Source organism: Callionymus lyra, chromosome 16 (assembly GCF_982586985.1).
Source record: "Callionymus lyra chromosome 16, fCalLyr1.hap1.1, whole genome shotgun sequence".
In the NCBI taxonomy this organism is placed as follows: Eukaryota; Metazoa; Chordata; class Actinopteri; order Syngnathiformes; family Callionymidae; genus Callionymus; species Callionymus lyra.
This window is the reverse complement of record NC_141833.1, coordinates 2097140-2223768: the sequence shown is the minus strand read 5'-3', so window position 1 is coordinate 2223768 and position 126629 is coordinate 2097140. Positions and strand designations below refer to the sequence as shown.

General features: G+C 38.4%; 7 protein-coding genes across 9 annotated transcripts; 4 read left to right on the top strand and 3 right to left on the bottom strand.

The window, feature by feature from the left end:
* Positions 1–347: 347 nt before the first annotated feature.
* On the bottom strand, positions 348–30008 carry zswim5 (zinc finger, SWIM-type containing 5). The gene is made up of 15 exons (XM_087810999.1): positions 29330–30008; positions 11152–11339; positions 10802–10970; positions 10022–10170; positions 9416–9566; positions 8696–8872; positions 7952–8128; positions 7509–7655; positions 7289–7426; positions 5878–6029; positions 5107–5209; positions 4736–5029; positions 4229–4392; positions 4064–4145; positions 348–3473 (listed from the first exon to the last, which is right to left on the bottom strand). Exons 1-15 carry the CDS (start codon positions 29850–29852, stop codon positions 2611–2613), a joined length of 3477 nt encoding a protein of 1158 aa, XP_087667125.1. The 5' UTR covers positions 29853–30008; the 3' UTR covers positions 348–2610.
* A 15231-nt stretch (positions 30009–45239) lies between these two features.
* Positions 45240–46146, bottom strand: fabp6 (fatty acid binding protein 6, ileal (gastrotropin)). The gene is made up of 4 exons (XM_087811732.1): positions 46035–46146; positions 45805–45980; positions 45648–45737; positions 45240–45290 (listed from the first exon to the last, which is right to left on the bottom strand). The coding sequence occupies exons 1-4, from the start codon at positions 46099–46101 to the stop codon at positions 45240–45242; spliced, it is 384 nt and encodes a 127-aa protein (XP_087667858.1). The 5' UTR covers positions 46102–46146.
* An 18344-nt stretch (positions 46147–64490) lies between these two features.
* LOC148063199 (uncharacterized) lies at positions 64491–68016 on the top strand. Its single transcript, XM_087810969.1, has 7 exons — positions 64491–64678; positions 65581–65725; positions 65807–65902; positions 66808–66952; positions 67024–67169; positions 67279–67418; positions 67636–68016. The coding sequence occupies exons 1-7, from the start codon at positions 64579–64581 to the stop codon at positions 67782–67784; spliced, it is 921 nt and encodes a 306-aa protein (XP_087667095.1). The 5' UTR covers positions 64491–64578; the 3' UTR covers positions 67785–68016.
* Positions 68017–68595: 579 nt separating this feature from the next.
* Positions 68596–69815, top strand: LOC148063198 (actin-related protein 2/3 complex subunit 5-like). Its single transcript, XM_087811023.1, has 4 exons — positions 68596–68808; positions 69087–69159; positions 69230–69406; positions 69526–69815. The coding sequence occupies exons 1-4, from the start codon at positions 68669–68671 to the stop codon at positions 69586–69588; spliced, it is 453 nt and encodes a 150-aa protein (XP_087667149.1). The 5' UTR covers positions 68596–68668; the 3' UTR covers positions 69589–69815.
* A 2150-nt stretch (positions 69816–71965) lies between these two features.
* On the bottom strand, positions 71966–77175 carry rnf2 (ring finger protein 2). The gene is made up of 9 exons (XM_087811601.1): positions 77124–77175; positions 75621–75717; positions 75229–75389; positions 74544–74626; positions 74331–74463; positions 74166–74265; positions 73935–74107; positions 73072–73261; positions 71966–73000 (listed from the first exon to the last, which is right to left on the bottom strand). The coding sequence occupies exons 2-9, from the start codon at positions 75705–75707 to the stop codon at positions 72899–72901; spliced, it is 1029 nt and encodes a 342-aa protein (XP_087667727.1). The 5' UTR covers positions 75708–75717; positions 77124–77175; the 3' UTR covers positions 71966–72898.
* A 2875-nt stretch (positions 77176–80050) lies between these two features.
* On the top strand, positions 80051–94568 carry LOC148063196 (ADAMTS-like protein 2). Of its 2 annotated transcripts, XM_087810717.1 has the most exons (20): positions 80051–80174; positions 81817–81906; positions 84210–84313; positions 85997–86072; positions 86141–86243; positions 86328–86473; positions 87033–87156; positions 87297–87377; positions 87503–87678; positions 87749–88082; positions 88623–88700; positions 89575–89863; positions 89927–90027; positions 90366–90492; positions 91039–91252; positions 91909–92064; positions 92154–92324; positions 92396–92572; positions 93445–93598; positions 94206–94568. In XM_087810717.1, the coding sequence occupies exons 1-20, from the start codon at positions 80082–80084 to the stop codon at positions 94352–94354; spliced, it is 2943 nt and encodes a 980-aa protein (XP_087666843.1). In that variant the 5' UTR covers positions 80051–80081; the 3' UTR covers positions 94355–94568. The 2 variants fall into 2 exon arrangements, with proteins under 2 accessions (XP_087666843.1, XP_087666841.1); XM_087810715.1 differs by lacking the exon at positions 80051–80174 and having other exon boundaries at positions 81794–81906; positions 88623–88704; positions 89579–89863.
* Positions 94569–100973: 6405 nt separating this feature from the next.
* Positions 100974–124020, top strand: LOC148063195 (phospholipid phosphatase-related protein type 4-like). 2 transcript variants are annotated; one of them, XM_087811140.1, is made up of 11 exons: positions 100974–101351; positions 110860–111045; positions 112564–112693; positions 113766–113961; positions 116309–116366; positions 117390–117563; positions 118577–118715; positions 118813–119044; positions 119846–120452; positions 120554–120689; positions 121164–124020. In XM_087811140.1, the coding sequence occupies exons 1-11, from the start codon at positions 101274–101276 to the stop codon at positions 122033–122035; spliced, it is 2808 nt and encodes a 935-aa protein (XP_087667266.1). In that variant the 5' UTR covers positions 100974–101273; the 3' UTR covers positions 122036–124020. The 2 variants fall into 2 exon arrangements, with proteins under 2 accessions (XP_087667266.1, XP_087667265.1); XM_087811139.1 differs by having other exon boundaries at positions 120530–120689.
* The last annotated feature ends 2609 nt before the right edge of the window (positions 124021–126629 follow it).

Sequence of the window (126629 nt, the reverse complement as noted above, 5' to 3'; positions counted from 1 at the left end):
GCAGAGATTGATGGAACCATTTTGCCTTGAATGAGCTTCATTTAGCATTTTTAATTCAATAGTGCCATCTACTGAGCTCAAAAAATGACGACACCGTTTCATGATCCAAGTACAAGTGTTACTATTCAGACGTGAACACAAAGCTTTATGAAGCTTCTACAGCCCATCACTAAGGAAAGATAAATAATTCAAGACATCCAGGACAAGACTGTTTTAGCGTACTAGAAACCAGAACAACCAGTTCTCACTTTTCTCTCCACCATTTGGGTGCAGACACATTTCCCAGCCACGAGTTGAGCCGCGCTAAATAAAACTGTAACATCTGTTATCCATACAAAGAGTCTCTGATGTGTTTCACACTTTATTCATAGAAAAGCACCAAGATTCCAACACAAATCAATATAAAATGGTAGTAGCGTTACATAAATAGTAATAAAATTCTCGCTTTATAGACAGTAGCTCAGGAAGTTGCACAAAAAATACAAATAATTATAAAAACACAAACATAAGCTATCATACTTCTGTGGCAACAAACACTGAAAATACCTTTTTTTTAATAATTAATCAGTAGCACAAAGAGGAAACAAACACTTTTCATCCTCCGTTGAAGTTAGTGAAGTGACAAATGAAGCCGCTGATGAACGAGTGAACCAACAGCAAAAAAAACCCAACAAAGACTGTGGAGGAAACCACGAAGACGTTTGTGAAGTGGGAAAATAAGTTGTGACCCAAAGAAATGCATTAAAGGCAGCAAACGTTTAGCAACGACCACGACATATCCCTCTTTAAAGAACACAACAGTCCCTTTTGACGAGGAAGCAGAGGCAGATAAAACCAAGTTCATGACGACCTCACAGCAGCTGTTGTGTGATTGACATGCACCAAGAGTTGCTGAGGTAACCAGTGCTTCAAGGTTGGTCACAAACCCGAAAATAAAATAAAAACTCTGTGTGGATGAGAAGGCCACTGTCTGTTCAGAACCCCACACTTGGTTGCGTCAACACTTAAAAAGAAGACACTGAAGGCTTCAGTCCAGATTAAATTAAAAAAATTTAAAAGCACAAAAATAATAAAACCTTTGTACATCGATCAGTCATAAAATGTGTTTTACCCCCATCTGTTAGCCTTCTCTCCCAAGCGTTGCAGTGGATGGCGGTTGCTACTGTGCACGGTCCAGATACGAGAAAAAATAAGCTGTGCTCCAGTCCAGACGAAAATACAAGGAGGCCTCTTCAAAAAAAAAAAACGACCTTCAAAGTGGTTCTGCATAGTCAGGTTAGTTCAGTGGATGCCTTTCGAGTTCCCACACACAACATGCTTCCTTTTTTCCTTTTTTTAATAAATCTAAAACTAAAGAAAATAATCAACAGAAATGTACACAGGAGCCCCTGAGAAAAGTCTTTGCTTCTTACAAAAAAAAAAAAAAAGCTGAATTCATTGTTGCAAAACTCTTCAAGTACACACCCCGCCCAAAGAAAATATATGCCAAGTCCAACTGAACAAATCAAACACTTATAAATAATTATAACTTTACAATTTTCAGAATTGAAACTTTCATATTTACATTTTAAATGCTTAATGCTACTTTTTTTTCTGGTTTTGTTTCTTTCAGTGACATCCCTGAGAACTGAGTGTAGCCTCTTCGCGTTGGCCCGGTAATAATGCTTCTTCTTCAGAACCACGAGGGTCGTGACGGAGGGAAGGAATGTTCAAATGGTTTTATTCACAACTTTCTATTTGAGTTCTTAGCCGTCTTGTCCCGAGTGTCTGTGATTTGGTGAAAACAATTCATAAATAAAAATTTAAAAAACATACAGGTGGAAGTATTGGCGTCAAGTGCTTCATCCGATTAGTGAAAGTAGGATTTCTGGTTGAGTTTTTGAAAAATGTGTGAAGGCAGAGACCTTTTCAACGTTTGATTTAGACTAGCATGAAGGGCACAGGTTGTACTGCTTCAAATGTTATTTCTTAGATGTTGAGGGTATCATTTGAGTCATTGTTTTCAATAGTAATGTTGACTTGAATTTACAGTACTTATCAGAAAGTCTTTAGAATTAGCTAGCAGAAGTACGAGAGTGCAACAGAACTAGAAAGTGAGTCTTGTTTTGCTCCTGGGCCAAGTTTTGGTAATCAAACTTCAGGCAACGCGACTAGTTGTTCCTAAAGAAATGCCATGCAAGCATTAGTAGCGCTCGTCATCAGCCGATTTCTGATTCACATTTAAAGCTGACAAACAATGCAGTCGAGGTAGGATGGGAGGGAATCTTTTGGAATGACATTTCTTCTTTTTTTTCTCCCCTGGCTGATATAATGTGGCTCATTGATCCACCTGACAAGTCATTTGGTTTTTTTTTTACATCATGTGCCACAGACCCACACTTTTGCTCGGTCACATCCTCGGGACCCACTCTCACCACGAGCCGTCGCTTAAAGTAGTAACACTTCCTGGTTCACATTCAGAAACAAAACATCCTGACAACTGAAGACTTCGTTAACAAATGGCTCAATAGAAGGTGTTGAAAATAATCACAAAGAATAAAAAAAGATATATTAAATAAGATTAACAACCTTCACAGAGGAGGGTCTCTGATTCAATAAGGGTCAGAGATGTCAGCCAAAGCGCTCCCTGACCAGCATCATAAGTTTCTTCTTGCCCTTGTAGATCTGTTTTAGGTTGTCTATGAACTGGGCGAACTGGATGTGACCGTCCTGCGCCAGCAGGAAGGTTTCTCTGGCTTTGCTCAGGAACTCGATGAACTCCCCGTAGTGTCGCGGGCTGATGTGGGTGAGGCGGGAGTGTGTGGTGTTGATGTACGCCGAGATTGTAGCGTCAAGCAGCTGCCTCAGAGGCGCCTTGTCTGTGGACATCAGCTTTCCAGAGTTCCTTCTGCCAGGAATGCCGGCGAGCCCCGGCGCCGTCATAGTGCACCGCCGCAGGATATCAGATAGCACGGTGGCGCAGTGAACACTTTTGACCACCAGGGGTATGATAGCGGCTAGTTCATTCTTGCCCAGAGAGTGACTCAGCGCACAGGCCCAGAGCACGTCGTTGATGGCGGGGTGAGTGTCTTGGTTGTACGCCAGGTTGAGGTGGGTCATGGCCAGGGAGGCCAGTTTAAACGAGCGCAGTGGGTACCCTCGGTGCTCCATGTACCTCGCGATGGTAAACAGCTGCGAGTACGTCATCCCTGTGGAAGCCGCGTCGATCACAATCTGGTAGGCCGTCTCGAAGGCGATGTGGTCCTTCTCGCACAGCGTCAGAGCCGACAGCGTGCAGTTCTGGGGATCCTTCATAGCGCACTGCAGCGCGAGCGTCCGGGCGCAGCTGGCCAGCTCTTCCCGCTGTGGGTAGTCCAGGCTGAGGCGCAGGATGGTGTTGTGAGACATGACGGTCGCCGCCACGATGCTGGTGGCCTCTGTGGGCGTGAAGAGAGTGTACCAACTCTGCAAGATGCTGACCAACGCCCGCAGACCTGAGAACAGACAGAACACTTTTTGAGGAACATGTAAGGTGATGTGGTCGTCTTCAGGTTCCTTTTGAGTGAAAAGTGGTCGGTGTCGTCCAAGAAAGCAAGGAGTTTTTCACTTTTCAAAGGAAAAGTCAAATTTCTAAAGATTTTTAAAAGATGTAATAACATTTGAAAAATGCTTAGGTTTGAAGTATATGTTCTCAATAAGGTTTAAATAGGCCACTAAGATTAAAAAAACAAAAAATACTGCTTTTTTGTGTGACATATAATTTTTAACAAAAAATATTTCCATTGATTTTGTGAACACTTTAAAAGGATAAAAGAGATGAGGTAATGCATTTGACATGAATCCATCTGGCGTTTTTACTGTAAGAAATGTAGTACAAGCTTTGTTTTTTTTAAATTCTAATAAAAAAGGTTTATGAGGAATAAATATACTGTATATAGATCAATTGAGATTAAAGAAAATTCACTTACAATAAACGTTTTACTATGAGAAAAGAAATGAACAAGTTTTGATAATTAAGTGGATAAACAATCTAAAAATATAAATATATCTACAGCTCATTCAGAAGAATGGAGGCTGAACTCACCGACTTCTGTGGCACAGGTGACCAGCCAGCGAACCATCTCTCTCCTCCTCCAGTTGAGAGTAGAAAGAGTCATTCTCATCACCTGTGGAACACACAAACACACATCTAGTCACAATGCTCACAACAAGGAACACACACAGGTGGTTAGTCAGGATTCACACACACCTGCAGTCCGAGCTCGAGGGCCACATTGAGCAGGGTGATGTCGGGGGGGTTTTCGGCAGGCGTGGCAATCTTGAAGGCATCTTGAGCGAGTTTGAAGATCAATGAGGAGGAGTGGATGTTCTTCTGGATTGCTTCCAGAACAGTCCGTAATCTCAGCATATCACCTACGAGAGAGCACGCAGTGTGTTGTTTACATTACGTACGTTTGATGATGCTGTGTGTGATTGTGTAATCGTGTTGTCCCTTCAAACATCGATGGACGTGTTGTGTTCATAATGTGCAAGATATGAACATACATGTATCTTTTCTGTATTTGTGTGATTGTACAAGTTAGTTTACTTCTAATATAGCTATCTATATCTGAGTACATTTTCAGAGCTTATTGGCAAGATCACTTTATTTCTCACATATAACTGACGATGTCTCAGACCGGATGTCGATCTCATTTATGAGGAGTTACGTGCAGAGATCAAAGACACGTCAAAGGTTTAGTGTACACATTATTACCTTTAGCAGCAGTTAGCATGGTGGAGGCTAGCTCGCACTGTTGAGACTCCAGGTGACCCAATGTGAACCAGCGAGGGTATCTGCTGGGAACGATGGAGATGCCATGATGTGGGTGACCCACGTCGCTGGATCCAGCGGACGACTCCAACACGGGGAGTCTCATGGCACGGAGAGCCACCTTGTAGGCCAGGTCTGCATCGTGCGGTAGCAGAGCTGAGAAGAGGTACTTGGCGAAGGTGTGCATGGGAACACTCTCTCTGTGGATGACCTCGCCCAGTCCACTGAAGGGTCCAGCTACAGCAGAACCGAGAAGTTAGTTTACTGCTGGAACAATTCCAATGAATATCTCTGCCTGTGTTTTCCCCACATACCATCCAATAGCTGCATGGCCTGTTTTCTAAGTGATTGCACCAGCATACTGTCGAGTTCCAGCTCCTGCAGTTTTGCCACAATCTGCTCCTCATTTCGACACACCTGCAGAAGAAACAAGGCTTTTTAAATTCCCCTTTTTTTTTACTTTATGTTACCGTCAGCCTTATTCAACCAGTATTTAACACAACAATTTTTCGGATTGAGGAAGATACCAAGGAAATCAACATTAACACGACTAACAAGAACGTTTGTTATCGTAACTTTCAGAGGGTCGACTGAAAGTTTCCCTCATCTCTACAGAACAGCGATGTGAGCTGCATCATTTTGTTTCTTGTTTCTTCGATCTCCACATATTCTTTGTCATGATGGCTTCTTTAGATGCTTAATAAAGATAGTGGTGTTGAATCTTCTAACGTGATTTCTCCTCCAAACATTCGCTCACATGTTCACTGCAGCAGAGCTTCTGCTTCACATGCGCTGGCGTGTGATGTTGGCGCAAATATAGTTATTTTGTTTTTCTTATATCGATACAGTGCTATTGAATATCGTGATATATCCCTCTAGTATAGAGTATGTGAGAAATGTTAATGACAGTTTGTAAAATGTTTATAAAGAGTGCAAGGAGGGATTATGTTGCCTCAACAGGTATTTCAATAGTAATATATTAAACATTTTAGATTTAATTTAATACGGTGGGGTTTCAGAACTTAACCCCTGAAATAAACAAGGGACCACCGGAATATGACAATATGAATTTTGACTCCATGTACCTTATCCTGAGCGTAGAGGCCCTCAGGCATGATTCTCTGCTGACCCATTCCCATGAGGGTGACCTCCAGAGCCAACGTCAGGTAGGACTCCCCGGCATCAGGACTGCCCCACACAGGAACGTGGTGAAAGAGTGGAGGCCGTGAGTCACCGTCTGAAACACACAAACATCACCAATGTTATTATGATTCAATTTAGCAGATGCTCAAATGCTTCCAAAAATACTATATCAAGATATGCAACAGCTGTTGGATAATTCACATTTCAAATTCAAAATAATTATTGCCTTTTTCCTCCTATTCATAAAAAAAACTATGTATCTACTATATATATGAATATTTTAATCACTGTCAATATGTATTAGATGTTCAGTATATATATATATATTTCAAGTTGTATATGTATGTCCAGTCATCATTGAATGTACACAGCACAAAAATGTTATTGCATGCATCAAATGCATCAAAGAATCAGGTGGCCAGTCAAAATTATAGATATAAACAATATGGTTCATAGCTAATGATGGGGGGTTGATTATATGTGAAGATAACAGCTAGTGGAGACCTTACAAAGAGTCAGCTTCTGAACAGATGCTGTTCTCCTCACAACGGAGGTCTGTTTTCACATGGCTATACGCGTAAATATTAGATGATTTAATTGTTAACCATGTATCTTTTGAGAGGTTGTGGAGTTGCTACGTGAGCATATGTTACCATTGGGTTCAGAAGGGAATATCACGCATGTACGAACACAGTGTGCTTGCCAGTATCAGCTTTGTTTGCACTGACAATAGTTCCCAGTAGCCTGGTAACAAAGAGAAAACCAGCACTAGTTCTGTTGTTCACTGGTCAGCAGAGTCACAAAGAGCCTAGTGGGCCAGCTAAAGAATACAAATGATGGAGCATCTTAAACATGGGACACACAGATGCATACGTCTCTGTGCATGCATGCCCAGCATCAGTGCCACAGTTTGCTGCAATACAACAGTTGCTCGGTTACATAGACAATAGATGTGAAAGTGGGATTCATTATTTTCAATAAATTTCAACATCTCTATGCAGGTTCATTAACGCTAGTTGAAATTACATAGAATGTTTAGGACTCAAAAGGGAAACAATTACGTGCCCAGTATCATCTGCACTGGATGATTAAGGGTGAAATGTAACAATGTTGGAGTCATGCACTGGAGTGTGTTTAAACTTATGCAAAGATTGAATAAGAAAATATACAGACCAATAGCCTCTTTATGTCCGTTATGTTTAAAATAAACTTGGATGCATGCGATGATGAAGATAATGATTATTCCTCATTTCTTCTGTAATATCACTTTGTCATTATTCAAATATAAAATAAAAAATATGGCAATATATGGTTATATCGACATTTTCTTACACCTCAGACTCCTTATCATACCTCCGGTGTCCATGTTGCTGTCATCATCCACTCGGCAGGTTTCCGCAAGTGTCGTAAACAAGCAGCCTATGGGGTCTAGCGGGTGCCCCACCCAGCCTTCCAGATTGGTGGTGGACGTGGATCCTCTCTGGAGAAGTTCTAAATGAAAAAGTGTGGGATTAGCAAGACATGGAAGCATAATCATGACAAGCTACACAGTACACTTAGAAAACAGGCTTACCTTTCTTTTGGTGCTTGTAGATGTCCATTTGTCTCTGCTGCTGGAGGCGCAAAGTGTTGATGATAGCCACAGCCAATCGCAGTGCTTCCCTTGAGTAACCATGGGAACGAAGAGCATCAACGCGTGCACACGCAGTCGGGACATGGTCTGTGTGGTGGATGAACAAAATAAATCAGACACAGAAAATATAACAACATATAAACGGATGGAAACCATTATAGGGACCTACACATTGCTAAGTAAAATATATGTTTGTGTGCATGTGCGTGTGCATGTGCGTGCGGGTGTGTGTGGGTGATGGCTGGCTTAAATTGCATCATCTGACTGATCTTGGCTGGAAGTAGCTCACTGCAGACAACAGCCTCAACATCAGCAGAAATGTTGAGTGTATGTGTGGAAGTGTGTTTGCTAGAGAGGCGTGTGTACACTATATAAATATATACCCAGCCATAGAGGTAGGCCTTGGGGATTGAAGAGCAGGCTCTCTCCCTCTCTCTGGTAGGATGGAGACATGTAGTAGTCACTGCTGATGATCCTCTGAAGGTGACTGTCCTGCCAGTGTAGGTCACACGCCTCCACAGCCCGAGTGAACACTGTCCTTCTTGGTCGGGATAGAGAGTCTGGCGGAAGCACAGGAAAAAAGATGTTATAACCTCAGCTTAAGAGCAAAATTCCTTCTGAAAAATGATCAAAGTGCTAACAAGCTACGATAGAAAAGACGTCTATAGCTCAGTGACTGATGACACTGCAGCTTCCTAAGAACCAGATAATGGAAATTAAAATAAACTTTCTGTCTGTTCATGCAAGGTGCTGACATTTTTCAAACCAAGTCTATTGCTTGTCAAAAGAAATTGGATTCAAAATTGAAATGCATCAATAAGGGCACAGGGCTCATTTTACAGTAAAATATAAGATATACAGCCAAAAAGAGGACAGTATAAGAGAGGCTTAACAGTTTGAAAGTGCTTTGCTTGCAAATATAGTTTGATGTGAGATACCAAGCAGTGAAGAAAGGCTTCTCTCTTACATCTGCCTATAAATGTGACGATGGATGAAAGCCATCCACCACCCCCTGATGACTGAGAATTTGAACCAATAAAAATACTTGTTTGCACTCGCACTATATAACCGGTCACTGGTAGATATGATATAACTAGAGTTCTTTATAGACTTGGGTGCGAGCTGACCTTGTGCCAAGTTGCTCTGTGGCAATGCATTGGTGATGTTGGGAAGTTCACTACCATAGTTTCCATCCTCCAGAGGGCAGACATCCATGTCACTCCATTTCTTCAGCTGCTTCAGCCAGCTGTTCTTCTCTTCGCTCTTGCAGTGTGGGTTCAACACCACACACACCCACAGAGCACCTGTGAGGACACCGACATTTAGAGATGGCTTTACAAAAAGCACATGTGCATCACAAAATTCAGGTTGTCAAGGTGGCTGAGGTTCCCAGTCCTACCAAAATATTTGACTTACTTATTTAACTGGGTGTCACAAATGTGAAAACAACTTGCACCTCTGCCTGTCTTTTGAATTTTTAAAATTATCTTGTGACTTCATGTCATTCACAGGATCCATTTGAGTTTTTTATCATTCATTTAAGGGCTGAACAAAAGGGCAAAAGAAGCGCTGAAAACATAGACTTCAAATCCACGTGAAAGCTAATTTACCAGATGCTTTTGACAGATTGTGTTTCATTATTCTGTTTTTATTCTGCTTGTTAGTTATGATAACAAGCAGACACAAGTAATTGATCTGACTGATCTAAATGCTGTCATTGACTGCAGAGAAGCTTTGCAGCTGCGTTGATCTAGAGTTTAAACCGTTTACTCAAAGGTTCAAAAGGTGGTGACAATCTTTTCCCAAACATGACTAGTCCAGCACAATGTTAGATGCCAATGACTTACCAAGCTCGTCCCAGAGCTGACGGCACTTGTCGGTCATGCCCGTGCCTTGCTGTCTCCATAGCGACAGCCGAGGGTCTGCCATGAACTGCTCTGTGATGAGTGTCAGCATCCGGGCACCGTTGGAGTCTCGCATTCTGAGCATCTCCCGCACCTGAAGAAGTCAAGGTTACATATGAGGATTTATCAATTGTCTATTCCCTGCTGAAGAGCCTCTGCGGACTCAAGTGAACCAGAGTGCAGAACAGCTCCTTCACTGAGGTCAGAAATAGTATCAAGTAGGCAGTAAGAAGGAACAAACAGTAACACTGCGAGATAAAAGATAAGATATTCACTTGATTTTACCGGACAAAAACATGATAAAGTCTTAAAAGATTTGCTGTGTGTAAAGAATGGGTTATTATTAACAGCATGAGGAAATCCAACAAATCAGGCACCCAGTTAATTTTACTTGGGTTCAAAGGTTATATTTAGAGTAAAAAAGTTTCCCAAAACAGAGCCTTGAGTAGGAACCTTGGATGTGTTAATAAGCAACAGATACAACTATCCTAAGACTGTAATGTTAGTCCATAATAGAGAAAAATTGGTAGATATTGAGAATAGAAATACCTTAGCAAACATGGAGATGAGCTGCTTCCCAGAGCCATAGTAACCTCCCTGCGACAGGAATTGTTTGACCTGCTCTCGTACTTGATCCTCATCCAGATGCCAGCAGTTGTCGTCATCAATGCTTGCACCAGCAGTTGGGTCGGGGGCACCTGGAAACAAAAAAGCAAGAAGTCAGATGTGTAAATGAATTGTCCTTAACAATATTGTATACACATGTAGGTTATGGAGTCGCTTCAAGCTTGAGGCAACCTGCCGTCTTTTTTCTGTGGAGTTTGTATGTTCTCCCCATTTTGTGTGGGTTTCCTACAGGCACTACGGTTCAGCTCCAAAAAGATATGGAGGTTGATTGAGAACTCTAATGTGAGCTATGTGGGAATGGTTTTGCTAGGATAGGCTCAAGCCCCCCTGCTAAGGGAATTATTGGTAGAAAAATAATAAATTCTTTCCTTTTACTTAAAAAAAATGCCTTGTGAAAAACTAAAGAGTTCACGCAGTTTGTGCAATTTTGCCACGATTTATACCTGAAATAAGCTTATTGATCTGACGACACTTGAAATCACCTGGCATAGAAGAAGCACTTAGTCCTTCCCAGTCATGCTCAAGCATGAGAAGGACCCATTCCCTGATTAAGAAAAAAAAATCCACTCAGCTGTAATAAAATGTCTTTTTAAGAGCCCCTTATTCAACATGGGACATTTTAAGAATCCTCAACATTTGTTCTGATGCTCCAAAAAATGTAAATCCTCGAAATGGCGCTTTGAAAAAGTAGAAGTGGCTCACCATGAACCTGGTTGATTTCAGAGTTGGATGACAGGATCTCATCAGCCAGTTTCTGAGCAGTGGGGAGCACTTCTGTGTGGTGAGCCGTGATTAGATATTGGACCAGTTTCTGCAGCTGGTCTCTGTTCATCTGGAACAAGGTTTCAGAGATGGGTAGACGCAGCTTCACCTGCAACACAGACATGAAAACATTCTTGTCAGAAGATTTAAGGCTTACATTTTGAAAGTACAGTACTATGTTTTCTCAGCATCCAAAACGCCTAATACACAGCACCCATTTATTCCCTTCTTATATTTGACTTTTTATAATACCGTCACACATTGGAGACTTGTGAGGATCATATGAATACCTGCTCTGGCTTCCGGATGCGGTACAGGGACAGCGCTACAACATGCGCACAATAAAAAATGTCTCGGTTCCCACAGCCACAGGTAACGGATGTGATCTTGCAGCGGTCGAAGCTGATGGCAACCTTATAGGTGACCTCTGACTCAGATGATGAGGCAGGTTCTGTAACAGTGCCACTGAGGTGGAAACCTAGAAAACAAAGAAAAAGAAAAATCAGTTAAACCTTTCAAGTCCTTGAAAAACATCATTATACACATTCATAAAGTGGTGGGATTAGCCGCTTTTCCAATTAAAACTCATGGGGTTTTTAAAAGTAATTAATATTTTATTCAGAAAGGACAAGTACACATGCATGTACTTATATTCACATGTTTGTCGTTGACACATTCAGGAGACACACGATCGCAGCATTATCGGTTAGCAAGTATCTTGTATTTCTGGATTCTATAAATTTACAAGATACAAAACCCATCGCAGACATCTTATACTTTACAACCATATGCATATCTTTGCTTTTAGATATAACATTAATGATAAACGATAAGCCTAAGAGACGTCCTTCTGTGTTGTTTTTCTCCATGTTGTCCTAAATGGCAATAAAAAGATAAGTTTGTGATTGATGTGCAAAATTGTGTCAACCAAAAATGTCACTGTATCTTGCATTTCTCTGTAACATTTATATTTAGAAGCATTAAATAGCAATCTTAATTAATGCCATTTTACATCTAATAAATTATTATTGACATTGATATCAGATAAAAGAGTCCACAGCAACACCAAATCAATTAGAAAGCAAAGTCATATTGGATTATGTTTATTACCCTAGAACCAGTTACCATGGCGATATAACCTTTTGGTAATTTAGCCATCTTTGTGCTACAGAGCCCTTAAATATTCTAAATTGTACAACCTGACATTTATCATATTAATGACGTGGTCTACTTATTTAACGCAAGACTTTAATCATGGCTAAATTAAGCTCTTATTTGATTAACTGGTGTAAACATAATGTTTTAAGGTTACTGTAAGGTTTTCATTATATGAAAGACGACAGTAACGGTTGGAAAGAACAATGTCACAAGGCAAGCTGCCTAGGTAGTTCTACCTTAAATAGAAACATTGACTTAAGAAATTAAACAATCTCCTTGAGAAACAACACAAATTAATGTCATGGATCAATAAATAACTGGGAGCTATTCGTCCAACTTTTCCAGTGGCTCACATCAAGGGTGTGTGTGTGCATGCATGTTGGCATTGGTTGACCGAGAGGGTGACATTTGGATGAAAAAAGATTCACACAGTCTGAATGTACAGACACACACAAAGGCACCAAACAACCTTCTGAAAACATGTCTGCTTTTGTTCTTAATACCACAGAACAAATGGATGAAACAGCAAAAAGGAGTCAGTGATATTCTCAGCAGAAATGGCTAATCTTGCTTGGTTCCCAACACATATGCAGCCGTTTGATAGCAGGCTGCAGAGCTGCTGCGGCAAACAACAGAATCTCTAACAAAAGCGACGTAGGAGTGCGTTTCTTCCCAACTGGGAGAGCTGCCAAGTGTATACAATGATCTGTACTAATCCTTTGAATACAACGCTGTGTGTTTGGGGTGATATTTATGTTTCGATTATTTCCTCTACTCTCCATGTAATATCAGAAGTGATGAGGCAGTAATGTGTGATGGAGAAGTGGATCTTTTCGCATTTTCACTTGTAATAAAGCAGAAAAAAGATGACTCCCATCGCACATCTCAGCATTGTAATTGACAAACGCACACCCACACACACAACTGCCATCTGTCACTGGCTAGACACGCCCAGACATCAGCTCATCAACCAATGAGGAGACATCAAATTACTCATGCCCATAGGCCATTAACCCCTAATCAGCTGCAGAGATGGATTTGGGCAGTGAGCCGAGCAAAGGCAAGCTTCAACTCATTTATCCACTGCTCACACACACACAGACACATGCTGTCACACAGCTACAATTTTCACCATTATTTTACAAAAATACTCGAATGCTTTACGATTTTATACATTTATTTTTAAATTAAACGGCAAGTTGTCGAATGTACCACCAACATTACATTTCAATTTCCAAAAATATTTAGTAATGGCATCCATTTATTTAGAATTTATTTATTTACAGAATTATACTGAACAGAAAATAATATTTCTGATTCTTTAATATTGGCCAAAGATGCAACACCCTGCACCAGCTAACGTTCCCTGCTGCCCTTCCATCTCCCATCTGCTCTGACAGCTCTGAGGTTAACACACATCCTTTATTCACGCACACTTGCTGGTATTCAATCAGGCATCCATTGATGACAGACTTCTCTAGTTTCTTCTCAGCCCATCCATCCATCCATCCATCAAGCCATGCTACAGTGCTTGCTGATGTGCTGACAATCTATTGATCCTCACGTGATTTACCATTCTCTCTGGATTCAAACACACACACACACACGCACACACACACACACACACACACACACACATAATCCACATTAACAACTGAGAATCATTTGTCATGATTACACTGAATTGATTTCATGATTTTAGCCATTTGGTTGTGACTACAGAAGAGGGGGCTTGGGAGACAGGGAATGATGGGGATGGGAGTAAAAGATAGTAGTTTTAATCAAGTCCCTTTCACCGCATGCGTCTTGACGGGCAGCTGCACATCCGACATAATTCTGCGAGTGGTATATACAATAAGTCCTATGGTTGCACCGACATTGGATGAAAACACACTATCTCAAGATTACCTTATAATGCAATAGATTTATAGTAATGAAAATATGTTGGGTATTGTGCAATGATAGTTTGTTTTATTGTTTAGAAATGTTCCTTAAACATTAACCATAACCTTTGTTTGCCATATTGATTTATACACTTTTTGTAATTTATATTGGCAGACCAAATTCCCTTTTCTTTTTTTTTTTTAAGTACAAACAAGGAACTCAATACTCTACATAAACACTGCTGCCTAAAACAACAGCTCATTTAAATGAGGGGAAATATCCGTCTAATTTGATAGCCAGATATACAACCTGAAAGGCAAAGTAGTCCAATTTAAAGTGTGTATGATTCATGTTGTTAATGGAAAGTGGGTTGAGGCACGCTACTGAGAGCACATATGTCAACAGAATGAAGGTCATCTAGAGAACACAGGGTGAAAGCTGCCAGGCACAGAGACAATATATATATATGGCAGACAAATCAGTCGTGGGAGAGAGCCGACTCTTCTTATATGGCCTTCCCTTATATGCTTCTCTGAAGGAAGGTCTGAGACATACAACACAATTAAAGTTTAGGTATGTATTCGCACATTGTGCAGTTGCCAGACAGTATTTGTGCAATTACACAGCAATGGCTGATGAAGGTTTCAACAATACGGACTATAATTTACATGACTTCAAATAAAAGACATTTCTTTTAAAGAGATAATCAACTAACGGCACAATAATCTAAACCGATCCTCATCATCAAAAGTAAAATTGTTTTAAAGAAATCTTAAAGTCACAAATACTTTTTTGTAAATGAAAGAATACACAGAAAAACTATGAAGAGAAATAAATTATATTGAACGATGGCTATATACTATTTATTTATTTAATAAGGTTTCTAGTTTTTGATTAGTTATTTGGGGCAACGGGGGCTGATAAGGGGACAAGACACACTTGTGCAACAGTAAAATCAACGGATTAAGTTTGTTGCATGAACATAAAATAAATTCCTGTTCCAAGTTCCAAATATTCAGATCTTAAGCTACATTATTCTTGTCATATAATTGCTCTATTTGGTCGTTTAGTGTGACAATGCACCTTTAACAGTCGCCTGGACAGATGGCCATTAATAAAACGCTGAATATATATTGTATTTAAATCAGTGACATGACACATGTTTTAATGAAAGTTAATATTCCATCACCATCATTGGAATAACATTCTTTTGATAAGACATTTATGTCTATAGGCACATCTTTCTAAGCAATGGCCAGTAAAGGTATTGTGGTGAGGCACTTTGAATATGCCATGCTCTGTTGACTATGTCTTGTGCTCTGTTGTTCTTTTGTCTTGTCCTTCTCACCATTTCACACATTGCCCTTTTCAGTTGTGGCTGCAGTCAAGGTTTTTGTTTAACATGGCGACATGCAAAGTAAAAGAATAGCCATCTGCCATACACAAGCAGCCATGGTCTAGCATCACAATACCCCTTTAGTAACTAAATGTGTGTGTATGTGCATGCAGGCAAGCATGTGTTTGTTCCTCGAGCACAGTCTGCAGAGCAAGATAAGTATGCATTTAAGAAGCTTATATGTCATTTCAGGAGCTACAGGAGACAAAATGGCGCCATTCTTAGTTGGCATATAGACAGAGAGGGTGATGTGCTCACAACAAACAACTAAGAAAATAAAGCCTTTTTAGCAGAGGAATCAGGCACAAAGCAGAGCAATTGTGGCTTGTGTGCGTACACAATTGGAAGCAAAGTCGAACATTTGATGCAGAAATCAAGCTTTTATTAATCAGTGTATTATATTGTGCACTCAAAGGCAGCATCCTGTGAAAGAAAAGCAAAGAGGTTGGAACAAGGACATATTTTAATATCTACCAGGGTTTGCCAGAGGAGGGGTACACTCATTTTTACTGCATTTTACAATTTAACCCTGGAAAATGTTATATGCTTGGAAGGATAACAACAACAAATACATACTTTCAAAAAAATCATTAAAATTCATGCGAAGGTTAAATGTACTCACACATATTATACTATAAAGTATAATGTTATGAAGATTAGTCAAGTTCTACCTGGGATGAGTTTAGGTGGATGGCATGCTTGTCCGAGCTCAACGATATTTTCAGCATTCATCTCTACAGGGTTGATTGCTGCTTGCCATGCACAATCATGCATGAGAAATATGAATAATGAAACAATAAAACCAGCACACACACACACAAACACACCAAGAGTGCAACTCTCATCTATCTATTAGCTTAAAACCAATCAAAGATTCACACACACATGCTAACACAGGGGAGGGGGACTTCTGCTTGACTTCATCAAGCACTCATCAAGCCTAGCCGCCATATGGGGATGGGGCCCAAAACAGAGGGGGGTTTGACTGTGTGTGTTAAAGAGACACACAAAGGAAGCATGCATCACCAAATAAGCTTTGTCTTGCATGCATTATGATGCTACACTAGCCCATTAAGAAGACTCCTCCCTTTCCAAAACACACACACCCCGAAGGTGTTTTGAGTATGACAGGCTTCAATCTCGATTTTATTCACATCCACTCATTATTCATCAATAAATGTCTTTCGCAGACAGTAATGAGCCAGCAACCCCCTACCCCTGACCCCAACCCAAGTATTACTAATTACACACACACACTCAGCAGTCCGGCCAGCCTGCTGACATAGGCAGAGTCAAACATGTCCAATACATCGAGTTTTAATCTGGGCGTGACCTGCTTTTTCTTGGCTTCCCCCCTTGTCCCCCACTCTTACAGACTACCCCCACAATCAACTTCTCACAGCAAGGCCCTCTCCACAAGCATTGCCTACCCCGACGCCCCTCTTGGAGCCAAGCTGCAGGCCTAAAGGCTGGATCCTTGCTTACCATTGTTAGCCCATAATGGGCGAGAGGTGGCTGGCAGTAACCAGGAGGCCTTGTGGAGGAGGGCTTGGAGAGCCACATGAGCACAGCACAAAACCATTTACTGAGACAATGCCTTAACTTCACCATGTCATCCAAATGAATTCTGTTCATTTAAAAAATATCCTCTTAGAAATATACTTTTGTGAAATGTCAGTTTTTAAACGTGAAATCCCAATAGTAGATGACAAAAACAGATATACTAAAAACGAAAGTAAGACTAGTATATTGAAAACTTTTGTTTAAATGCTTTTGTTGGTCTACTAGCAAATAATAAGTGAAAAACATTGGGAATTTAATAAAAATATAACAATGATAAAAATGCTATAACTGTGGCTGAAGGTCTATTATGTCACAATGCGAGTAATAATGTAATAATGAAAACCGTTGCACAGATGAATGGATGAAAATCACACCACACATGAACCCTGATAGTAGTGAACAACGTCAGCTGCCATGTGTAGAAAGAGGGTGCACAAGTACACAAACACACACATATGTATCAAAGGGCCAATCATCAGATAATGTCAACAGCCACACAAGGACTCGAATAATACATGTGCATGCGCACAAACACATACATGCACAACAAAGGGAGAGAAGCTGCTGAACAATACAACACAATGCTCTTTGGCAGCTCACAGTTGACAAAAGGTTTCCAATTGCTACATTCATTCAGCCTTGCAGACAAAAAGCAATGAAAAAGAGGCTGAGAGATATTCACAACATGTATTAAGGAGTGATTGAGTTGCTTTTTTTCTCATTCCATTCATCATTACTGACAATCTTATTTAACGTACAAATGATTTAAATTTTCCATACAGGTAAGAATAGATATGTCGGTGTGGTTGGAAATTATGTTTTGATAACAATAACTGATACTGAAAGTGATACTGGAAGTTGAGATGGAAGAAAGCATGTAATGATTCTGAAAGTGAAAAAATGCTTTCAATGAGGTTTGAATGAATGAAATGTTTGTATATAAAAAATATTTTAAGGTACCACATCATGATTATGTAATGCCCACTTGACTACATGGGCTTTTCAAAATCATTGTCACTATAGGCACCGTTACATGACAATTGTTTTTGGTGATCTGATTAAACATGTTTGGACCCAATATAAAGTCTTCCACGTTTAAATGAGAAAAGGAATTATCCTATTCAAACAGGCGTGCTCATGTATCAAACATTTCACCAGATCCAAACTGACTGACATTTCTGCCACACAACTCCCTCTTGCCATTTGTAAACAAACCGCCACCAGCACCACTTATGAGGAGTATAACTTCAATGTTGTCACTACTAACGTTTAACTTTATACACTCCATGTCTGTAACTGCTGCAGAAACCAGAAACAGCTTGTGTGACAGGGGTTGGGGGGACACGGACAAGTTGATGAAAAAATATTAACTAAAAAGCAAATGCCACTTGCATTCCCATGTGCTTTCTGTGCCGTCAACATGGTATACAACACGAAGGATACACTTAACTGTTGCCATTTTAAAACACAAATTCTAAAATTATTTATAACATTGTGTATCATTTTTTAATCCGTTTGTCAAACATTCAACAGGTGATGGTAGTAGAGGGGTTCAAACGTCTCACAGGCATGACCTTTAGAAAATTGGACCCTCAGGAAATTTCAGTTGAATAGCCCTTTTGTATGGGATGACAGTGATCTGCATCTGTGTCTATATGGCTTTAACTGCCATTACAAAGCCCAGTTTTTCAAGTTGTTAGTTCTCTCAAGCAAGAAAATATGTGATTTTTGTTTTAGAAATTGAAATTATGATTAAAGACATGTTGGGGTCAGCATTAGCAGGGTTGCCTGGTGGTTGGCACACATTAAAAAATGTCCTTCTTGTAAGAACTGAGAGTCAACATCCCACAATCTTCACAGTAACTTTTACAGACGCATTTTAAACTACGATCTTAAAACAAAAGCGTAATTGTCAGCTTGGGTTTTCAACCTACATCAAGGTCATTGCTATAGTTCACAAACACACAATAGAGACACAGGAGGCAGCTCCAGTGAAAGCTACTTCACAATTATGCGTTTGTGCAAAATACACGAAACAAAAGCATTAGTGACAGCCAGCTGGCTTGGCACCACTTGGCTTAGCACAAGGCTTCTTGTCCTTGACGTCACAATGTGAGACAGACGCATCGCAAGATCTTGAATCTCAGGTGTCAAGAAACTACATTTCATTAAAGGCCCTCAGAATAACTTGCAGAGGATTAGCCTCTGAAACAGGCTACATGTATTCGGCAAATTAAAGCCATTTAGTGGGGAGCGTTAACATTGGAATCTCTAGAAAGAATAGATACATGTCAAGATCTTTCAGTAAGCTCTTAAAGGCCAACTTCAGGAAGGTGGTTGTATTGTTGGCACGTTAATATACTTAAATTCGTTTTGGCCTCTCTTTATATTTCACAGTGCGAGTATAAGTGTGATGCAGTCTGAAGCTAGACCTTTTAAAAATTTTAAACTATGAAGTTTTTTTTAGTTTTTTTTACAGATTTTCCATCTCAGAAGTTAAAAAAAAAAGGATTTAATTGAATGTAGCTGTGTCAATTTGAATGTATCACATAGCATAAATTACCTCGTGTCTTTTAGTTTTTCTTAATGTTTATTGCATTACATTCACCATTTTCTACTGGTTTTAGGCAAGAGTAAACTATACTAAGGCATCTATGTGACTCATAAACATGTGTGCTGACTGGGATGAACGTGATAAATCAAGTCAAACTAAAGTTTGCTCAGGCAGGAGTCAGCATGTCAACCATCATTATTCATTTAAGGATATATTGTTGTTGTTTTTTTTAATCAGCTTAGATTCATGATTTTTGTATGAGTCATGATGGGAAACAGGAAAGCCTGGCCATTGTATGAAACATCGTCTGTAGCTAGAGGGCTAGTAGGTGCCCGACTTTCAGACGCACCTTTCTTTGTTGTTGAGACACTAAGGCCAGCATGAGAATACAGACGTGATTAATGGCCAAATTAACTTTTACAACATGCTACATATCATCGAGGAGGCCTTCCTTTGGATGCTCAGTTTCCAACAGTTCGTTGGACAGAACCTTTTTCGAAAATACGATTTTGTGTGGTTTGTATTGAAATATTGGCTCCCGCAGATCTGATTGTGTGACATCATCACCTTACCATTTTAATACTCCATTGACATGATTAACATGTAAAGGACTATTATATAAATATATGCTGATAACAAACATTAAATTAAAATAACAGAGTCAGATATCAATCTCATCAGGGTAAATTAGCATACAGCTATCATCTGTCGCATTAAGCAAATACAAAAAAATCTAAGAGCAAATAAAATAATAAACATCTTAACTAAAAGAACCACCCAAGATACCTAGATGTGTATTAAAGCTTTAGTAAAACTTTCAATAAAGTATTATATTAAAGCAGAATTTAAAGCGAAGATTTTAGCAAACAACAACATGAAACAGCTGATGAAATATTAACATTTGTGTCAAAGATGGAAGTGAAGGAAAAGGAGTCTCAAACTTCTAATATCATAACTATCATCATCTTTTGCGGGTTTAAAGAGCTCAAATTAAGCAATCACACATTGTTGCGACATTTTTTTGTATAAGTGAATATTTCATTCAGCAATTATGTTAAACAGATGTCAGATCCAGCAAGTCATGAGTGTCACCCAGATCCAGGTCTGTGCTTAAAAGTTTTCTGCTGAAATGTCTTGCCTGCTCGACTATAGGTGACTGTGAAATGTGACATCTATTTCAAGAACTTTGAAGCAAGTAAGCGCACCTCTGTTCAGGAAATCCAGAACACATTTTACAGTCATTGTGCAGACCAGCCTTTGGCAGCACTGGAGGCTAAACAAACTTTTCTGATGTCCGCTTGGTGGAAATACTTCCCTTAAATAGCAAACGTGGATCTCATGTGGGATGAGAATAATATCAGTACTGAACGGTATTGGGATCAAATCATAAATAAAAAACGTGCTCCCATCTAGAATTTTATTTTAACGCTCTGGTAACAAGTCTGTGGACAGTTCAAAAGTCTGAGCCCGACATGAGCTGGCTTTCCGGTCTGTTCTGTGATGGCTATTTCTGTATTTGATAAAGTTTCAGCCAGAATATTCTGTTTCCTTTTCACAAAGCAACTGAAAGTCTTAGTAACAATCCGCCAAATACAAACAGACTTGGGGATGGAAATTGCAGTAAAACACAAATGGGAATTCTGATGGATAATTTGGGACAATGAAAAGGCAAAAAATGGATCTCAGACACTTGAGGAGAGTCTGAACACAGAATGCCCTAGGCATCAGTAACCACTGGTTACCTACTGAAATGGTCTTTGTAAGTTAAAAGGTGTGCCAGGCCAGACTATAGACCCCTGCAACAAAAGCAGTGCTTAAATCCATGGGAAAGCCCCAAAGGCCATCAGCCTGGCCCTATAAGTTTGAGAAGACACTGCAAACTCAATACTGTTAGTCAATGAAAATAAAACACATTGAAGAGAATTCCATTTCGATATTGTAGATTAAGGTTCAAGTTTGATAACTTGTATGAAAAGGAAGGAACCATCTTACGTGCTTATCTTTATAGGTAAGAGGAATTCAAGTGGTTGTATAAAACCTTTATAGGTGTGCTGCAAAGGCCTGTTGCATTGTGTGTATGTGTGCGCATACGTGTGTGCATTTGGAAGCAGATGAGATAAGAAACTGTTTAATTGCTTCTTTTATGCGGGTAGCTTTAATCCCATTGTCACAGGCGGTGTTTCATCCAACCGATATCTCAAAACGCTTTGAACACACCAATTTTATTTTTGCTGTGGTGGCAAAAAAAACTGCTTAGGACACCACATGCTCCTTTTGTTTAAAGAAAAATAGTTAAAAAACAAGGACAAATATATTTTTAAAGTAAATGTTCCAAAGAAAGTTTTATTGGAAAAATGCATATTATCAAAAACAAAAAGGATTCATTAACATTATGTATAAAACTAACTGTTACATTTTGATTAACAAAAAACATTGAGAAAAATCTATACAAGTAAATGTTTGTCTACCACCACAGAATTTATATTCCATTGTAACTTTTGGCACATAAATGTATTATATTGTATGTATAAAAAAGGATCATCATCATCATTATCAATATTATTGCTAATGTTTTATCCGTCCTTGATGCCGGTACACAACTTCCTCAGTGATTCGGTAAACTGTTAAGTGTATGTAACGGACATTCTTACAAACTTTATGGTCATTTACGGTCTGGCCTCTCCATCCTTGTTTGGGTGCGAGGAGGGTGAGTGGTGTGTGTGAAAAGAGGAACCAGAAAATAGACAAACACTTAAGAGAGACAGACAGGGGGGTTGGATGGGGGTGCACATTTGGTTGTGTGGGTTCATGTGTAAAAAGGTGGGAGGTCTTGACCAGACTGATCCTCGCAGCTGTTGGCCACATTAATCATGTTGCATACAGACAATTGAGTGTGGGTGTGTGTGCGTGTACTTGACTGCTCCACTTAATTCAATTCAACTCATTCTTTCATTTTTCTCAGGGTCCCCTTCCTATCCCAACCATGGCCTTGCAGTATTCTCCTTCCACCTGCCCTGAGTGTGGATAGGTGAGGAAGGTGAGGAGGTGACGGGTTGCTCTCATACATTTCAGCTCATTTCGCCATCCTCTGCTAGTTTAACACCTCTCATGTTCCTGCCCTTTGTGGCCTCCTTTGGCAAAGAAAGTCTGATCTAATTTGTTAACCCTTTTTATACTAAATTTGAGTTCAACAGAAAGTTGAAAAGCAATTGAGTTTGTTAAATCCAACAGAAAATCTTGAAAGAAATGGATCACAGCATTACAAAATTAAAGATAAATACAGTTTTTTTCACAGAGCATTCAGAGGTGGTCCGTACACATAATATATATTAATTCACACTTTATGATCACTGAGACCTTCACGGTATGTCCCCACTTCCATTTTTAAGTATATGCTTTAATGTTGTTAGTGACTGCCATGGCCTGTAGCCAGAGAAAGAGAAATGTTTGAGCGACTGGTATCTGTCCAGCCTCTTAGTCAGATCAGGTATCGGCAAAAAAGATCCACAGAGCCGATCTAGGCACTTTGACTACAATGTTTTCACTGACGTCACATGCCGGGCCTTGTCAAGCAGTGGCTCACAGCATCCTCTGCTGCAGTTTGGATGTTTTGAGGGGAGAAGTCATCCCAGAAGGTTCAACACTACCAACTTAATTAGGCATATAAGAAAGAATCACGTCAGAGATTGACGGTAGAAACAAAGCAGTTGACTTTGCCGGCTGTTCTACATGGAAGAAGCGGGTATGAAAGCATAAAAAGTAACCAAAAAAGTTCTTGAAAGCGGAGTTTGTGTTCAAAATCAAAATCTGACTTGATTCAATAAATATTGAATAGTGAATAATTGTGTTAAAGTCTAGATATATAGAGTCTAAGAGCAGTCAGTTCCGTGTGTGTATTTTAATTTAAATTGTTTCACGAAAGAAAAACTCATCCACATTCAATAAATCTAGCACAAATGTGTCCATCACTACTATTGTAAATACTTTTACTTTATGTATTGGACATGTTTTAAGCTTTGCCTTTATTTAACTTGTTGACAGAATTTGTGTTGATTTAATAACCTTAATATTGTTTTGATTTATATAAAACAATGTTATTTATGCAATTATCTCAAAAAAATACTGCAATAATAGTGATAATTATGGTTACAATAACCAAAGTTGACAATTCAACAGTATTTTCTTATATGTAAAAGTGTCACGCCCTCCTTCGATCTTGCATACTGATACAAATGGATCTGAATTTAGGCACCCGAAATGCAAATTAATATTAAAAACATTGATTTCTGCACTCCATATTTGCATTGCTGTGATGACATTTTTACAAATGCTTTATCATTAATATCCATGTATAGCATTATTTTTACACAAAGATTGTGACAATTTTGTGATGAAACAATTCAAGTGATTTTGTTATTGAGGTATTCTTGTACAGGTTTTTGCCAAGTGTAGATGATCATTTGAAAATAATAAAACACAATTCCTTGTAGTGCCTTTTCAAAAATCTGATATGGAGTAAATAAATTGAAATAAAGTCCAGTCCAAATTACCCTTGTTTATGCAAACAAATTCACAGGCTAAATTGTCATATTGCTATTAAACAGTCGTTCTCAAAATGCAGGTTATTATTTGAACACTTTATTTAAAATAAATACCAACTTTGTTATTCCATCCAGTATGTCCAATCCAGCACTTGGGTAATAATTTTGACTATCCTTTTATTTGCCTTTATTTAAAAGTCTACCACAGCCTCTATCAAAATCCTCCTGCGCTGACCAAAAGGCGGTTAAGCAACAAATGGCCAATTAAACTAGATGAGTTAACTTGAAAGTGCCCTTTGCTACTAAACAAGTGATGTTGCTCATTCTGCAGGCAGTAGATCAAGCGGCAGCATTTGTTTGCCCTGACCTTCATGACGAGTTCCGACAGGTTAGTGAAGGTACCGTCCATTATTTAACTTGCTATATTAAATCGATTACTGATGATTGCCTGCTAGTGACCTGCATCGATGATAGTTGCGGTGATGTTACCTGTGGCTAGCATGCTACAGTAGTCAGCACTAGCTGCTTTTAGCTTGCAATTTCAATTAATGTTGACTAGCCATTTGCCAGGTATAGCAGCCTTCACTGAAATAATGTGACTCAAATGTGTTTTTCTATCGGTATCCAGACTGAAGCAGAAAGTTGACCTGCAAGTAATGGTAAGAAATCCCAAGTATATATCAATGCTGTCTGAAAGACAACGAATACGTTACCCTTGCTTAAACAGAACTGTGGCACCTTCATTGTAATTTTACAATAAACATTAAACATCCTTTAAATAGTGTCAAATTATGTTATTTCCCTTAATGAAAACATGCTTTCTTCTATATGATTTTATTTTGTTTATCGTTGCGTAACATCTTTCATGTTAACCATATTAATAATGTTTTTTTTATGTTTCGCCATTATGAAAAGTAACCAGTTGTATTTTTAAAATGTATCATGGTTATGAATGGTCGATAGTAAATGTTAAAAGTGCACAGGAAGGTTCGAATGAGCTTATTAGAACTTCTCTCTGAGGGAAATGCATGTATACCGAAAGGCAATACAGAAATCAATCGAGGGAAAACCATTAGTGTCTAGTTTGCATCAGAAACCTGTACCGTTTCTCCCTCCCCCACCTTCACCAGGCATTTACAACCAAACAAAAACACAAGTTCCATATGTGCATGCTTCAACTGTCCTTCTCAAATCCAGTCTCTCAGGTAGTGTTGGATTTGAGACAAATGTGTGCAAAAGACACTAAAGACCAAGATGCAAGACCAATAAACGACAGGTGTATGACAGTGTAACAACTATATAAGAACAAGGCCACCATTGATCTCTGCTGATAATTATAGACAACTCAAGGTGCAAGGACTAAAGTATGGCAAGAAACACATTGCAAGGGGAAATGGAAAAAGAGAGGAGAGGGAGAAGAAATAAGTTTACACTGCTTTATCTCTCCATAGTCCATAACGATGCACACACACCCTTTATACACAGAAGATACAACTGTTAAACAAAGGGTGTTTTAGGGTTGAAGCTGAACCAACAGCCGAGACAACACAGAATATTGTCACTGTCAACAGTGTTTTTAAACGTTTTGAGTAACTTAAGTCTTATCACAGAAAAATACAATAGGTAATCAAAATGTTGCCATGTTTGTTAGGAATAAGATTTTTTTTGCTAGTTAACAAAAAAAATCATCGTAATTTGGGGCCAAAGGTTAACCATTTTGAACTACAGACATCTTTACAGAAAATGCCAAATAAATAAATATATGGTCTTCTTAATATACACAAGTATAAATGGATATCTGGTAGAAGATATGAATTTAAAATAAATGTTGGGCTGAACGATATATCTTTATCCCAGAACAATTTTTCAAGATAAGAAAATTTTCATTTGCATTACAAAACCTAAGATTGGTACTGACTGTAACTTATAATCAAAGTGGTGCTTTGTACATTCTCTTGTATTACGTTTGTATTTTTCTTTCTCAATATTGATTTTCTCATTGCAAGTCGGCATGAGTATAGAAGGTTGGGGTTATCCAAGGATAACGACTGAGTAGCATGACTATAGATGAATTTAAAAAAAATTGGGAAACTGAGATCCTCTCAAGCCTTGTGGAGTAGTCTGTGTAGGGTTTAAAGATAAATTGCAACAATCAACCACCAAAAACATTGCCAACTAAGAGTTCTCTATACCAAACAGACGTGTTTGTATATTTTGGATTACAAAAACATGACTGAGCTGCAGTGTTACGTGAAAGAAAGGGTGGTAGTGGTCTTGTAGGGAGGATGTCAAATACCATAATATTGAATTAATTCGCTATTGTGGCCAAGTTCAGGGGCTCAACGGCTGACCAGTTGGAACACATAAGCGCTCTGATGAGGTGGACGCCTAACATTAAGAGGATTTAGGGGGAAAAACCTGGAGATTGGGTCATTTGTACCGTAAATAATTTGAAGGCTCAGTCTCTCATTAAGAGACTTGCAAAAATGTAATACAAAATGAAATAAACAGGTTGGGGACCCTCCCACTGATGTTTGTCAAATGGTTCCTTACTGTAAACTCATTAGTTTTTCACAAAATTGACTTACAGTGCCTTAAGGTTTAATCCTGTTAAGGTTTTATAGCACACGGTCAGTCTTTGGTCCCTTCAAAAGGAGGGAATGGGGAACCTTTAGCCTTTACATAACATTCAAGAGATAGACAAGTTTGGGATGCAAGCTTGTGAGCACACACACACACACACACTATCACAGATCCCTGTTAACTCCCCCTTTGTGTGAACAAGGGGTTTTTCTACAGCTGGGTAACAAAGCATGACCCAATAATCCTAAAGCTTGACTCAAAGCTAAAGAAACCCCCTTCAACCCACCCCACATATCCTTCCTCCCGCACTCTGAGGACTTCATAAGGCTCAGGCATGGGAAGGGGGGTTATGAACATGCATGTGTGCGGGTTATTTTTACATGGGGTGGGGGGGAATATTTAAGCATGCTTAGCTATGATTATTGTAATTATGACTTGACGCAATGAGTAGATTACTATGGACACATGGACTGATGAGTTCCTGATGAGCTCATGCTACTCCGATCCATCGGTGTTACTGGTAAATGATACTGACAAAGTACATTAGTAGCAATGTTTTAGGAAGGAGTGGGTTATTCTTGCAAAGTATTCATAAAATGTGACAAAAGTTATTCGTTCTATACATTTTTTTAGTTCTAGGCAGCCTTTATGGCTTTTTTGTTCAGTCAATCAATATGCATGTCCTATAATGAAATGGGATCTTAGATTACCTTGTCAAAATGTTTAGTAAAGTTGAATAAATGATCAATTGACAGACAGACATGTTGTGTTGACATATAAAACATTATACATAAGTACAATTGAGCAAAATATACAGTTGCTCTTGTTCTACTGGATCTTATACAAGTGTTTATTATGTACGTTTAAACATCACCACAGCATGATGAAACAAACTTATGTATACTAATGTGAAAAATTGGTTACTTCCAAAAAAAATGTTTCATTCTGAACAACAAAAAGAAGTATCTCTGTGTTGACCGTGTCTCAAATCTAATCCCTAGAAATGACTGTGCCGTTTTGACAGATCACAGCGAGCTCAAATTAGATCCCGTCAGGTGAAAGCATCAAAACATCGGCAGGTCTAGATGCAAAATGAGGGAACACAGGGAAGAGTAGACGAACCAAATGCTGGTGACGTAAAACAGTTAATGGTCCGCCATGGGAACATTAACTGGTTCCCATGGCTGACAAACTGAAGAGAGAGACCAGTCTTATCTTGATGTCACAAACCCAGTATGTCTGTCTACTGTTGACAGAAAGATAAAACCTCGCTTCTGTGTGTCATTAGTTGACCTTGAGGGAGATTGGACATGACTCACTGCTAGGTGTGGCAGCGATTCGTTGTGTTTTGAGTGGAACGCATGACTCGATCTATCTTCTGTCCAAGATATCAACAAAACAATTTTTATCAACATGGAAATGTTATACATTGTAATAATGTGATGAACCAAAGCTCTCATGAATCTATAAGGTTTTATATAACCATAAGACTCATTCTAAATAGAACCAGATGGAAAAAATGGTTTTAAAAGATTATATTGACCTCCATGTTTACTTTATATGGTACCACGGGGAATATAAAGTAAAGAAACCTAATTTAAAGGCTATCCCCTTTACATTTCAAACATCATTTAGCTGGACTGCCCTTATAAGATGCAATTAGATACAGCATTAAAACAGCAGCCTCTGTTATTTGGTGTCTAGCTGATACCTTGAAGCTACTTGAAACCAACCCCCTCTCATAGCATATGGCCCCTGAAGGGAGAAAAAACAATGAGTTTTAACAGTCATGAGAATTAGTTTAACCCAAACGTTGTGTCTTGTGTTTCCCAGGTTGGCAAAGGAGCTCCACAGAGGCTGGTAGAGTTAAGAGTGGGGAAGGAAAGGTTTGAGGAATGGCCCTTTGTTTAGAACCATCCTCTGCAGAACTGGAAACACGAAACCCTCATCGATCCTTTCAAACCAGGTGTCTTTGTGCTGCCAACAACTGCAGGCAAATGCGGACACAAAACCCAATTCTCGCAGTAAAAATTTAACTACACAAAGCTCAACTCGTGGAATACACACGGATGTGTGAGCGTTTTTCCACGCTGGTGGCAAATGCGCTCTTTGTCCGGTCCGGCCAACAGCGGAAGATAAACACCAAACATGTGGGGGATTTCTGTGGATTAGCGTCGGATTAATCACAATAAGAGAACCCATAGCCGCATTTGTTCTTTGTTTTCCACCCCAGCGACCGATGGCGAGTGAAGAAAAATGACTTTTTTTCGAAAGCGCGTTACGTACGAGTCCATCTGAAGCCGCGAGGCTGACCCCCTTTTGTATCCGCGTCTGTCTGCCCTCCTTCCCGCCACCCCTCGCCTGTGAGCCCCGACCAATAAGTACTTTTGTTTCTCTTAAAAACGTTTTTAATGTCGAAAAGTCAAAAGCGAGGGGACGTTTCTGCTCAGTAGTTACCAAAGCGCTGCGACACCCGGAGTCATTGTCAGCAGCCCTTTAATTTTTAAACGACAGCTGGTCGGCTAAAGCTAACAACCGGAACCCAGCCGTTTTCCTCCAACAAAAAAACGTCCTAAACTACATTTTATCGCGGAAAAAACTCGCTCAACATACATCATTCCCACATAAACCGTCAAACCACGTTTAACAAAGAGTAGAAAACTTCCACGTTGTGTACTTTTTTTTTTCTTGGCAAAACGACAAACTTCCATCAGTCCTGTGAAGAAAAAAAAAGGGGAAACACGGGACCAGGATCTGGACCTCGGTGTTCCTGTTCTAGTCTCACTTACCGACTTGCAACACGCTCTCCACACATCCCGTCTCGAGAAGTTTTATTCCGCGGCGAAAAGGAAGTCCTTCTCCGGTCCCGAGCACTCCAGCGGCTCCCACGGAAGCCGTCGAACCGGCGGTAGATCCTCCGCCGGCAGCGGTGGGGACTCCGGGTCCCGCACCCGCAGCAGCTCCGGCGAGCGGCGGAGCTTCCTCTCCGGCCACCCGGCACTGGAACGACGAGTACATGCATATCTCCTTCTCGTTGCGGGGGAAAGACCAGTAGACGATGCGGCGCTGGACGGGCTCCGGGATCCTCTCGAAACGCTCCTCCACTCGCTCGAAGGCCCACTTTTCCGCGACTGCCTTCGCGGCGCAGTCCAGGAGCGACTCCGGGGAGCGGTACCGGGAGTTGGTCAGCCCGCTGCCGTGACCAGGCCCGGGACCGGGACCCCGCGGAGCAGGGCGAAGGCAGGGTCGCTTGCTAGGCGGCGGCAGGGACAGGAGAGGATGTGGCGGCGGTTCTCGACGTCCTTCCGCCATTGCGAGCCGAACTACACTGACAAGACGGTCGGTGCTGCTGACACAGAGCTGCTCAGCAGGAAGCTGAGCACTCTCGCACACACACGCACATGCCAGCCGCTGCGAAGAGGCCGCATTGGATTACACTTCCAGCGCTGCTTTTCAAAATAAGATACTTATATAAACTTTTTTTCTTTCTTTCTCTAAAACAAGGGTAAATTGAACTACCCCAGGGGCCACATTATGAGAGCCCATCAAATACAAAGAAACCCAAATAATTATAAACAATTCCCCAAAAAATAAATTTACGAAAAAAGTGGGGGACAACTTTACACAAATATATTTAGCGTCAATGCAATGGTAAATACAAAATAAAAGTGTTAGCGGTCAGAAATAAGTTGTACATTTTTGCCCATATCTGGTTTATAATGAATATTTTCTCTCGATGCTTGCACATTTTTGTGTGTACTCTGGTGTCCTCACACAGTCCAGAAACCAAACCAAAACTGATGACTCTCAACAGTGTAAACACGTGGCTGTAACCTGCAGAACATGCCAGACTAGACAAAATATAATCAAATACTAGGTAGGATGTCGTGTTTGTTAAATTGGTCTAGTGTACAAAATGGTGACTGTTTGGTACATAACGTTTCATTTTTAAACAGCTTTACAAATTAATGCTAAAATGTTGTAATTTGAATATATTTGTTGTTGTTTTAAAATGAATGTGTGGCATTTGCCATAATACTTCTCGATCTTAAAAAAAAAAACATATTTTGTGGACTTGAGTGGGATGAAACATCAGAAAAGATTTCTGATATAGAACTAGAAGTGATTTATTTTGTCATGCAGTTCTACTTCCTGTCTGTGAACGCGACGCTTTATAAAAGCGAGCCAGCTGTAGAGAGCAAGGTTTGGGGGAAAAACAATGTCAATTCGATATCGCTGTAAATCATGCAAACGCATTTTTTCCCTTCATCACTCTTCCTCTTTGCTCACTGTTGTGTAAATGAAGAGAACGACGCTGACTCCACATGAATAAGAAAGCTTCTGTTTCGCTAATTGAATTCACAGAATTACGTGTCCCGTCCAGGACAATGACTGGACGACCGAATACACATGTCCTCGGAGGAAAGGAGCTTTTTTTTACAGCTGCATCCCATGTATCTGATTTCTTTCGAAACTTTATGTAGAAAAATATATCAATTTGCACTGAGAGGTCCTGTGTTTACACATAGTTATAGTACTATACTTTTTTTTAAAGTGAAAAATAGACATGTGTCTTCATTGAATTGAATTTATTATCTTATTTTATACTAATATTTGTAATGAGAAGGAAAGTGTATATTGGTTTATTCTATTAAAAAAAACTATCTTGAGATTTTTGAACTGTATTAGTTCCATTTGATATTGTGGTGGTAGCAGATATAACACCTTGTGGACCCTCTGTTGATCTTTTGAGGTGGAAAAGATCCCGCCAGTCTTCAGCGTGCTGCTGGTCTCAAACACATCCTGGCAGCCATATCAAAGGCGTATATTCCGGCCTCCCAGGTGCAGAATTGTGTGGCAGTGAAACTGGAATATAAGCTGGTGGCAAAATCATTTGTCCGGGGGAGAAGAGGTCCAAATCCCTCCAACACATTTTCATCAGAAAGTCGACAGTCCAACGGGAGGAGGCCATCTATGAGGAGTTTAACAGATAAAAGCTGAGATATGCAGGATTAGCGGCTGAAGCTGAGGATTGGGGCAGGAATGCATTTGTGCGTTCAACAGTGGTGAGCTGCAGGGGTTTTGTAGCCATGTCCATTACTATCACCAGAGCACTGGAGAAAAGTGGAATCAGATGTCAGGTACAGCAACCATTGGCTGTGGAAAAGTGACTAAAGGGGAAGTCTGTGGTCCGCCAGCATCTTTTAAAGTATATTATGATTAAAGGCAACCACACCCGAAGACCTTGGGGTACACAAGTGATTTCCTACTGAGCAGCCAGACTACCTTGCAGAGACAACCCCAACCATGCCTTAGCAAGAGATCAAAGGATGATCAACACCTAGTCACTATGCATACTAAGTTCCTTTGGATGTATTTTTACTAGTATTGAATGTAACTTCTTGAATGCAGTTGAAAATACATTTTAAATAAACCATTTTTGACTGAAGGGTAAAATGCACTTTATATTCTTATTCATGCTTTTATTGATCAGTATACTCTTCTTTTTTTCTGTCCGCTGAAACTATATATAAAATAAAATGACTTGGAGGATTTAGTCAACAGAATAGACAGCTGAAATATTGAGTGAGTTAAGAATGTTTGGTATATCATCTTTTATTATTTAATAAGATTGATGCTCAATATGTTGTTTTCTCAAGGTTGATGCAAAGAAACTTCTCAACTATTTCCTTTTGTATATAGAACTTTGAATTGGTCCAAAACCAAAATTTATTTAAAAAAAAATAAATAAATGAAAAGTCAATTTTTTTCAAGATAGAAGTCAAGATATTTAAAAGTTGTTTCCATGAATATTTTTTTGATTTTACCTCATGTTGTTTCTACATTCTGTTTCCCCTCTTCTCTTCTAAAATCTGCCTTTTAGTGCGTGATCTTGAACAATAGGCCAAAGCTGATGAAGAATGCAAAGGTTACAATGGAAATGATGATGATGGATCTGTGGATAGACAGAGCAGGTAATTGGAAAAAAGATTTAGGGCTAACAGGCATAGAGAGAGCGATAGTAAGATGGATGAAGGACAAATTACTAAGGCATCACAGAGCCCACATTAAACCCTATCTTTTTTGGATTTACAATTAAATAACGTTGTATCCTTTTCCCATCCAGGCAATAGGCAATCACTGTTTCTTCCTTTCTTCCCTCCTCAGCTCACTGGCTCGTGTGCTCCACAGTTCTCTCCATGGCTCCTCTTTTCTCCCTGCCTGTCCAGAGTGAAGTGGATTCATTGTGTTCAATTGCTGTTATTATCAGGCGATGCTTATAAAAGGCAGAGAGCTGTCTGTGAGGGTCTGCTGGTGTCTGCACAGGAAGTATCAAACAGACGTAAACATCTACAGATTTTAGCTTGTGAGGCCAGAGTGCTGTGTTTTAGGTCAAGATCCGCACGCACATATTTGGAGAAGGCCTTAAAGTGATAGTTCCCTCGAAATTCAAACCTCACTCATTTTCTACTCACCCTCATGTCGACTAAGGGTTGGGATTCATTTTAGAGTAATCTGTTCCTTTTTAGAGTTAAATGGCCAAAATATGTGTTCATTTTAATGAAGCGACTGGTGCACAGTTGTCTAACTTTGTCTTCACCCAAATACTTTCCATGGTGCTCGTCTGTAACGTCCATCTTGTAGTGAAGCCTCAACAAGAAAAAGTCTGTATATTCTAAATTTATTTGAAACGGACGTATCCATCTCTCAGAATCCTGCCTGACATCGTTCCTCATTGAAACACATTGCAAGTGCAGCATTAAGGCTGGCCTGGCAGCTAGCCTAACAACGTCCGCTAAAAACAAGTTTAAAATATAGACTTGTGATTTTTTGAAGTTTTTCCGGAGCAATTGCACTTGATGACGAGCTTCATGGAGGTATTTTAATGTTTTTCAAGTGTGTCATTTTGCACAAAGATGAAGACGATGACCACAGAACACTAGTTGCTTCATTAAGATGGATTTAGATTGTTGCTTTAACCTCTGAAAAGGAACAGATTATTTTAAATTTGGGTGAACTAACCCATTAATTGTCACTTTAATACATATACACTCCAACACCACTCAGAGATTTGTAATAATACCTTAGCAACAGTATAAGACAAGATCAAAGAAAAACAATGTATTTCCTCATGGGACTATTTGAGGACAAAAATACTTAGAGTTGCATAGTTTCAATAAAAATAGCTAATATGTAGTACAATTGTAATGCCACCAGTCAATATTTGTATTAAAGTGATACAGTGGAAGTGTGTCTTGAATGAAATACCTTCTTACTGTATACTCGGGGAGAGTCATTGCATTATCATAGTCATCATCAACTTACTATCATGTTTATCTGCTGCCTCAAACTATCTTCCAATACTCTCCTAGTGTTTTCTACAGTATTCCCACTTGTCCTATTGCGATCATACAACAACTATGCATGAACTGAGGAGTGAGCGTCTCAGCAACATCTATTGTTCTCACGAGAATGTGGGAGATGAGCTGGTGTGACATCAATCGAATGCATCAATGGTCACGGCCTTCATCCCAATCACGATAAAGTCGTCAATAGCTTCGTTTTCATGCACCATCCTAATCCAAATAAATGTCTAACCTGACTCAAAATACTTCATGAACACACTTCTTTGGACTGGACTGATTTCATGTCACTGCACATGCTTAGCCGCTGTTACATGAAGCATTTTACCGGTTGCTCCAGCGCTAACACTCATGGCGTGGATAAAGGTAAGCATTCATTTTGATAATATTAAAGTTGATATTTTTCTTCTGCAAAAGTTGTGACAGGAAATAAAGTTAAATACACGAGCAAAATGAAAAAATCTAAGATAATAAATAAACAAAATATATCAAAAAAGGCCAAAGTATCCCAACCAAACAAATCAGAGGTAAAAGAAGAAGAATACACACACACACACACACAGAAGAAGGGTCAGTCAATAATGCCACATTTGATGGATTTTATAAACTCTCCCAAGTCAGGCCCCCAAAGAGGACGTGTCCAGGAAAAGGAGAAAATGGTCACTGTAGAACTGTCAGAACAAATGTTATGAGTTATCAATTTGAAGGACCTGCTTTTGGATTCAGGTTAGGAGGCGTTCTGCTTATTAATTAGATCCACAAATTAATTAAATTAAAATAGGTCTCTGAATATGTGTTTAGTTCTTAAAGTTACAAGTCAGAGCCTCAAGATCAAAACATGGCTGTATTCCATTAAGGAATAATGTCCAAGAGAGTTGTCAATTGAAACATATTAATCATTAAAGTTATTAAATATTTATTAATTTATGAATATTGAATTCCATTATCCATTAGTCACCATCGGATGTATTTCCTTTGCTGGTGAAAATAAGGCACAGCAGGGGCTCAGTATGATTGATCATTACATAAAAAGTATATGATGTTTACTTGTGTATGAGTGGATAAAAGCTTCACCAAGATCCTTGTGAGCTCACCATTTCTAATGTGTGTCTCATAACAACAAGCTTATAATAGTTTCATTATTTTCCTCCTACGCTGTTGGTCTACTTTTCTCCCTGTGCACATCGAGTTCGTTCTTTCAACATTTCAGACAGACATAACCTTTTATCAGACATTGCATTATTCCTTTTTCGAGCAATTCTAATTCCAGTGCCCAACTCAAACAATATATTACAGATGCAATAATTAACTTATTAAGATCTTCTCACTATTGATACGAACAAATCTACAAGAGTAATTTAGTATGTATTGGTGGTACTTAGGAGGAATAAAAAGGGTAAATGTACGTAGATAAGATTAATGTCGACGAGCAGGTATTTAAGTCTTAAAATGGTCTAGCTTAATTCCACCTCAAAATCCGCCAATAGGGTAAGAAAAAACACGCTTCTATAGTTTCTTGTATTAAGACATTATTTTTGAAAACTTTCAAAATTAAGTTCGATATTTTAAGCTTGTTATTAGCCATCACTGCCAGGCTAACATGTTTGTCTCTAAAAAGAACAGACTATTCTGAAAATACAGTAATCCCAACCTTTAGTCAACGTGAGAGTGAGTAGAAAATAAATGATGTTTGAATATTGGGTGTAGTATCACTTTAAGTCTAATTTGTTTTTTAAAATAGGACACTTTTTTTGGACTTGTCTGTTGAATCTATCTCATAACTAAGTTAAATAAGACCATTTTTCCTTAATGCGAGGCCTACACACTTGCTTGGATTTCAGTGTTTGCAGTGCAGAAGAACAAGGTCTATGAACGTGTAATCACAAACTTGTGAACCTCCTCAGGACTCAAGCTCGCATTTCCTTTTCAAATTGCACACACTTGGAGCTGAAGATGTTTTCTGAGGGGCCAGTCATCACCAGGGGTGGCAGTAGCCATTTAGCTGCTGCTCACAACCCTCTTTCATCCACAGTAAACTCACTCATCAAGTCCAGGTGATTCTGTCGTGCAGGCTTGATTGCTTTCATCAGAGCATTTTCCTTCTTCTTCCTCTTTTTCTTCCCTTCTCCCCTGCTGGACACTGTTGTCTGTCTCAAATCCCCTGCTCTGGGCTTCTCGCTCTCTCAAATCTTTGTCTACATCCTATTATCTCCTGCCTTTTCTTCTTCGTCTATCTCTGTCATTGGTGATTACCCTTCTCACTCCCTCCTTTTCTTTGCTCTTTTTCTCAATATCCGCGGTCTGCTTAAGTCTAGCCCTGCTTCTTTCTCTGTTGCCTATTCTCTGTCGCCTTTACTGCTCGCTCCTTCTGCTCCTCTTCTCTTCTATGACCTCTCACCCTCCATTTTCTCTTTGCCTTTCTATGTCCCCTTTAGTTTGAGCAGTTCCTTTCTCCCCTCACTGTGGGTTTTTTAGGGCTTTGTGGACATTCTCAGCCCCCGGTGGGACATCCAGAAAAAGAAGAAAATAGAAAACAAACTGGTATGAGGGAGGAAGAGAAAGAAAAGATGCCAAAAAGTGACTACATTTATCTTTTCCATGTCCTTGTTAAGATGTTGGCCCACAAATCAGATTTAGTTCACACTTTTCTTTGACTGCAGCACGAACTTGATAGTTTCAATGTCTCATCAACACCAACCACACTTAGTTTATATAAATATATATATATTATATCCCATAATGGAGGGTGATGAAAACAAAAGGCCGACTTTGACATGCTCAAGTGTTCGATAGGAGTGATAAGGATAGACTTTGTTAGCCGACATAGAAAAGGTTTGAGACAAAGTTGGGAAGGATGTGTGGACAAGATATGGAGAGGACAGGAGTATGTACGCACAAGATAGGTTGAGTTGTCTAAGGCTGACTTGTTGTTGCCACAAGACAAAGAAGAGTCTATGATATGCAGAAACAAAAACAACACTTTGTGGGAAAAAGCAAAGAAAACACAAACGACTCTACAGTATGTGTACAATCTTCTGATGGGAACAGGTCTGGTTTTTCTTGATCCAGTTTTTCCAGATGTAATTTGAAGGAGGTATATGATTGTGAGTGTCTTATTACAACATGGACCTCTGTAGCTTGAAGACATTTAGTTAGTGCAGCTTATAATCAGGTTCACTCTATAGTCTGGAAATGATGGTATATTATATTGTTTAACTTATACGGTTTTGTTGGGCAAAAAGCCTTTGCGATCTTGTGAAGAAACTAGAAGTAGAGTCGTAGCAGACAAAGACCTGGAAGAAACCGCCAGAGAAGTACTCGATTTAGACTGTTTTCTAACGTTGTCTTTCACATGTGGGTTTTAGTTTCATCAATGTGAGTCCCCTCTCCAGCCGTGCCCCTGCATCCTGACTGGATTTCCTTTGTTTTCGTTTTTGACATTCTTGATCACGTTCTGTGACATTGTGGATTTGTTTTCATTAAAGAATTTGGACTATTTGAACTGGACTTCTGGGTCATCAATTGAGACTGTGACAGAAAACATTTACTCTGAAATAGAATTGAGTCTCATAATTCATTTGAAAAAAATAGTACATCGTTCTTTTAAAATAGAAATATGACTCATGGATATTATTATAGAGTCTTGCTGTATATGTTTGCCAACGCACTGTTCAAGAACTCAGTCCAGATGATTGATGAGTTTCAGATTGACGAAGCACTCCATTATTATCATCGGAGAGAGTGAGCGGGATCCTTCATGATGCTTGTAAACACCAAGAAACTTGGTTGGAATTTTAAAGAGCCACACTTGATAATCACAAAGGCTTTTTTTCATAAACATGACATTCAGATCCACTCTGAATGGGTAGTGTGGACAACTTGAACATGTTTAGTTCACATGAGGGCAGCACCGTCAACTCACCAACAGACCCATGGGGTTTGACGCACCATGGCAACACGGGTAATTTCAATATTATAGTGGCTTACAAACAAATGGCATGCAATCACGCTCAGATCTCATCTTTAGATATATGAATACAATTTACTAAATACATAAATACAATAAATATATATAAAAATAGTTTGAAGCTTTGTCAACCCCCCTCAAATACCTTATTACTGGGCCTTTGGCTTGTTCCCTCAGATGTTAACATATTTACACCAAAACAGAATTTTAAGCTAATTTAATAAAAGTTTAAGTAAAGCTCACAGGATTTATAGTTCAGTGGGTCTAATAATTCACAGAGAATGTTATAGCGTCAGTAACTGGTGCAAACTATTCATCACAAAAACATGTTTTGCCAGTCAATCATCACTCAAGTAAAACAGAAGAAAGTGGGCAGAAGTAGACAAGAGCCAGCTATGAGACCCAATGGAGGAATCTAGACCAACAATATTCTATGTTGGTTGCTGGTGCAGGTTGAGCATTTACAGAAAGTTGTTGGTTTATGAACTTGAGCATGTTGCTGGAGGCCTCTTAAGCCCCACTGTTTTGTGACCCAATCGAATGTTTAACTCCAGTGAGCATAAAGTTTTAGCACTTACAGTTCTTTCAGATTAACTAAGACTCTGAGCATACACTTTATAATATTCTCAATACAATACATATGAGCTGTGAGGGAAGGACTTGCCCCACATCCGCCCTGCCATCGTAGTTTTCCTCGAAAATGAATAAATATATTTACTTCTCAAACAATAAAACAAGAATGCTAATGGTGTCCATGCAATAATCATGCAATGGACCTCCATATTGGACAATTATATTTGATTTAGTCTGATTCCAAATTCAGAAACAGAAAACCTTTCTTGGACAACCAACAGATTAGCAATGCAGATGCAATAAATGGTACAAACAAAGGCTCTCAACCTCTTCACATATGCGTGGGTAAGTGTTTGCTAATCTCTTCCTGCGCACGGCCAAAATAAATGCAGTACTGGTAATTCATCACCTAATGTTGGATAATGAAGTATTTATAAGAGCCTTTTAGTAAGAAAAAAGGACAGGTGGCTTGCATTGATGTATTTCCGGGCATTTTAAGCAATTAAAAAAACATTGATAATAAAACAAGAGGCAGGGGACACCCTGGAAAGGACGTCAGTCTGTCGCAGGACATACAAAGACAGACAATGATTGTAGAAAAACAACAACGTCAAAGTTCACAGGTGCAATAGGTACATGCATCCGTGCAGGTCCATCATACTTGTATAACGTGTTCATAATATAATAAGTGGTATAAGTCAGGTGTCAAGAGATGTACATCATGCAAGTTTACTTCACAGGAGAACTTTTATCCATATTTCTCAACTGTAATGGCTGTCACCTCCTCCCTCCACAGACATAATATAATGTTCTCTCCATAATTCATTGACTTCTATAAGGTCCAAATCAGAGCAATTGTAGGATTCTATCATGTTTTTTTTCTTTGATAAAGTACTCCACTCTGAACCCAAGGGCCAAAAATCCAACATCCAGTTCTGTATGATATTAACAAGAAAATGCTAACATAGTACACCATCTCTCCTCTTGGAACCCTCCAGCAGCCTTCTTTTTACTCTCTCCTTGATTATATTTGCCTAAATTAAAGGGGAGCTACTGTAAAAACCCAACTCTCCAGACTCACTCACATGTTTCAAATGTTGAAGTCTTCCTCTCCAAGATGCAATAATTCACTAATCATGAAGATGTTTTGAAGTTATTGTCTATAAAGTTCTCCCTCGTCTGAAATATCAGCGAACGAGAGGTTGCGAGAATGGAGCCTGTAATGATGTAATAATGGTCTTCACTCCCTCTCCAGCCAGCTGTAATCACGCCCACTTTGAAGGTGGAAACTTCCTGGATTGATGACACGCGGTGACAAACCATGATGCTTGACCAATCATAGTAGAGTGGGCGTGGGTATGACAAACAAGATTTCATCTCCACAAAAGCTAAACAATTTCAGTGGGCGGGGCTTAAGCAAATGTATACTATTTTAAAAACAGACACATACTGATGAGAACAGTAGAGGTCCAAGATCCATTTAAGACACACTTAAATCAACACATTAGTTTCTTTTTCAGAACAACTGCAGCTAAGACTAAATAATTTACTGCAATATCTCGTGTCAGAGGACATTTTTTCTATGTAATTGGTAATATGGTCAAGAGTGAACGTTCTCTCTGAATCCATAGACACTTTGTTGTTGTTACAATTTCTTATTAATGAAAACCGCAAGAACAACATTAGTCCGTCGCCACACAAAGAAAACAGTTCGCAGGCTCCAATTTGCACCCAAGATTACAATTTCAAGCTGGTATGCGTCGCAGTGGATTACATTTTTAATCCTCCACGATGCCCCTGAGGGCCAGTCCTGCAACCCAACAGTGGATTTCCATTAGTTGAAACCACCAGAGGAACGGTGCAGCCTCACCTTGCCCTAAGGCCTTGCTCCACTTTTCATTTATTGTCAGAAGCCAGACAAAGACACTTGTCAGCATCCACATTCAAACAAGCACACACACATACACGGACACCGCAAAACATACTCAGCGGCAGGAGTGAGTAGGAGGTAGCGAAAGATTTTTTTTTTTCCAATCCTGAAAGGAGACTCTGTCTCTCCTCTTGATGTAAGTGTATTTTTAATAATAATCACTTTATCCTTGAGGCTGCAGGGGAAAGACTTCCTGCCAAGAGCCCACGTTTGGCACCCTCACTAAGAATAGCAAATATGGATGCTACAACCTATTGCAAATGAGAGGTGACAAGGCTGTAAACTATTACTTACACTCTGGTGTTCACACGCAAAGACAAACTGAAGGACTTGTCAATGTTAGGCAAACAAATTATACATCTGTACGACGCTTTCGTCCTTTGTTTTCAGTCCCTCTGCCTTGTCGTGGTGCTCTCCAGCTGCTAAACCTATCAAATGCACCAAGAGGGTACACTGCCTGCTCCCTGTTGAGCGAAAATACATGCAATAAAGCCCACTGTGTGCTTAGCTATTGTCTGGTGATGATGCCGCCATCTTTAATTATGGCCTACACCCCCGCCCTTTCCCTCATTGAAAGAATGTGGAGCAGACAGCCGCTGAGGCTGTACTGGCTTATTGTGCTGTGTAAGAAAAATAAAGGTACTCAGCAAGTGGGTGGGCATTTCTACATGTATATATATATATATATATATATATACTCACAACTGCGTGTGAGTTGGAGGGGATGGTAATGTGGCAAAACAGAACATAAGCTATGGGTCATCAATAAATGCAAAATTTTAAGGATGAAAGAACTGCATGTCTGTCTTCAAGAGCCATATCAACAGAAGGAAAAATGTGGCATAAAAAGTTCTTTCCTCCCTTGCATTGCCTTGAGGGGGAACTCGGGGGCCGATATGGAAAGGCATTACAAGGACACAAAGTGGACTACTGTCCGCCAGAGAGAGGCCTTGTTCAGGGGAGACGCTGGTACAAGAAGTCAGTGACTCGATGAATGGATTAATAAATGTCTGGCTGGCTGTATGCAGGGTCAGAAAACTCACTGCTTTGCCCACTCAGGGTTCAAGGCAGTTATGGGGAATGTGAGGCATGATATGGAAACAAAGCCAGTGACTGTCTCCTGGAGAGAGGTCTTGTCCTGTGGAGTTGGCCTCTCTGGGTGGATTAATGGAATGCAGAAGTTGGACCTCATGAATAAACTAAAAAGTGCAGCTTGATGATTTATTGCGACTCAATTCTCAATTACAATAATTATTATTATTATTTTTTATTTTTTTAAATAGCACCTTTTTAAACTCTAAAGGAAAAAAGTCTGGATTGTTTTCATAGGAATTAGATGAGAGCTAATAGTCAAGAAGGGCACAAAGATTTTAGTAGTTATTTATTATCTAGTAAATAAAATGAGCATTGGGAGTGAAGGAGTAAAACTTATATTTGTGATTGGTTCAGCTGAAGGAATTGTGGCAACAATCAACTGGTGACGACCAAAACGCTTTAAAAATCCTAGTTAAAAGTGGGAAGTTAAATCTGCTGGAAGATTACACACTTGAAGATCTAGCAGTGGTGAGTGGTCACGTAGGGTTGTTAAAGAATATTGATATGGTAATGTGTTGTGATATTCTTTTCCACAATACTGTATCGATATTCAACAGAATTGTATTGCTTTTCTTTATAACTTTTGGTTTGCAAATTATATATAATTTATTTCTATAGATCTCGTGGTTAAAAGTTCAATAAAGTGTTACATAAAATAATGAGTTTGCAACTACATTTCCTGCCGCTAGATGGCAGCAGTCAGTACGTCATCCACTGCTAAAGGAACATTGAAATACCTGCATTGACTGAGGATGAGAGGATACAGTTGAACCCACCAGCTGATTTGTAGACACATTTTATTTTCAAAATATTTTGTTTTCAAGTAGAACTTGTTCTACTAACATCCTTTAAGACACTTCCTGGCTTTCGAAGACTGGGCCATAAATGTAATTACATATTAATTACATTTACTTTTTGAATTATGGGAAGTTTGTTGTGATAGAATGCCTGTATATTGATAGTTCCTTGTATTGAAAATAAATCTAAAAATAAGAGGCTTCAATTACCCCCAAAAATGTTGTGCATATTTAAATATATGAAAATATAACATATAATATATGCTTGGAAAGAATTACCAACAGTTAAAACTATTTAAAACTCTAGCATTTAAAGGTCCTTCTGAAAGAATATAGATTTTCTTCCGGTCTACTGGTGCAGAGTTTCCTAGAAATATCTGAGGTTGTGTTAAAAATTAGAGTAAAAACATCCAAATCATTCAATTTTCAGAACTGAACAAAACAAAATCAGAAGCCTTATACTGTTGTGTACATTGCTATGGAAATCGGCTTCCACTTCTGGTCAATCTAAATTGAGACCAGTCAAAAGGTGGCCAATCATGAATACTGTGAATTTGACAATTAGGCCCATTTGTTAGTGAAGAGAAAGGAAGCAGTTTTGCTGTGTGATTGCAGCGGCAGTCAGAGCTACTCCAACACGCTTCGACAACACTGTGTGCTGCCATTCAATGGCTGTAATTTTAAGTGTAAGATCTTGATTGCGGTGAGTCAGTGACTACTCATTATTGGACCAAAACAATCATCGCCTTAGATAAAAAAAAATAAAAAAAATTCAATAGAAAGCGATTGAGTCACTGGCTATGGAGTCAAGGCCAGCACTTGTACATACACACACACACACATACACACACACACACACACACACACATACATGTGGGCATGCCTTAGATGTAATTCCAGATTTCGACCATTTTCCAGTCCACTTAATGCAACTGTAAATTTGGAGACACCAGAGTGTTTACGACCGTCCCCGGAGAGCTGCTACAGAGATCCAGAGACTGAGCTGGTTAATTAACTGATTGTTTGCTTGGCTGTGAGCCAGGATTAAACCGCACATGCTCAGTGAGACCCAGCGTCGTAAAAAAGGGAGTGGGCCGGAAGAAGAAGCACAACACTGGAACTATTCAAGTGGAGTAGATGCAGGAGGTATTAGAGGACAAAATGTAAGTGAGATAGATAACATACGAGGAAAAAACCTGTTTGCCTTTCACCTCCAAGTTACTTTTCTTCTACTATTTTTCTAGTGACATGAAATTATCACACGTATTATCACAAAAAAAACTGAAGTGGGAATGTCAACAATACTTTTATAGAAGCTACAAAAGTAGTAACATTGTCTAAAAGCTCAGAAAGAAAAGATAATATGTAGATGTACACAGTTACATCATTTTAAAATGATATTGAAGTCTGACATACTTTGTGATACTTAATAGAGATAATAACTGCTGTGATCCTGGTCCCATGACGATTGCTGACATCCGATCTCGACTGGTCAGTGGGGCAGTTCGGGCAAAGCCCCACCCAGTGTCATAAAAAAAACTAGATTAATTTAAAAAGCCATTTTCACCGAAAATATATATATAGTACAGATTATAAGTAGGTCAATTGCATGATAAGTCACCGTGAGACACAATTGGCCGATAAATATAATCATTTAAGTCATTAAACTGCTAAAAAGTAAACAAAGAGTTACAAGGGTTTTTTTAACAGCTGGTAAACTTTACATATGGACAAGCAAGGGTTTTTACTTGAGGGTTAGGGTTAGGGTTAAGTTTGAAACCCAGATAAACCATGAATAAAGCCCAACGGACCAACAGCCACACAACATTATCATCACACACACTACAGGAACAGTGGAAAAGGCAAGTTAGAGCACTTTTATTCTACTCTTATATATGGCCTGTTGGTTTCACAACAATTTTGCAGACATTAATAAACCTGTATGAAGAATTATAAGCACATTCATAAAACATTGTCATGGTTTAATTAGACGTCACGATGGTTTGTAATCATAACCGATTGGAAACTAATGACAGGGTTTATTTAAGTAATATCAGTCAATACAATATAATCTCCTCCACCCTTACCTCAGCCCTGGTTCACAGCCTCAGAAACCATGTCCCCTATTACTGGGACATACAAGTACTCTTCCATAGAGCTAGAAAAAAGGATGTCTCAACCTCTTTGCTCCATTTGCTGAATCCTCACTCCATTGTTTTTTGTGGAAAAGTTTCTGTCTGCCCAAGTTGAAAAAACAAAAACACCTCTCCTTGTATGGTTTCTCAAGACTCACTAGCACAACTGCCGTCCATTATCAGAGGCTACAAGAACTTCATTTATTGGGTCACAGGGGGGGAAATTTTCAGGGTTGAGTCTAAAACTGTGGACTATCCCAGGAAACCCACTGTTTTTTGTTTTGTATTTTGTGATTTAATCTGGAAAATGTATTGGTTTTTTTTCTATGTGTACTAATATACTGGACCATTATAAAATGAATTTATTTTTTAGCCGCTTATGCTTAAATTCAGAGTGAAAGATTTTTCATAAGGAGGAAGTGACAAAGAGGAAAGTGCATGCAAATGGCAATATCCAAGACTGAATTTCATGTATGATCCATGAAACAATTGTCTTTGTGTTTGCAGAAAACTCCCTGCATCAAGGTTGGTGATTTGTAATCGTCAAGTGGGTCCAAATGATTTTATTAACTGAACACCAAAAAGCTATTTTTTTGTTACATCAGTCACTTTATCTACTGATCCTATTTTGGCGTCTTTTGATTCCCTACAAATAAAACACTGTGAAACCAAATATTCTACACATACTGATCTTTGAAATGGTTATATTAACTGATGTGTGGCCTTAGCATCCAACAGATACAGACAAAACAGAATGTTTCATTTATTTTTATTGGTGACGGTTTCTTCCCTTTCTGAGGTTTCTTTAGTAACTGCTGGAGAGGTTGATGATGCTCCATCAGCACTTCTTGCTGGTTCTCTTCAACACAACAGCACCAGCCTTGGATGTCTGAAGAGGGAGAAGAAACATGTTCTCATTTTGCCTTTATTAACCACTACAATAAAAAAAAGTGTATTGAGGTAATATTGATCTTTTTTTCAATGTAAAAGGAGTTCTATAGAATTTAGTTATGCTTTGTTTGTATCTATCTATCTACAGGACATCATAATCAAATACCTGTGAGGGAAAGTTTAGCTTTCACCTTAACTCAAATCCTGAAGGTGTTTATTCTATATATTCTCAATAGCAGCACTTAAACTATCATCAAATAACTAACAGCATGTGGGTGGGATTTTGATCAAACATTACATTAAAATGCAGTTACATTTGCAGCGCTGAAAACTGTAATAAGTGAACAAAATTGACCTCAACGAGCTTTCCTCCGCAGATCTCAGAGGTGTGGTGGTAGTTGGGGAAAGTCACGCTCAGCTTGCCTCCCTCCATGGACACTGTGGCCTGAAAGATCAGAACCAGATGTTGAGATGTAGAACCAGTGACCACATGGCGGAGGTTTTCGACCCACCTTGAACTTCTTCCCTCCGATGGTCTCCATGTCGCACTCCTTGCCGACGGTGAACTTGTTGGTCACCTTGGCACTTGCAGGGTACAGCTGCGTCCAGGAGAAGTTGTCGCCGTCCTGGGTAACCTCCGTGACCAGCTTGTAGTCACGACCCTTTTCGATGATGTCAGCTGGGATTCCTGAAGAGACAACATTTCATCCAAAACCCCCTTTTTTAGTCAATCTTGTCTTACCCAGCAGCGTGCAGAACTCATCATATCCCTCCTGGGATTCAGTCTCCCATCTTCCAGCGAAGGCCATTGTAGTTGAGGTTGTGTTGGTGTGTGAGGAGATGCTGAGGCAAGCTGAGTGAAGGAAGAGGTACTGAAGCCAGGATGAGTCCGGTTTATATACTCTCTGCCTCCTTCATTTGCATGGCATGACTCATGTTTGGTCCAAGATGATGACTGTAGGACAGTTGGAGGAGCAATAACCTGTTTATGGACTTTCTCAGCATTTACCACCAGGTCACTGAACTCTCCTTGATGACTTTTATTGATGTTGAGTTGAATACGTTGAAGGTGTTTGAGTGCATCCCTGAGATCATTTGCTCATGCATGGATTTTATATTAATACACACCATTTACACACTTTATGCATTCATGTGGTGTCAGAGCATTTTCCTGAGTTGGCAAATTTCTTTGTCACGTTTTCTCGTAGTTGTTCTATTGACTTGATAGGGATTTTTTTCATATAAAGTCTAGTTGTCTTATTTTCTGTAAATGATCCTGATGGTAATCTTTGAACAGAGAGTGACAAAGCCTTGAAGATAAAAATCTGTCCCTCCTCGTATTATTTACTACCATTTTCTTCTTATCTGTTCACAAGTTTTTGAATGATTCTTGCTAACTGACAGACGGATGTGTGACATTTCCTCTGCAGGGATTATTTTTAAAAACTCAAAACATTTGATTTACCACAAATCTATGTAAACTGATCAAACTCTCATGATTTGATACCGATAAAGAATCAAATAATGATTGGGAATAAAAAATTATTAGCTTTAACTAATACGTTTATTTATTATTGCATCAAAACAATGACTTGCATCTGGAGAATATTTCTTTATTTCTCTAACAATCTGGGATATAAAAGAGAACTTTTGAACATAATTACTTTTGTAGAAAAACAGTTTAGTTTCAGCTTGAAAAAACAGACATACTCTACATAGACAATTTTTTATTATAAAGACACTGTAGAAGACTTTTGCTGAGATTCCTGCTTTTTTTTTTTTTACCGTAAAAGGAGTGATGTTGTGAAATCAAAGAGATGTAGGTTCTGGCTAATGAATACAAGTGAATAAATATAACAATCTGGCTGTCTATGTTAATGAACTAAAAACAATTAACAATTAAAAAAATAGTTTTTCCATTACATAAAATATTAGAGAAATAAATTAAATAATATCTCTAATTAATTCAAATATATTTTAATCTTTATCTTAAAATAGTATACTTTATCTCTTTTTTTATTCATTTCAATTTAAAGTTTAGATTCAGTCAGATTTTTGAATGGATATAAAAGAAAAAAAAATAAACATCTAATAAAGTAATTATTGTTTTTTACAGATTTGAACAGATGCTGCTGCTGTGTTATAGACCAGTCCTATGTGTTGCTTGCAACCTAGTTTCCACCATCAGGACTGAATATTGATGTGCTCCTTTCTCTCCATCATTTGAAAATAAAATCTATAACCAGGTCCATATAAACTGCAAGTAACATCTATTATACCATTCACCAGACCAGTCAATGTCCACTTCAGGTGACTGACTTTTTTTTCACACCGACAACAAGAAGAAAACAAGAGATTTTAAAGAATGGCCTATTTTAGCATTATATATTTGAAAAGTACTTCGAAAAGCGCTATATAAATAAATATTACTTACTTACTTAGTTACTTACTTTATTACTGTAATTAATTCATATACCTGTATATGTGTGTGTGTCTGAGATTATAAAGCTGAAACTTTCCATTGCAACACTTAAAATGTCTTCTGTTCCCCAGAATGAGCTGATAGTGTTTGGCAGCAGTAAAGAGTAAATATGGCCTTGAAGTTTTTATAGAAACATAAAACCTCACATTGGTCCATAAAGCACAAACTATCCTTTGTCTGCCTGACCATTTCAAAGTGTGCCTGTCTCAGAGGTTAAGGGGACAAGGAGCAAACCATTTTTTCATTGCTCTGGGATTCTATAGGAGTATCTAACGCTGCTCAACCTGACCTCCTCACAATCCATCACTCACATTTCTTCAATGGATGATGAACTTGCAGTTGAGAAAATATGCACCTACAAGCTTTCGTTTTATTATTTGTACAGTAAAGAAATAACAGATTTACAATTTGATTCATTTTTCATTGTTTATGTTATGTATCAAACTGTTTTGCAAACATAATTAGCACACCAAGAGCTATGCTCAAAATGTTGAGTCTCTTTTAAAAACAGCATGTTGCTTTCCAATAGCTAAGAAATATTTAAAAAATAACCATAACGAATTTGATGCAAAAAGGGTAAGAAAAACAGTGTTACAAAGTTGGCTAACTAGTGGACGCTTCTGTGTGATATACACGGCTCTCTGTTTAGCCGACGTGTAATTCTATCTTTGCACTGTTAATACACCTTAAACTATCTTTAGAATTTCCCTCAACACTAGGTAACAACTACCCTATTCATCCGGGAATTTAACCAGTTTGTCCAGAGTTAACTTCTCCATGAACTCAACATTCTTCCTGTCTCAGTTTTCGTCTTTTCGTCTCAGGCTCTACCTCTCCTGGCACCATCTTGCACTCAAATGTGTAGTTCAGATCTGTACATCTGCTCATGTATTCAATTAAAGAATGCAACTGAAATATGCAGCAAGCACACAAACATTCACATTCTGTAGGTATTGCACAATCCCATGCAACAGCAGGAGGAATATTGTGTTTAGTTTGGTCATAGTTCAGTCTGTCTTTCAGTACTTGATTTTTCTGATTCTTCAGCCGTCACGATCCATTAGTTAGACTTCTCATCTATGCACATCTGCCACTCAACGGCATACTTCTCCAGTACTTTCTACTCTAAACAGATAGATTTATTCACTTTTTTTTCATTTTATTTATTTCACTCAGGGTAAATTAAATATTGATATACATAAAAATCGTGTCTATTATCATTCATGGTTACAGATTTAAACAGTTTTAGTAATTTACATTCTGCTGTATTTGAAAAAAGTAATGTGAGTTCAACGACAAAAAAAATTTATGTTATTATTAGAACATATAATTAAAGAATTGTGACAGGAAAAAAAACATTGACCGATTTATTTTTTAGAATATATTTTTAACTTGTTATACCGACTACAAATAAAATGAGAACATAATTTTTCCCTATAAATCAGCAAAGTTAACTGTAAGGTCATATCCCCTTATCTATGTGAAGCTATCAGATCTGAGATCTTTCAGAACGGCTTCAAGGACGAGGCTGGAGGAAGGCCATGAAGCATGAAGCTAGTTCAGCAAAAATCAATGTGATGTCAGTACTAGCTAACTGGAGCAGTGTTTCAATGTCCTCTCAATGATTTCATGTAATGCTATTGGTTAATTTTTAAAGTTTTAGGTTGAAAAAAAATGCAGCGAGCACAGAGCGAAGTCCAACTGTTAGATTTTATAGACAAAGTCGTTCCCCAGTGGCTACATTTTATAGGTCGATACTGACTGAAACGTTTTTTATGTTCTCCCCTCATCAGTCTTCTATTCAGTCCTCAATAAGCTGCTAGACTGGTCAGTACTGAAGGTCACAAGGAGAGAAGATTACACTTTACAGTGTCCTTTGACTTCCTTGAGGTGTAAAGGAAGGGAACGCTGAATGAATCCAACAAAGACACAAACAAGAAAGTGAACAACTGAACAGCAAGTCGATGAAGAACAAGAAGAGAGATTTGAAAGAGAGATACATATAGATAGATTCCTTTTATCTACAGCTATAAAGAGGGGATTTGTGACGGAGGAATTAATCGAGGGTAGGCCTTGATATGCAAATGAATCTGCTGCTAATCAAAGCAATAAGATTAGCCTTCCAAATTGAGATGAAGAAAGGATCCATTATCTAGGCTGAGTGTCATGTTTAATAACGCAGAACGGCATGCTAATTCGACTGGAGCGCTCGGTGTGCATTCGTCACACTGAGTGGATATGTATGGGCATGGAAGAGAGTCGGAGCAAAGAGAGAGGATATGTTTGGCCATGCACTCTCCCGCTAGTTGTTTGTCTCTATAGATCACTGCGTTTGGTGGAGGTTTTACTCATCTATGTCTTATGTTCTCATGCGTCTGAGTCAATCTTTATTTAAGAAGGCAGATTAGACTAGGGGTCTCCAGGAGCACGTGGACGACATCATTCAACGTATATAAACGCAAATGTATTAGATGTATAAGATCTAAATCGATTTGATATATTATAAAATATGTTTTGGGGTTTAGGGAGCGATGAGGACTGTCTTCTTTGTTGTAGAAAAACAAAAGAAGAATTCTGCTTATAGCACCCCCAGCTGGCCAGAGTGAGTACTAAAAAAGGGATCTTATAAAAGAGAACAGCAAGGGCAGAGGTGTAAATCGACACATTGAGATCAAAAGCCGTCATTCATACTTTCTTCTAAACGCCGCTGTGCGCTTTCACACCCCTCCTTTCACGCGCACTATGAGGCCCTGTCCTGTCCTGTATCTTCACCTAAGCGTTTCAAAAGGACGGGTCCACACGACTATAACATGATGAAGTACTCGATCCAGTGTGTGGCACTGTAACACATTTGCAATTGATCAGGAAGACAAGATAGCGCAACAGTAGCTCAACAACTCAGACAAGTTATTCAGTTTTAGGATAATACTCACTAGTCAATTTCCATATGAATCATCCAAGAATGTTAAATGGTAATTCATGAAAATTTCAGACGGTAAGTGTTTATATATAGTCCAATTTTAACCAGCAGCAGCAGCAAAATTGGGCTTGTAGCTATATGCTAATTTTTACGTCATCATACAAAATACATTGACACAAATATCAGTTTTCAAACATAAACTCCATTGGAGGGTTTCAATGTTTACCACGTATGACACACGTATGTCTTGATAAAAGGCTGTAAAAATCTGTAACTTAACTTAACTGGCTGGTCCACAGTATCACACTTTCGAAATACCTTTTGAATTCTCCAAATGAATTCTCATCCAGACTCCCTATCCCGAATTATGTATGGCATTTTTTGTGTTTTTAGTTGCATTTTGAGTGTACATTACTGACAGTGTTAGTTAAGACATCATTTTTGACTCAAGCAAATAATAAAGTTGTTTGAGCAAAAAACGTCACAGCACTTCATTTAAACCCAAAAGTTAAACAATCACAGGGATAATGAGATGATTTTTATTGGCTATTACCAAAAGAATGTTTTGCATTCAAGTCTTTTAGAACGTTCAACCACTCACTCAAATGAGCAGCAGCAACTGAACGTCGCCCATGAGCCGCAAATCTTTGGGCAAAGGCCACGAACAAGGGCTCTGCAGTTGTCCTGGTCTGAGGAAAACTTCTCTTGCTTTTGTATGTCCCATCAATGACCAGTCCTCTTATCATCTGCATCCAGGTTGCGACATCAGTTGTTCCTTGGCTTTCCTCTCTTCCTTTTCTTCTGTCTGATAGGGTCAGTGTTATGGTAGACTTTGAGGATCTTTCTTTTGTGTGTAATGAGATGTGATGATATCGGGCTTCGCCTGCATTTGTGGCCTTGTATGGGAAAGAAGTGCCAGGTCAACAGCAGAGTCGAGCTCATCCAACTGTGTCCAAGGTGTCCATTGGATGTCATTCCTCTCTGGGTGGTTCATGTCTTCATTACCCAATATATTTCCAACAGGAAACGGAAGTGTGACAATACTTGGAAGGCAACTGTACGTAGCCTACCATCGCTCTGCAGGTCCTTCCCTCATATGTTCCTGAGGATTTTGGTCATCTTTCCTGGAACCCCATAGTGTCTGAGTAGACTTCAGGTGGTCTATCTAGAAGGAATGTTCTAGGACAACCCTAAGGGTTATTATCTGGTCAGTGCAGGGTCTAATCTTCCTGAAACTAACTTGTCGGTCTTGATCAACCGCATCTTTTATCCTCTTCAAAATGACTCTTGAATGAATATTTTCCCAGGGGTTGAAGGCATTGTTCTCTCCCTATAGCTGGTGCAGGAAGTAAGGTCTCCCGTCTTTGGGAGCTTGATGAGATATCTTCAAATGTCTTTATCCTCCCAGACGTTTGGAATAGAGGATTGAGCAATTCCACAGTGGTGGCTAAAACTTCCGCAGGAATGCTGACTTCCTGTTTCTCAATTGCTTTGTGGCCTCATACATTTCTTCCCTCAATGTAATCCCTGGAATAGCTTTCCTTCTCTGTCCTCTCTGGCCTCTCTGGATGTCTGGATTTACCTGAGAACGTTTGTGTTTGATGTTGGAATACAGCTTTGTCATGTTGACATTTTGAGCTCATCTTCTGCCATATTCAGCTGCTGTTTATTTCCACCGTTTTCCTTTTCCTCTCCTGGATGTTATCTAGGGTCTCCACAGACATCCTTTCTTTCAGCCCTGTTTCTTGTTACTGAGCACTTCCTGACACGTTGATGTTATTGCCACAAGGTCTGCTGTAGTAGTATTTGTGCTTCGAGCGCGGCTGTTGTACCTCTGGCGTCGTGGAGTTCAGCCTCAGGTGACGCTTCAGGCGGGCGCCCAGGTGATGGTGGTCGATTGTTACATCTGGGCCCGCTCTTCATTTTTGGAGGCTCAATCTATCCTCTTTTTTCTTACACCCAACACATCAAATAATCTTACTTCGACACCAGTTTAATTTATTGCAAGACTGAATACAAGTATCTCTGTTTTAGTAATAATGGCCTGATTATTGTGTTTTGTTTTGTTTTTGCTTTGCAATTGAATAAAACATGTGCTATAGTAGTAGAAGAGACAAGTAAATATCAGTTTAAAAAAGGAACAGGCAATATAAAGCTGAAGATAGAGACATTGTCTTCATTAACCTCACAGACAGAAGTAGGCCACAGTAAACATTCCGTTGTTGTTATTCGTTATTCAATCTAACCTGACAACCTCATCACCCTTTGGGAGAGGAAGCAGCAGTGACTGGTGAGGCTGAAGCACTAGCTGCCCCACCTCCAGCCCCCATCCAGGGAGCCAAATTATGCCTGCATTAATATTTCATCTCACCCAGGAGGTGTAGGGAAACCACATGTGTACTCAGCCTTTCGTCTTCATGTCAAATGAAATGTGCTTGGCAATCATCGGAGGGTGAACCGATGTGGTGGGATGGATGGGGGCGACAGGAGAGTGGAAGAGTAGCCTTTTAACAGCAGTGCAAAGAAAACAAGTCATTCAGGAAGTGAGACATTATTTTAATATATAAAGGTAGGACTGAGATGAATACAACATCCATAAATATTATGAGACATGTTAGCAGATGGGAAATCATTGATGGAATACAATTTTTTTTACAAGTTTTGTATTTCCAAGATGGCTGCCGCCGCAAAACAGTGGTTTGAGTCTGGTGACGTCACATGTATGACGTTCATATTTTATTCAGTCTATGTGCAAAATACTATGATCGATACGCTTTTATCCTTTTCTACCATTTTAAACACATTTTTTACACAGTAAACACAACGTCACGCACAATAAAATGGATTCTATTCTGGAAAATTGGTTTTAAAAATAATTATTCAATTCAAATGTAGAATTATTTTACAGCATTTATTTAAACTTTTCAAGCTCACAACAGTCACTGATTCTCTGCCAGTCAGCATTATCACGTGGTCATCGTCAGATATTCATCATCACCACAACATTATCATTTTGTGGAAAAGAATCTACAACAACTATAAAAAACAACAACATTGAAATTGGATATTAACTCAGCCTTTAAATATATACTTCTTTACGAAATAAAATATTTGTATTCAAAATAAATTGTAGTTATTACCCCTCTAACACACTCATTTGTACATTTATTCAGAATGTAAAAAACATGTGCTTTTTTTTACCAGTGCCATCATGTTGGAATTTTTTCAAAAGAGTTCACCTCCTATTGTTGATATATCCTTCATTTTTTCTTTTAAACATTTTTCTTTTAGATCTTGTTAATAATAATTAGTAAGCCCCTCGTTTATTCTAATTATCATATACCTTGTATACGTTTACTATTCTCTTTTTTTCCCAAACTACTGTATTATAACCCTTGTGTTGTCTCTGGATCAAGGTGAATAACTTCCCTGGCTTTTCAGAAATACATACATATATAGTGGTGAAAGTCGCTCACCTTGACCCAGAAACATCACAAGGGTTTAACATTTTGACAAATTGAAAAGACAAGGGATACCTCAAACACATTTATTTTTGGGCCTTCGGGTCATCTTGACCCTGAGATGGCACGTGGGTTAAGAACCAAACCACAACGATGACTGGCATTTTATTGTGCTTTTCTGTACTGTGTACGGTTTTTTGTTAGTTTTTACATTTAAAAAGAAGAAGCCGAAGAAATGTAATGATTTTTATAAAGTAGAAGTGCTTCTCAGTTTTAGGTGCTAAATACAAAACAACAATACAAATTCCATACAAAAAAAGTTACTGACATTTGTCTTCTTATGGTAAAATTAAATATTTAACAAGTTTAAATTAACTTTTTGAAAGTAGCATTTATATCCCATGTGTTGTTTTTGTTTGCAGCAGGTATGATTTTGTTTTGTATGGATTATAAAATGAAGGAAAGAAAAATTGAGGCTACTGTCTATCTGAATGAAATTATCATATTGATTTAAACCGATAAAGTGGAATATCTGTGTACAGTCATAGAAATAATCTCTTCATAATATAGTGAAATTGCATTGAAATCCTTTTCGTTTATTATTCGCTAAAGAAGACGTTAAACGATTTTTTTTTTATTTGTTTAAAATACTGAACAAAGTATAAAACTGTTAATTTTGTAGTTCTAGGGACATGTTTTCACCTTGTTCAACTGGATTTGCTAAATGCACTGAATTGTTTTCATCTTTGTCATGTTTTCATCGAGATCCTCCGGACTCCCACAGGGGGGCGCACGGACCACATAGGAACCACTGTCTGGACGGCTTTCTCTTGTAGATTGATACCACTTGCTGGCTACAATGGAGTCCTGCACCTTGACATAAATAAGAAGTATTTTGAGGAACTACAAAATGTAAACCGTTTAAAAACCTTCACAGATTCAAATTGTATTTGTGTATAGTGAAATACAATTAAACAAGGAGGTGTCAACAACAAAAATGAAGCAATTTACCAATATTATTCATTAGAATATCTGAATAGCAGGTAACTTCAGGGTTAAAAAGAGCTGAAATATCCAAAACATCAAAATATATACATAAACAGCCAATGGTGTAACTGTATGAATTTTGAAAAAAAAACAAAACATATTTTTTTCAAACTAACGTCAAATAATTTTCCTTGGCCCAGTTAATTGGCTCAGAATCATCGTAGATCAGAGAATTCCAATCAGAGTATAAGGATGTTGAATGAAATAGATTTGATGTGTTGGATAAAGAAGAATAAACATGGAGATTACTAAGATGTACTAAGCCTCCAAAAATGAAAATACTTTTAAGAGTGCTTCCATTTAATACACTTCTTTCCAGATTTTGAGTAAGATTCCCAAACATGTCGTGTAACTTGTATCCTTCATGTGAGAAAGTGTAAATGTTTCTGCAGGAAGGAGGAAATCTCGCACAGATCTGACAGCTTGATTGGTGGATAATCACCAACTAACCGATGGCTCTACAAAGATGTTCTCAGAGCAGCCTGATGATGATTATGATATTATTCACATTGTTTCACCTATAGATACCAGACACCTATAGCTCAACCTCAGACACACTTGTGAGACAAATATTCACAAACCGTTCTCACTTTAGCAAACTATTTGCCAAATCTCCTAATAAAGTTACACTTCAATATATTGAATTTATATTAAAATGTAATTATACAATACTTGTATTTGAATATCCTGTTAGTCTAATGCAGGGGATTCAGCCATAGAAATGCAGACTGATGATAAACGAGGAAGACATTATATATGTGAAACATTATGGTGGATTTACTATTTTTAACTTACAAAAGGGTTTGTAATGCCATAGAATACATTTAATTAAATTAGAAACATCTCCTTTAGATGACATTTAATGTATTTTAATCATGCAAATATTACACTTAAAAGACAGACAAATATATAATTGTGTGTTATAACCAATAGATAGATAATGACAAATTAAACCTGTGAAAACTGCTTTTAATTTTATATTGTGAATGATCTCGTTTTTATTATGATTTTAATTTGTATCTTTTCTCAACATTTCCTCTGATCACAATAGTAACTTTTGACACGTGTTTGAGGAATTTCAAAATATTTGGTATAAGAAAAAAAGTGGAGCTCTAAGTCTGTTTTGAATTGAGTTTTTGTTCTGATGACATTCTGATTGTGATGAAAGTCATCAAGCAAAGAAAGCTTCACAACCCAACAGGAGGACAGTCATCAGGCACACTTGAAATTACAAAAGATATCCTCTCCCCTCACCCCCATCTCTTTGGAAAACAATGAATGATTTCTTCTTCCAATTCAAACCAGCCCCCCTCAATTCACACCTCGCAGATAGATCAGACCCCCCACCCTCAAACCCCAAGATCAGCTCAGTCTTCTTCAGTATCAACTTCTTTAAACTATACCAGCTCAAAAATGTTGATTGATTGATGCTGCAATGGACAACAAGCTTCTGCTCTGTATATGTGGTGGAGCTCAACAGATTCCTGAGCTGAAGCATTGAAAGACATCCCATAGCCGACCGCCTCGTCTTCTTTTACATATATACGGTTGAATGAACACAACAACCATCCCAGAACAGTTTCACTGACCAGGTGTCATCATCCAGAAGTAAATACCGGTCAATAAAGAGGGTTGATTTATGAATGGTTTTTGTGTAATAAAACATTGTAAACTTATTTTGCTCCCTAAAAAGTAAAGAAGAAAGAGTGGGTAAAAGAGTTATCTTCTTTCACTGGTGAAAAATAGACGGTACGCCCCAGTTAGTGTGTGTTTGCTGCATTGTACTTTTAAGTTGTCAAACCTGACAACTATTATTGCATCTGAAGACTGTAGGTGCGACATTGTGTATGTGTAATTGTGCATGCATAACTGCAGTAGTAGTCATGAGTCTAGAATACAAACATCCAACACATACTTGAAAAGAATATCATGACATTAATATATCACAGTGATTCACACTCTGCATCCAACTTACCTGCCACAGAATTTTTCTGAAATAATACATTTTAGAGACTAAATTTGGCCCTAAAACAGTACATAACTCAGACGTGTATTACTATGGGCACACATTCAAATTGAATTTTTATTGTTCTAGTTTTTGGACCATAGTCAGACAGGTTCAGTACCCAATTGATAATGTTTAATCGCAATAGTACAACTACTAGGACTGCATTCTACACTCTTAAAGCATAGTTTCAGTAGAATATAAACAACAGAACCTATTCAAAAGCATTGATTAAGAACCAGTATAGAGCAGAACAAAAGAGCAAAGTCGCAAGTTACACATTAAAAAAGGCAGCAGAATATAACATTTTGGCATTATTAAATAGTGTTGTTTAATAGTTCACTATTTATAAAAGTTAAAATGCCTTTAACGTTGAAAGTGTCTTTGCCTGTACACAACGTCAATATTTCAAAGTAAAATGTATGCTTGTTATTTTATCTGAAACAAACTATTTCAATGTTTTCTATTACACTGCAAATAAGTTTAGTGTAGGTTATATACTTTATCGAATATCGTTTTGATTGTTTAAGCGCTTTGTGACCATGGTCTGGATAGATTCTATTCTTTAAAGTTGTCATGACTAAAATGTCCATATTGTTGTTTTGTTGATGTTAATCCACCTTCAATGGCTCCATACATGTTGGTTTCATGGACTTGAACCTATTTTCACACAATGGAACCCCATTTTTCAGACTTGACCTGTGGAACGTACCACCCAAATACACAAGTTTCACCAGTTATCTGGGGACAAATACACCCCATCAGACAGTGAGACGTTATGGAAATGTGGGCGAGGAGACGGAAGCCCAGGTGTGCTGCTGGAGCTTTTGTTTTTCCACCAGTCGTCGAGGTGTTGTGAGCGGATGAGTTCAAGTTTGCATGTGTCAGGGATTTTCTACATTTTCACACCAGAAGAGTTTCTTCAGCCTTATGGTGACACAATTGTTTTTCTCAGTCTTATTTTTTTTATATTTATATTTAGTTATAGTACTGTAGTTTAGCTAAATTTTCTTCACTTAGAAACGTGACTGTCTGATCCATTTACATTGAATGTTAGGAATTAATAGGATTTAAAGTTTTTGCAAACAACAAACATCATTCAAAAAATAAACCAAAGCAACTTAAAGAACACTGTTTAATAAATCTGTAGTAAGAACGTGTGCACCAAAAGTATGTATAGATGTTTTTTTATATATTTCAAACTCAATAAGAACTCAAAAGTACTATGTAGCTGGTTAAAAAGGACAGAAAAACACCTCCATATATGTGATAATTAGCAGCGACACAGGCAGTCGGTCGTTGCCAAGTCATTCATTTCAATGCAGCTGATCAGCAGATACCACATTCAGAACCAACTACCCTCATTTACAAACCCAGTCTCCGGCAAAAACAACATGTGAAACCCCCTCATCAGACACACCTGCTGTGAGAATAGTTGGTCAACTTGATGTTAAAAATTATGTTTTTTTGCAAAATGATATGGTTTAGGCCATGGTATTTTACTTTTGTGGTATTTTGGTGTTTTTTTATTCATGTGACTGAATCTGCTTAATCAAGTTATTTAATGAATTTAGACTTTACTAAGTATCTAATAATTCCATTATTTGAAATAACAATAAACTGCCAATCCTGTTATCCGTTGTAAAAGGATATTGAGTTCATGTGATCAAAGAAAATTACCTTACAATTGTTTTAATCAGTCTTGAGTAGCTTAACAATGATAAAGATAATGATTGATTAGTGTGAACACTTTGTTGATTTTTGTAATAAACCTATTTTAAAGTTGGTGTAGCCAACTAAAAAACTTGTTTGCTTGGACTTAAAAAATGTGTCCATTCATGCAGCTAAACTTTCCTGTGTTTCTTTTGTTTTTTGCATTTCAAAAGTATTGTGTCTACCTCACGAAAGTTGTCTCCATACTAATGAACGACCCAACACTCACTGGAGGCCGCTGTGAATAGACAGGAGTTGTGGGCTCATGAATTCACTCTAAAACAATTGAAAGTTCATGAATAAAATGGGGGGTTAGGGTCCCCCAGTGGATGGTTTAAATGACACCATTCGCTATCAGACTTCATTCCACAGTTTGGCCACAGCTTGTAGGAGAAGAAACCTGAGGACAGATCTTGAGGAAGACGGTAAGTGATGAATCATGATGTTGAGTAAATGTTAAACTAAATGAGTGTGGGTAGAGAATATTTTAAGATTTTGAAAGGCATCTCAATCTGACTAACCAACTTTAAGAAGCTAAAGTTTGTGGACCTCACATTTTTCAAAACAAGTACATTTCCAAGGAAGAGAAAATCTGGATGTGCCACCAAGGTAGCCTCAAACAGAAACACTGATGTGTTCTGATCTATAAGTGCTTCTCTTTGGGGTTGTCTGCGTTGGTGCTTTTTCCGTAAAAGTGTTAAAGATCAGTCAGTCTTACAACAGAAGAAATGATGTGTTTTAATTATATGTTTCTTTGAGATTGTTATTATTGCAACAGAGATCAAATAAACAACTAAATTGAATATTACTAAAAAAAAGTCACTTGGATTACCTACACATGAGCACTGACTTGTTTCCTGGCTTCAGTAAGTGCTTCCTGTTGGGGTGATGAAGCTGATTACTGTTAAGCTAATCTAAGTCATAGATACATCATGGAAAAAAAAGGAATTATTGTTGCCTTGGATTGAGTAGTTTATCCAATTAATTGGATGCTACATGTTATTGTGACAACAGACAACAGCAGTCGCAAACATAAGCACTGACTAGTTTTGTTTCAGTAAGAGCTTCCTGTTGGGATAATGTTGGTGACAACCATCTTGGATAAGTTTGTCGACCATTCTGGTAGTTTTTGTGAGGTTTTTCCAGACACAGTGTCCCAGTGAGATTCCCTCAAATGGAGCTACTTTTGTTATAAAATGTTCCACAAGTGCTCCCATTTGGGGTTGTTCCATTTTTGGGTCTTCCAGCATTTTTGGGTCTAAAATACCCAGAACTTAAGTTTGTTTGTTGAGATATGTTCAATAACACAAAATATTCTGTGGAAGTTTAATGTCAGTCTATCTCAGATCGTTTATTGTAACTAAAAGACAATCACAGACAGTTAATTGTCTAACAAGATGGTCACTATGATTACCCACACATGAGCACTGACTTGTCTTGTTTCATCAGTAAGTGCTTCCTGTTGGGGTAATGTTGGTGACAACCATGACCTTGGATTGGCTTTGTCAACAGTATTTGTTTTGGTGGCATATTTGTAAACTTGGATCATCCAAACACGAGCACTGACTTGTTTCCTGGTTTCAGTAAGTGCTTCCTGTTGGGGTGATATAGGTGACCACTGCTACGCTAACCAGTCACAAAAACATCAAATGGAAACTTTTTTTTTTATGAGAATGAAGCACAGAAAGGCAAAAAATGAACAAAAGCGGTCTTAAACAATATCCAAACATAAGCACTGACTAGTTTTGTTTCATCAGTAAGTGCTTCCTGTTGGGATAATGTTGGTGACAACCGCCATCTTGGATAAGCCTTTGTCGACCATTTTGGTAGTTTTTGTGTCATACATTTGTAGATATCCCTTGTTTTAATGTCCCAATGAGATTCCCTCAAATGGAGCTACTTTTTTGATAAAATGTTCCATAAGTGCTTCCTTTGGGGTTGTTTCGTTTTTGGGTCTTCCAACGGTATTCGCAATAAAATTTAAATAATGTTTTATAATTATATATTAGTCTCTTTCAGATTTCAAAAATCGCAACTCAGATAAAAGATGAAGAAAAGTTTATTTTGAGACTTTTCTATCAAAAAGGTCACTTGGATTACCTACACATGAGCACTGACTTGTTTTGTTTGATCAGTAAGTGCTTCCTGTTGGGGTAATGTTGGTGACAACCACCATCTTGGATTATACTGTTGGGGTAACGTTGGTCATTACTGCTAAGCTAACCATTCACAGATCAATTGTTCAAATAACAAAGTAATATGATATTGTCTTCAATGTTTAATCAATTTAATTCTGATAATGTTATACAGACAACCTCAGCAAGTAAAGTAAAGGTTATTTGTAAAGCATCTTTCTACACCAGGGTCACAAAGCGCTTTAACAATCTATAACAGAGTTTTAAGGATCGGGAAAATGTGAGTTTTGTTTGATCAGTGAGTACTTCCTTTTGGTGGCAACCATCTTGAATTAGCCTTTTTGTCTGATCTGATATCTGTAGATATCACTTTATGTCCCAATGCGATTCCCTCAAATGGAGCTACTTTTGTTATAAAATGTTCCATAAGTGCTTCCTTTGGGGTTGTTCCATTTTTGGGTCTTCCAACAGCAGTTTCGTTAAAATATCCTGAACTTTAAATAATGTTTTCTAAGTTTATGTCAGTCTCTCAGATTGTTTATGTTGTAACTAAGAGACAAATTAAAGAAAGATAAATAAATGTCGGTCACTTGGATTACCTACACATGAGCACTGACTTGTTTTGTTTGATCAGTAAGTGCTTCCTGTTGGGGTAATGTTGGTGACAACCACCTCCTTGGATTAGCTTTGTTAACTGTTCGTTTTGGTGGCATATTTGTACATGTCACTTACTTTATTTCTCAATGAAATCCCCTACTTTGAAGCTACTTTTATACCATCTTTCATAAGTGCTCCAATTTTCCATGCGTATGCCAACAGAACTTTAATTAGTATTAAATAAACCCAAACCTTTATCAAGAAAAGTAAGGTTCATAAATACAATTAATGCATAAATGTTTTGTTTTTTATATAGGTGTTAAAAAAGTCACTTATGTTAAAACATGAGCACTGGGTTTTGTGTTAAGTAAGTGCTTCCTGTTGGGGTAACGTTGGTAGTCAAGTCTATTTGAGACAGAGCAGAGATCAAACAAGTGAGAAGACAATGCAAGTCACTTGGATTACCTAAACATGAGCACTGACTTGTTTCTTGGCTTCAGTAAGTGCTTCCTGTTGGGGTAATGCTGGTGACAAACACCATCTTGGATTAGCCTTGACAACCATTATAGTGGTTTCTTTGGTTTATACGTAACTATAGCTTTCTTTGCGTCTCAATGAGACTCTGTTGAGTCACTTTTATAAACTTTTAATTAGTGCTCTCATTTAGGTTAGTTGAGAACAATTCCTCAATAAAAAAAAAGGATTGATGTGTTCTAATTAAATGTGTATTTTTTTCAGATTGTAAATACAACAGAGGTCACGTAACAGCTACCAAAAAACATTCACTTGTTCCACGGTCGGTTAACACCTTGACTTGGTATTCCCCATTAGTTCTTGTTGTTATTTGGTGCAGTATTTTCTTGAGAAAAAGCCCAGTGAGATTCCCTCAAATTGAGCTACTTTTGTGATAAAATGTTCCATAAGTGCTCCCATTTGGGGTTGTTTCATTTTTGGGTCTTTCAATATCAGTCTTATTAAAATACTTAAATAATGTTTTCTAATTATATTTGAGTCTCTTTCAGATTTTGGATATCGTAACTCAGATCAAAGACAAATAAAAGTTTCTAAGAGTTTCTTCTGATCAAAAAAGTGACTTGGATTACCCACACATGAGCACTGACTTGTTTTGTTTCATCAGTAAGTGCTTTCTGTTGGGGTAATGTTGGTAACAAGTACCACCTTGGATCAGACTTTAAGGCATATATGTGGAATTAATTGTTTCATGTTCCAATGAGATTCCCTCAAATGGAGCTACTTTTGTGATAAAATGTTTCATAAATGCTGCTATTTGGGCTTGTTTCATTTTGGGTCTTCTAGCAGCACGTGTTTGTGTGAACAGGTATGTTCACTATTTGCACGATTTTCAATAAACTGTTATTTTTTGTGCTGAATAATAAAATAAATGGCAGAACGATTATCCCTGTTGTTGTCTTTTTTTGGCTTTCTATGCAGTACACAACAAATAACAAAATAAAAATGAACAGTTGAACATGATCAAAACACAAACTATTGTTTAATAAATACATTGGCTGCCCAGTGATAATATAACCAACCACATTTCTATACTTCTAAACATTACCCAGCTCTATCACTATATACCATTATATATGTATCACTATGTATTGGTATCATAACTAGTAAATGGTAAATGGCTCCTACCAATATAGCGCTTATTCAGCATTCACCAAAGCACCACCCAAAGTTACGCATTCACACAAAATCACACACTGATGGGAGAGGACAGGTGTAAACTCTCTTCACCCAAGAAACCTCCTCCAGCCAATCCCTGGTTATATCAGAAGTGACAAATAAAGATAAATTAACTCATTTGTGCTTGGTCTGAGTATTTGGTTTGACATTAATAATTTACATTTAATAATTATATGAATAATCACAGTTTACTTAAAGTTTTTATTTTATGGGTATTTTTTTTAAGTGCTTTGAGATATATAAATATAAATGACTTACTTACTTACTGGTCAACACAACACACACAACCACAACAATACATTATAAAAAAAGGATGCTACATTAATACGCTTAACCTATTTAGAAACCTATTAAACATAACATATCATCAACACAAAACTACATATTATTGAGAAATTGTATATCTTAATAAACTATATAACAAGGTCAAGGGTGCTGTACATGACGAAAGTAAAGAAGACATAACACAGATACAAACTAAATTCCAGCCACGTAGTTTCCCACACAAATACACTCTGTAACACCACTTTAATAGACTGTGTTTCTTCTGTAAGAATAATGTTGGAGCAAATTAATGTGCAGGAAAGAAAATAAACTTTATCTTCTCTAAACAAAGAACACTTGGTTACACTAACTTTCTCTTTCAGTAATTGCGCTCCTTTTTACATTTTTTACAGACGTCGCTTATCCCGTGTGAATGCACTTAAAATAACGCAGAGGATGGGGGGTGATTTACAAAACACAGAGGTCCCCAGGTAATACTTATCCCGTGTGAATAGGGCTTAATAGCTTCTAATAAAATACGGCAGAAAAACATACTGTCATGTATGTGACATTTTGTATATAAAGTGACCATTAAGCTACATTTAACCAAAAAGTGATTTTATTCTGACCATAACAACTATAATGTTTGTGTACATCAGCACTGACTTAGTCAGCCTAATTGAAGGGTCGACTCTGGAGCGTCCCTAGTTTTAACTTGTGAGCAAGTCTTAAGTACTTACATTTCGTCTTTCTTCTTCTAAGGTTATGATTTTAAATGAATGATAATATCTACGTAGAATCAGGAGAGAGAAAATAAGGATGTGTCTTTCCATCGGGGCGTCATGAACGCATCACTGGTTAGACGTGTTCAGATCTCTGACGTAGCAGGTTAGCTAACACAGAAGCAACACCCGCAGAACTCCAACAGAACTCCAGCTCGACTGGACTGAAAATGAGGGACATAAGTGTTCCCAGAATCTTCCTGATCGTCCTGTGCGCGATCCTTTACATCGTAGTTCTAGCCATCAACGCTTTGGCTGGAGTCGGCAAAGGTAAGTAAACTTCTACTTTACTCGTAATTGGTGATAGCGTTTTTAAACATATTTATTATTAAATAATGTCAATTTTGAAATCACAGTAAACGAACCATCATCTAGTTTGAATGTTTTATTATAGTCCACGCGGGGACTGTTACAAAACGTGGTCACGTGGTCGGGTGTGTTGTTGGCAAGTTTGGTAACAGCTTTACGAGTACTTCAGTATTTACTTGAGAAAAACACTCTTATTTGTGTCCAAAAAACTCGTTATTCTTGTAGAAGCAGCTAGTATTGTATAAGTCTAGAGTTATGCAATGAGTATTAGGCGTTCATAGTTTGCGTGGTTTACATTTTTTTAATTTGGATTTTCGTTTGTAAACACATAGTCTAGCAATATAAAGATATATAATAAGATAATGTTATTTAGTGAAGTTAAATGAACTTCATTTAAATAATTGACCTTAATGTTCGTAAAATATAAATATGTGTTTACAGTACAATTGTATTTACATTGCAACTTTTAGTGTACCATTTATGAATGTATGTAAGTTAGACTTGTATTCATTCCAAACAAACATGGCCACAAGAGATGGACTGAAATATAATATGATTTTGTTTGATAATTGGTAATTCCAATTAGACCTGCAACTTATTTCGGAAAATATATCATGTTAAGACTTTGAATTAACTACATCTTTAAATGATCTTTGACCATGTGGCTTATGAAATATGTTTATTTAGAGTTCCAATTTCAGCTTTACAATCACAAATGTCTTTTTTTATTTTCCTGTGTATTCCCTCGTATCTTCAATTGTTTTTCCTCAACTCTCCCTGGTCTAACGTGACTCAGTCTTTCTTTGTTTATTTCAATGCCAAACCCAACTCTTAGCAACAACTGCTTCTGTTTTCGTGGACAGGCCCTTTCAAATCCACCACAGGAAATGTGTCAGCGCGGTATGAGACGGACATCACTCCCGCTGGCTGGACCTTCTCTATCTGGGGAGTGATCTACACATGGCTTACCTTGATGGTCCTGTACATCACTTTCTACATTTTCAGAGGGTAAACCTTTATACACAACACTGAGGAATTCTTAACAAGCATGATTTTGTTTTGACGGTGTGTTCCCCTCTCTTTCAATAGCTCCTGGGCTCAGCGTATACTGCCATGTTCCTTCTACCTTTGCTGGCTGATGAACATGATTCTGAACATTGTCTGGCTTGTATTGTGGGACAGAGAGTGAGTCCAGTCCTTCTTTCATATACTTTATATTTATATGGTTCCTCATTTTTTCCTTTCAATTGGGCAAGTCAGCCACCTCCTTCTTAGCCAAGTGGAAAGTGTTGTTTCTCTGTCAAAACACAGCATCAGAAATAACTGAGAATGTTCTAATAGATAGATCGATACATTTATTAATAATAACAATCAAAGATTGTTTTTATTTTTACCAATATTGTCAACGATTCTGATGCTATTCAACTATAATTCACTATTTCTAATAACAGGCCTGACTTGGGTGCTTGCTTGTTTTGATTTTTTTAAACAATCAAACTATCCAAAGGACATTGAAGCCACACCATTTGGACAAAAAAAGCTCATTACAGTCATTATTTCAATAAAATCATAAAACTATATTTTCATACAATTATAATGCTGCTATCAGTGATCCATTTGCACAAGTATGTAGCATTTACTTTTATAATATTTTGTCCCAAAGCACAGTTTTTATGAAAGATAAATGAGATAAATATTTTATCACACCATCTTGTGGTCAAAATCAAGATTACCATTAAGGTGTTTTAGGTAAAGGTTTTTTTTGTTGGTCCTCATGTTAAGAGAAAAACATGATGTGAGCTCTTCACTTGGTTTCAAGCATTGTTATAAATTAGTTTGCCCTGCAAAACAGTTCTTCAGTGAAGCAGTTTATCACAGCATTAATTGTGTCATGTTTAAACTAATTGTTTAAAGTATAAGACAAAATATCCTTCTGTTTAAAGTAAATGTACAGAGAGACTTGATGAATGTTGTAGCTCTGTACTGATACAGCCTCTACATATTTTGAGATGAGAGCGGCCATCTTGTCTTGAAGTTGGAGGCAGCCCAGAGATGCCTGATATAAACTCATATTTTCTTCTTCAACCTAGATCGATGCTGGCAGCACTGGTTGTTCTGATCCTGATCACAATTTCCTGCTATGGTGCTGTGTTCCTTTGCTGCTTTGCCACCAATCATTATGGACTGTGGCTCAAAACCTACTATCCCAAAGACCTGGCATCTCTCAGGATCCTGGTAGGTGGTCCTCACTAAAGTCAGCCTTGCAGATTGCACTTCAAGGTTTTTCTGTGTCATATTTCCTTCAGGTCCAAAATGGGTTGGCCCTCTACGCCACATGGACGTCAATCGCCACACTGATCAACTTCTCCCTGGTCCTGAATCTGTGGGGCGTGGTCAGGAGCACAGCTGCCACTGTGTCTCTGTGTATCCTGTTGGCTGAGCTGGTAACATGGTGAGGGTCCTTCATCCCATCTTGACCTGGGACTAGACTAGATCTCAGATTGAAATTGAGATTATATCAACAACAAAGCAACACAAGATCCATCTCTGTCGCTGTGCAGGTTCATCCTGGAGAACTGGGTTCTGGATCGCTGGGTGCGCTACATCATGACCATCTACCCGGTGGTGATCGTAGCGCTGGTTGGAAACATCTACAAGAATTTTGACCCAAAGGAGCCCTCTCCCAACTCCATCTTCATGGGTGAGTAGAAGCTACAAAATGAGGATCCAGGTCCACAACAGTGTGTCAAATAAATTAGATATTCTTTAACAGTATGTTTTGTCCAAGTGATCATGAACCTGTCATGTGATCTTCTGTCAAACAACAACCTTTTTATGCCATACAAATAACTATTTTAGCTTTTACACAATGTCATGTGTGGATATTTCATTGCTGTGAATATCATTCTTCCTGACAGTTGCTCTTCTGGTGGTCGCCTGCATTCTGCTGGTGTCCAGAGTCTTCACGGTCATCTGGAGACACAAGAGACGGCCCCTCTTCAACCCAGGATCGGAGCAACCGCTTGTGTCGCCTCTGGATGCCAAACGGTTTATGATTCTGACCTGAAAACGGCGACTTTTGTATGTCCGACATTCCATTTTTTAGCGCATTGCACTTTTATTAAAAAAAAGGAATTATGAAGTAAAAACTTAATATGTGACTTTCTTCCAAAACGCTAATGCTAACCAAGAGCTTCTAACAGCTTCTTACTGATATTTTACATTATATTTTGATGGTGATGAGGCCTTTTTTATATATATATAGTGCAGCTTAATAAAACTTTGTTTTTGCAATCCTCTGCCTGAGTCATTCTTCTTCAGCTTTACTAGGAAATGGTATCAATGTCAGACTTCCCTTCTCACTTTATATTGAAACCCTTCATTGGCTAAGCTTTGTCCATATTTAGTCTATTTCCTAGATGGGTTTTTAACCAAGGTCCTCCAAATCTGAGTTCATGGTTCTGAGTCAGGAAAGAAGACGGTGAGGAAGTTCACTGGTATGTTACTGAACCATACTAAGGCTTGGTCGAGGGCATTTTGGAAATACTGTCATCATGTTTAGCCAGACTCCGCTCAAGAGGGGGATTTTTGGGTGGGATGTATAGTAGTTGGCAACCAGAATGTTTTTTCACTGCACAAGCTAAACCGCATTTTATGTTCATCATGACAACCAAAAGATCATGAGGACAAAATATCATCCCAGCAGTCCTTCTGGTTACGCTTGTAATAGAACATCGTAACTTGAAACAAAACATAAATACAAGTGTTAAATAATTAATACAAAGCATTACTTAAAACGATTTTATTCACGGTTCTTGCCAGCAGATGGCGACATACACACGGTTCATTTGTTGAATTCGTTACATCGACGAAGAAGAAGAAAAAGGGCGGAAGTAAACCAGTTCGCTGTCTTCCTTTTCTTCTGAGGTCCATCTCTTGCATTTATACGAAATGTCTAAAAATACAATATCAGATCGATTCCGAAAAGTAGACGTGGATCTATACGATGAGAACAAATTCGTGGACGACGAAGAAGGAGGAGAAAACCAGAGCGGTCCAGATGAGGCGGAAGTGGACTCGCTACTCCGACAATATCCTTGATTACACTTTTATTTACATTGATTATACTTATTATTTAGCTGTGAAAACTTGTGTAGCCCTTTTCTCACAATGCCTGCAAAGATTTGTTTCTTTACTTGTAGTAGATTAATGTTGCAAATATCTGGTAATTTAGCATTATAATCTTACACATTCTTGATCTATTAATGGGTTTTCTGCCAGCAAAACATGAAATGTAATACAATATTACAGTTCCACTGCTGAGAAAGTTCAGGTTTTCATTTGTATGTTTCCTTAAATGTGGCTTCAAGGGGAACATGACTGCTGCTCTCCAGACTGTCCTGAAGAACCCCCCACTGAACACCAAGAACCACAATGTCAAGGTAACGTGAAAGTTTAAATAAAATCTAGAGGAAACAATCATTCAGTTTGTTTTGGCATGTACACGTGTAGGAGCGAGCGGTGGTCCTCGTGGTGCGTGTCCTCAGCAGCTTCAAGAACAGTGAAATCGAGAAGGCTGTGGCATCTCTGGACCGGGCAGAAGTGGACCTGCTGATGAAGTACATCTACAGGGGCTTTGCAAAGCCCACTGACAACAGCAGCGCCGTACTGCTGCAGTGGCACGAGAAGGTATCACAATACTACCATGTTACAAAAGGTCATAATGTAATCATGACCGTTTTATTTACACATAAATTAAAGAAAATTGAAGAAACCAGTTTTCTTTAAAAAATTTGTTTGTCTCATAGGTTTTGGCTGTTGGAGGAGTCGGCTCTATAGTTCGAGTACTGACCGCCAGGAAAATGGTGTGATCGCCTGGAGAATAAGTTGTTAGCATGCCATATCTTTTTTCTTTTACTTTGGAAAAAAAAAATCGCAATTTTTCTACGTTCTCATTTTCCTATCTTTACCCCCCTGGTGATCAGACTGGTGCTGGCACCTCTGACCACGCTGGTGCTGGTCTCATGCATCTGGTGTGTTGAATACTTCTCACATTTTTCACCACTTCCAACAATCTGGAATAAAGATTCAAACACCATTACGACTTACTGTCTTGCACTCCAAGATGTAGAAATAGTATTGTATTTGCTGAACATACATTTTGCATGTATACATACATGTTAATCAGCTAAGTAAGTAATGGTTATTCCAAGCAAGTTCCCTTTGGCTGAAAAAACATCTTGCAGAATAAATAAAGCTAAAAAGGCAGTGGTGAAAGAATTGACTAAATGCTCACGCCTTGACTTATGTAGTATAGGTTTTATGTCTACGTAGGAGACAAGTCACAACTGTGAGGAACAACTTGGTAAGAATGCAAATATGTTCTTTAGTATATTCATTAAGGGTCAAAGAAGCGTTTGTTTAGAAGAATCTACAACGGCCAGTTAACCAATGAATACCAAGCATCAAAGTAAAGAAATTCAAAGGACTTTTTTCAAACTCAGAAGAAACTACAGCCACTGAGGGCTTTTTTTCTCCATATAAGACGGATGCTGGATCTTCCATTGAAAAACATTCAGGAGTTTTGAATCCACAAAGGTGGGTAAAGAGTCGTTGTGGATTGTAAATATCTCCTACAAGGCCAGAGAAACATCCATGGATGTCTAAAACTTAAAGGGCACCTAACGTGAAAACCCAACTCTCCTGACTTAATCACATGTTGTAAACGTTGAAGTCGTCCTCTTCAAAATGTAGGTCATTCATCATTACGTAGCTCCGTTTTCAAGTTATTACTTAATAAAGTTCTCTCCCGTCTGTAATCTCGCCAAACGAGACTAATGCTTAAATTTAACATTCTGACATCAGTCTGGTGGAGGGGTCCTCCCCTAGAAGCCCTAAATCGGTTAACTACATGTTAATCGTGAAACAAAATAAATATTTATGTGAACATGGTGAGAGTTACTTCTCCCTTTAGGTGTTTTTGTAATGTGTACATTAAGCAGCAAACCATTTTTTTTAATTTTTATTATTTGTTTTTAATGTACAAAACGGGAGTTTTAGGGGTGAGTTTGAAATTTACGAGAGTCCTTGAATGCGACTCGTGTTTTGTGACCAATCAAAATGGAGTAGGCGTGGTCGCTTGGACGACACCTCTTCCCCAGCCGTCTCGGCGCATTTCAAGTGGGCGGGTCTTAAGCGTATTTTCTAATGTAAATATCTTTATTAAGTAAGTAATATTTATTTATATAGCGCTTTTCGAGACCAGGGTCACAAAGCGCTTTAACAATCAAAACAATACTCAAAACAGTACATACTTCAAAGATCAAGACAACACCGAGAACAACACAGGAGTTCGAGAAATTCAAGGAAAAGCCTGAACAAATAGAAACGTCTTAAGATGTTTCTTGAAGGAGTCAGTAGACTCCATCAAGCGCAAAGAGAGAGGAAGATTGTTCCAAAGCTTAGGAGCAACAGCCTGAAAATATTTCTCTCCTCTGGTCCTGAGCCGTGTGCGTGGAACCATAAGTAGATTCTGATCCACAGACCTCAGAGACCGAGCTGGGGTGTAAGGCTGGATCAGATCAGTGATGTAAGGAGGAGCCTGACCATGAATAGCTCTGAAAGTAAGAACCAGAATTTTAAAGTTGATCCTGAAAGAAACTGGAAGCCAGTGAAGAGTTTTAAGGATCGGAGAAATGTGAGTTCTCCTACTTGAGCGGGTCAGAATTCTCGCTGCAGAGTTCTGTATAAACTGCAGACGAGACAGCTCCTTCTTGTTAAGACATTAACTGAGAGTTTTGTGCAAAAAGAAACATACTGATGAGTATAATAGGTCCTCGAACAATTTAAGAGACAAATCGGCACACTAGGTGCCCTTTAATGAAGCATTGTCCTAATTACAAGAGACCAGTAGATGGGACTATTTGCCGTCTTTGGCTTAAAAAAAAAACAACCTATAATTTTTAAGAAAAATTATTTCATTCCAAAGCAATTAATAGTCAGTCAAAGGACAGAGTCTAACACGAAGGGAGAACGTTAAAGCCGTTTGTTGGGATGGCAGCGTTTAGTTGGGAGTTTTCCAAAACATGTTCCACAAGATGAGACCTAAATAGCGACACCTTGTGTTGGCTTCAAAACAAAGTAATTATTCAAGTGTTTTGATTCTGCAGAAGAAGCCATTACATATTCAAGGTTTACCATCAAAACGACAAGACTTTTTCTTTAAACCAGTTCTACAACATAGCAAGATGACTTAAAATTTTTAGTTTATTAAAAAATGATGAGCAGAATATTTAAGCACGTATATATGTATATATATTTATAACAGGTCAAGTGTTGAAGCTCTAAAACTTAAAGATTTTTAATCTCAACAAAATGGCACATTACATTTATAAATTGAAGAAAGACAATTGTCTACAACCAAAAAAGAGGCTCATTCAACTTGAGCACAACAACAACACGAGCACACGGAAAACCTAAACTATTGATCGGTTTGTACAATATGATTGTTGCAGTGTACCTGAATTGACTTCAGTGCAGATACATGTGGGTCTGTCACATCCTGAAGTATCACTGATGCACACATGCAGTGTTGCCGTGTCAGAGCTTTGTTGTGACCACGACTTTTAGACACGGTTATTGGACTTGGTCATGCATGTGTTGAGATTGTAACCGTTGACAACCTTTGTTGATGTCGGTAGCAGCATCATACATGCTTTCAGAGAACAAACCGGTGATACAAACTTTTTACATCAGAATTTCAGACCCAAGGTCAAAAAAATGACCTTTCAGACCGTTCAGTATCTCAGTAACAACAGTGAAGTACTTCTTCATTTGTTGAGCTACTGGATAGAGACACAGCAGATAAAGCCCTGTAACTTCCACAATTTCTGCAAAGATTCAGAAAAAGTTTGCTGCTTAAGAAGAAAAAGTGGAATTTATTATTGACAAGGTTTTACTGAACATGTATTAGGCCTCTGTGTGTCTCCAGGGGTTGGCTGCTGCCTGCTACTTTCTACAGAGAGGGATACAAATAAACAAAGATACACAAAGATACACATTATAAAACAAGGATTTTCTTTTTACACAAGTCCAGGTGGAGGTTCTGCCTCGACCTCCCTCCTCCATTCAGACATGCTTCAGCTCCACCCCGAGCCCAAGTGTGTCCAACTGTGTGCTTCTCTATTTGTGTTCTTTGGTTGGTGCGAAGTAGAGCTCCATCGGTTTGTTAACCTTCCAGTACTTTTCACTGACCAACTCCAGGGAGAAGGATCCATTGAGAACCTGAGTAAGAACAAAAGGTTAAGTGTCAAGGAATGAAACAAATATGTGTGTACATGTGTATGTGCACTCACGGTGAACTGATTAGCGGCTGTTGGTATGTAGATGGTGTACTGCTTCTCAGAGGCTGCCTCCACGTTGACGGGACTGGCCTCAGCGTTTCTCCGCAGCTCCTCCAGAGCCAGTCGCACTGCCAGGTATTTGGACAGATGGTCCACTGTTGCATTCCCTGACGTCTTGATGTATCGAGGAACAAACTCCACGCTAAAAAAAAAGAAATTAATGATAAATGACTTGTGGAGCTTGACAGAAACTTAAAAGTTTGACAGTAAGAGCCAGAATGAGTCAAAAGAAAACGCAAAGAAGACGTAGAAAAAGAAGAAAGGTTTTTTTCTCTTTAAAAGTTATTCATTGCTTCATGCAATGTGTCCGTTCATCCATGGTTATCTAGACAGTTCTTAAGAAAGACAACTAGATTGCGTAGAGTTTTGGAGAAAGTTTTGGCAAGACGTTTCAGCCCTAACCAAGAGGCTCGGAACTGAAGAAGCCTTTGCAAAATTCTAGACAATCTAGTTGCTTTGCATCCTTCTGGATGTGCATCATCATGCACACACACTCATGATGGACAACAAGCAGATAAGTGCATATGATGCAGTCAAGTTAAAGGTGATCAATCTTGCTGAATCAAAAATCAATGATCTTATCAATGAATTAAATATTTAACCAGTAACATGGCAAACCCACTTAGAAGCCTCCATGCCCACAGGCACAGTGAAGTACATTAAACAGATAATCGCATAAATCTCCCTTGCCATATCATCATGTAGAAAGATGCAAAAAGAGAAATAAATCAAGAAAAATAACACTGTTGGAATCATATCAATTTGAATGAAAAAGCAGTATTATATAAATATTGTTTTGATAATGTTTATCTAACCTGTTATGGCCGTCATCTTTCTCCATTAGAGTAGGATGTGGTCTGAAGACCAGCTCTATCTCACTGGCCCCACCGTCTATCACAGAGTCTCCTCCGCCATTTTCAGCCGCATTATCCATGTCCAGCCCGCTGTCATCGCTCGTCTTAGTGCGCTTGATGCTTGGACCCGCCTCCTGAGAGGAGGTGTTTATGGTAGATGCTACACAACACTTGCTGTATCTCAATTAATACCTGATTGCTGTGGACAGAAGCATTGCTACAGTGGGAGGAGTCTCCGTTGTCTTCAGCACCACTGCCATTCTCCACAGCATGTCTTTTACCACGCTGCAATCTGAAGGAAAATTGTTTTTAGTAAGACAAATATTCAACATATGTTAATTTAGCGCAAGCACATACCTGGTCATTGCCTGAATCTTCAGCCCCTCCTCTATGCTGTGGGACAATGCATGCTGATTGTTGTGTTTGCTTATACGGGCCAGCACTCTCTCCTGGTGGGCTTCGTACTCATCACGGCTGGGGTAAATCTTACCTGATTTTACATTTTGGAATGAAATAATATTTAGTTTCAATGAGGCCGTTTGCTTTATGAACAAAAAGAAGGAAACATACTTATCAGGGCATCAAAGTTTGGATCTGGACGTAATGACCTTTTGGATACCAACTTCTTACGACACGTAGGACATTCTTTATTCCTATGGAGAAAGGGACAGTCAGTTAAGAGGGCTATAAAAGGGAACAGTGGGATGTTTCATGAAAAAAAGTGTACACAAATTAATTTTAAAAAGCTACAATTTTTTTCACCCTTAAATCTATCTGGGATTGTTATGGTGAATACAAGGAAGAAGAATATATTTGTTTTCCTTTTAAGGTTGTGTTTTTATTAAGTTTTATTGTTGTTATTCAATGGTTTTGTCTGATGAATGATGATTATTGTAAGCTACTAAGAAAAAAACCTAAATCAGGAAAAAAAGTTTTAATAAATCAGCATTAAAACTTAGCCTGAGAATCTGCCAATAGTATCTGCAATAAAAATTTAAATTCCCATTGATTCAACTGATGGAATCTGGAATTTCTCCAGTAGCAAAAAAATCCATAAATAGCCTTCTTGCAGATGATATCCTGAACCGCCACCTTCCACAACACAAAGCACCACTGGTGTTACTTTACTGAATATTCATCAAGTGTGGGGAAATGCATTCAGATGTATAGAGGGGGGATAAAGTGTACTTTTCCTTTACAGAGCCTTGCTCTAAACCATTCCTGAAAATATGACTTGAACTGTGTGCATTCTTACCCTGATCTCAATGCTGTGATGATACAGTCAGCGCAGAAGCGGTGCAGGCATTCTTTGGTTGTCATGGTGTTCTTCAACATATCCAGACAGATGGGGCACATTAGCTCACTGTGCAACGACCTTGGAGACACTGCGATCTCCAGCCCATCTGTGATGGCCTCCTGCCGCAAGCACAAAAACAGGTTAATGCTTGGATAGAACACACAGGTTTTTCAACACCTATAGTTTATTTACTTAGTATAGATTAACTGAATTGTTGTCTAGATATCTATGAGCTATTAATTACCTACTATAAATAGAGAATGGAAATTAAAATACACATTTTCACTAAAAAAATGAGAAACATTTTTGACATAACTTCTATCTAATCTAATAAAAAATAAACCCGATACCTGTGGAGTTCTCTGAAGCTCATACAAACTAAGCTCCCACGTCTTACTGAGGGGTTGGACCCCATTGGTCTGAACGGTTTGTGTCATAGCTGGAGAACTGAAAAATAGAGTCACAAGATTAATCATTATTAAAAAACAACAACAATAACCCTGTTTGCAGGAAAATACAACAGCAAATTTGATTAATCATACAGCAATAATCTGAAATATGATAGATATGTGGTACAAGTTAAAATAATATTTAAAGGAGATCTGTACAAATGTAGTTATATTCCAGGTAATTTGTTTTACTACTGGCTGAAGAGAAAGAGAATTTAATGACAACAGGAAACAATCAAGGAAATTATTTTCAGCAGAAAATTACAGGAAAAAATTGACACAATATCCCAGGTGGGTACTTTCATCCATACTTTCATGTTTTAATTAAATATCCATTAAAAAAGCAACAGAATAAACTTGGGAAATCCACAAGTTCTTAATTTGCAAGTGCCAAGAAATAAAGGGGCATGTTTTATCATTGTGTGTGGAAATGTTCAAGGTACAGGATAAATGTACCAAATTAAATGTAGACCTAAATTTTGAATATCAGCTCGTGCATAAATACAATAACAGTCAGAATCCTGTTTGTCAAGACGCAATGGTCTGAATGAACCAAGCAATTGCATACAGTATAAATACAAAACAAGAAAACACTATATACTTAGATTGTATATGCATTAACTAACTATTATACAAATAAATCAAGTGTAATTCCTTAAATTTAGACTGGTGCTTTAAATGTTAAAACCCTTTGTGCAACTTCAAAGACAAACTAGAAACAACGTGAAATATGTAACCTCAATTTTATGTGGCACAATTATTTGTAACTTGCCATAACAGTTCATGTATTTTCATACGATACTAAACCATCCAACTTCCTTGTTTTCGCTTGTCATTGCCTTAATTCATCAAAGGACAATTTATTTGTCTGCATGTAACGGTGTATCTGTATGTTTAAATTAACATGTCAAGATACGATACACGAGTTTGGAAAAATACACAAACTGTGGAAAGCAGAAAATGGGTTTCATTCGCTGGAATCCCCTGCAGTTAGAAAACCAGCCGTTTGGTGTTGTTTTGGTCAAAAAATGTCGTGTGAAAAAGGCTATTAAAGCTAATGCTAACTAGCCATACCCAAGGCTAACTGACGTCAAATACCAATCGCCTCTGTAACGCAAAAAAAAGTCAGTGAAAGGTACCCGCGAAATATTTGATCTTGGTATTTCTAAACTCAAGGTAAATATAACGCTAGCATGTCCATGAATTGATGTTTATAGCCGAGGAAAAATAACAACATAGCAAAATGTCGCAGCAGTCCTCTGTGGTAAACTGTGCCTTCAAAGCCGTTCGTTCTTGACTTCCGCCAGTTATAAACCCCGAAAAGCAACACAAATACGTGTAGCAATTCGAATATAAGCGTTAAACAGAACCACAGCGGTGAAATAGTTTTATTTGTATACTTACGTTTCAACCGAGGCTAAGAGCAGCTACAAACAGCATTCAGTCGAAGGCAATATGGCGGCAGAGCTGAGAAGAGGTGCAAACTGGGAATTGTAGTATTTCAAATCGTGGCACATCTGTGACAAAGAAAACGCTGTTGGATATACTGTTCACCTGACAAACTCTTACTATCAGCAAAAGTGTCAAATAGTCTCTCAATTCAAATGATAGTCTACGTTTATTACTCTGTGTCTTTAATGTGCAAAATCTAATTGATATTCGGTTCACTAGAAATGGAGCGAAATTATTTTTGTTGCCAGTGTTGTTAAGTAAACCTTTGATTTTCTTTTCACCAGGCAGCTTAACAAACAGTACAAAACATTAGTAATAATAATAAAAAATAATATAGGCAATATTAATATTCATTTAACCATATAAGGAGCTGAGGATCAGATAGACTTTATTAATTTCTTTCCTTCGGGAAATTAGGTGTTTTTGTTGTATGTTGCTCCACGATTTTACTTCACAACCAAAGTGACGTCAAGAACAAGCCTGGCCATCCAAAAGCTACTTGAGGTCAATGGGACCCTTTGATGAATGTGATTTTCAACACCATCCAGCCGGCGCTGCTAAGGAAGAAGATGGAGGACGCAGGAGTTGGGACACAGCTGGCAGCATGGACGATGGACTACCTCACCAACAGGCCGCAGTATGTGAGGCTGCAGGACTGCAGGTCTGAGGTGACCATCTGCAGCACCGGGGTGCCTCAAGGGACAGTGCTGTCACCTTTCCTTTTTTCCCTCTACACGGCGGACTTTACCTATGACTCCAGCAGCTGTCACCTCCAGAAGTTTTCTGACGACTCGGCCATTGTGGGCTGCGTGTCTGGGGGGGGGGCGAGCTGGAGTACAGGTCAGTCATCAAGGACTTTGTTGACTGGTGTGAGAGCAACTACCTTTGCTTAAACACTGGTAAGACAAGGGAGATGGTGATTGACTTCAGGAAAAAGTCCCCACCACATCAACCGGTGAGCATCCAGGGTTCGGACATTGAGCTAGTGGACAGCTTCAAATACCTGGGTGTTCACCTCAACAATAAACTGAACTGGTCCACACACATCAACGCCGTGTATAAGAAGGGCCGAAGTCGCCTCCACCTCCTGGGGAGACTGAGGTCCTTCGGAGTGTGCAGACCACTTTTAAGGACCTTTTATGACTCCGTGGTAGCCTCTGCTATCCACTACGCTGTGGTCTGCTGGGGAGCAGGCAGCACGGACCGGGACAGGAAGAGACTGAACAGGCTGGTCACGAGGGCCGGCTCTGTCCTGGGCCGCTCGCTGGACTCGGTGGAGGAGGTGGGAGAGAGGAGGACACTCTCCAGACTATCCTCCATCAGGGACAACACTCTCCACCCACTGCACCTGACCGTGGAGGAGCTGGCCAGCTCCTTCAGTGGCAGGCTCAGGCACCCCCAGTGTAGGACGGAGCGTTATAGAAGGTCCTTCATCCCAACTGGTGTCAGGATATTTAACTCTCTACTTTAAATATCCTGATGCTAATCCGTAGTGTGTTTTTCCTCTCGTGTGTTTTATTTTATTTTTTACTTTTTTTGTTTTTATTTTTATTTTATTTTATTCTATTGTATTTTGTTAATAGTGTTAAATTTCTAATTTTGTAAATAATTGTATATTTTTAAGATCTTTTTTATTTTATTTTGTATTATCTCTTTTATTTTTATTTTTTTCCTTGCACTTTATTTTTTAAACTGCGCTGTTGTAAAAGTGTGTTTCCCCTCTGGGGATGAATAAAGCTTTTCTATTATATTATATTCTATTGAAAAGTGTAAAAGATGAAGTAGGTATAAACAGGATCATATCAAATACCATTTTAAGTGTTCTAAAAGATGGAGTTACATTTCCAATCTCTTCAGATAGGCTGTTATAAGTCTTAATGCTCTGGCAAAGAAGGCCCTGTTGTGTAAATGTGTCAACTTTGAATCAACCTGCAAGCATATGGAAGAGGAACTGTCTTTCACAACCAGTACCAGCTGGAGAAAAACATTCTTGCCATAATAAGCCAGTTGCAGTAACAATCCCAATACAATTAGACACGCATTTCAGGATTCCTATCTTTTTTATTACACAAAACACAACCTTTTGCATTAATAGAATCACAGAAAAACCAATTTATTGAGCAAAACTTCTCTTACATTTGAAAAAATCTTTATTGACTTAATCATATTTCAGTTAACTATGAGATCAGAATCAGAATCCTTTATTTGTCCCGCGAGGAGAAATTCGGTTCAACAACAGCCAGAGCAATATACCAAGAAAATAAAACACCCAGTAATAAAAAATAATAAAAAGAAAAAGAAAGAAAATCTAAATAGAATAGAAAATAAATCTGCACTATATTAGGGGCCACAGGGTGGGCCAACCCGGCACTGGGCCCTCTGTGTAGAACCTTCACTATACGCAAGGGTGCCCCTTAGCTTTGTTGTATCACCTCTAGAGTTTCCACTAAAATTCCTGTTTTTAGAAAATCCAAATCTCACTTTTGGACATTTGTTGATTAGCAGCCCAGCGCATTCACTAAGACATAGTTGTTAAAAACTGATATTTTCATCTATATTTTCAGATTATAACTAAACTAATTCAATGTTTTATATTACATTTATTATTATGATAACGTCAGGACCAGTGGTCCCCAAACTATGGCTCCACAATTGGCCCCAGATTTAACTTTTACAATTGTTTTTTGTCCTTTATACAGTGTGTGACAAAAATAAAGGACCCCCCATTTTTTAAGGGGTAATTTATTTTTTAGCTAAATAAAAATCCGGAAATTATGTTTTTTGTTGTTATATTTTATAACTCCGACCGTCTAGAGGCGGGGGCAGGAGCGGGGCGGGGCCACAGAGAGCGGGGAGGGCCGCGGAGGGAAATGGGTGGGAAGTGTTGTTGCTCCGGGACATGAATGAACCATGCTCGGTAACGGAGGCTTAGCACTCCCGGTTTGCTTGTTTCTCGTGCTGCACATCCCGTTCTTGACGCACAGCATCAGCTGGTCCGCTAAGGTAAATATCTGGCGGAGCAGCCGCACTTGTTTGTTCGCAGAAGTTTAATGGATCCTAGCTACTATCACTGCTTTATCACTGTCATGCTCTGAGACTTACGGTTTTTTTTTTCGTCAAACATAAACGGACACTCTGAAGTTACCACTTTAAAATAGTTATTGCACTTTCTCAAGTGTGTTCAAGCACGGATGAAGACAGTTTGCATGGAAGTAAGCTAGCCAACTCTCGCAGGGTCCGCACGGAGGTCCTCCAGGAAAACCAGCTACTGGGAACATGGCAGCTACACATTAACATGGTTATCGGTCTGTGGGATAACTGTCTGATAGACTTCAGGTTCCCCTCCAACTAGACATTAAATATATAAATATTTCCTTCATTATTTTACATTTAAACATGTCAAAGAACAACGTCGTATATCCTAGTAGTCTTTTAAATAACAAATCAAACTTACCTTTAGACTGTTCTTAGACCTATTCATTCCTTTGCCCCAGATGTGCATTTTATGTTTTATTTAATTTTAGAATGTTTTTCAAATAATATTTTGGGATACATTGGGTGCCACCACTATTATCCAACTGAGGGTCATATTACTTTAAAATGTTCACTGCAAAAAATAGGATATAAAGACTAGAGAAAAAAGGCTCAAAGACTATTATATTTATAATTTTAAACCTATATATATTGATCATAGACGTTTCACTATGCATCATCCAGACTATAATACCTCTAACCTCACTGCTGTGACCTTGACAGTGTATCTGAAACTCTTACAAAATGTTTGTATACATTCTTGTGAAATAAATGTGAGTAAAATATTAAAGAAAATTAAAAAAAATAGCATGAACTGTATATCCATCCTTAATTTCTTCCACTTTATCCTTAGTCAGTTGATTTTTATTATTGTCTTTTGAACCATAATCATATTGTTTAAATAATAATAAAAAACATAATTGTAATAAATTAAGTTTATTAAATTACTCTCAATTGTTCTGAGCTAGACTTTTTTTTTATGCATGTCAGCAACAATCCACCTCGAAAAGGAATGGAAGGAATATAAAAGTGTTAAGAAAGGCGTCATATTTATGATGTTTGATGATGAGAGAATAAGGTTACTTTTTTGTGTAAAATTTAATTCTTAAGCCGAAATTGTGCCGCCCTGAGCATTCCAACAGGCCTTTATCAAACATTTAGAGATCATAAATATGAATGTCTCTTCAAGACTTGACAGTATTGTCAAGTAAATATAAAACATATTGTTTTGCTCCAAGACTAAAAATGTTAGCTCTATGCATGTCGAGTTTGACACCCTTGTCTTAGGGCCTGCATAACGTTCTGCAAATTTTAGCAGCGTAGCGTATCAAATTTAGGAGTAATTATATCTGAATATGTAAAATTAGCTGGAGGCAAATCTTCTAGTGCTTGTGCAGTCTTGTTTAGGCCCGACACAACCTTTGAGCCTTCAATGCATTTGTATTGATAAAAGACTGCAGAACAGCAACATCGCTTCAATTACTATCTGTGTTGAAAGTGACTTTATTAAACTTTAAATGCTTACTGTTCTAGGACGGTATAGTGCTTGTGTGTTAAATCAATGTGGTGTTCATGTATAAGTATTTCTGTGTTAATGGAATGTGTTTGCCAGGACAGAAGTGAAGTGAGGGTGGAGAGACTTAACATCCATCTACAACCACAAAACCATGGAGGCTCTATTATCAAGGGGACACAGGTCAAGGTACAAAAAAGTTCAGTGTTTTCTGCTAAATGATTTCTTGTCTTAAGTCTGTCAGCATTATTGATTAAAAAAAATAACATGAACTGTATATCCATCCTTAATTTCTTCCACTTTATCCTTAGTCAGTTGAATTTATTATTATCTTTTGAACCATACAGTAATCATTATTGTGTGTTTCTTCTTTTAGTAAAAAAAATGTAGAGATGCTCCGATCCTGGTATCGGTATTGGTCCTATTCAGCCTCTAAAAGTTGGACCGGATATCCGTGAAAAAGTCTGATCTTCCGTGCCGATCTAGGCAATTTAACTCGCCCTGACGTCAAGTGCCGGCGCCTGTCAAAGAGCAGCTTTTTACAACAGTCAGAGCAGTGAGGAAGTGTGTGGATATCTCGCAGGGGGGAGTCACACCACAATATTCAACACCACTAACTTAATTGTTTATCTAAAGAAGCATCAAGCCAAATAATAAGAGCAGTTTGGTTTGCTATGTTGTGCTGATAATGTATATAGGATTTGATAAATGTCTTTACAAGCAAACGTGTAATTAAATATGTAAAATGGATGGGATAGAAACTACCTTGTGTCCAACTATGTTTTTTAGACAAATCCACTCATTCTCATTGTTGCTGTTGGACTCTGCTTGCGCTGACAAAAATGCTAACAAGCAAAGGACTCCAGCTGCTCTAAGAATTGTTAGCATTTTACTCTAAGTAAACACACAAAGTGATGGGTGTACAGAAAGTAAAAGTAACAATCTTGGTATGACAGCTTTCTAAGTTCTTCTTAATTCCAACTGTTAGCATTTCCTTCTCGTTTTTAAAAGATTTGCTACAAAGCAGCATTGTTTTTGATAATGCAATATTATACATTAGACACTCCTGATGGTGTTTTGATTTTTAATAAAACATAATTTAACTATATAGGCAACATTGAGTAGGATTTTCAAAGAAAACTAATTTCAGAACAAGCACACAGGCCACTGTCATGGCCACTTTGTGTCTGTGAGCACGATATTTGTGGCCCTCGTTTTAGATCTGGGGTCAGCAACCTTGTGCCTTGAGAGTACCCTTAACCCTGTTCTATTAATACATCAGCAGGATCAACTGGATCAGCATATAATGAATGATTTCATCTTCCTATCTGATTATTTAATTGTAAATAATCTTTGATGTATTTCATTGAGCATTAGTTATATTTATGAAAGCAGTCTTGTATTAAAAAAGGAGTATTAAACTTGTATAACCTTAGTACTCAGTGCCAGGGTAAGGCTTGCTGTATCAAAATGGTTGCTGACCCCTGTTCTAGATCATTCTGATAGCATTTTATTGCAGTAGGAGACTCAATATAACAAAGCCTTCCTAAATTCTTTGTACACAACGTGCAATGACCCACTATGTTTACTTCAACTTGAAACAGGCCTAAAAGACTCTCACCCTCCCCCATCTGGACATGTCCGTCCACCTTCCTGCTCCTCATCCCCGCTTATATTACCTGAAAGAAGAAAAACAATACCGTTAGACAAAGAGTGTAAAATATGTGCTGAAGGAGCTGTCAGAACGGGTTTCAAAACATTGTTTTATATGCCTGCAAAATGAGGATATTGTCTATGTTACATCAATCACTGCACATATTCTCACTGACAATGAAATTTGGGTCAAGAGGACTGTGCTCTGTATGCTGATCTAACCTGAAGAGTACTGTTAAAGTAGCTAGGGAAGTGTTTAGAAGGAAGTTAGTTAAGGATGGTGTGATCTAAACTTTGATGACTTCAAAAAGCACCTCTCTCCATGGGAATGCCTTAAGAAATAAAGGGCTTTATAATGGCATTTACTTTAGAGGCAATATATGGTGGCCGACAAAAATAACACCTGCATAATACATTTAATTTAAAAAAGTCAAAGTTTGTGAATTAAGCAGTGTATTTGACTTGAAGTATTTATAAAGATAAAAATAAATGCAAAATACTCATCCCTACCTCGCAGCATCTCTCCAGCATCATCAGGAGAAACAAGTATTATTTGTGTTCAACCAGAACAGGAAATTTGCAGAACAGTTATTATCAGAACAGAACTTGATTTTCTTAAAAGTGTAATCAAGGTTACGTTCTACCTTTCTTAACAAAGATGTATGTGTAAGCGGTACACGCATGAACTCATAGAAAGCCTCATACTATACAGTGGATTTGATGTACTACTTTTATAAGCAAGAGAAAATCAAATCTGTTATTCAAGCAACAATTTACAACTACTATTGATGTCACTACAACTATTTTTTTTTTTGTTGTTGTTCTTTTCTTGACTTCAGGAAGAGGTATTTCAGTGGTGGGGGGAGTGGTCTAGCTGGTCATCCTGTTCAAGGAGCTGTGGAGGAGGGGTGAGGAGCCAGGAGAGACACTGTCTTATGCAGAGGTAATGTATATGTAACTGAGTGCCATTCTGTGCCAATATATAGACTCTCCATGCTCGCTTGATAAATCTGTCAGAAGCCAATTTATTTTCTTGGTAGATTTGGTAACAAATCAAGTCCGGCGTTTCCTCACCGAGAGGACTCAGCTAATGTGTTTATGTGAAGACATTCTGTCACCTCTGACCCCCCCCGTCAGATGTGCGGAAACGTCTGTCACCCGTTATTAATGTCATTCTGCTCCCACCACTGTTCCTGGCTCTCCCTTTCTCCCCCTTTTGTTTCTGCAGTCTTTCACTCTCTCCTCAGTCCCTTTCATCTCTTTTCTGTTGGTAATTTGACCACATTTCCCATCGTGACCCTTCAAACCCTGCTCTTGTCTCATCGCAAATGTTCATTCCACTTTCTTGTCGCTCTGTCTTCACAGTATAGCGATTAGATTTGACACTTTCACACACTGAACTTCTGCTTACCTCCTCCGGCCTTTGCAAGTGCAGGCTTAGGAGCGGCACAGAGGCGGTGAGGAGAAATCTTTCAAGCAACTAACAGCGAAACAGCAGAAACTTGTTCTTCACCTTTAATGTAAAATATAGTTGGTTCTGACTGAAGGAAATGGAAAATCACAAACTAATTCACAGAAGTTCCTATAATTATAAGTATTACTTGTTATCATTTCTTTTTACTTTTGTTTCATTGTACTTCAATTCATTTAAAATCAGACCCATTACTAAGTATATAAAGTATATATATAATAATAATAAAATAAATGATAATGAAAAATGGGATTGATTGATTTATTACTTGTCCTTTTTGCTCTACAGAAAATAGTCCCCCCAAACACACACTGTTAGAAACTAAATATAAATACATTTAAAAATGTTCTTAGCTTGAAGTATATATTTAGACTGGTTATTGTACATACATTTAAGTTTATCAGAGTAAACGGTGCAAAGAAGGTTATACGATTTAATAAAAAGAAGAGGTACAAGACTTTGACTTAAAAAAAAACTGAAAATAAACAGGAAACAGAATATAAAAGGTTCACATCATTACATGTGACCAGGGTTGCAGACAGAGCGTTATAAGCAAAGGTTGATTTGACATTTTACCACTTTCTATAACCTTTTTGTCAAGATATTGTAGAGTTGAAATTGGAACAGAAACAAATACTTTGTTCTATTATGACTGATGCAGTCTGTTCACTAATACATAACAGGCTGTTTCATAAATTATAAATCATCATAAATGTCAGAGTAGGGATAATTTACTATTCATTAATATATTGTTAAAATGTGCTCGCCTTTGTTATATAATTGTCAATTTTCACAGGAGTCATGTTAATGTATAAATGCAAAAACAAACGTTTACTGTCTTTTATACCACTACCAAGAAGTTTGTTTGTTTGTAAATGATCGTGGTTAAAAGTGACTAACATCCTTGTTGTTGGTAAATATGAGAAATACTCATAATGGGCAAAACTGAGAAACGCATGCCATTGTTTTGTGAGTCCAATTTCACAAAGCTTTTGTGGATCTTTGTACCGAATGTTTAATTGAAATTGTATTTTTATAGGTATAAAACCACTACATTACTACTATAAATATGTTTTGGTTTGATTTAAAGACAGTAAGATCACTTTAAAATATATGGGTCAATTTGAAGAGCATGTTTCTTATTCTTTCTGCCAGGTTCCCTACAACTCAGAATGTAAACAACTCATATTGTGTTGGATCTCCTAAACAGTATCAACTCTGCCCAAACCAGGTATAACTTCACATCATCTCTTTTTTTCAATGAAAGCTCAATCAATTGTGGTTTTGTGTTTCAATCAGCCTTGTCCCAGCTCAAGTCTTAGCTTTAAACAGCACCAGTGTTCACAGTTCAACTCCAAAGCCTTTGGAAGAAAATATTATGAATGGATACCTTTGTACCCAGGTATACTTGCACCTGCCTCTGCAGATGAAATATGCTCATAGTGTCAGTTTGAATCTGTTTTTAATTGACTTCATTCCTCAACAGCTGACTACATCACTATTTCCAACAAACCATGTGACCTGCAGTGTACGACCATAAGTGGGGAGCGGCAGTTGTTAGTTCCCGCTCATGACGGTACCTTTTGTCGTGACACAAAATATCACGGCATCTGCATAGAGGGCGTGTGCCAGGTGAGCTCAGCTGAATATTCTTAAACATTTATAACATAAGACTGAAAAGAAAAGGTGCGATCAGAGGATTCTGGTCGGTTGTTTCTATTCTGTTCTCGATGTAAAACACAAATTCAAATCAAATTTACTTTTATCTAATAATTTTAAATACATAAATGCTATTTTTATTTCTAAAATTACCAGTAATATGGCTTGATTAAATGTATAACCAGCATACCAGAACAGACATTGTCAAGTTTAATACATATAACTTTTGATCATTTCCTTTCTTTAACAGCCAGATCACTTACCTTAACTTAACTTAAGCCTCTTAATATGCGTTTCCCATTATGTTTTCTATCATCACTCCAACAATTAAAGACTTGGGGGGGGGGGGGGGGGGGGGGGAAAGTGCAATGTAATTTGCCTTGATTTTTGTAAAAAGAAATTCTGAGAAAAATGTCATTTGCATGGTCATTTGGAATGTGGTGTAGAATAGCATCATCATTGTTCAAACCACAGATTTGAAAGTGATTGATTCATATTTTAATGAAGAGTGTAACTGTGTTGTTTGGCGCAGCCAGTAGGGTGTGACGGGGCGCTCTACAGCACTAAGAGCGTGGACAGATGTGGATTTTGTGGAGGAAATGGGACTTCATGCCAGAGAATCTCCGGGTCATACAGGAAGGCACTCACACAGTTAGGTAACACACACACACAGACGTACATCTAGACATGTGGACTAATATTCGACTTCAGACATGCACGTCGTGCACAAAATCAATATTTGCCTCTTCTTGACTTGAAGTCCTGCTGGCTGTTTAATTGTTCTCTTTACTACCAGGTTATTTGTTCATCATCAACATCCCGGCCGGAGCCACAGACATTCAGGTGATTGAGAGACATAAGACCGAGAACATCCTGGGTGAGAATCTTCTTTTGTCAGGTCATTTAATCATGCATGCTGTGAACATGATTAACTTAACTAAACACTCCATCAATTACAGTGTTGACCACTAAGAATGCCAATTTTAAATCACTCTCATTAAGCCTTATCCGATGAAGAAGGAAACTTCATCTTCAATGGAAACACAGTGTTTGACCATCCTCAGAACTTCAGAGTGGCAGGAACAATTGTTAAGTACCGCCGTCCTGGCAACATTTTTGCTGATGGGCTGGAATACATCATTGCACAAGGACCCACTCGGCAGGGACTAAATGTCATGGTAGAGTAATGACACATCAGTTGGCCGGATTATAACACATTAGTTATTGACAGCATCTTTTTGTGTGCAGTACTACAACATTAATGGAAAGCTCCCACACATCACCTATGAGTACACCATTCCTCTCCAGCCTCGTCCCGTCACAGCCATGGTAGACATCACTCCGGGCCCCTCGCTCACCTCACTGAACCACACTTTTGGCAATTTTAACAAGAGTGGAGGGCTGACAGCTGTCCATCAAAACGACAAAAATCAATCAGAGGTCCAGAAGAACGAAGAGCAAGTGGTGTGGGAGGTTCAGACATCAAGTCCCCTCTCTCCTGCTGCCATGTTGGTCTACGGACCAGTCGATATCACCGACAATGATGTGGAGGAACGTGGAGCTCAAGCGCCACCTAGCTACAGTGAGTCTTACAAACGTATATGTCATGTACTTTTGTTGTAATCTAACATATAAACTAAATGTGATCTTTCTGATGATTTTTTTTAAAGTTACATTCTTGGATATAACAGGTTTGACTTTTTTCACTTATTTAAAGATGGCTGGTCCCCCTTTCATGACAGACCGGTCCCATACTTCCACATTATATATGATAACATGAAGTCCAAAGTAAAGTCCAGCTGCTTTATTTAAACAAAAGTACGATGACCTAGAACGTGTCAAACTCAAAACCCCATGAGCCATTATAACTGGCCAAAAAGAACTTAAAAAAAATGTATCATGTTGAATGTTTGTGAAAATATTTCTTATAATATTTCAACCACTGTGTTTACAATTTTGGCCCCATGACTGATTTTAAGTTTAACACCCCTACCCGTGCCCAAAGCCAAAATGTGATTTTAACAATCCAAAAACGTAATAAATAAATTTTTGTAAAAAAGGAGGTTGCTCTGTATGTTTAACTATTTCTGAAGAAAATATGACATGTGTTTTTTGGTTTAAGTTCCAAAGGAAAGTTCCTCCAACTTGATCGACGACCCTTCAACTGTTGATGATAACACATTTGGTCATTCTTTTCCTGGTAGGTAAAACATATTAATGTTTTAAAAAAAATTGTAATTTGTGTTGAGTTTACTTAATTTCGAATTTTTATTAGAACAAAAAAAATGTTGGTAAACCTCTCTGTTTAATTGAGTTGATGAGTCATTTTTAAGCTTCTGAACACATTAACACCTCAAAAATATAAAGGGTGACTCTTCGACAGTAGTTCTTTGAAGGCCATATTTGATTATATATGTGACCACAGCAAGTCGGCCTCTTCAACCCTCACCAGGCATGTGAAACCTTTACCACATCCACCAACTTCAATGTCTCCCTTATTCTCTTTTCTCCACTACCTTAATATCTTGCATTCATCATCCAATATTTGACTACCTACAGTAGTCATTCTATTGTTTTTTCCCCCTAATATCCCTAGATGGCAATGCCAGTATTTTATTTGTATTTTTAAATAATTTAACCACTCCACCACCACCAGTCCAGTGTGTGTGGAACCCGAAAGCTGGATAACAGTCCAGTAGAGATGCCTTGACAGAGAATATAGACACCTGCACCAAATATAATATAAAAATTAATAGATTTATCATATCATTATTAAATAAACACCTTTTATATTAAACAACCTTACAACCTTAATTTCTTTAAGTAATATAACAAGGGATATAATAAGGGAGGCGCCCAGGGATCAATAACGTTTTACCTTACCTTATCCTCAAGAGATGCCCAGATCACCTTATTTGACTCCTTTCCACAAATTTATTAAATCTCATTTAAAATTAATTACCAATTTATATAATTGTCATCCTGTATCTGTTTTCATCAAATATGACCGATTTGATTGGCAGAATGTATGTTTATTTATCTTTTAAGATGAATAAAGTTTCTGTTGCCCACAGGTAGTCAGAGTGTTCATTCTGTTGTGCTGCCAGAAGAGGCGCCATTTCTTCTTCTGGAGGATTTGCACTACAATCAGACCCACTCCTTCATTGAGTCTAACATGCATTCAATTCAACACACACTCGAGCAAAGCGCTTTTTCACATGCTCAAAACATGGACTCACAGCTGAAGCCACGAGCGGGAAAAGTCTCGATAAAAGAAACACAAGACAACGTCACAGATTCACAAACGCCCAAGTTGGTGCATCTGCAGCAGTCTGCTGCCGTCCACGCTGCCACCACTGAGAGGTACAAGTCTTGTTCGTCCGCATCTCTGACACAGGTATTTGATTTTTGTCTGCATCTCTCTAGCAATGACTTTGATGCAGGTCAGGTCGCAGACATCAGTCTGGCAGACATGTACCGCTGGAAGGTGTCTGCTTACGCTCCCTGCAGCTCAACCTGTACGACAGGTACATGATCATTTGTTGGGCTTTGGTTTTGATTCTTAAGATGAGACACCAGATTTATATGTTTTAGGTAATTCACTGCATGTCTATTTTATATCTTTATCCAATGCAATAGCTATGAGGTTTGACCCCACACTTTCAAACTCTTCATGTAAAAAAGTATTTCAACATTTTAAACACAAATTATTCAATAGGAATAATGTCACTTTAAAGGATTCTAATGAAGGTGACCTATTGTTTTTATATATTTGTTGTTTGTCACAATTTTGAAGTTGATGCTTTGATTGTGTCTACTTTGAACGTAATGATTCTGCTGAAATAATGTGTCCTTGGATCTACAGGTATTACCACCAGCTACGCTCTGTGTATACGCTATGATGGGACAGAAGTGGATGACAGTTACTGCGACTCTCTGACCAGACCTGAGCCCACACATGAGTTCTGCACTGGAAAAGAATGTCCTCCAAGGTATTCCTTTTTATTAGGAAATATCCTGCTTTAACATCGACTCACTTATTAAGACATATTTTAAATAAAAAAATTGCCTGCATATAATCATCCTGTACTCTCTCGGTGGTCACATGTTTACTACTCACTAGGTAATACAATCTGAATCAGAATCTCTTTATTGTCAAATTATACAGCTCACAATACAAAATATGCCATTTTAATAAAAATGAATAGTCAAATCAATAATTTAAAAAATAATAAATTAAAAATAGAAACTAGTTAGAACCAGTGTTTACAATATATCAATATTAATATATGATCGGTACCATTAATTCATAGTACAGTGGGATTTATATACGTATATATATATACCGTATATATTTGACATTATGATTGGGGAAGTCATTGCATGCTATTTTCAGTCACTGTGGAGGAAGGTGATGAATTTACCAGCCTTTGGTAGAAACTCTTTTTAAGGTGTCGTTACTTCCTAATAGAAACAAAGAACACGTGTTTATTTAATTGTTGATTCATCTTTTGCTTTTTTTTGTTGGATTGTGTTAGGTGGGAGACCAGCGGGTGGAGTGAGTGCTCTCGAACCTGTGGGGAGGGTTTTCAATACCGAACTGTGCGATGCTGGAAGATGTTGTCTCCGGGCCTCGACTCTTCAGTGTATGACTCGCTGTGTTTGTCACATGAACTTCACAAGCCTGCCAATAGGAAAGTTTGCTTTGGCCAGAGCTGTGGACCCCAGTGGGAGGTGTCAGAGTGGTCAGAGGTAATGTAGAGGTTAAATTATATCTTGGGTGATCTAGAGTGAATGTGTGGAAATCAAATCAAGCCATCTTTCTATATTTTTCCTGTGTGATGAAATTCTCATGTTTAAAAACTGCTCACAAAGGATGAGCTTTGCATGGATGTAAGTCACAGGGTTGTGAGTCGACAGACCTTAAAGGTTAAAATGGAACTGTCCTGTTGTGACCAGCTGTGAGAGGTCATAACATTTTGGCACCATCTGGGAGTTCACTTATAACTCCTGAACTCTTCTCGTCTACAACGGTAGTTTAAAATGTTTGTATGTTATTGTCAGAGTTTGTCCAAAGTAAACTCCATGTTTGTCGTGAGGTTCTCCATTTATATCTTCAACACCTGTCAAGTGATCACTACATGTAGGCGACCATGTTCAGATAGTGGTAGGCTACTGGACAGACCTTGCCATCCCATTTGGTAGAGAAATTCAAAAGTGCCATGAGCAAAGAAACAAAGCATTTTTTGTTACATGTATGTTACATGTATTTGTGACATTATGATAGTTGAGATACACTTCTTCATTTTAACAATTGTAGATGTTACTATTAATATATTGAATATAAATTGTATATGTTCAATTCTGACAATCCTTTGTGTTTGTACCTGTATGTTTGTGTATTTTAGTGTTCTGCTCCCTGTGGTTCTCGAGGAGTTCGATCTCGGGAAGTCCGATGCTCAATGGAGATGAAACTGTGCAACAAGTCATCCCAGCCAATTGAGAATCAGGAATGTGAAGGCCCGCCGTGTGATCGGAGATGGACTGTGGCAGATTGGGGACCTGTGAGTTGCTCATTTATATAAAGTTCAACAACAAGACTTTTAAATGTGTTCACATTATTAAACATGTTATAAAACCTTGTGTTTGTCAGTGCTCAGGTGTTTGTGGAGAGGGAAGAATGGTGCGAGGAGTCACCTGTCGATCATCTACTGGGGTTCTAATGTCAGAGGATCATTGCCCTTCTTCCCTACGACCTCTAGCCATCTACCCTTGTGGAGACCGAGACTGCGCTGCTCACTGGGTGGAACAGGAGTGGCAACAGGTATCTTCTACTCTTTGTTTATTTTTAATGGTTTATTGTTCCATAGATTGATCAGGATTTTATCTTTCAAGTGCAATGCAACATGCGGTCGTGGTGTAAGGAACCGTCAAGTGGTTTGTGCCGGCTTAGAGGATGGCGTGTTCAAAGAGTTTCCAGAGAACAAATGTGGTCACGGCAAAAAACCAGAGACCAGCTCGTCCTGCTTCCAGAGACCCTGTTCCAAGTGGTTCACCACTTCCTGGTCTCAGGTATCTGCACTACATATTGATTTTTTTTTTGTTGTTGTTGTTGTTGTTCCAGGGGAGAAACTACAATGTATATTGAAACACTATTCATTCATTACCATAATTTCCAGACTATAGAGCGCACCTTTACATTAAGTATAAAAAGACAATTTTTACATCTATATGCCACAAAGGTCTACCTTGTAATCTGAGCTTTTTTACAACTTTTAAAAAATTTTAAAAAAATAATGATTTCTGTTTTTTTCACTGGAATAACACAAAATAACAAAAGACCTAAGTCCAAGTATAAAGAACATAGATCAAAAGTAAATAACTCAAAGAAAAGGATACAAAGATTAACATAGAATAATATCATACCTTCACTCCACTCCTGCCCCCAAACTCTGAGTCTATTAGTGTTGCATCTGGGAAGGAGCATTCATGCTCCCTGTGCTTCTCTGCTCACTGATGACAGTGTTCAGAGGATAGCTGTCATCATCCATGATGGACCGTAGTTTCTTCAGTGATCTCCTCTCAGCAACTGTCACCAGTGAGTCCAGCTTCATTCCAACCACAGAGCCAGCCCTTCTGATCAACCTGTCCAACCTGTTGACACTCCTCTTGGACACATTCCCACCCCAACACGCCACAGCATAGAACAGGACACAGGCCACCACAGACTGGTAGAACGTGCAGAGGAGTTTCCTGCAGATGTTAAACGGAACCTCCTCAGAAAGTACAGTCTACTCTGAACTTTCTACACAGTCCTGAAATTGCTGTAATTAATGATGTAAATAAATGGTAAAAAATGAAGGAAGCTCATACACAACAATACCATGTAACTGAATATATATAATATATTATAATGTGTTTATTTGTCAACCCACCCTCTTCAGTGCAGTAAGACCTGTGGGAGTGGTGTCCAGGTCCGGGAAGTGAAATGTTATCAAGGGGAGGAGCTGGTAACTAGGGGACACAGCTGTGACTCTGCCGTCAAGCCCGACTCAAAACAGAGCTGTGATATCCAGAGCTGCCCTACAGAATCAACAGGTAAACAAGCACTGACGTTGTTTTTCAGTGAGATAAACACATAAGGGAAAATGTATGCTCCAGGTGTGTTTTTCAGCAGGTACCTATAGATAGATCAAAATGATTGTTGTAGCATTTTCACTAATGCAGACTTATTGGTCAAAGAACCCAAAAAATAGGGGTGTGTGTATTATATAGATTATTGAACAAACCTCTACAATAATACAAATCGACCAATTACATCTTATGTTCTTACACAAATGTTGTTTTTCAAGAATGTTAAGACCAGATTGATGTTGCAAATGATTTCTTTCTTCAGTACAGTGTTTGAAGCCTTCCTTAAAAATGAGGCTGTTAAATTTATCTTCTCCAATACTGTACATTGAAATATTTCAGTGCTGAGTTTCACAATATTGTTTGTTAATATTAGTTATTCCAAATTAATTTACTTGTTTCCTGGCACTTTAATTTTCTACCGCATCTTACCAGCGATCCATGATCTTGATTTAATTCTTAATCCCTTAATAAGATGTAAATGATAGAATATTTCCCTTTTACTTAAACAGTGTTGCTTTGACATTTATAACGTATACAATTAAGTGTGTTTCTTCCATGTATGTTGATTCAGAACCAGTGCCCGCGGCGTCCGTGTCAGGAGACAATTCCTGTCATGATAAAGCAACGGCCAACTGTGCGTTGGTGCTGAAGGTGAAGCTGTGCTCTCATTGGTACTATAGAAAGGCCTGCTGTCTGTCCTGCAATGCTCCCCGATCCTGAAAGCCCAAAGTGTCTGTACCATCCAATAATTGATGCCAAAGGTCCCTCCACACACACACAGACACACATACACACAAAAAAACACACACAATGGTGCTACAGAACCAGTGCCTATGCTGCTAGCAATATAAGACCCAGAGACATCAACCGTATTACTGTTAGCCTCTCACTGATGTCGAGGGTCAGCTTGTGGTCACTGTCTACCTGTTTTTACTCTTTGTTGTTACTTGATTTAATCTTGAATGTAACTCTTTTTTTTAATAAATTGAATAACTTTGCTGAACAAAGGCATTCATCATCATTCATTGATAAATATGTGGTGTGTGTGTTGTATATGTTGTGTACTTCAGACTTGTAAGAACTTCTATTTTAATTCAGTTGTTTCTTGAGCTAAGTGTTTATGATAAGACCTTAATTATACGGTCATTATATTTTAGCCAACTGCAGGTGAGTCCAAATGTTTTTGAAAAGGGGGAAAAAGTGTAAACGGTGACATCGCACTAAGAATGATCTCAATCAGTTCAATATATAAAGAACCAAAAAATGTTGTGAGTATTAAAGAATTTGTATCATTACTTTTCATTTGACTAATAATATAATAAACGTGTTTGGAATTTCAAAAGGTGTATTTTAACAATTCAAACATGCAATCTGCTCAAGGGCTACCGATGGCACACAAGCCAGACTTTGGATATGCGAAACTCCTCACCATGATGGATTTTTCACCGGGTTCAAGGGCATCAAGAAAGCCATTAGTTTACGGCAAAAGCATGAGCTGCTGCTAGATTTTTTTTTTTAAATAAACATAGACCCTAATAATCAAATGCCTCAGGAACCATTGTTTGGGGGACCACTGGTACATACTGGTATATGTAGTAGAGATGGGTTGATGAAGGATGACGAAGTTCATGAAGCAGTGTCAGCTATGGCTCTCTTGGTTTGAAAATTAGAGTTTTCATTCAAGTACAGGTAGTAGGTGAAGGGTGGAAACATTTCTCCGATACCTGAGGAAGGGAGTGTTTTTTTGTCACTATAGGACAATTTCTGGTTGGCGTTCTAATCACATTCTCACATTGTTTACTTCACTTGTAAAGTAACTAAATAGCTTGAATATACTTAAGCTGCGTGAGAAGTCTCTGCACCTCAAACAAGCTTAAGCTGCAGATAGTGTTTCCTTTCAAACATGCAAGCTTATTTAACCGAAACTGAAGCGGCTCTGTCCCTCTCTTTGATTGGCTGTTGAGGAGAAGCTTCTTAGGACCAGACAATTTTCATGGTAACGTGACTCCCTGTGGTGCAGTCAACACACGCACACAACTATGTACCAATTACACCCACTTAAAAGAAAAAAGGGTGGAGCATGACCCCCTGATTTGTTTGGAGGGTTTTCAATCAAGTATATCTGGATAAAAGTGTCAGTGGTCTAGTGTCTTGACTGGAAACAACTTAACGACCATGGTGAGTACCTGAACCTTTTATTCTCTTCTGGCACAAGAAAATTGTACTTTTCCTTAATAAAATCAAGTCAAATTATTAAGTTTTATATTGTTTTGTATAGTTTCCTATATGTTCTCTATTGTTGAATCTAAGTACTTGATTTGTCTAACATTAGACACAATCAAAAGTGCATGTGAATATTTCTCTTTTTCGAAGTGTTTATTTTCTAACAAGCATTGTTGGCAGACGTGCTCATAAATTAAGTGGCACATTTTTTTCCCAGAACTCCGTTATTGTTAAATCACAGAAAGCTTTGCCTCCACAAGAAAAGCTGCTGGAACTTATTTAGATCTATACTTGTTTTAATAGTACATTCTAACATGTTCTTTATGCATGTATTGTATTATACTTTAAACATGTGTTTATCTGCTGGCTTAGACAATACATTAGAAGAGAAACATTTTTAATACTGATGATTTAATTTCAACTTAAACGCACGAACCGTTTCTTTCAGAAGTTATATCGAGTCATTGCGCCCCTAGTGGCGGTGGTGTGCGTCTGTCTTCTGGAAGAGAGCGCCTGCTTCTCAAACGGTCAAGTGGCGCCCTCCTGTGGAACCATGAAGCCAGGACACCCACCCTTCACAGCCTCCGAGAGCAGCGCTCCATTTGTATTGTCGACGTCAAGCGACACCTACAGGGCAAGTGGAGTTATCACAGGTTAGGCTCGACGTTTGGTTCTAATGCTTGCAACGGTTATTATATTTGAAGAATGTAGTCAAGTACTAATTTTAAATCTTAAATTAATTAAAAAAAGAAACACTGCATAAATGTTTCATTCATTCGTTTTTTTCTCCAAGGAGCTTAATTGTAGGCTTTTCTCATGTTTTGATTCCACCTCCCTATGAGCAGGTTTGAGTGAGGTTACAATGATATTGTTCTGCTCCCTTTTACATTCCAAACTGTGTTGTACGTACGTGACTTCTTCCTTACTAGTGACACTGGAGGTGTTGAACAGCTCGAATAACTTCCAAGGATTTCTGCTGCAAGCCCGGAGCTGGGAGGGCAGCGGTAAATAAAATGTATTATTATTGTGTATTCCTAGTATCTTCTTTGGAATAACGAAATTAATCTGGGCCATTATAAAATATAACACTTGTCGAGTGTATTTTGTTTAAAATATTTCTTTATCATCAGCTCCAAACTATCAAAAATGTTCAGAAATAATTTTAGTGTTTAATTGTTCTGTAACAAAATCTTGTCTGTTTTATTTTGTTCCCCAATATACTGTATATTAAAAGATTTTTGTCAGATTGTCCTAAATTTGTTATTACTTCATATTTATACATTTAAAACTAGTTTCAAAGGCATTTGATGTGATGAAATTTGCCTTTCTATTTTATTTAAACATTTTTTTAAGTTAAACTGTTCAAAGATGAATAACTTTGTGAAGAAACCTTTAATTATATCAATATTCTGTCGACCAAAAAAATTCATTTTAATTACACTTTTTCTCTGTTAATTTTAGGTGAGACTATTTTAAGAATTAGGATCACATGAATTACCCCTTATTTATTATATTTTAGTCAAAGTTATCTTAGCCTTTTTCTTAGACATAACTTATGAAATAAATCTCATGTATTTATTCACACTAACCCCAGGTAAATGTGGACAGATTTCTCTATTTATTTGGTTTTATTTTTGTGTGATCTCAGTTTTGCAGTGGCCTGTTGGCAGATTCATCAACGTTGACCACAGCAACTTCAACACTTTGAACTGTAACAACAAGGAGGTAAGTTTTTTTTTAACTTTTTATTTATCAGACTTGTAGTTAAGTACAGACATCACAGGTAAACACAAAAAGAAATAATAATAAAAGTCAGTATCTACAGGGGAAAAAAAGACAATACAAAACTAAAACTTGGAATACAACAATTCCTATAAGTCCAAATTACTTTGTACATATATATATAAATATATATATTCCATATTTTCCTATGAGTCCCAGCATTCATCCTAAAGAAAGGAGGTCAGTTCTTCCATTTTGTGAATCTCCTTAATCTTTTTTTGAAAACTTTGAATGGTCAGATATGTCTGAGGGTCTCGTGAGAATTTACAACAGAGGATATTTTCAAGTGTGTTTATGACATTGACCCAGAATATTTGCATCTTAGTACAATTCCAAGATGTGTTCCCTAAAAGTTTACCCTTCAGATTTGGTGTAATTAAAAATTTGATTAAAACCCTCCAACCAAATTTGCTCCATCTTTTCGAGTTGGTAAATCGATGCTGTGTTCAACTGCCTCTCTTCTTCAGATATCGGCATTTTTAACTCATTTTCCCATTTTGACTTGACATAAAGTGTATTTTGGTGCCATTGCTTTTTTGCAAGCTGCTATATAATTGAGAAACAATTGAATAATATTGTTTCCACCTGGAAGACAGACCTTGCTTTATTTCCGTGTTGAAGAAATGTCTGACTTGAAGGTACGAAAAGAAATCTTCATTTTCCAATTTGAATTAAAGTGTTGGTGAAATTTTAAGATGCTTCTTCTACTGTAGTGGATGCATATTTTGCCTGATTGCCTTCTTCACATTATCAGCCCTGACAGCAAATATACATGAGTTGAACCTTTTTTCCAGTGACTTCATTCATCATTTTTTATGAGAAAATATAGTTGGATTAATGTTTTTGTTACAGAACTCCACTGTTAGTCAAGCATCAGGGGTGAAGAAGAAGAAGATACAGTTGACTTGGGAAGCACCAAACAGCAGAAGTCCCGGAGAAATCTTTTTCTGGTGTGTGTCAGTGTGTGTCTCTGTGTGCTTTTATGTCTGTGTGTGTGCGTCATTCCTCACTGATGTGGTAACTCTGACAGTGCTACAGTGGTGCAAGACTACACAACCTTCTGGCTCAATGTGAGCAGCAAAACTCTGACACAGGCCAGTAGTGGAAATTCAAGAATGGAAGTAAGTCCACTAACGCAGAAGAAAGTAGTCGGTGAAGCTGTAGAGTCACTAACTCATCATTTTCTCTTTGGTTTCAGACACTATGTTCTTCACCTTTGCTTCTCATCACCATGTTGCTGACTCGATTAGATTAAGCCTTTTATTTGACTTAATAAAATAAGTCACGTTATCATACATAAATAAGTAAAAATCGGTTGTTAATAAATGGGGAATTTAGTTTGAAACGCATTATTGAAGGTCTGATTAATCATTACTCTTTTGTGAGTTAAAATTTGTAATACATTATTTTTCTCAGTTTTAGTAAATACGAGGATGTTGAATAAAAAATACTTCTGAGCAAATTCCAAAAAAACGTTTTCTAACTGAAGAGGGTCTCCCAGTGGTTGACATTCAGGCGCCTTCATGTAAGTATGTAAGTAAGTAAGTAAGTAAGTTTTATTTGTATAGCGCTTTTCCAGACCAGGGTCACAAAGCGCTTAAACAATCAAAACAATACTCAATAAAGTATATATTTTAAAGGTCAAGATAAAACTGATAATACAACAGGAGTTCCAGAAAATCAAGGAAAAGCCTGAACAAATAAAAACGTCTTAAGATGTTTCTTGAAGGAGTCAGTAGATCCATCAAGCGCAAAGAGAGAGGAAGATCATTCCAAAGCTTAGGAGCAACAGTGGTCTTAGCTTCAACACTCCTGGTCTAGTGGTCGAGCATTAGGCTTTCGTGCGAGAAAAGAGTGTTCAAATTTCCGATATAAGAAAAACCAGCTCCTCTCGGACCCTAGAGACAGATCTCACCCAGAGAGAAGATCTCTGGAGAGATCTGTCTCACCAGAAGAAGAAGAGTGTCTCATGAACTAAAATATTTTAACAATATACTGACACCTGCTGATGATCTCTTAGTAATGCATGTGATTTTTATCCTTCAAAATGCGACTAAAGCCTCACTCCTAAGTATTTAAAATGCTGTTTGTGGCTCCACCTAGTGTCAAAATATTTGAACTGAAATCATGTAAATTATCTTTTTCACTGTTTTCAGCACATTTGTTTTGTTAGTTCTTGATGTGAGCGTTAATGATTTTATTTTAGTTTTTGAATATTTGTATATTTTGTTTGCTGAAAAAAATTCTTCCGCAGATAATTGTTTTTGTAAACAGTTAAATATTGTTCTTTCAGTTAATTATTTTTGATGGTGTTAAATGTTTTTGGTGCATAAATATGTTTCAATTGAAATGTACTTTTATTTTCCATTCTAGTATTATTATCTTTTCAACAAAGAATTTATATACTGCTAAAATTTAAAACAGCCAATCCATATATTCTTGGTGTTAAATTGGTTTCTGCCTTTGATGGTGTCAGTGGCAAATATTGTCGATGAAATGCAGCTTCTTAACTCCCTGCAGCAACACTACGTCAGAATATTTATCCCTGACCTTTTTTACATCGAAACTAAAACAATGTTGAAGTGTATCATTAACGAAATCCACTAATTCAAGACACGGTGCTCGTGTTTTCGAGGCTGCAGGCTCTGGTCCTGTAGTGGGAGGCTGCAGCAGGAGCTCCAACATGAAGCCAAGATAATCGCCTGCAGCCCTGAGGCCTGTGTGCCCCAAATATCTGTAGCAGAGCTGTTCGCTGAGCTTGAGGGGGCGTTTGGAAACTCATTTGTGTCCCCCATGTGGGAAAGTAGGTTTTGAGCACAACTCGTTCTTCACACCACGCCCATCGCTTGGTTGCTATTTTGCTCCAAGCATTATGAGGTGAGCTGTCCATCACTATTCTACTCAAGAAACAAGGGAGGGGTGAACGGTGTCCTCTGACCTAATGGTAGTGGATAGTAAATATCAAAGAGGAATCTTTTTTATGAGGAATTTCACAATTAAATGCTAAAACAGAGGACTGGGTAAAAAAAATAAAATCTAAATGATATATTATTTAGAATCTGTAACAGTAAGCAGAAGTCAAAACCTATTGAAGCTGTATTAAATGACTGTAACCTGATTTTTTTCGATTGGCGATGCTACGAAATAACACAAATGAAAGGAAAAAAGGTCAATTTACTATTATATTTTAAATGAACTCTTATATTTTCTGTCTAAATTAATGCCGGAACCTCCTTTTATTTTGAAACGACTATCAGGAAGCGGAGTCGCTAGTTGTCTCCGGCTTGTGAGTGTTCACCTGCTGCGGCAGAGCGGCGGAGCAGAAACACGGGAGTCCTCCTCCACATGTTGCGCGCGCCCCACGCACTCACCTGTGTCACCGTTGGTCACGTTAAATGGACGGAATCCACGCGAGGAGAAGCAGGACCAGCCGAGGTGTGACACTCCTGTTGAAAAATGAACGCGTTTTGGGGATAACCAGGGACTGACGTGAAGCAGAGTCCGGCGGTCTCGTGGACGACAAGCCTCGAGGAGAGGACGCCTGGTTCCTGTGGGGAAACTCGCCAAAATTACGAGGGGGGTCAAGTACGACTGTCTGTCTCCCCGGAACCGGAGAGACCAGCGGCCGCTCGTCATGTCTCGAGCCAAGCTGAAAGGCGGGAAGGAGACCAAGGACAGCGTCACGCTGCTGCCGTGCTTTTATTTTGTAGAGGTAAGTGTCGCGGTTCTGGAGGGTCGTGGACGTGTCCTCGCGCTGACAGAGGGGTCTTCTCACGCGCTTGAACGATGCATTAAAACGAGCAACGTAATCCCCGACTAGAGCAGAAGATCGCTGGTGTAAAACCAGAGAGGTGCCCTTGAGCAATACCAGCTCTCAGGTGTAGTTTGACTCTACAAAGTAGCATCAGTGCTGGACTCGTGCTACAGACACGAGCGTCGATGTCACATCTGGACGGATTTGGGTCTTGACTGCGGTTCACCAGTACAGTCTGGACACAAACCTGAAGGGTCTAAATAGATGTTTTGACGGACAGGTGTCGTCCAGGGTCACCTGCCTCATGATCTATAGGAACTAGGATCACTGGTTTGTGGAGACCAGCAGAAAAAAAAAATGCACATTCATTGAGCAGATGGCCATTTTCCTGCCAAAGATCCCAGTACCAGACCACCATTGCATTAGAAGAGTGAAGGAAGGGGTTAAGGCTGTCATTCAAGAGATCATTTTTGGGTGGAGAGAAAATGAAAAAAAACAACTGCATTCGTATTGTCTTTATAAAGGTTTTATCGCTTGAATCCCATCTGTGTGAATGTTGTCTGGATTAGATGACACTGTGTTTCCCAGATATGTTGGTGTGTTGCTATATGTGATTAAAAAAAATAGGCGGCGCCTATAATCCGCAGGGGTTCACGTTGTTACATGAGATATTGTCATAGAGAGATAATATGCAGAATCGTTTGTAACATTTTGAAAATCAAATAAAAGCTTAAAAAGTGCAGTATGAGTATCGCAGCATTAACATCACTCGATTACAAAAACCCTACAAGAACATTCATTGTTAAGTTTGGGCATTTTCCTTTTGTTTACTCTGAAAACCTGTCTCTTCTGAGTCGCTTCTTTACGCTGCCGTCTCCAATGTCTCTATCACTTAATTGAGGCTGTGCTTACATATTTGTATTTCCATCTACAACAGCCAGTTTGATAACCCTTCTATCGACTGAGGATTCTTTTCAGGAATCCGAACTTTTTGAGGTCTTCATCTTCCAAAAAACATCCAAATACCTCCTTGGTGCCGTTCTGTAACGCCCTTCTTGTATTGAAGCCTCAACATGAGGATTTTTTTCATGAAGGAAACATAAATAAGTCTTGTTTATTTTAATTTTATCTGAAGTGGAATTTATCAGTTTCTCAGCTTCTGCTTGAAGTCTTTCCTGCTTGATACAAATTAAGTGTCAGTGTGCATGTGCAAGATATAGGCTAATGGTCTAGTGGCGTCCGCTCAAAACAAGCATAAAAGATAGAGATTTGTTTCGTTTTTTCTGGAACAATTCCTCTTGTCAAGGCTTCAATACAAGAAGGACATTACAGAGCAGTAGAAGGTATTTGTTGTTGTTGTTTTTAAATGCGTTTTTTTTGGATGAAGATGACTGAGCACCAGTCGCTACATTAAAATGGACAAACATTTTTGCCTATAACTCTTAAAACAGACAAAACACATTACTCTGAAAATAATCCCTTAGTCAATATGAGGGTGAGTACAAAATGAGCAAAGTTTTAATTTTGAGTCAATAATCACTAACGTTTTCTTTATAGTTATTTATATATAGCATTAAGTAAGTAAGTATTGGTTATTTGTAAAGCGCCTTTCTAGACCAGGGTCACAAAGCGATCAAAAACAATATACAGTTAAAATATATAGTTTAAAAAGCTAAGACACATAAGACAAACACGGTCCCAGAAAATCAGGGAAAAGCCTCTACAAATAAGTTTGTCTGTTTTAAAATGACCATTATATGGGATTTTATTGAATTTTTAATGTCAAAAGGTTTTGCTGCTCCCATGGTTTTCTTTCCTGTAGGAAATGGGTCCATATCGCTCTTTGAGTGCTAAAGGTTGCCGACCCCTGATCTTGACTAATGCTGTCACTGTTGGAAATATTGGTTCATTAAATCAGTTTTCAATGAGCAGGTCTAAGATCCAGATTATGTCTATAAATGTGAAAGATCTATTTAAATCCTCTCAAAAGATTATACATTTCAGAGTGAATTATGGTAAGAATAAAAAATAGAGAAAATAGGCTAATAATGGGCTAAAATTAGGTCTGGGTGATTAATCGCATTTGCCAACGCCATTTTCAAATCACAAAGGTTGAGATTAGACTTCAGAACAAGTGCTATCAGAACCTCAGGGATCACAACTGAACTGTTCAAAGCTCTTTATGACTGCAACTCGAAACACAGCGTGTAAAAGAAATGATCAGTGAGTTCATAACACACAGACTACCTTCTAATATGATGATGGCAGCAAATTTGAATGAAATGTGTATTTTTACAATGCTGCAAGCTTAATGTTATATTGGTATATAACTTTGTTTTAAGTAACTAAATGAACCATGTCCATTTCATTTCATTGCATCGATCAGCGCTGGCTAAAAACCCAATGTATAGACAACAGTCCTGACTGGGAAGTCTCCCGATGTTCTCATCGGCAGGTTTGGACTGTAACACCGCCCCCTGTAGCTCATGTGTTTTTTTGTGTGTTAATTTTCCTTCCTTTTCATGTCCAATCATTTACGTTTCATCTGTGATTTGTTCTCTGTTCTGCTGAGGCAAGACTAACCACACCGCGTTAATGTTAGCTTGATATTTAATACTCGCTCAGGACCCAGCAAAAACTTTGTACACGACCTGCCTAAAGTTAGTCACCGATCACGGCCAGTTAAAGTTCCAAAACCTCTTTAGCTACAGCGGTTTGTCTGATAGGATTGTATATTGGAAAGAATGTTAGGATGATTGACGGCAACGGTCACCTACTACCAGAGCTGGCCTGTCACAACTAAAATTCTTAAATAAAAAATAAAATAGAATAATTTTCTTTACTCCACTAGTATCATGACAAAGTCGAATGTTTTTTTTATATAAAATTAAAATTAAAATTCATTCTTCTTCTTCTTCTTCAATATGGTCAGACCAACTGACATGCCTCTCAGGATGATGATGTTTGCTGATTCTAAAGTTACTGTTAAACAAGCAAAGATTTAAGGATTTTTTGGATGAAATCCAGTTGTTCCATAATTTAAATTCTAACCAACACAATGTGCACTTCAATTTATGAGTCTTTTTAACTGGGTCTTGATATAATTCTACATACATTTATAACCTAACATGGCCTACTTGCCAACTTAATTGAGACGATTTCCAACAAGACCATCACTCTTCACAGCACTGTTTCACTGTTTCACTGACTCACAAGAACAGTTCCACATTCCAAGTCTAACGCCCACAGTGTAAGTACTTCTAGTTCCTACACTCCCACACTGATACAGCAGGACGCACATCTCCACCACTGTGGAAATGATGAGCAAATGCATTTACAAATAAAGTGTCTGCAGTCGATCTATGTCTTCAAACATAACCTACATATGCTACTCAAAGACTGCATTCATATAGGAACAAGCTTTCGCCAGTGGTGGTAGGCCAATCCAAAAACACTATACTAGTCACAAGTATTTTAACACTCAATACATTGAACAAGGTAACCATCATTCATTATTATATTGGTTGTTAAGCTACATTCATTGTAGAAGAATAATTAATGTTCTCTAAATCAACGACAAGGGATTCGTTTTCACAATACTGTTTCAATATTCACCAGCAATGTATTTGGCTATATAACCAGTTTTTTAAAACCATTAAAAAAATTAAATGTTACTCATTTTCTTTTTATCATTGGTATTTATGGTTTTAAAAAGTGTATGTAAACTAAAATACTGGCAGTCATTATGTCCGCGGTTAATGGCACAATGAGGTCCTGCAGACTGAGGACAAGAGGATAGGCTCCAGCTTTTTTTAAAGCAGATTTTTTTCTTTTGCCATTTTTGTCTTTCAGTTATTTTACTTCCACAGTAAATGAAACAATCACAAGATGTCAGTAATCCCCCTAAAATATTTCTTAGAATTATGTAAGTGTCTTAAAATATTTTGTATCGAATCTTATTGTGAGGTTAGTGTATCACCTACAAGGTTTGTGTGTCAAATTTACCATGAACGAAACGAAAAAGCAAACAAAACATAACTGTATGTGGCTGTGGCACAAACAAGTAATAACACAATTGAACACAATTTTAAAATATATTATGTATGAAGTTGTTGTTTTTCCAGTAATATCCTGTTAATACTTGATTAAATGAAATGCAATAACAATTTAAGTAGAAAGAGGATTTTCTTTTCAAATAAATCATATTGGGCCGTTCATAGTTCTTCTCATTCTGTAGGCAGGAAACAAGAAATGTTTACATACAGAATTTATCCACAAACTTGTTCAAATGTCGACCTGGTCGTACAAGAAGGCCAAACTCATTGATTCAGGGTTTAAAGAATACTTGTTTACCTCTATTTCATTAAGTGAAGTGCACTATGTCTGCATTTGGAGTTAAACAGGAGCAGCCAAAGTAAATGTGTAGAGGCAGTAAAAGAAGAAACACACACCAGTGGGAGTGTTAGCATAGTTCCCCAGCAGTCATTCTGACAAGACTTCCTGCTGATGTGACTGTTTCCTCCATTTTGCCTTTTGACTTAATATGGGACGGATAATAATGAGGTTACATTTTTTAATGTGTTAATTTTGTTACGAGTCAAACATTTTGATAATATATCATAAGCAGTCATGTAGAAGCCTCCCAGCAAAAATGTGTTTTTATACAGAGTTCGTAGAGGATGTCATCACCACTGCAACTTTGTCGCGCAACTTTGCCACACTAATGGATCGACCCAAACCATCTCTTAGCAGCTTTTACAAGTCCATGACACCAAAGACTTCTACTGCATAAGTCTTCTGATCCTTTCTTTCACAATTATTCTTGTACCAAAGCCAATTTGGTCTTCCAATGGCTTTATCAGAGCTTACATAACACAATGTTCAATGTCAACTTATGATGCCTATATTGCTGCCTGTATTTGTAAACTAGCTATGTCAAAAACTATAAATGTCTTTTTTGCATCCAATGTTGATTGACGGCTGAAGTCGGCCAATAGCAAACTCCCCGAAAGGCTGGCGGGAGACACAAGGAAACCCTCAGCAAAGACTATCAACAAGTGCAGAGGATACAGTCAGAATCTTCCACTGATTTACAGAAAATATCTTTGTCCATCATATAGAGCTGTATTTGAGAAACAAGGACGTTAACCACTGAAATGTGTTGTGCAGGTTATGCTTTTCAAAAATTTCCTCCAAAAATGAATCTGATCCAACATAACCACGCACTACTTGAAGCTACATTTCAATACTTGGTTTAGGTACCCTCGCTCACTTGCCTTAAGCAATTCCCCTTGGGGGAATCCCCCACCAACATCTTAAGGGTCGTTCCATTTCTCAGCTGTAGTGAACTTCGTAAAATCGAGGACGGACAGATCAAGCAAACTTCTATCACATATACCATTGCTTAAGACATGATACCTGTGTACAGTCAAAATAGCATTATAACATTATACAGTATGTTGTGAGAGGTCCTGGCAATCTGGAGTACACAGTGAGTTAAAAGTGAAGTTGTTATGTTGTCTTTTGAAGAGTATAACATATTGCAGTATCACTTCCCACTAGTTGTAGTATTATATACTTGTTCTTTCTTAAAAGCAAAGCTGAATAGAACTATCACATATTAATGTTTTCTTTTTTTTTTTTTGAGTTTATGTTTATTACTGAAAGTGAGTTATAATAAATAACTCATAATAAGCAGCACTTTTTATTGTCATGTATTATAATGTTTTTTTCACATCGATATTGAGTTATCAGGAAATATAGATATAACATTTTGTTCATATCGTTCAGCTCAATTACCAATACCCATTACTTCCTAATCGATATGGGTAGTTTTTATCATAATAATAGTTAATTAACTATAGTTAAAGGCACTTTGTGACCCTGGTCTGGAAAAGTTCCATATAAATATAAATGACTTACTTACTTTTGTTTTTTATTAAGCACTCATATTTCTCAATATATTAATATACGTTGGAAACACGGCTCGATGGGGCAGACGGACAACAATTAATGATGGTGTGAATCTAAATAGAGGTATAATATTTTACAAATTAGTGTTTACAAATGAAAGTAAAGCTAGGTTAATACTACAAAGCTACATTAATTCAAAACATTTTATTGAACGTGTCGAATCATAACCCAGTTATTTAAATACAGTTTTAGTAATAACACTGACATGTAAAGTAAAGGTTATTCGTCAACTTGAGAAAAGATCCAAGCCTGTTGACAGTATTCTCTGGAGAAAACTTGCTCTGAAGGAGTAGATGAGGCTTTGACACAAATATATTTTAGACATTAAAGGAACTACCAAGGCTAAATTCCCCAAGCATTTTCCCGGTCCTTTCCACTTAGTTAGACAAGCCTGGGTCATAATTAGAAATTGATCTGGAATAGATACTCAAACCATCTGCACTGGTTTCTCTTGCATAGGAGCCACAGTTCTACACTGAGATGTTGCACTTGATCATCTATCAACCCCTCACTCCAATTGTCTTTCTTCTTCTTCTTCTGAAGCCATCAGAAGGCAGCTTCATTGTCAACCATCTGAAATGAAAAACAACCGAAGCTGACCCACAATTACAGTGTGATCATTTCAAACCTAAGGAGCATTGGAGTACCAGTAGCAACTCATGTAGTGGAATATATGTGCTGGTACATTATTAATACTCAAGTTGTTTATTGACATAAGTAAACCTTTTAAAATCAGAAATTTTATTATAACATAATAACAATTATAACATTCCATATTATAAGCTATAATATGATAAATAAGCTAAATACATTTTTTTTTATCCCACAAAAATGTGTTTGCAGAGGTCATTCAAGTAAATACACAGACTCTGTCAGCCTCTTCTGCTTTGTTCCTCAATAGAACAGCCATGATCACCTCTTATTGGTGGATCAATTGGATCAATAACTAGTAGGATGAGCACATCTGAAAAAGATGTAGTTAACATGTAGACCAAGACATTATTTTGAATATCGTTTCTATCTTGAAATCTCCTCGGACATAAACCGTAAGCACAGGCAGTCCAGTGGTGGGTTGTGATGCCATCTAGTAACACTCAATAAACAAGATGCAGTGATGAAAGGCAGGAAAAAATGAGCCTTAGCACATTTTGAGTTTAGCGTCATTATAAAATCATGAAAACGGGATGCACTCTATGATAATAAAGTTAATGTGCGTGAATGATATATGAAATTGATAATAGCTTGAATTTGTCTCTGATTATCTGTATGTCTGAGAGTCACATTTTCTCATTACAATAACATAACTTTTCTAAATGATCTGTTGATGTGAGTGATGGTCTCTGTGGTTTGTTTGATGGGAATCTGTCCATGGTGGTCACATGACATGCCTGGAGAATCAGTGGGACATTTGGTATATTATTTGAAATAAAGAACAAATTAAGGGCAACATCATAGTCAGGCAAACACGCTGAATATTCTTTTGAAACAATATGACAGCAGCATCTGTTTGTTTTTGGATGATGGGGCTGAACATGCCTGTCTCCTCGTTTCTTATTCCTGACAGAGCTGCATTTTCTCCCTCAGACTCGGTCACACCATCCTACCCACTAACTGGCTGCTAGGCAACGTGGCTCTCTGAATGGGTGTATTTTTATATCGGGACTGGAACGTTAAGAGGAGAAAAACATCCTGCTGCAGTCTGATTCTTTCTGTTTGTACATCCATTACCACCACTTCTCCTCATTCTTTGTCTTAAAGGACTCATTAGGATTTTATTCATCAGATTAAGAGATGGATAGCGCCCAGAGGGTCGAGACACCGAAGTGATAATCACTGTCTTCATTACAAACCCCCCTGTCTCGCATTTTATGTGCTGTATTCTTAGAAAGTCCAGTTCAGACTGAACCAGCCAGCTTTTTGGTGTCCTCGTTTAGCATGAGGGTCATATGAGGACATTGTACAGACAGAAAAGTCTGGTCCAGACTAAAGCCATTACATAATTTTTTCAATAGTCATAATCATTGAGGAAACGCTTTGTATCAGAATTGTACCATGTGGTGTTGTTGCATAGATGTCTTAGCAACAGTACTGTAGCATCACTCCACACATCACACATGTCCTTTTGTATCAAGATGAGAGTGTGCTGTTCTGAGCAGATCACTACGGTCAATCAGGAAAGTTGCAAAGCCACTGTTTTCTTGCATTCAACCACTTTTTGAAGGATATTTTGAAACAAATGTTTACTTAAAAAAGGCAATTTTGTGCCACTTCTGCAGAGAGTGATCCACCGAGGTCAATTTAAATACTCATTCATGCTAGCTTGATCCTTTACTTAATATGAGGCGCTTCATTCCACATTTATGTTTAGTAATTTGGTATTTGCACATAATAAACTTTACCATGCAAGTGAAATGTATCCGTTCTAGTGCAGGAGAAGTCTTACCTCTGCTGAACCACTCATTAACTAAAATATTAGGTATATTTAAGTCAATATCATTGGCAAACATTACCTTTTTTCAATTTAATTTTATACATTGTCAAGCATTTGCGACATAAGAGACTATCAGCGAACATCTCTTAAAGTTACATAATTTTATCCAACAGGTCTAAAAGCGAGTCAATTGGACTGTGTAGAAGGTAGTATTTTAGAGCCTGTTCACTATTTTAGCTGGACACAAACTCCTGTAAAGTCAAAGGTATTTGTCTTTTGGGTGTTTCTTCCTTTGCTTTTTGATTTTTGTGGGTACATATTGTAATGGCTCTACCTGGCCTTTCAATGTGCAGTTTTAGACTTACTGCTATCATCAAGCAAAAGAAAAGTTGGATTATAAATTCTTGTAAATTGTTATTGAAGTGTTGCTTCTTGTGACAACAATCGTTACGGTCTTGTTTATAGCAATGAGCTCAATAAGATAACAAGGGACAGTTGAGATATGATCATTTGCACAACGCAAGTCTTTATACAATTCATGGATCAAGATGTTGATGAATAAAGATACCTCCTTGGCAGTGGTTATTAACATTGCCCTCTCTTTTATAGACCAGAAGGAAAGTGACCAAGGTAATGCGTCACTTTTTTCCCAAAGTGTTTCCTAAATCCACATGGAGCTACAAGTACCCCACTTCTATTGGAACACTGTAACTATTCAGACAAACAATTTCTTACACGGTCAGTGGTCATAATGTGCTGTATTGTCATGTGATCTATTCAGCATCAACCTCTTCATGTTGATAAAGACGATTATTAAAAACAAAAGGTCACAAGACAAAAAGAAAGGAGGAATGACACGACACGAAAAGAGAGGAACGCCCCCCCGTGAAGAAGTGACTTACTGCAAACACTGTGAATGCAAATTAGTGAGTCATCACATTATTCAGCCCCCCCGGACAGTTGACTCTGAGGTTCTGGAATATCTTTGATCCAGCAGGAACAATACACATGTTCAGTGATTCAAAAGTAATGTTTAATTCTGTTTAATTTGTCTCTCTGCAGCTCCCCATCCTTGCCTCGTCTGTCGTCAGTCTCTACTTGCTGGAGCTGACCGATATTTTCCAGCCAGTGCATTCTGGGTACAGTTGCAATGACCGCAGCCTGTCGCTCCCCTACATCCTCCCCAGGCAGGAGGTCTGTCCTCTCCCGCTGCTCTTCAGCTTGGCCTTCGCTGCTCCCACAGTCACTGTGAGTGACCCTCATCTTTGTTGCATGTGGTTTTGTCTGTCAGTGTTTTCCAATGTTTTGAGTCAACACACTATTTATGCTGTAATTTTACAGAGTCGTTTGCTTGAGTGTATAACGAACGTTCACAGATGTGTGCGTATGTCAAACAATTCAAAGACTGTCTTTGGTAAAAACGGAATTTGTAATATTTATTGATTAAAATGTCTATAGTGCCCATATGGTCATTAAATGAAGCTAGACTTTTAGCAAATTATTGTTAAAAAATTACATTTAATGCCTTTTCTGTGGCATGACAAATGTATATGAAAAAACATTTTAAACATCAGGTTATATAATTATCTAAAATTATTTGGTACACCTAGAAGATGGTTCTGGAATCATAGTTGTCATTGAATGCATAGGAATGAAAGTAGCAACACATAATACTGTACAGAATTACATTTATAAATGGATGAAAAATGCACAAGAACAGGGTATTAGGAAGGAGAAAAGGGGTGAGGGTAGTGAAGAGTAGTTGTTTGACGTTGTGTTGATGAATGTTAAAGAAAAATTCCATGTGTTCTCTCATGGCCAGTAGTTGCTCTGCTTAGTGTTTATGTTGGTATCTTGAGACTTAATTGTGAGGTGTTTAATCGTTTTCACTGAATTGTGAGGTATCTTATTAAAACATGTTTTATCCAGTCCACAACTAGAGGACAAGTTACAACAGTAGAACCCCCGATCTAATTTTCACCTTCTTCAAACTCATCTTTCACATATGCCCCACAAGAGAGAGTATTTATGGCGTGAAAGTACATGAATCCCAGACACTACTCTGCTTGTCATACAGTTAATATATTCATTTTTTATTGCTCTATTGGGGTCATGGGGTTCTTCGAATTGGCTTATTTTATTATACATTGTTTGAGCTAAGATTGTAGATCTCTAAATAAAAGACATTGATATTATTGACCGTTGTTGTATCTCTTAACCTCATTAACATTTCACAGCTAACATTTAAAAAGTTCAACTCATTGGTGTAAACTTCACTCTCAAATATATTTCAAAGAATTTAGAGGCTAGGTTTTGTTAATTGTTGACGTGAAAAAAGATTGAGAACATGTCTGTGATGCTACTGAAAAGTACAAGTGGAAAGTGAAGTTTAAATTTAGATAATTATGCAGCATGTGTTTCTGAGCACAAGAATGCACGTTTATAATTGTAATGAATGACGCTTGATTGCTTTGCTGCTTGAAGAACCAGTTTATTTCTAATGAAGGGTTTGAAGAAAGAGTGGGAAGTCAAGAACATTAAAGACTAAAAGAATCCAGAGGAAAAAATTAGACTTGAGTCTGGAAAAAGATTAGTGTTCCCTCAATTCTTATAATGCGTCCATCTCTGCTCTGATGTTGTTAGTTTGTAAAGGATGATTTTATTTCTTTGAAAAAGTCATTTCATCTATATTTATTGGCTTGTTTCCTTAAAATTAACATCTAATCAAAACCACAATTGTGCTGCTTCTGTCTTCTCTTTGGGCAGATTTTGATCGGAGAGGCTATTCTGTACTGCTACCTCTCCCGGAGGTCATCGGGCCTCCAGTCTGAGGCCAACATCAACGCTGCAGGCTGCAATTTCAACTCCTACATACGCCGGGCTGTTCGCTTCATAGGTGGGAGGACGCGGCTGTTGCACCCACAGCATTATACTACTATCGTTTAGTATTTAGTCCTGTTCATCCCAAAGATGGAAACGGCTGCAGAAACATTAATAAATCTCCTTCGATAATTCTGATATCAATAAAAATACACTTTTACTTTTCATTTGTTAACAAGACCAAGAGTGTAACACACTCTTTGAGACCAGGAGAACTGGTGGACTGGTTTATTATTGGAATTGTTTCCACAGACCAACATTCAGATTAAAAACATCAAAAGTAAAATAGCCTGTCAAATAATTTTTGTGACAGTGCAGTGTCAATGGATTTGTTAATATATCTGTATAAACAAAATTAAAAATTAAAAATTGCAGCCAGACAGAAAGCTTGCTTTGATGTGAGTCACCACAATAAGAGTCATACCATTACGAATTCATTCTTTTAATCTCAATTGTATCTATTATAAAACCAATTTTTATTAATGCGTTTTGTCTGGATGACCCAACCGGAAAGTCTGTGATTATCAACAGTGTTTTCTAATGAAGTACTTTGAGACTTTTTCAACTTATCAAAGGATAAAATCAGAAACTTAAACAACAACTAGCCTTAATATTTGTATACAAATGCACATACTAAATGTGGTGATCATGGAACACTGCAGTACAACCTCCCGACACTAAGGGGAGCCAAATATTATATTTCCATCTTGTGTATTGCTGCTTTAAGACCAGAAGAAAAGTTATAAAAGTCATAGATGAAGAGGCCCAGATAACATTGGGAGCGACAAGGAAGAAAAATATTTGTATCGATTGTATCAATGAGAAAGTTCTACTAGTTTCTGGGATGTAGTGGAAAATACTTGACGTATAGACTCATGATGAGATCAGATGTTGGTAGAAGAATATAATTATAAAGTATAAAGCAAAAGGGGCTGAGAACCATCAGTTTATGTATGTGTTAAGATAGGTTAACAATACTATAGGAATACTAGGATTAACACTGAAAAAATACTTCACCAGTTGATGAACTTTGCAAGTGGGAGGAAATTTGATTGTTTATCTTCTTCATGTGTGTTTCTTTTGGTCAGGCGTCCACATCTTCGGTCTGTGTGTGACCGCTCTCATCACTGACATTCTACAGCTGTCCACGGGTCTGCACACTCCTTTCTGGCTCGACGTTTGCAAACCCAATCTCACACATCTCAACATGACAAGTTGTGATGAAGCTTTTATTCTGGAGGACATCTGCTCCGGACAAGACCCCGGCCTCATCACCGCCGGCAGGTGAGATAATCAATACTCAAATACAAACATGTCTTAATCATGTAGACTATCGTTTAATATATTTCAGATTCGATTCTGGATTCAATTCGTTCATTCATCACAATTTGCCACCTTTTAAATTAGATGACTAATCAATGATAAATTATTATGTTTAAATTGTTTTTATATTTAAAAAAATAAAGATCAAGATTACGTTTCACCAAAAGTTGAAGCCATTTATTATTCATTTATTTTCTTAAAGGGCAACTAATGTGTTGAATGTGTCTTAAATAGATCTTGGGCCTCTATTGTACTCATCAGTATGTGTCTTTTTTTCCATTTTTCTGGAGATAAACTCTTGTTTACCATAACCACACCCACTCCGGTTTGATTGGTAAAACATCGAGGTCCAAGGGACTTGTAGTATAAAAAAAGTAGGCATGATTACAGCTGGCTGGAGGAGGAGTGAAGCCATTATTACGTCATGATGGACTCTCGTAACCTCTCATTTTACAATATTTCAGATGGGGGAGAACTAATTAATTAATAACTTCAAAACAGGGTCATGATGTGAGACTAACTGCATCTGAGGAAGACAATATTTGAAACTGTGAGTAAGTCTGGAGAATTGTAGTTTCACATCAGTTGCCCTTTAAACAATTAGATATGTGCCCTAAAAGTTACACGTTTTTAGGGTTTAGTCACAAATAACAAAAAAAGAACTGTACACTTTTAACAAGCTGAAAAGCAACCCATAATTTGGTGCCTCATTTCCGTTTTGGGGTCATTATCAATTGTATGTCTGAAATACAGACGTTTTTCATGTATTTAAAACTGTAGTCGCTCTTAAGCCACATTGGAATTTACCTTGCAAAGCTTCTCGTGCACACTCACATGCACACGATTTTGCCCTTAAGATGATAACAGAAGTGTTACATTTGACTAAAATGTTATGTATTGCTTGCTATGTAAAGTGTATTCTGTTTGATTTTAGAACTATCTTGTTAATAATTTAATTTACCATTTAAAAAGCACTGGTTGGCCCCAGGTATGGGATAAAAACAGAACATTGTCCGTCCCTATAGGGAGCAACTCTGGAAATAGGCCACTCTATAACCGGTAAAACATTTTTTTGCTTGGAATAAATGAAAAAAAAATCTGTCAGTCTAACAAGTTAAAATATTCTCTTAATAACATTTCTTGAAATAAGGAAACTTATTTAAGCCTCAAAAGATCTTAACATCATCATGAAAGGTATGTGTAATTAAGTGTTTTCATTCAAGTTCATTTCTAGATTAAAAACGATTTATCTTTTAGGTTTAACTTAAAGAAGAAGCTTGTTTCATTTCAAAACATCAAAGATCCATCTTTTGAACCTTTTTTTTGTCCATTTATTGATTTGCATTTGACTTTTGCCATCTAAATGGTCAATCCACAAATAAGAAATTGAGACTGGTATGTATTTAATTTAAGCCTAGAAGGCGTCCCTTTTTAACTTTCCATCTACTAAAATACTCATGTCTTATATAATCTTACGGGTATATTGTCCTTCAAATTGATGTATTTCTGCATCTTAAACACTGCTCATGATGGGTGGAAGCGGTCTGTAGGCTTCATCATGACCTGTCATATGCTATCTGAGAAAATTAGACAAAGCCGTGTGATGGATTTTGACAGCACATCTTCATGCCATTAGTTTCCATGCCAACCTTTAACCCTCTTCAGTCTGCTGAGCATTGTTATGTGGCAGTCATGAAGGAGATCTTGTGTAAAGAAAAAAGGGCTTGAAGTGCGTAGATACAAGTAACATTTGGAAACGTGTCAAAACCGAAATATATTTAATTTGGATTTGTTTCAAACTAGTAGAGATGCTGCGATTGTTCTCTCCTGACAAGAACTGAACAAATCATTGAAATAACTTTCGACTCATTGATTTAAAGCATTGATTTAAAGTTTAATGTAAACTTAAAAATAAACTGTTTATTTCTCTCCCTCCTGCTCTCTATTATATTTGCTGTTGTCTTCTCAAATCCATCTCTCTCTTCATCCAGTGTGGTCATGCTGCTTCTCTTCATCTGATCCATCAGCAGCCAACATCTATACCAGTATCTGCGCTTCACAGGGGGAAGTCGAGAAATCTCCTCCGAGACATCATCACTCACACCAGCCCATTTGTATAACATCTCATTTATGCTTGACCTTCTTTCCTCTCCCAACTATTGTTTTCAATGAAAGTTGATGTGCTAATCTAAGTTAATGACATGTCATAAATGGTTTTTCATATGACTATCCTCTTGACATTCATTGTGTAAGTGTTGAGCTGCTATGAACGTGTGGACAGTGACACTTTTTCACTCTTTGTTCACAGGAAGTCTTTCCCCTCCCAACATGCAACACTGGCCGCCTTTGCGGCTGTTTACATCTCAGTGAGTATATTTACTCAGACTCAAAGAACATTTTAGTTTCACTAAACTAAATAGTAATAGTTGGTATTTACTTAATTTAGAAAGTACAGTCTACTCTCTGAGGAGGCTCTTATCATTTAACATCTGCAGGAAGCTCCTCTGCATGTTCTACCAGTCTGTGGTGGCCAGTGTCCTGTTCTATGCTGTGGTGTGTTGGGGTGGGAATGTGTCCAAGAGGAGTGTCAACAGGTTGGACAGGTTGATCAGGAGGGCTGGATCTGTGGTTGAAGCTGGACTCACTGGTGACAGTTGCTGAGAGGAGATCACTGGACAAACTACTGTCCATCATGGATGATGACAGTCATCCTCTCAACACTGTCATCAGTGAGCAGAGAAGCAGAATGAGTGCACGAATGCTCCTTCCCAGATGCAAAACTAATAGACTCAAGGACTCATTAATTCCTCGGGCTATTATATTGTACAATTCTGAGTTCGGGGGCAGGAGTGGACTGAAAGTATCTGGATGTTCTGTTTTGTGTTAGTTTTTGTATCCTTTGTCTTTGTTATTTATCTTTGATCTATGTACTTATTTTAGACTTGGATTGTATCATTTTCTCTTTATTTCTCTTTGTTCTTTTTCTTATTTTATTTTTCATTTATTTTTTATGAAAAATTTTCTGTGGCTATTAGAAAAAACTATTTCCTGAGGGATCAATAAACCTTACCTTACCTTACTATCCTGGGCCACATTAAAGTAAATTCATTTAAAATAAAGTACAATATATACCTTTGATGTTTTGATTGTGTAAGTGCGGCCCTGGTCTGGAAAAGCGCTCTATAAATTATATAGATCAGTTTTCATTAGACAGGAAACTGTCATCGTCTTCTTGAAGCCTAAAAACTCAAAAAACGGAGCCGTCTGCAAAGTTTGGTTGCCATAGCAACCACACAGTTGAACACAGGTGTCGAATCAAGAATGTCAAATGTCTTGAAGGAGCAATCGCTTGTTGTGTGGTGGTCAAGGTTGTTGGTTTTTCCTTCCAGATGTACTTCAACACAGTACTGACGGACTCTGCAAAGCTTCTGAAGCCGTTGTTGGTCTTCTCGTTCATCATGCTGGCCATTCTGGCCGGACTGACCCGCATCATTCAGTTCAAGAACCACCCGGTGGACGTCTACTGTGGATGGTTGCTCGGAGCCGCTGTCGCCGTTTATCTGGTAAATCTGTTTTTTTAACATTTGATTTACTCAGAGCTGTGGTTTGAGTCGTGAACATATGTGGTCTGGAGGTCACCTTCTCCTCATGCTGTCCTGAGAGTTGATGACCCTCAGCACCTGTTTACATGTGAGGCCAAAGTTATCATGCAGACTGAGCTACAATGACCTTAAAGTTGTTGTACCTGCAGATGAAAGGTGACATTTCACTTCCCTTAAACTCCTAAAACGATTTAAATGAAAAGAAAACGTTGTAGGAAAGGTTGGTGTTGGAGGGGGTTAGTGTTTGAACTGCATAAATCTGAGTGCAGGAATGTGACTTTTTCACCAGGGAGCCTTGCACTGTGATGCAGGATGTCTTTTATGAGTGTGCGGAACAACAACAGACGTGGCTGATTGACATTTACTTTCACAGTGAGAGGAGGATTCTGTGAACACTGTCATTGTTCACTGCTGCAAATGTGTTCATGTGCAGACAGTCAATCATTTCAGTCAAAAATATATCAGATTAACCCATTTAGCACTGTGACTATAATCCGATCTCATGTCTTTATTTAGATTTTATTTAGAAATATCTGATTTTTCTTGTTCATGCATCACACTCAGCACCAGTGTCCATACATACTGAATTGCTTTAGTTGTACCACCATCTGAAACCAAGTGTTTTTTCATTTTTACAATCTTAGTTAACAACAATCTGCGCTGGGGTTTACATTTTTTAATAAATGTGGACGTTAACAGTGTGTGGATCCACTTAATACTCCAGCAAAAATATTTCTCAGCCCACACACACTTAGACCGCCTCACAAACGGACATCAGATGTACTTGTGAGTTCACACACACATAAAACCCACTTCATCTGCCCACTCGTGTTGTTCCACATCCTCCAAGAAGAGACACTGTTGTCAGGTTAGAACCTAAACTTGAGGAGGTTTCTTGTCTTAAATGATCATTAATCATTCCTCTTGGGAAGTTTTACTCCTCTTACAATGTTAATATTTTTGTGTGGATACAGGGAGTGTACGCTGTGGGAAACTTCCAACCCAGTGAGGATCACTCCAGGAGTTTTCCACCTCCGCCCCCCATCCTCAGAGAGCCTCCTCTCTCCTCCCTCCCTAATGTCAGCCAATCAACGATCAGCAACAGTCATCAAGGTAAACTGTCACAGAAGTGACGAGTAGTGACTAATCCTTATCGACTCTCGACTTTTTAAATCAAAGTTATGAATCATTCTGCCACATTCACCGATAGGTCACCACATCTTGGCTCCCAGCCAACCAGAGCCCATCCTCCTGACGAGGACGTCCTCCCACACCTTGTCTCCGCATCGAGGGGAGCCCATCCTGACCCGGAGCTCGTCGTACAGAGAGCCGTCGATGAGCGCCATGAAGAGGGCGAGCGCCGAGGTGGAGGTCATCACTCCGCTCAGCCCGCTGGACAACCGTGACAACATGATGACTTTCAGCAGCAGCACTTTGCCCAGGTACGCCGGCAGAGGAGGAAATACGCTCCTGAAAATAGATGCCCTGTAAAACATGTGCTGACGCTTCTTTTCTGACGCTTTCACCAGCACTGACTCATAAGACAAATACGAAAAATGAAACTTCTATCATCGAGTCCTACTGCACCCAGCTAAGACCACTTTTCCTGTGAGCAAAGATGAGGTTTACAACATAAAACTAACTACTGTGAAAATGAAGTCCCAAAATAATACTGACAGAACATGACTCAGACTATTGGTCATTTTAATGCCGCAGGAAAAAAAAGCTTCCATTCATTCTTTAAGCATCGTGTCAGGCACAGCACCTGTAACGTGTAAAACCTACATGATACACATCCCTGGTGGAAAAGGTGCTGTGGCCGTCAGCAAGAATGGGAGGAACAAGCAGGCAGCTCAGTAGCAACACAACAGCTAAAAATCACTTTGATATTTTTACGGTAAAATGTAGGAATTTGATTAAGTTTGATCTCACATTATGTCATTCAAGACTTCTTACCATGTCATAAAATGAAGAAAACCAGTAAAAAGGTAAGTAAAAGACTCTGTTTTTCCATGTGTCTGCAGGAGCAAGTTTAAATGTAATATTAATGTAACATGTGAGAGGAGCCGCTCTAATCAACCACGAACATGGTGTTTTCCATCATTGAGGTTTTTCACCTGCAGGTGTTCTGATGTGCTTCTTCCCAAGGGGGGAGATTTTAAATGGTCGTGCGATTTAGTTGTTAGTCGTGACGCGTGTATTGAGCCCACAATGACCGATTTTGTGAAATGTTTCACCTCCAGGTCTCACGGTGGATCTTCTTCAGAAGAAGGTCGGGTTTCACGGCGACACACATCCATCCACGCCTCCATGGACTCCACTCGATCCAAGCAGCTCCTCAGCCAGTGGAAGAACAAGAACGACAACAGGAAGCTCTCACTGCAGGTGATCGACGGGATCAGGCCCACCTCCGCCTCGTCTCCTCAGAGGAACCCAGAGATGCGTTGCTATTCAGAGCCTCCCTCCATGGAGGTTGAGTACCGAGGAGGATCTCACCTTCCCTCCCAGAACAGCCAGGAGACGGAGTTGTACGCAGGCACCCACATCCCCGCCCAGTACATGAAGCTAGCTGCTAGCTGTGTGACCGTGTCCAATCATGGTCACATGGGTCCCAACGGCAGCGCCGGGTTGGCCGGCGGGGCTCGGGTTTGCATTCAGCCCCGACCCGGATCCTCGCAGCTGGTTCACATCCCTGAAGAGGACAACAACCCGTCCAGAGACCAGGAGAGCGAGTCAGAGGACAGCATCATAGACGGCGGGTCGGTGCGAGAGAAGTGGCTGAGGGTGGCCGAGAAGACCACGCTGCCGTGCCGACCCCTCAGTGCAGGCGGACAACCTCGACTGATGCAGGTGAGTCTCCCTCGTCTCATCCATGTGGAGAGAAGTGTCGTCCAGCTGCCACCAGTTAACATTTGCTGCACGTACAGGTGATCGCTTTGTCCAAACAACAGGGTCTTCTCCACTCGCCTCGGTCTGAGGATGGCGGCAGCACCGTGAGCTGTACCGGATCGATCCGGTACCGAGCTTTAATGGACCAGGACCCATCCCCGCCTGCCTCCATCTCAGGAGCAGTAGGAGGAGGAGGAGGTGTGTATTTCCACAAATATCATGTCAGGGCATCTTGAGAGGCTCCAAGTCATACCAACTTGCCATCCCATAATACGCTTCATAACATGTCGCTTCATGCATATGAATTAAAATATAATGTTCTATGTATTGTTAGTTACATGGTTTTAAATAACCAAAAATGTAATGATCTTTAATTAATTATTGTAAATGAAAGAAACGCACTAAAATGTTCCTCGGGGTGGAAAAGATTATGGCTCAGTAGAGGAACTATGATTATACATTTATTTATATTTGTGTCTCCTTGGGTTAACTTATAGACTGTAAGTTTCCTGACATGAAAGCTGATGTGTTTGGAGGATGATCTGGGATGTATGTTGGTGCTTTGTAGGTTAAGCATAGGATCTTCTTTTTTTGTAGCTTTAAATTAAAAGTTAAAATATACTTTTAATATAGTTTTATTTAATGTTGGACTATATTACTTTATTTTTCCAGGCGGCGGTCTGGAGAGAAGCGGCAGTATAGTCCGCGTTGAAGCCCACCCGGAGTCCAGGGGCCATAAACCCATCGTGAAGCCTCCGAGCACGGACGGCAGCGGCTCCTGGCGATGGAAGCCGTCGGAGCAGCGAGCGTCTTTCCGCCAGTCGGCTTTCAACCTCAACGACCTGAACAGACATACAGACGGCGGCGAGGGGTCGCGGGACGGCGGCCCGGCTGACGGGCGCAGAAGCGTGATGGGCATCGAGGGCGAGAGTGATGGCGGTGGCGAAGGAGGGGGCGTTGTGCACTTCAACCACCTGCATCATCACCCCTTACACCAGTTCTACCCCGTCAACCCCAACAACATGCAGCACATGAACTATAACCCCAACAACCCAAGCTTCCACAACGCTCCCCACAACTACAACCCCACCTCCCCCAACCCCAACACGCCCCTAATGCCCACCCCCATCTTCCCTCCTCCGTTTCACCCCCACCCACAAGCTCCCACCACTATCCGGGTCACCCCCGTGGATACGGCGGCCGCCAGCAGCGACGGCGGCTCCGACAGCCAATCGGCGGCCTCGTCCAGCTGCGAGTCCACGCTGAGGAGGAACAACTGCGGCGGCGCCCCGCCAGAGCGCGGGCCCACCCCGGACCTGCACAACAACCACCGTCACTACGACGACGGACACCGCTTCAACAACGTCAGCAGCAACCAACGTTTCCAGGAGAATCTGCAGAATTTTCAAGAGCAGGTCTTGCACGCCACTCAACCCAGGCAGGTGATGTTCAGTCGGTCCAGCCCGACACCCCCACCGACACTGCCTCGGCCCATTCTCACGCACACCCCGCCTCCGACGCTGGGGCTGGCCTACAAGGAATGACCCTCTCCTGACCACACGGTGTCACAGTAGTCGACAATAGTGGTCAGCGTGGGCCTGAAAGCTCCTCTCTTTGGATCCTTGTTGGATATTTTGTTTCTGTGAATCTGAATCCGTCTCTAACCGTGTTGCTGGCGCTGCTGGGTCCCTGAGGAAGCGAGCACCACGTCCACCAGAAGCACCGGACAGAGACACTTCACAGACGGTTCCCTTCCTGATCCTGGATCAGAAGCAGTTTCCCTCCTTTTTACTCTGACATACCCTTTTGATTCATGAAGAGATTGAATCACATCCAAATGCCTTTTTTCAGAATGCGTGTCCAGAGCGACACGCGTGTCCTGACCGCCCTGCCACCAAACACCTTACAGCTCTAAGAACCGCATTTAGTGTCATATCTGTGCCGTGTTCGTGAGTGCAAACTCAACAGACTCATTCTCTGCTACTTGTTGTGTTGGAGCTACGAGCTTTTGAACAGACCGCAGCGTCCCGTAAGTATTTGTGCTCAATTATAGCGATATTTATCACGTATATCGTCACTGTCCATATAGTATATCAAGTTTTGTACCACTGTTTTTAATAGCCTTCTTTCTATGAGCGACCTGGACTGTGTGTGGACGGTCGGTGTTGACCACTGACGGTTGTTAGATGCCAACAACACATAAGGTCTCTCAAGGTTTTCTAGAACTATTTGAAACATTTGATTTCACTAATATGTGTTTCATGACGAAGAAACGTTGCGATGTTTGATACAAGAGCCAAGAGATTGTAAGATGACACTGTATTTAGTTAGTTTAGCCTCTGGGAAGGTCGACCATGATTTGAGTTATGAGTGAACTTGGGTTTGACTTCCTCAAGTGATTCAGTTGAGATTTGACTGAAGTAGTTTGCATTTTATTTCACAGTATTTAGCTTTGACTTTACCTGTTATACCCACTTGTCAAGTACATTCAAGCCCATCTTCACCAGATTCTTCAACCTTCTTGTGTCGTCTCTGGGTCAAGATGACCTGAAGGCTTAAAAAACGAATGTGTTTGTAGTATCCCTTGTGTTGTCTCTGGGTCGAGGTGAACGACCTCCCTGGCTTAATTAAGAAATACATATGCAGACACTGAGGTCGTTATTCTTGAACCAAAGACAACACAAGGGATTAGTAAGTTACCAAGTAAGCCAGTCCATTTGGGTATCCTTTTATTTTCCTCCACTGTTGTTCAATGGATAGAAGTAGATTTCAAAGCCAACCACAATTTTAGTTTCAGAAGGCCGGTGAACGTCACATACAGTGGTATGAAAAAGTTTGGGCACCCCTGTACATTTTCATGATTTTCCTTTATAAATCATTGGTTGTTTGGATAAAAAATCCCATTTAAATATATCTTTTAGGAGACAAACACAATGATATTTCAGAAGTGAAATAAAGTTTATGATTTACAGAAAGTGTGCAAGAATTATTTAAACAAAATTAGGCATGTGCATAAATATAGGCACCCTTATATCTTATTGATTTTAATACCTTTAGCACTAATTATTGGAACGTAAAATTGGTTTGGTAACCTCAGTGACCCTTGACCTCCATACACAGGTGAGTCCAATCATGAGAAAGGGTATTTAAGGAGGCCAATTGTAAGTTTTTCTCTGAAGAGTGGCAATATGGGAGCCTCAAAACAACTCTCAAATGACCTGAAAACAATGATTGTTCAACATCATGGTTTAGGGGAAGGATATAGAAAGCTATCTCAGAGATTTAAGCTCTCAGTTTCAACTGTGAGGAAATGCTCCAGAGACCTGCAACATCAACTTGCTGCAGATGGCGTCACTGTGCATCGTTCAACTATTCAGCGCACTTTACACAAGGAGATGCTTTATGGAAGAGTAATGAGGAAAAAGCCTTTTCTCTGCACACGCCAGAAACGGGGTCGCTTGAGGGATGCTAAAGCACATTTGGACAAGCCAGCTTCATTTTGGAATAAGGTGCTGTGGACTGATGAAACTAAAATGATCCTAAACACTGCTCAAAATCTACTAAGGCGTTCATGCAGAGGAACAAGTATAACGTTCTGGAATGGCCATCTCAGACCTGAATATTATTGAAAATTTATGGTGTGATTTAAAGTGGGCGGTCCATGCTCGGAAACCATCAAACCTGACTGAATTGGAGAGGATCTACTAGAATCCAGACACTAATTGGAAGCTATAGGAAGCATTTAGAGGCTGTTATTTCTGATATTTAGTAATTTTTATTTTGTTTTATTTATTTATTTTTTGATGCCTAAATTTATGCACATGCCTAATTTTGTTTAAATAATTCTTGCACACTTTCTGTAAATCATATAAACTTTATTTCACTTCTGAAATATCACTGTGTTTGTCTCCTATAAGATATATTTAACTGGATTTTTTTATCCAAACAGCCAATGATTTATAAAGGAAAATCATGAAAATGTACAGGGGTGCCCAAACTTTTTCATATCACTGTACATTGATTCTGAGCCATTTTTCATAAGTAAATTTAGCTAATTACCAGCATGACAATAATATAGGCAAATCAATGGCTAAATATGTCTAAATGGCAAATAAATACAAGACCAACTAATGTGTTGATGTAAGTGTCTCTTAAATAGATGTTGGACCTCTATTGTACTCATTAATATGTTTCTGTTTGTACAAAACTCTTTTTATTCAAGTATTGACATTAGAATTGTTTAAGCCCCGCCCACTGAAGACACATTTTTCTGGAGATGAAATGTTGTTTACGATATCCACATCCACTCTGCTGTTGGACAAGCATCAAGGTTTCAGATCATCAATGTCAAAAGTCTCCACCTCCAAGTGACTTGTTGTATAAACAAAGGGGGTGGGGGGCATGCTTACAGCTGGCTGGAGGAGGATTGAAGACCATTATTATGTTCCAATGGGCTCAGCTCTTCTAACCTCTCGTTCAATGAGATTTCAGAACTTTATAAAGTAATAACTTCAAAACATGGTCCTGATGAGAGACTTACTGCATCGTGGAGAGAAAGACTTTTAAACATGCGAGTCAGGAGTGTTGGAGTTTTATATTTGTTGCCTTTCACATGCTTTCTTTTTTTTTTGTAAAATATTATTTGAAATAACCGATCTTCAAAAAATAGATTTTATGGTAAAGTGTCAATCAATTTGAGAGTAAATATTTTGCCCATAATCTCCAAAGTTATATTAAGTATCTCACTTTAAGTATCAACCAATCACAGTTTTTGAAATAATGACTCATTCCTAGCAACAGTGATAAACCACACCTCCTCACTAAGATTATATGGATCTGTTCATTACTTGTTGCTAGTTCTCAGAGAATGTTCTGTAATCTCTTAATCTAAGACTACTTGCTAGGAATTGTAAGGTTAGGTTAGGATCTCTATGAGAGGGTTCTTAGAATCCTTAGGAATGTGCCCCCCGGTCTTCTATCCAAAAATAACAAATTTCACACCGTTATAATCAGTAATTATTATTTTGCGATTCTATTTTAGAATATTTTAGTTTTTAATAATCACTTTTACAAGTGAGATCCCTGGTGGTAGAAATTTGAAGAGTTTTGAACAAGCTTTAAAATGTACCAAACGGCAAAGGTACAAGTGCAACAATAAAATGCCCTTTTCAAAAACTGTAAAAAACACATTCTGTTTTTGCGACGAGATGCGACTCGTTTTCCTAAGATTTGAATCCAGAATACTTTTTCACTGTTAGACTGTTTCAGAAACACCTCAAGGGCTTATTCGTCACATGAAGGGTGGATAGCGGCACAATCTGCTGGAGAAACATTGAATGTATGAATTAATCTGTGCCATCACATATGAGTTTTAAGGTATTTTTCTACTCAATTCCTATCATAAAGTATTCAAAGGTTTATGTAAACAGTATATTTATCTCAACATGTTACTCTTGATGTGCAATTTTTAGGTTGTTTTATAACTAAACAGATTCTGAAAAGTGATGTGTACAATTGCTCCCAGTATTTACTGTTCTAGTGTTCCTAAATATATTTATATGATTTCTGTTTACAATGAGATTTTTTTCTTAAATGGAAGAACAGCTTAGGTTGTGAGTGACCTGTCTCGGGTGGAAATGCCACGACAGGTTTGTATCTGAGTGGACTTCAGGCGCATCGCTGTGTATATGCAGAGTTTGATGGAGTGATTGATGGAGTCTGCAGCGACGCTGGGATCAGGAGGCGCAGCCACGCAAGTCAAACAGTAGACGAGTCCAATTTTGGGTTCAACTTCTAAAATAGATTTGTCATGAATGCACAATTAAAATGACTCTAGCTCGCAGTAAGAACAGATAAAGAAGTCATACATGGTTTGATCCATTGTGTTGAGTCATTATCACTATTAATAATACATGGCTATAATGACTCTATGCAAGACTCGTAGACTTCATCCATCAACGATGCATAACAACATTATGATGATGCAGAACTACCATCAGTGTATGTGTCACTGCAGCCTGTACAACCAATTCATTTTCTCTGAATATTTTATTTACCATTAGATTAAAAGATCAGTTTTTTTTTTAATTTTCTTTGTTTTACAAGCACTTCCTGGTAGAGTTCTTTTGTACCTCCAAA

Excerpts from the sequence above, each read along its gene's own strand:
- zswim5 (XM_087810999.1), bottom strand. The coding sequence starts at position 29,852 with ATGGCGGAAGGACGTCGAGAACCGCCGCCACATCCTCTCCTGTCCCTG. Across the intron at positions 6,030-7,288 it reads CAGCAACATGGACACCGGAG|ACGGTGACTCACGGCCTCCA; the intron begins GTATGATAAGGA and ends TGTGTGTTTCAG. Across the intron at positions 4,146-4,228 it reads CCCTCGAGCTCGGACTGCAG|GTGATGAGAATGACTCTTTC; the intron begins GTGTGTGTGAAT and ends TGTGTTCCACAG.
- fabp6 (XM_087811732.1), bottom strand. The coding sequence starts at position 46,101 with ATGGCCTTCGCTGGAAGATGGGAGACTGAATCCCAGGAGGGATATGAT. Across the intron at positions 45,981-46,034 it reads TGAGTTCTGCACGCTGCTGG|GAATCCCAGCTGACATCATC; the intron begins GTAAGACAAGAT and ends TTGTCTCTTCAG. Across the intron at positions 45,291-45,647 it reads GCGGAGGAAAGCTCGTTGAG|ACATCCAAGGCTGGTGCTGT; the intron begins GTCAATTTTGTT and ends CTCCCTCTTCAG.
- LOC148063199 (XM_087810969.1), top strand. The coding sequence starts at position 64,579 with ATGAGGGACATAAGTGTTCCCAGAATCTTCCTGATCGTCCTGTGCGCG. Across the intron at positions 66,953-67,023 it reads TGGCATCTCTCAGGATCCTG|GTCCAAAATGGGTTGGCCCT; the intron begins GTAGGTGGTCCT and ends TATTTCCTTCAG. Across the intron at positions 67,419-67,635 it reads TCCCAACTCCATCTTCATGG|TTGCTCTTCTGGTGGTCGCC; the intron begins GTGAGTAGAAGC and ends TCTTCCTGACAG.
- LOC148063198 (XM_087811023.1), top strand. The coding sequence starts at position 68,669 with ATGTCTAAAAATACAATATCAGATCGATTCCGAAAAGTAGACGTGGAT. Across the intron at positions 68,809-69,086 it reads GTGGACTCGCTACTCCGACA|GGGGAACATGACTGCTGCTC; the intron begins ATATCCTTGATT and ends ATGTGGCTTCAA. Across the intron at positions 69,407-69,525 it reads TGCTGCAGTGGCACGAGAAG|GTTTTGGCTGTTGGAGGAGT; the intron begins GTATCACAATAC and ends TTTGTCTCATAG.
- rnf2 (XM_087811601.1), bottom strand. The coding sequence starts at position 75,707 with ATGACACAAACCGTTCAGACCAATGGGGTCCAACCCCTCAGTAAGACG. Across the intron at positions 74,108-74,165 it reads CTTCTGTCCACAGCAATCAG|GAGGCGGGTCCAAGCATCAA; the intron begins GTATTAATTGAG and ends ACCTCCTCTCAG. Across the intron at positions 73,262-73,934 it reads AAAGATGACGGCCATAACAG|CGTGGAGTTTGTTCCTCGAT; the intron begins GTTAGATAAACA and ends CTTTTTTTTTAG.
- LOC148063196 (XM_087810717.1), top strand. The coding sequence starts at position 80,082 with ATGCTCGGTAACGGAGGCTTAGCACTCCCGGTTTGCTTGTTTCTCGTG. Across the intron at positions 88,701-89,574 it reads ATTTGGTCATTCTTTTCCTG|GTAGTCAGAGTGTTCATTCT; the intron begins GTAGGTAAAACA and ends TGTTGCCCACAG. Across the intron at positions 90,493-91,038 it reads GGAAAAGAATGTCCTCCAAG|GTGGGAGACCAGCGGGTGGA; the intron begins GTATTCCTTTTT and ends GGATTGTGTTAG.
- LOC148063195 (XM_087811139.1), top strand. The coding sequence starts at position 101,274 with ATGTCTCGAGCCAAGCTGAAAGGCGGGAAGGAGACCAAGGACAGCGTC. Across the intron at positions 116,367-117,389 it reads TTGCGGCTGTTTACATCTCA|ATGTACTTCAACACAGTACT; the intron begins GTGAGTATATTT and ends TTTTCCTTCCAG. Across the intron at positions 119,045-119,845 it reads AGCAGCAGCACTTTGCCCAG|GTCTCACGGTGGATCTTCTT; the intron begins GTACGCCGGCAG and ends TTTCACCTCCAG.